This window comes from Phoenix dactylifera, chromosome 4, assembly GCF_051530095.1.
Source record: "Phoenix dactylifera cultivar Ajwa chromosome 4, Ajwa_hap1_PhDact_Kaust_v1.1, whole genome shotgun sequence".
In the NCBI taxonomy this organism is placed as follows: domain Eukaryota; kingdom Viridiplantae; phylum Streptophyta; class Magnoliopsida; order Arecales; family Arecaceae; genus Phoenix; species Phoenix dactylifera.
Genome location: NC_143193.1, coordinates 53193996 through 53315891, shown reverse-complemented (window position 1 = coordinate 53315891; position 121896 = coordinate 53193996). Strand labels below are relative to the sequence as shown.

At 38.9% G+C, this 121896-nt stretch overlaps 9 protein-coding genes and 3 pseudogenes across 16 annotated transcripts; 7 read left to right on the top strand and 5 right to left on the bottom strand.

Moving 5' to 3' along the window:
* The first annotated feature begins 5063 nt into the window (after positions 1-5063).
* Positions 5064-9348, top strand: LOC103714312 (putative HVA22-like protein g). The gene is made up of 6 exons (XM_039133276.3): positions 5064-5517; positions 5623-5727; positions 7448-7495; positions 7575-7638; positions 7725-7913; positions 9033-9348. The coding sequence occupies exons 1-6, from the start codon at positions 5486-5488 to the stop codon at positions 9174-9176; spliced, it is 582 nt and encodes a 193-aa protein (XP_038989204.3). The 5' UTR covers positions 5064-5485; the 3' UTR covers positions 9177-9348.
* A 3343-nt stretch (positions 9349-12691) lies between these two features.
* LOC103714270 (FAM210B-like protein) lies at positions 12692-13684 on the top strand. Its single transcript, XM_008801461.6, has 3 exons — positions 12692-12952; positions 13031-13237; positions 13332-13684. Exons 1-3 carry the CDS (start codon positions 12734-12736, stop codon positions 13491-13493), a joined length of 588 nt encoding a protein of 195 aa, XP_008799683.1. The 5' UTR covers positions 12692-12733; the 3' UTR covers positions 13494-13684.
* Positions 13685-14446: 762 nt separating this feature from the next.
* LOC103714269 (transcription factor E2FB-like) lies at positions 14447-22677 on the bottom strand (annotated as a pseudogene). The gene is made up of 13 exons (XR_015977440.2): positions 22138-22677; positions 17685-17877; positions 17395-17454; positions 17125-17210; positions 16963-17051; positions 16789-16843; positions 16578-16630; positions 16447-16497; positions 16310-16358; positions 16117-16182; positions 15945-16021; positions 15531-15762; positions 14447-14729 (listed from the first exon to the last, which is right to left on the bottom strand). The product of XR_015977440.2 is annotated as a transcription factor E2FB-like (transcript).
* An 8458-nt stretch (positions 22678-31135) lies between these two features.
* Positions 31136-37273, top strand: LOC103714272 (2-Cys peroxiredoxin BAS1, chloroplastic). Its single transcript, XM_008801464.6, has 7 exons — positions 31136-31487; positions 31791-31865; positions 34579-34660; positions 34760-34839; positions 35957-36082; positions 36422-36535; positions 36907-37273. Exons 1-7 carry the CDS (start codon positions 31260-31262, stop codon positions 37021-37023), a joined length of 822 nt encoding a protein of 273 aa, XP_008799686.1. The 5' UTR covers positions 31136-31259; the 3' UTR covers positions 37024-37273.
* Positions 37274-39239: 1966 nt separating this feature from the next.
* On the top strand, positions 39240-50688 carry LOC103714273 (uncharacterized). 3 transcript variants are annotated; one of them, XM_089930289.1, is made up of 9 exons: positions 39240-39559; positions 40040-42547; positions 43163-43289; positions 43409-43491; positions 45288-45529; positions 46120-46206; positions 48496-48595; positions 49670-49868; positions 49978-50688. In XM_089930289.1, exons 2-9 carry the CDS (start codon positions 40157-40159, stop codon positions 50460-50462), a joined length of 3714 nt encoding a protein of 1237 aa, XP_089786415.1. In that variant the 5' UTR covers positions 39240-39559; positions 40040-40156; the 3' UTR covers positions 50463-50688. The 3 variants fall into 3 exon arrangements, with proteins under 3 accessions (XP_089786415.1, XP_026663146.4, XP_038989202.3); XM_026807345.4 differs by having other exon boundaries at positions 39380-42547; XM_039133274.3 differs by having other exon boundaries at positions 39380-42547; positions 49667-49868.
* A 1772-nt stretch (positions 50689-52460) lies between these two features.
* LOC103714274 (uncharacterized) lies at positions 52461-56787 on the top strand. The gene is made up of 4 exons (XM_008801467.6): positions 52461-52745; positions 52872-52994; positions 54381-54599; positions 56177-56787. The coding sequence occupies exons 1-4, from the start codon at positions 52584-52586 to the stop codon at positions 56612-56614; spliced, it is 942 nt and encodes a 313-aa protein (XP_008799689.4). The 5' UTR covers positions 52461-52583; the 3' UTR covers positions 56615-56787.
* A 7876-nt stretch (positions 56788-64663) lies between these two features.
* LOC103714275 (protein SMAX1-LIKE 3-like) lies at positions 64664-68453 on the top strand. The gene is made up of 3 exons (XM_008801468.6): positions 64664-66141; positions 66759-66996; positions 67123-68453. Exons 1-3 carry the CDS (start codon positions 64943-64945, stop codon positions 68269-68271), a joined length of 2586 nt encoding a protein of 861 aa, XP_008799690.4. The 5' UTR covers positions 64664-64942; the 3' UTR covers positions 68272-68453.
* Positions 68454-87918: 19465 nt separating this feature from the next.
* On the bottom strand, positions 87919-97102 carry LOC103714276 (5'-3' exoribonuclease 3-like). 2 transcript variants are annotated; one of them, XR_015977439.2, is made up of 24 exons: positions 96839-97102; positions 96070-96175; positions 95244-95320; positions 94947-95138; positions 94439-94558; positions 94272-94334; positions 93876-93914; positions 93636-93794; positions 93388-93465; positions 93168-93278; positions 92049-92117; positions 91775-91963; positions 91485-91580; positions 91259-91354; positions 90497-90567; positions 90265-90393; positions 90121-90197; positions 90004-90044; positions 89826-89900; positions 89592-89740; positions 89082-89516; positions 88889-88964; positions 88505-88578; positions 87919-88404 (listed from the first exon to the last, which is right to left on the bottom strand). XR_015977439.2 is itself a non-coding variant. In XM_088720579.2 (24 exons), exons 1-24 carry the CDS (start codon positions 97019-97021, stop codon positions 88074-88076), a joined length of 2706 nt encoding a protein of 901 aa, XP_088576705.2. In that variant the 5' UTR covers positions 97022-97102; the 3' UTR covers positions 87919-88073. The 2 variants fall into 2 exon arrangements, 1 of the variants encoding a protein (XP_088576705.2); XM_088720579.2 differs by having other exon boundaries at positions 89082-89186.
* Positions 97103-106461: 9359 nt separating this feature from the next.
* LOC103714313 (uncharacterized) lies at positions 106462-107315 on the top strand. The gene has a single exon (XM_008801518.6). The coding sequence runs from the start codon at positions 106507-106509 to the stop codon at positions 107116-107118; it is 612 nt and encodes a 203-aa protein (XP_008799740.4). The 5' UTR covers positions 106462-106506; the 3' UTR covers positions 107119-107315.
* Positions 107316-109460: 2145 nt separating this feature from the next.
* Positions 109461-113573, bottom strand: LOC103714277 (Nuclear transport factor 2 (NTF2) family protein). Of its 2 annotated transcripts, XM_088720575.1 has the most exons (7): positions 113438-113573; positions 113148-113231; positions 112983-113022; positions 111140-111208; positions 110934-111043; positions 110109-110280; positions 109461-109984 (listed from the first exon to the last, which is right to left on the bottom strand). In XM_088720575.1, exons 1-6 carry the CDS (start codon positions 113527-113529, stop codon positions 110145-110147), a joined length of 531 nt encoding a protein of 176 aa, XP_088576701.1. In that variant the 5' UTR covers positions 113530-113573; the 3' UTR covers positions 109461-109984; positions 110109-110144. The 2 variants fall into 2 exon arrangements, with proteins under 2 accessions (XP_088576701.1, XP_008799692.1); XM_008801470.5 differs by having other exon boundaries at positions 109461-110280.
* Positions 113574-113707: 134 nt separating this feature from the next.
* On the bottom strand, positions 113708-115566 carry LOC103714279 (NDR1/HIN1-like protein 10 pseudogene; annotated as a pseudogene). The gene is made up of 2 exons (XR_016400381.1): positions 114649-115566; positions 113708-113847 (listed from the first exon to the last, which is right to left on the bottom strand). The product of XR_016400381.1 is annotated as an NDR1/HIN1-like protein 10 pseudogene (transcript).
* A 4623-nt stretch (positions 115567-120189) lies between these two features.
* Positions 120190-121237, bottom strand: LOC103714314 (NDR1/HIN1-like protein 10 pseudogene; annotated as a pseudogene). The gene has a single exon (XR_015977514.2). The product of XR_015977514.2 is annotated as an NDR1/HIN1-like protein 10 pseudogene (transcript).
* Between the last annotated feature and the right edge of the window lie 659 nt (positions 121238-121896).

The window sequence follows — 121896 nt, the reverse complement described above, 5'->3', positions numbered from 1 at the left end:
TGGCCTACGACGACGCTTATAAACGTCGTCGTAGGTCCAGCTTACCGCGACGCTTAAAAGCGTCGTCGATTCTAATGATGTACCGACGCTTTTAAAAAGCGTCGGTAAAATTTGGCGCTGATCAAAACTATCCCGACGCTTTTCCCTAGCGTCGGGAAAAAAGCGTCGGGAATGTTCCTTTTCCTGTAGGGCTCGTTTGGTTCGCGGGAAAAGAAGGGGGGAAAGTGTGGTCAACGGGAAAGTAATGAGATGCCTCTTGTTTGGTTGGAGTTTTCAAAGGAGAGAGAAGGGAAAGTTATATTCCCATGGGAACGTGATTCCCACATTTCATGGGAAAGTCTTTCCCATGAGAAACATGGGAAAGTTACTTTCCCATGAGGCGGGAATCACTCCATTTTTACTTTTTCCCAAAAAGTCCTTTCAGCATTAAAGAAGCATTAAAGAGGCATTAAAAACCTAATTTTTATTAAGGGCATAATAGGAATTATATATAACTTTCCTAGGAAAGTGGATGGCCAACCAAACATAAGCACCTTGGAAATTTGTCACTTTCCCATGATCAACCAAACGAACCAAAAGTACTTTCCTAGGCATCCTCTTCCTAGGAATTTGTTTCCCAGAAATCATATTCCTAGGAAGGAAAATGCTTCCCGCGAACCAAACGAGCCCGTAGTGTTTCTAGCTTGTTTTCCTCTTCTTCTCCAAATATTTTAACGGATTACAAGAAAGAACCAAACCTGAAAAGAAAGATAAAGAAATTTCAAATTTCCTTTCCTTTCTATTTCATATTATTGTTGACTTCAGACACTCTACTAGCGTCCAGCTAGCTTGAGAAAGAATAAGCTCGATAATGGTGGTGAGGAGGAACTGGGGGTCTCGTGTAGCATTACTCTGGCTGTTGGTGGACAATGGCCTTGATGGGCCAGCATGGGAAGTCCTAGAGTTCAAAGTACGTTGTTTCAAGGCAGAGGCCATCACTAGCCCGTGGACTATAATTTCCTCTTCATAGAAAAAAAAGAGAGAGGCAAATGTGGTGACTGATCCAGTTCATTGTGTGGTTAAGCAACTTTTTCTTTGTTATCTTGGAGTTTGCAGCTAAAATAGACACACAAACCTCAGTCACTCTGATGAAGTTAAATGATTTTGGTAAGTTTCATGTTAATTATGTGCATCACATCATGATCAGCTGTAATAGGCTTAAGTTTGCTGTGATAAGAAGATGTTGAATCATCTCTGTAGGATTTGAACCAGTGACCTTCTCGGTAAAGAGGAAGGTACCGAGTGATTAACCACACTTGCCATCAATCAACAAGGATACAGCCTTTAGATGTGATGCATGCATTATTGCTAATTTATTTCACACCTGCTAAAACTATCTTCACCAAATAGTCCGAAAGAGATGGAATGCTTACTCTTGACCACTTGCAGGTAATGCATATCTAGCTTTGAGGAAAGTTGAGAGTGCCATGTATGACTGAGTCGTGCATGCATCTCAAAAAACCTAAATGGTATAAAATTAACATCAAATCTATAATCGAATCCCGAATGGTACCTGTTGTGGATAGAGGTTTCCGAATTTAGTCCTACATCGATTGAGGGCTCAAAGCCTTTCCTTACGAGGTGCCTTTTGTGGGGCAAAACCGTGAGAGGTGGCTCCCGTGCAAAGGGTCTACGATCCTCAAAACGGACAATACCTCGTGAGAGATACAGCTCGCTTTCCCTGCTCGGTTCGGTGTGTGGACTGTGCTGACCGGGTCAGCCCGGCAACAATACCATCTCGCAAGAGATAGCTGATTAAAGCGTTATTGAACTGATATTTGCTATTTCTATTGAGATTCTCACTAATCCAACGTGGTACTCGATGAATAAGATGAGGAACAATACATAATCAGTAGTCAAGATATAGGACATTCTTCGCATGATTCATGATTACGAACACCATTCCTGACAAAAGTTTAAGTAGCGTATGTGTGCATGACTAATGCAAGAGCATATTTGATGACACTACTTGCACTTATATTTGTGTTTTCAGCGTCGTCCAAAATTTAATTTCAAAAAAGAACCAAGAGAGAGGCACATTTTTTTCATTAGCAGAAAAACACAGCCATGAGGAAACATCCAAAGCAAAGACCAGAGATGCATACAAGGACAATTTCCATATGCTCTATAAAAACTTCGGCATCATGAAGTAGAATATATCCCAAGATGGCTGATCTAGAATGTCATTAATTGTCTTCATCTCTCTTGCAGTTAATTGCAGCGATCGCCATAATCTTTTTTTCTTCTCCATGTTTTTTTCATCATAGACTCTTGATCACATCTAGAAGTCGAAGACGCTAGAAATCACAGGCATCACCTGTCCGGATCACATCTTGAAGATAAGGCCTCCTCCCGGCCCGCTGCTTTCTGAATGCATTACATGTGCGCTAACCTCATATCCTTTCAGTTTTGGTGGATTGGCCACCCGACGTTCCTTGTTGATAGGCTGGAAGCACCTTCCTTCTTGTCTTATTTGGTTTTTATTTTCTGCTTGATAATATTCTAATACCACACGATGAAGGCGACTCACTATAATATCTACCAGTCAACAATATATGGTCTTACAGGTTCAGGGTCTCTTTCTGGAGGAACTTTCCATGCTTGTGTGGAATGCTAACAACTTGGCCTGTGTGGAAGAAAGCCTCGACCTATGAATCAAACAACTGCGGATCAGAAAATCCTTTGAAGACAAAGTTTAAAAGACTAACTGAAGGTCTTGTGAAGAAGACTGACCTTTCCTACTTTCTTCCTGCTGCCTTTAGCCTTGGAGTCAGATAATTAAGCATAGATGTACAAAATATAGGAGAAATGCTGTTGTTTGATAAGCGTGAGCAGCCACTGTAGTAGCAATAGATGCGTGGCATTTTTCTAGCAGTAATAACAAGGTAATGGATTACATGCCTTGCAACCATCGGTCAGAGGAGAGCTAGTCAAATTCTTGATCTGCTTTAATATTCCTTATAAAAAGTATTGGCTATTAAATATGTAGTGGCCCAGTTCCTTGGCCTAATGGGCCAGCCTGAAGAGGCCAGGCCCATTTGCTCTGCCGATCGTGGTCGATCGCGTTGATCGACCGATCGTAGGAGAGTTGGAGAATAACTTCCAACCCCCCGATCGTGCCGAGCTGGGTAGCGTTGGCTTGTAACCTAAGAGTGGGCGTGCGGATGGTGGCGATGGCCATCCCACGGCGGCGGCCGAGGAGCGCCTCCATCTCCTGGTCGAAGTGGTGGCATCGGATGTGGGCCACCGCCGGTGGATGGGGGCGGTGCAGGAGGTCCACTGCAGTGCCCGTGTCCAAATGGAGCAGGCAGCGGCGGTCCTCCACAGTGCTTATGTCCAAATGGAGCAGGCAACGGCGATCCTCGTCTTCGAGACAACGAAGGGCCTTCGTGGTGGCCAGGGCATGGTGGTGATAGAGGAGCGTCGCTCTCACCCGGTCGGAGCGGAGGCGGCGGATCGCCAAAATGACCGAGTCCAAGCGGAGGAGGCAAACTAGGTAGACGTACGTCACCATGGCTGAGGCCAAAATGTGGTGGCGAACCGCCATGATCCGGTCCAAGCATCGGCGGTCAAGCACCCAATGGCCCGATCGGTGGTCGAGATCTTGGGATGTGAGAGCCATCTCTTCCAAGTGTTGATATGGTATTCATTTTACTTGATATTGCTTATTGCATTATTTTCCTATTATGTATGGTGTAGCAGTTTGGGATTCTTACTGGGCTGAAAAAACTCACATCAAGGAGAGTTGCAGGTTGCATAGTACCTGGCTATAGTTGAGATCATAGGTGGAAGAGATGAATAGATAGAGTATCCATATTTTCGGTAGGACGAATAAATCTAGAAATTATATATAAGTTTATTATTTGTTATAAACTGAGGTCATATTGTTCATAGTTATTGAAGTTGTGATAAATCTTTCAGGTCTTGTATATTCTTTGGAGCTCTACCTTAAGAAATGTGCGGCCGTGTCATGTAGCCGACATAGGTGGTGTGTTTGGGGCGTGACAAAGTATGAGAACTATATATGTGATCATAGTGGATAAGATGCAGATAGACTAGTTTGATTCCTCATTTTAAATATTGGCAACGGCTCATCTTTAGTAGGTGGAAATCAGTACAGATGATTGCTAAACTAATATGATTTGAATGCTACTCAATAACTCACACTAAAAGTCATAGCTTTGTGATTAATTAGTCAGATGACAACCTAACCAAACAACTTCAAACTATCGACGCTTGACAGTGTAGAATACCCCCTGCACCCGAAATCAAATCGTGCCCTAAACCACCAAGACTCAGGAGGGCCCAACCGGGATGGGGACGGACCACTCCCTGACCCGAGACATTTGGAAGATGGACACTGATGGAATGGCCTTCCAGGCCAAACATGTACATAGAGAGGCAAACAAGACCGCGGACTGGATTACGGCTTATGTGACCAACCACATGGAAGGCACGCTGCGGATGACTGAAAGTGCGTTGCTTACAGCACTCTGTGACATTTTATTTTTCGATTTTATTGAGTGTGTTCGTACCTGAATGATATGAATGATATGAACAGCCGGCTTAAGCGCCAAAAAAAAAAAAAAGAAAAAACCACCAGGACTTAAAGTCGCCATGAACCAACGACGTCCACGTCCCTGGGTTTAACTAATGCGCGAAGATAACGCTAGGTCCTTTTAAATTCGTGTACATGGTTGAACGAAGTCCCACTTTCCTGCCCCACTCAACTACTCTCCCTATCCTCCTATTCCGACTATCTTAGACCCGTTGGACAGAGATGCCCAATTGGATTCTGCTATCCCGACTCTAACCGTAACATTCCAAAGACTAGAATACCCTTAACTCTCCGTTGTGATTGTGGTCAAAGAGGGGTCAATTTCATTAAAATAGCGTGGACAAGAAGGTAATTCTGTATTAACGGTCGACTCCTGCTGGAAGAAAACTGGGCCCGTCCGTGCCCGATAAGCAACCCAATTAGCCGCCGGGGAAAAAAAAGTCCTCAGCTCTTCGGATTTGTATGCGATGCGTATGACAAATTTCGCGGGTAGTCGTCGCTTGGAAGCAACCTCCCCTTCTATCTTCCCTTGTGACGCGATTTCCCAGAACCCAGAGAGAGAGCGTGGGGATTTATAGACTATAATTAGATAAATAAATAGAGTAGTAGTTCGGAAATCGGAATTGGATCTGTCTCCTTGGGCACCAACTCTTGAAGACATTCTCTTCTCTCTCCAGCTTCTTCCCCTCGGGCGCGGAATAAGAGAGTATACTCTGAATTCTAAGCGGCCAAGTTCTCCCAAACCAAGAGATAAAAACCTTCTTTTGAGTTTAATCCAAGATTTGAAACCTTGGCTTTCGTAACCGGGTCACTTAGGGTCCTTTCTTCTTTATTTCTTGTTTAGATTTCTTTGATTTGGAGTTTGTAGGCTTTGTGGGAGTTGCAAATATGTTGGGAGATCTCGCCATCACAGTTCTCGTGTAAGTCCTCTTGATCCTTTTTTTTTCTCAAAACCGTTTCTTAGTCATTTAAATGAAGATTCTTTGATACGAGAGGTTTATATTCTGCTTTTAAAAATATGGCAGGATGTTATTTGGATATGCCTATCCGGCCTTGGAGTGCTTCAAGACGTTGGAGCAGAGGCAGTGGCCCGGTGAGATTGAGCAGCTCCGGTTCTGGTGCCAATACTGGTAAGTTCTTTCTCCATGGGGAAAAGTTCAAATTTTGAACTTTGTTTTTGGCTGCACACAATGGATTCTTGTCATGAACTCTGATTAATTGTAGTTGTCTGCAATGAAAAGTTGGCTGAATGGAATGGAAACCTAAGTTCAAAATTAGGTTAAGAAAGATTGAATTTGAAAGGAGCAGCAAGAAGAATTACAGAAGTTTTGAGTTTTGTTCGTTGTTTTGTTTGTAGACGACGGATTTTCATCGGGAAATTCAGTTATTTAAATTTAGTTGTTTCTTTTTATTGGCAGAAGGAAATGGAACCTTAAGTTCCGAATCCAAGCTAGGCAATTAGATCAATTTTTTTTTATTTTTTTACCACATGCAATTCCATTCGAGGACTAGTCAATCCTTCTTTGGTTGGCATGCTAATAAAAGTCAAGCATGTTTCGATCACCCATGAGACCAATTCCAACAGAGGATTTTGGAATATTTTGGGCGATTGACTGAGTCTGTAATGCTGTTCAGTAAATGCTTAAATTGTGTTCAACTCAAGGTTTTGACAGGAGTTTTCATGAAGTTTCTGGAAGCAACTGTAGAAAATGAGTTAGAATATTTTTCTCTGGAAAGCAATGTCATATCCTAAATAGTTTAGCAGAGAAGTTGGTTAGCAGCAAGGAACCACTTCTTGATCGGAGATATCTTCATGAGCTGTTTTCTTGTGCCATTTTTCATCAGCAAAACTCTGATTACTTGGATAAGTTATTCTCTTAATTAATATTCATTACTTCTATGGTTAGCATGTCAGTAAAAGATGAGCATGTTTCCATTGCTCAAATAGGAAAAAGATTGTACCTTTAATGGTGTTAATTGACCAAGAAATGGGAATTCAAACTTAGGTCAATGTTCAAGAACTTCACCCACCATGCATCCCAAACTATATCTTCATAGATTCTTGCTGAAATACACTGTTGGTGGCTCCTATTGTAATTAAGTAGTATAGACTTTCTAGGTTAATCTAGGCTGAAAAATTGCTGTCCTTTATCAAGCTAATTAATAATGGAAAACATTTTCCATCAAGTAGATGATGCTAGATTTGTTGGATATTTATAATTGATGAGATATTGTATCTTTCATTCGGTCCATTATGCATGTATTAGCCAATCAATTTTTAATGTATTCATTTAGTATTCAGGTTCAAATATATGCAAAATCCAAGGAAGCAGTGTAGTCAGCACTGAGCATTATCAGAGCATATTTAGTAGCAAATTTATATGTGGAACCACATTTCTGGCTTTCTGAAAATTTAGACCATGAGGCAGTAGCTTATTTAGAGGTCTCTTCCTCTTCATGTTCTTCAGGCATAAGGTACCAACAATATTTAATATTTATTGGCTGAAGCGGAATTGGGGTACTTATGAATCAAATATTACTTTGTGGAGGATTCAAAATCATGACAGACATTTTTCTATAATTACTTAAGTTTCTGCTACTTATTTGTTTCTTTTTTTTATCCAATTATTTCTTGATCAAGTACCATATTTCTCCTTTCCTGCTCGGCTATAATTTTCTCACATTCGATGCCTATAGTTTGTCGATATGTAATTCTCTCAAACCATCACTCCTTTTCCTTCTAATTATAGCTTTCGAGCTGCATAATCATCTGAAATTTTGATTGATTATATTAGTATATAGAAACATCTTGATGAAATGAATCATGCTTACCACGACATGAAATTGCAGGGTCATAGTTGCAATTGTAACAACCGTTGGCGACTCTCTCATTTCATGGTAGGGACAATTCAATTGGTTAATGTGTTCACTTCCTCATTTAAATTATTGTTTTATCATTTGCTACTAATTCATGAAGGTTGCCAATGTATGGAGAAGCCAAGTTAGCTTTCTTCGTCTACTTGTGGTATCCAAAAACGAAGGTATTCAAAGAAACTAAACTAATCTATCATATTTGACAAGGTGACATTTCTGTGATGTTCATAGCATAAATTTCAACTGTATTCAGGGTTCTGATCTTATCTATGAAACCTTCCTACGGCCACTTGTCATGCAATATGAACCTGACATTGAACAGAGGCTAAGGCATTTGAGGGCTAAATCTGGAGAATTGCTTGTATTCTATCTAAAGAACTTCACAGACAAAGGAACTACTTTGTTTGTAGAGGTTCTCAACTATGTGGTCTCAAGCACAAAGGTAATTGCTACTTGCTCTTAAACCCATAATCTATGTCCTTCTTTTATCTTTTCTGTAAGATACTCAGGGCCTAAGTTAGGCAATGGTTCTAGTCATGCATCATGGAAATTTAATCTTAGTGTTTTGAATATTCTTTGGAAAGTTATACTGATCTAGGTGGTTAAAATATGTTTCTTGAAAAGAAGATGGAGGAAATAAGTCACTTCCCCATATTTAGGTGGTTAAAATATGTCGTATTTGGTTTTTATATGAGTGTGTTTTCTTCTGAAGTTATAGCAGGCAAAATCTAAAACAAGTTGGAAATGACTTCAGAAGAAAAAAATAAATTTCAACTTCAATAATATAGTCCTTTGGTTGACTGACTTCAATAAATTTCATCATACAAAAAAATATAGGTCAGTAAATATGATGGATAATATAAAATTTGAAGGAAAATGCTATGGAGCCCCAGTCAATTACTCAAATCCCCTTGTGCGGCATGGCACATGAGACACTTAATTATTATGTGGTCACCCCTAGTTTTGCGCTGTGTTAATTAAAATATATAGTTTGGATAGACTTGAATGGGATTCTATGGATGATGGCGTTTCTCCATGGACCCATGGAGTAGTTAGCACACGTTCCATCTTTGCAATAGGTTGCTATCATTTGAAAGGAGATATTTTCGTTGGAACTAAACCTGAGTTTGTGACTTGAAATCGTATGGACGAAGAAGATATGACCTCTATGAAAAATTTTAAATTTTATAGATAGTATTCCACAGAGAATATATTCATGAACATTTCACCATAAGCAATTATCCCTTTTTATATTTGAAATTAAAATTTAAACAACCAAACTAAAAAATAAGTACTTGATTTTTTTTTTGTTATTCTCCTAATGGATATAAGGATGTTTGCATTCTTAGCGATGGACATGGCTCTCCAGGGTGTGAATTTTATGCAATGGAGCTAACTACAGTTTTAACACAATCAACCATCTTCTATTTTTTTTCTTTCTATCTATCTATCTATCTAGAGAGATAAATATATATCATGTTATACAGCTAGTCTAGTCTTTCTACTAATTTTCCAATTTCTGACATCCGCTACTAATAACACCATAGCTTCAATCTTACAGGAGAATCAACGATCAAGCCGATGGAATCCTCTCACTGCCATACGGTCGTTCCGGCAGGCTCCTGCTACGGAAGTAGGCATCCACGAAGAGCCCGAGCCCCCCTACAACCCGCGTGCCGAATATCTCCGATCTCGACACCGCTGATAATATATATATATATATATATATTAAAGCAGAAATAGAATTGGGGTAGGTGGGATTAACACCCGTTTTATTTTTATTTTTTTTCTGAAATCTAAACTTGACTCCTGAAAAAAAACAAATGCCAATGCTTCTCTATCCTTTCTATGTATAAAAACTTAATAAAAGAATAAAAGCGAATAAGAAAAGAAAAGGAAATATGGAACTCGCGCCGCCGTTAGTGTCATCATCGTTAACGCCGCGATCGCCGGATGGATTGGAGGAAGCGCCCGACGAAGTGGAAGCAGGAGCCAGCCAGGCCGCAGGAGAGGACAGCGAGGAGCCGCCGTAGGGATTCGTCGCGGCGGCAGCGGCGGTGGCGGCGGGAGGACTCCAACGAGGAGGGGGTGGGCTGGAGGTAGGCGTAGGCAGCCTGCTTCACCAGCCGATTCCTGATCTGGATCTCGCCAGCACCGGGGGTGACGGAGGAGGAGGGTGAGAGGAGGCCACCGCCGGCGGAGGAGGAGGAGGAGGTGAGAATGTCACGTAGGCTGGTGTAGCCCGAGTCCGCCCTCCTCCAGTGGTGGAGGTTGAAGTCGCCGCCGCCGTTGAGGTCGAGCACAGCCGGGACCGATATGGCCGGCCGCCGGAGGGAGGGCTTCGCCTCCAGCCGCGGCGTCGACATGATAAGCGTGCGGAAGAAAGCAGAGGGGAAGACGGAGCGAACTCGAGGAGGAAGCATTTATGCCATATAAGAGGAATGAGAAAATCTATCAATTAGGAGATTAGGATAGAAAACGGTAAGACTTTTTAAACTAGATTAGGAAAATATTTCTAAGATTTGGAGAATCCTCTAATTTGTAAATTAGATGTGATGACGAACCAGGACGGTCGGATAGAATTGCAACGTAAGATGATGACAAGATGCTTGCTTTTATTGGATTTGCATCATCATTTTTCAATTATTATCTCTTATTTAATTAAGGCGATTACTTATAGCGATTTGGCGGACGAGGATTGTGGCTAATAAGGAGTATTATATGGTCATGATGGGTGGGGTTTGACAATGGGAACGGGGAAAGTTGGTGGGTGTTTCTTTTGGGACCCAGAAATTAATTTGTGTGCTCTCTGGTTTGGATCATGTGATGTTTGATGGGTTTTTTTTATTTCGGGGATATCGACCTTCTTTGTTGGGGGTGGAGACTGTCTGTAGAGGAACCGCGTAGGAGGAAAACGTTGCATAAAACTCTTTATTGTGAAATGGTGGTAACGCTAATTACCGATTTCTCAAAAATATGCAAACTTTATTAGGTATATATCTCACTTCGCCTTCTCTATGGTTAAAAACAAAATAATATAGCCTATCAGCAAATAGTATGCACCTAAGGGTGGAGCTTTAAGGTTGGAACCCCATAATGTGTACATGAGCTTTTTAAAGTTGTATGGCTAAACAAAGGAAGGCATAAGGAAGGAGAGGAGCTCAGAGGGCAAATGATGCAGTGTTTCAAGTCAAAGAGCTCGTCGTCTCACTGATTGAGTACTTGGCGAGGCAGGAGTGGATAGGCCAAGGATGGGATTCGTGCATGCCAGGTCCAATAGAAGCATCTTCACAAGCAGCCAAAGATAGGCTTGGAAAAAATTCCCTGGGGAAAGATCTAGATAAGGAACAAACTATAAACTCCCTGTCCTTTTAGAGACTGGCCCATTTTTTTTCTCTAGAGGGGCCCAGAAGAAATATAAATTCACCAAAAATTATGTGATGGAACCTTGAAGTATGGCTTCAACAATATAAATTATATGTGCATGATATATTAATTATTGAGATATCAACGTATCGTACCGCTTTAGTTGGATCAAACACATCAACTGTTTGATCTTGAAGAGGAAAGCATAATAAATGTCACAGTTCATTTCTGTCAACTCAATAAATTTGGAATAGTCGGCAAATACCATATTGTTACAATAGGATAACCTATGAAGTCTTTGAGCATAATATTTATTAAATAAAATTAACTATGATGTGCAGACCTTTTCTGAAAAATATTGATCGAAAGCACATATCATATTACTAGAAATTTTAATTAAAAATATCGAGTTCTCTTTTTTTTTTTTTATGGTGCATCAGCGCCTCAAGCACAACGGATGTGAGTGCAGTCCAAAAAGTTAGAAAGAAGCAAAAATGCAAAGTGTTTAGGATCGAGCCACATCCGTTCCAGATGTCATTTTTGGAATGATGGGCCACATAGAAAACTACCCAATCTGCAGCTGAGTTCTCTTCTTTAAACCACCAATGTTGTACATGGAGGACTACTAATCATGCTTTACGGTGGAAAATGAGGTGAAATGGGCAAGAATCCAATGCCAAAATGGTGGCAGCGGGTGAGATGCTGAGGACTCCAAACAAAGAAGGAGAATCTAGTTTGCTTTCTAGACCCAAGGCACCAGAACCTGGGACCGGATGGATGGACAGAAAACTGACCGAAATTATGGAGTGATTCCGAGCATGTTGGGACCATGGACATAAGTGGGACCAAGGAACCTGGTAAAAAGATGGCCATGGCTGATGGCTACAATCCTGCCTTGCGAACCCTCGAGAAGTCGAGTGCATTCGAGCTCTGTAATCGTTTTATAGATTCCATGAGCACTTCGCGAAAGGAGACGATCTGAGTTCTCATTGTATACAAGAGATTGTTTCCAAACTAGTTTCTGATTCAGGGTTTGGGTTATCTTTTCACTTGGGAAGGTTCGGTGATTCAAATTATTTTTGTTCAGGTTGACGAATCCGTAAATTGACTCGGTTCAAAAGAACCGGATGCTAAAATCATGTTATGCGGGTATCCACCCTTGGAGGCTAGACGGTTTCGTTCCAAACATATCAAATCCTTCCTGCCCCATTCTTGGGGGTGTTGGGCGTGGATCGCCTCCTCCTCAAAAAGGGTTCGGCCATGGTAATTGAGTGAATCGGAGGTTGAAGATGCATTGGTGAGGATTGACTTTTGCTTCACGACATTCGCTAATCTTTGGGAGAGTGTGGCTCCCACCAGATCACGCACATCTATAGGGAGGCAAATGTTGCCGCTGACTAGGTAGCATCCTTTACGGCTCACCACTCTGGATACTTCGTTTGGATGGATCGCGGCTCAGTGCCGGAGCCCTTATGTAGTCTTTTATCTTTTGATTTTGTTGGCCGTATCCGCTGAGCCACCCATTGTACAAAAAAAAAAAAAAAAAAAAAAAAATGCTACTCGTCCCCTCTCCCACCCTTCCGTATCTTCAAGCCCCTATCTTTCCTCATTACCCAAACAGCCTACAGCCGGCCCAAGCCCAATTCCTCTTCTAAATTTACCAACGTAAATTCCCAGTTCCCATCATAGAAGTAGCGACCGTATCATGCTCTGAAGTCCATGTGATCAAATTTCACGTGTGCGAATCACCGTTGGTTCACCAGTTTAAAACTCGGAATGCAGCACGGGCCAAGATAAGCGCAGATTTGCTACAGCTCCAGGCCCATGATGATCGGAACGGCCCAATATAAGCCGTATCCTATCTCTCCAGGTGGTGTTCCAGCCAGCGGTGGAGCCATGGCTGCAGCTCTCCTGCTATCTCCCGCTCTCCTTCCCGCGAAAAGCCACGGGCTTCTCTGCCGTTCCCGCCATCTCCAGTCCCCCTCCTCCCCCGCACGACGCGGTCGCGGTTGTCTGAGGATCCACGCGCTCCAAGAAAGCAAAGAGGAGGCGGCGACATCCTCGTCGGCCGAAGAGATCACCAAGAAGTACGGGCTCGAGTTTGGCCTCTGGAAGGTACAATTCTCTGCGCCACAGACAATAAATTTTCTCTGGTATTGGAAGCAATTAACTGTTGTTTCGGTTTTGGTGTAGATATTTAGTTCCAAGGATGGAGGAAGGGAAGGGAAAGGAACGGAGGGAGAGGGGAAGGAGAAATCGAGAGCGGATCAGGCAAAGGAGCTGTTGGCCAAGTATGGAGGGGCTTATCTGGTCACCTCCATCACCTTATCTTTGATTTCTTTCGCCCTTTGCTACGTCCTCGTTAGCGCTGGAATTGATGTCCAGGCTTTGCTCAACAAGGTATCCAACTTCCGGGTAGAGCATAAGAAAGGTAGTTCAATTTCTTCTCAAAGTTTTAAGGTCTCGTGCTTGTGCTTTGTTATGTTTGTCGTAGGTGGGCTTTGCAACGGATGAGACCGGTGGGAAGGTGGGAACGTTCGCATTGGCTTACGCCGCGCACAAGGCCGCGTCGCCGATCAGGTTTCCTCCGACCGTCGCACTCACCCCAATTGTAGCCAGTTGGATTGGGAAGAAGAGAGCCAAGACTGATAACTGATTGCATAATCCTGGCCTTTTCTTTTTTCCTTCTTGTTTTGCCTCGTACTCTCATTTTTGTCGCTTGAATTAAAATTTTAATGAATGGCTATGTGTAGATTTTATGTCACAGATTTTCACGATAATCTATATTGTCATGCCTGGTGGAACGAACATTGGCTTCTTTAATAGTGATTTTTGAGTTTGATGAAAGGAAGCCCAGGCTTTCAATTGTCTATATACAATATCACCAAATCTTCAGATTGGCAGTGACTTGCATCTCTGTAAAGACGTCTTTTGATACAGCTGAGAATTCAGACAGTCCCTGTTAATAATTCACAGAAATATGGACACCCGTGCATCACTAAAAGAATCATTATACGCAAAGTTGGTTTGAACATCATATACAGCAGTCTCATGGTTATGCTTTAGATGGGTCATATCCATCATGACGATTATACCAAATTAAAGCTCGGATTAGCAAAACAGAAGGGCTGCCCAAACTTTTATCTTGAGGAGTTATAACTGGGAAAAAAAAATGCATAGCATCTTGTACATGTAGGAAATATAATAAAGTACATACATGGGAGAAATTAAACATAATTCTCATGTCTGCTTCATCCGAACCTGTGGCTATGAGAACGATTGATATGTTGGGGCATGACAAAGGATTTAGAAAGGGGAAGACTAGGATTCATGCCTGGCCTATGTAATAAGACATGTTACTCAACTGTACATATGGACGGTAGCTGTTCTTTTAAGGCAACTGACAGCTTTCTCTTGCAACAACCTCTCCTGCGAAACACTAGGTTGGCCGCCCAGAATGATGATAATTCCCAGCCAGAAGGTCTATTTTTTATCGAAATTCCCAGCTAGAAGGTCATTTCAGTGACCTTGAACATGATTGCCTCAGTGGAAAAAGGTACCGACCTGAGTTTCTGAATTTTACTTGCTTGATTTCATATTCATCCCTGAGTGGAGTTTGTATTGGAAGGGACATTGATAACACCAGATGGTGGAGTTTCTGGCTGAGGAGTGCTAACGTTGCTAGAAATGAAATCCTCTGGATTAAACTTGCCCATTGCGTCCCACTGAACCTCAGCTGCAGTTGGAGTTTAAGGAGTTACAATATTTGATCCGGGATAAACAAAGACGAGGACACAATAAGAACCAAAAAAGTGAAAAGGATACGTGCTGTCTTCCACATATCTGTAATGCTAACTCCAGCGTCAGATAGAAGCCAGTAGTCAGCATCAGTCTGCAAAACGAAATAGAGAATTCTCAGAATGCACACATCCTGTATAATCCCTTAAACATATTGTGAGGTACGATGCAGTTCCAACAACAGGCATTGTAGCTAAGGATACCGAAAGCAGATATTGATCAGTGATGATAATCAGACTGTACAAGCAAAATATCAAACAGAGCAGTTTTGAGATTGCTTTTTCTGTTTTTAAGAACACCTTGAGGATAAATAAGATATAGGACCAGATTCACTTCTTCTATAGATAAAAGTCTTATCCAAGTCAAACATTCTCAAAGCAGCTGCAGCTAACGAGTTTCTTTATTCTCCCAGATCGATGACATTTTCATCCCCATCATGATACTCATGGAGGATCTCAATATAAGATACAGAAATCCTTTACATCATTGCAATATCATTCATTAACAGGCTGAACATCAAAAGGCAGGAAAAAAAAAGGAGAAAAATTCACAACTAGACAACTAACAATTTGTTCATGTTAAAAATCTTAGATGTAAAGATATCTCAAATAATGGAGCAGAGATCATAACTGGATGCATGTTATCCAGGCCAGGGTAGTCTCCATTAACTAAAACCATGTGTAATAAGAAATTTCTATATCAGTATTTTGGCCTAAGAACAGATAGTAACATAGGATCCACAAAAAGTCAATCCTAAAATGATGGCCTTCTTTGGGTTTATGATCACATTTTATCTATGCATTGTATAACATCATTGATTGATGGTGTTTCACTTTTCCTTATCTGAATGCTTACTAAGACCATCACTATCTGTACATACAAAGAATGAACTTACATCAACATCTGAAGGAACAATCTTCATCATCCCACCAACAAAATCTTGTGAGGCATTTGGATCAGAACTCATCCTTTGATTGTCTTGAACATTAGGTGCCATTTCCTTCCCCCTGCTCTCTTCTGTAACCACTTCCACTGTAGAGTTCTCAACAAATGCCGAATGTGATGTAGGTGGGATCCTTGGGGGTGTCTCAACACCACTCATCTCCTCAAACTTCTCCTCAAATTGACTAAGAGCATTGAAAAATTAAAAAGTCAGAAACCTATGGTAGAATATATATCAAGAACATGGCATAATTCAACTTTGAATTTCAGGATTCTCTACAACTTTTAGGTGGGACAGTTCGAACTTCGAATGCCAGATTAAACAAGGTTAACCATCCTCAAGTATTAATTGGAAGGGGAACAATACCTAACAAGGTAAACATCTATTGGACCCATGGTACTTCTTAGGACAATTCTGTATCTCCTATGGGGGTATTCACCAGCCTGCAAGCAGAGGGATCAAAATTTATGAGCCATTCAAATGCACAAAGTATGACCTATGTAAATTAAACTGCTTTACAGTTCTTGCCTAATCTCACCTCGTCGGGATCTGGAACTTCCAGGGTGGTACCATGAGGGGCTTTAATTGCTATCAAGGTTTCATTCTGCATATAAAAGAAGATATCAACTGTCACGTTTGGTTCCTATAAGCAGCTAACAGCTAGTGCTAATGTTCAAATTACTGACAGGCCAGATAACATCAAATTACTTTCTACAAGCCAGTTAACAAACCTGAAAGCAGGGCACGCCTTTGATGTCATCTTCAGTCACATAAAGCCACCTAAACACATAGATGACAATAAAAAATGACTGAGAGATGGAAAAATGGCATGCTTCGCATGTGCACTTGAATATAAGTCCGCACTTACTTTTGATTATTTTCATCCTCTGTAAGCTCTCTTAGTCTTTCTCGCATTTCACTGTAAAAAACATAAAAGCATTAGACAACTTGGTAAAAACTATTACTAACTATAATGTAGCGGTCTGACCAGCAACCAACCTTATTCGCTCATCCAGGCTGCGCTCCTGCAAGCTCAGATTTTCAACTTCTGCCTGGAGAAAAGGCAAAAAGAAAAAGAAAAAAAAGAATTCAAATTAAGTTATATATTTTGATATTACGCAAATTTGCTAAAGGCTCACTGGATTAAACATGTGCAGGCTATAAATAATGCTTTTTGTTGTTAGCATGAAAATGCATCTGTGCATGATACCTGTAAATTTGAAACATCATCATCAAGCTCTCCTGGCCTCAAGTCATCTACTCCCCTGTCAAATAGTTTCTTATCAAATTAAGGTATTCTGTGTTCTCGGATATTTTAGCAGTTTGCAAGAGAAGTAAAAAGTAAAATAAACATCAAGATGCAAAAATAGAAATGGTTAATTACTTCCAACGGATTCTGTTCTTAAGTTTCTTCTCTATCAGTCCAATCCCTTCAAGGACATTTGTAATGTCATATATCCTTCTCTTTTGGACCTATATAATCAGAAACATTTCGCTGAGTCTAGATAAAAAGGAGAGCGAAATAAATGCGAGGTCATCAGCTCACCTCCAATGTTTCTGCAGCTTTATTCAAATCAAGGATGCCATCCTGTGCATGCTTGAGTAAATTGATAAACTTTTTTGTTAGGAGTCCTAGAAAAGACAACAGGTAATAATTGTCAGCAGCACATGCAAGTGAAACCTCAAATCAATTTTTCTTCAGTTTTAAAACTGCTGAATTTTTGAAAGTTTATATTCTATAGAGACCCTGAGTTTCAAGCTTTTTGTAATTTGGGGAAAAAAGAAGGAACTTCTGATTAACCGCCACTTCAATCACCTAGAGAGCTGTCATAACGGCAGGTACCCACTGGAGTGAGAGGATTGCCAGATGGGGAACCTGCAAGAACCCATAATGATACTTGATTATAGCAGAACTTAATTACAAGCAAACAAAAGCTTCCTAAAGCAAAATTTATCACCATAAAACTTAATAGATTTAGTTAAAGAGTAGTGTGATAACTAATGCACCCATCATGTAAGAGCACTTGCAGGGGAATCAATGAATTGTTAGTCAGGGGATCAGTGCAGGCATATAGCAACGACAGGATTGGAAAGAGGATCACTCACAAGCATTTGACATGGGGGTCTGAGGTCCAGATTTACTGTTCTTCGCAGCCTTGGACCTGCCATAGGTCCTACCTCCTTTTCCTGATACAGGTGTGAGGAGAGGACTGGTAACTGCCTCAGCATATCCAGGGCTGGTTGTCCACTCACTTGATTCAGCAGCTTCATTGTCTTCTTGGTCAGGCTTTCTCTTCAACTAAATATGGAATGCCATTTTCAGTGAAATATGATTACCAACATTATGATGCTACTCAGAAAACAGACTAAAGAACTGCATTAATAAAGAAGACAAGTTTGAAACATCTTAACATATGCTAAGGATCCACCGCAGTTTAATAATGTCATGTCACGTGAAATTAGGGAGTATAAACTTTTAAGATAGTATAATGATCAAAAAGGAAATAAACATTCTAAAGTATTGGATTGGCATTGAAATACATGCTTGCGACATACCTGTACACATTGGGACTCAGGCCCCCTAGCTCTCAAAAGTTATCTTGAAAACCCTATAAATAGAACCAAATAAAAATCTTCTTTGCTGGTGTTGGCACTCGCATTTGCTACACAAAATAACTCAAATTTTCATGTTGCAGAGGCCAAGCTATCTTTTATTCAAGATCTTTAAATACCAAATATATTAGAACTTTTAAACTTGGGGCAACTTTAAAGTGCTTTCAGGTGGTGACTTCCAAGTTGGCCAACTGCATGGTTCAGACATTCTTATTATCTTCCTAGAAGTGAGATTCACAAAAGCATAGTTACAAATCTCTCTTTTGTTCATCACAGTGAGACAGCAAGAAAGGATTGAATCCAAAGGAAAGAAAGATCTTGGAAATATTATAAATGTTAAAGACATGGTTGTATACTATGATGAAATGGTGGCATAGCGATGTCATTGTCAACAAATTACCATAACATTGATTTTATTATCCCTTTATGCAATGCGATCATTCAAAAAGCTAAGAACCCCGGAGTTGACATGTTGAAAGGGTCCAGATCAACAAAGTCTTCTTTTCATCTTGTCAAGCAAAAGAGATTTACCCAAATAGGCAATGCCATGCATCTACAAGCCAAAATTAGCCGTTGGGTTTAATGATATAAAAATAAACAAGACATTTATGAAAAGGATGATGAGCACCTAGTAAAAAGACATTGCAAATTAAAGGAAGAACACAATGCCGCACAAAGCACAAATTCCATAGATGACAAGCATAAAATAGATGAAAATGATGTGAAGCAAAAAAGCGGTATCAACAAAGCAACTTTTTTTAAAGAAATTAAACTAGCAGACTATGATCCAGATTCGAAAGATGATAAGAGGTTGTCGAGGCTGATCTTTATTGAATAGAAAAGAATGAAGAATGCAAAAGGCCTGGACAGATGTACAAGTCATGATTTCAGTCCCACCAATAGAAGTCTAAAGTATATATCAGTCCCATCAAAACTGATTTTTATAATTTCAGGTGATGATATACAAGTCATGATTTGTGAAAGTGATAAGGGTTAGTGCCTAATCTTTCTCTCGAGATTTAAAAAAAGATATAAAACCCATGATTTGAACTTCATGGTTCCCAACCAAATCAGTCAACAAGTCATAAGAATTCCAATTTCAAAAACAGGTGCAATCAGATCATTTTGTATCTGATGACTCAAATATTAAACTTGGCTTAAGATCAATACATCAGTGGTTGGAACCACTTGCAGTAGGCTACACCAAGTCACATATGATGGGCTCCCGAATCATACACACAGAGCATGACTTACTAAATGCGTGAAAGAGGACATAGGGGCAGACTTATTGATGCACAGGTTATTAAGCTATCAACTTCAGCATTCAAACCATTAAAATATCAGATAACCAAAAACAGTGAATACACAGAAAGAATATACATGCAGATGTTCAACACAACGAAGTGCCTAACTTTAAGCACAATGAGTTCCATGTGTGTGCCAACACATCAATTTTGAAAACAAACAATGATTTCAGCTGCCTAGTCTCTCTTTTCTAATCTCTTCCATCCCCCCTCTTTTCCACTTTTAGCATCTCATCCCCTATTTTTTTTGCCTCTTTCTCGTACTTTGACAAATAGATCTGATATAACAAATACCTCCCTCCATCTTGGTAAATCACCATTTGCCCCTCATCCCTTATTATCAATCCTTGTCTCCCTCTCTCTTACATTTTCTAATTTTTAGTCCTAATCTTTTCTTATATTTCCCATACCCGCATGCTAATCCAATCTTTTCTTAAATATCCTTTTGACCTTTATATTTTCCTGTCAGAATTATCAGCAGACAACAGTCCATTACTCCATATATTGCTGTTAAATCCACCATTTATGCTTCTAGTTTGAACCATCTACAAAACTATGCATGTAATCAGTGGTGGAGAGAGTCAGATACATCCACAGCATAAGGTAACAAATTACCACAATATGAAAACACTAAAAAATGCACTTTGTCCTCACATGTTCCACAATGTCAAACATGATTCAGCAAATGGCTTAAGATGTTCAGCACAGTATGCATTGCCATCCAAAAATAGTGAAGAAAAAGACAGAGGGCATTAAGTAGAGAGAGCGGGCATGATAAATTTGATATTGGGAACAATTTCTTGGAAAATGGTACGGAAGCAAAGCAAAGAAGTAGTGAAGAAGAAAAGAGAGAGAAGTAGATGTTTGTCATGATTAGACATCACATTCACAATGAAACCTTCAGCATTAATATAAACAGATACATTTGGTGAAATTATCTCACCAGATGTGACCTCACGCTAGAATATTTATCAATGGAGGAAAAGTACACAAATGACCCGAAAGGAAATCCATAAACAAATTTTGGAAATTGCTGATTGACAGTTGGTAGGTAAATACTCACCACTAGTTAGAATTGACAAGAACATGATTTGAACTCTTCACAAGCACTTGTGGATGATCAAAACAAGAAAAGAATTAAACGTAGCAAGAATTTGAGCAAAATATTAAAAAATCAAAATGATTATCTCTTACAAAGGCCCTACAACCAGCGAGTTGATGGACGGTTGCTAAAGACTGTGCTACCCTGGGGAGGCTCGATCGATTAGAAAGGTCGTAGCCCGACCTTTCTAAGAGTTCCTTCATCTTGGGCGAGTAGTATCGAGGGATCTTGATGCGCTCGAAGATATATTCGGCCGGATCTTCCATTTCTTCGCGCCATAGGGGAGCTCAAACTGAAGCAACTAGTTTGGAGCTTTTTGGTCCATCTTATCAAAAATCAAGACACTCATTTTTAACGAGAGGCATATGCTTAGTGAATGCAATCTTCATTGTTCCTTTCTCAAAATCCTCATCCAACATTTAACCGTCCTTGAGCCTCTTTAAAATTAAAAGCTCCTCTTCTCAAAATGGATCAAAACATATAGCATTCGACATGAACAAATTGTATTGCTAAGGCAACTATCCAAAAGATCCTCACTTTGCTACCTAATGAAGCAATTTCCCAATCTTGAGATAGAAAATGGCAACATGCATCTCTCTCTCTCCCAAAAAGAGAAAGAAAGCAGCGCATTCTGCATTTAAACAAGGAACTAAATGCTGAATTTAATCCAGAAGACATAAATTAAAGCTTTGAAGCGGCTTGAGTTTACAAAATCTAAAAATGTAATGATACAGCACCCGCAAGATGCAAAAAAGTTGTAGATAAGTCTAGGTTTTCCATGCACTTGCTCCTCACAAAACAGTAGAAAGAAGAGAAATTGTTGTTCGATTCATATAGTAGATCCATACCAGAAGCCCACGGCAACACTTATCACTCTCTTCATGCTTCAAGCATCCATGCTAAGATATTTCATAAAAACTGCAATTCTTTCAAAAGAGGCAAGTATCATAAATACTAACTAGATAACATAAACAGACGAGTTGGAAGTGAATTTTTGGATCATGCAGCATGTCAACTTTCCATAGAAAGATCTGCCGATTTTGATGATGTCAACTCTAAAGCTTTACAATAGCATCTCAAAAACTCAAATGGCACAAACTAATTGCACAAGCTATCATTCATGCTCTCACAAAATGCAATTTACCTCTGAACAAAATAAACTATTTACTGCTTTGATGCAACAATTGCAAAGAGTACCGCCCAGAGCTTCAGTATTTAATATTCCCAAATAAATCTGGTCTTTAAAATAAAAGGAGCATTTCAACTACCCCTGCAGCAGCAACATAAAACGATATGGATCTATAAAGCAAAATACTTCAATACAACATAACATAACGCTCGCACCCCAATTCGACCACTCTAAAATATCCTAAAAGGCAAGAAATATGTCAAGAAAACAAACAATTTTAGCATGCGATGAAACCAAAAGCGGGGAAAATAGAAATCAAGAGCACTAAAAGCGCGATCAGGACACCGATATAGTGAACAGTGTTCCATTTCGAACAAAGAGAAAACCGACAAGCCTCCACACGAAACTCACGGGTGTCTTAACAACTAGGGCATCGGCGACATCGTCGGCGATCGGGCGGCAGTCGGCGGCGGAGAACCGGTGGTACTCATCGGGTGCGACGAACGGCGGCCTCACCGAGGGGAATGGCAGGTGGCGCTTCAGCGGCTGGAAGATCTGCCCCGCCTGCTGCTGCGCCGACCGGTTCCCCAACGCTCGGCCTCCAGTCATCACGCCCGCCCCGGGGGACGAAATCGGCGCCGAAATCCAGCGAAACGGACGTCGATCTCGCAGTACAGCACCGAACGATCGGTGGCGGAGGCGAAATCCTAGGCCAAAACCCTCGATTCAAGGGGAGGTCAGAAGGGCGCGGCGGATCGGGGGCGATCGTGGAGCCGGGGGGCTCGCCAGCGGGAATCGGCAGCAGGAGGAGCGGCGGAGGCTAGGGTTTGGGCGGATTTGGGATCTGGGAGTTTGGGGGGGGCCTGGAGGCGGAGAGCGAGGGTTAAAAAAGCGGAGAGCAGAAAACGAGGGAAGAGAGGGAAATTATAGTTCGGACTTCAGGATAGATATGGAGGGAAGGCGTGAGTGGAATTAAATATATATATACATAATAAAACAAAAAGAAAATAAGAAATTAATGACAAGCCATTCTTTGTAGTTCTTACATAGGAAAAAGAACTTGTATTAGCGTCACCAGTCGAACCCCATTGGCATAAAATAACGGCCTCTTAACGGTATAAAAGAAACGCCGTTAAGACAGATAACGGCCATCTAATATTCAAAGGGGAGTACGGTTCAAATATTATTTTATTGTAAAAAATAACTAATAAAAAATAGCTAAATAACCATAATATGACCACTATACCATTACAATAAGCTCAATATAGATGATATAACAGCATCTATTTGACAATTAATGCCTTATTATTTACTCAAAAAAATAATTTTGCTGAATTTAAATTTTCAAAATAACAATTTTTTTTTACTAATCAAATAAATTTTGCTAATAAAAAATAATACCATTAAGACAGATAACAACCATCCAACTATTCAAAGGAACCACGGTTAAAGTATCATTTTGTTGTATAGAAACTAACTAATAAAAGATATCTAAATAACCATTATGATATGACCGCTATACTATTACAATAAGCTCAATATATTTGACAATTGATGTTGTATTATTTACTCAACAAAAATATTGCTGAATTTAAATTTTCAAAATAACTAATTTTTTACTAACTAAATAAATTTTACTAACAAAAAAATAAACAACAATTTCACCATTACAACAAAAAATAATAATTCTTATAAAGATCTATATATTATAGAGGGAGGGATTAATGATGTTACCGTAGATTCAATTATAACAATACTCTAAATAAATAGATATATTCCTCACAATTATCTACTATTATGATAAAAATAATAGTTATTAATGATCTTTGCACAAAATAACAGCATGACATTAGTTTTTATTTTGACTTCCTATTAATAATATGCAATACGCAAAGTAAATATTACAACGGCCGTTATTATATCGTTTACGGTCCCGGCGCAGGTCAAAGGATTCTTTCGAGGATGACAGCTCTAATAAACGGACAGCTGCGATCGCCTTGCCCGCGTGCCTGTGCCGGTCACGCATCGAGTCTTGTCGGTATAAAAGACTCACAGAGAAAGAGATTTTTTTTTTTTAGTTATTCTTTTTTTTTCCTTTATAACGTCGTTTGTCCGGCCAATGAGCGAGGAGCGGTGACCTAATACTGACAGCTGGCTCTCGTTCGAATCGGCGATGCGCGCGCTTTTGGGCCGTCGTCTCCTCGCGATTTTTTGAGAGAGGGAGAGGCGGTAGCGGGCGAGGAGCGATAGCCGTAGGATTTGGCGGGCGCGCTGCGAGTGGGAGGAGCGGCTTCCCAAAACAGGGCGAGCAAGTAGCGCCTCCACGTCCCTTTGGGTGCGACGACGTGTCCTGATTCTGGGACACGTGACCGGTGACCCCCTGTAAAGCGATCCGGGTTTGGCTGTTTCGTCTCCAACAGCCACCACGAGCCGCCTCTTCCGTGGATGGGCAGGACTGAGAACCACCTGGATGCACGATGAAGTGGGACCCACCTAACCCAAGGGAATATCATCTGGTTTCGGATGATGGGGGCCACCAACGATCGGAGAGCGTGAGTTTTTGAAATATTTAATTATGACATCATAGATAAAATCCTCCAGAACTTCCTTATCAAATGCAATGTCTTTCACAAGTAGAAACACTTTATTGATGTCACTTGATTGAAATTGGAAACAATGTGAGGGCACTTGACATGGATCAACAAGCCCTGAGTGCAGCACTCGCTCTAGCCAATTAAAGATAACCATGATCCATTTGCGATCATTATCTGCTCGGTTCTGATTGCTACATCTCCTTCTTATGAGCCAATCATACATATGAGCACACGATGATGGGAATCTAAAAAAAGATGACGAGGTGATTGGGATAATGCACAGACATGTGGTGTAGAATATAATTTGCCAATATGCGACTCCTGGGCAACCCCTGTGAGTTATCGTGTGGAGGTCAAAGAAGGATATGGGAATGGCCACCCACTGATCCTAGCCCGAAAGTTTATCTTCTTTCGGATTGCACATGTGTTCCGAGAGGCGAACAGAGCAGCAGACTGGGTCGCATCATTTGTAGCCCAGCATTCCGGAGAATTCATCTGAACGACATCGACATTTTTACCCCATGCTTGTATTTTTTATTTTTTTTGGCTTGGTAGAATATACTCATGTTAGAGCTATATGAATGCCGCATTTATCATAAAAGAAGAAGAAGAAGAAGAAGAAAAGAAAAAAAAAGGGTATCCTTCAAAAAGGGTTTAAAAGAACTTTCAACATTATGCAAAGCAAGCAAAGAAATGAAGCATCGCCGTTTGATAATTATGTTACTGCAGTAATTTTCCATAATGGCTGATGGTCAGATGGGTTTTGAGGGTAGTAATTGAGAAGTGGGTTATTCCAAATGGGAAAGGTGGCGAGGATAGCTGCACCCATATGCCATCTGAAATCACAGGCATTCTGACACCCCTGCTATCACCTGTCATCCATGGCGAGCAACGAGGAGCACCTGAAACAACTTTGCTGCATCAATCTTAGTCATTACTGTTGCAGTGAAAACAGATCAATGCATGAAACCCCCAGCAAATATTTCCAGTCACAAGGTTACCATCCGGCCTCTGATTCTCTGTAGCACCCAAATATACTGTTGCAGAGCTCGCAAACAGTTTGCAGGATCTGAGGACCACCTGAGCATCAGAGTGCATCATAGCCTGCGAACAAATCGATAAATCTTTGGACCACCTCAAGGGACGGCCGACCTACCATCTTCTGGCTACTGTTGGTAAGCGAGGGTATGCTGCTCTCGTCCCCATCTCTTTACTGGTTAGCAGATGGGGCTTTCCGACTCCTGTGCTGAATCAAGTTCGAAGGTTTCTCGCATTCAGCAATCAGCAAGTTGGTCAGGAAGCGAACATGGCCTAATTCTGAACACCAAGTCAAACGACTGAACTCCGAATTAAGTCTGCAGAAGGCAAGTCCAGCTTCCAGCAGAGCCAGGCAAAGGCCAGTGTTCAGCACAGACTATTTACAGCATCCTGCAGCAAAATATACAGGCCAAGCAGAATCATCACAAGCTCAATCCATATTGAGAGATTGGTACAAATTACAGGAATTATAATGCATATCTAGCTTCACTATTTTATGCTCTACACTGGGAATGATATCACTGTCTTCTTCCACAAAATTCACTCAAGTTTTAGTAATGGCTCTTGATTAGATTATAATCACTTGAAACGAACAATAAAGAAAGAAAAAAGAAAATGACATCCTACTCAACCAAGTGAGCTAGATGATCTGGGTCATCCATGTCCAGACCCAGCCAGCCAAAAATGACATCAGGCGGCTTCATAGCACGAGGATTCCTTGGGGCAAAACCATGAAGCCTTTGAACACCATGAGCAAGCCATCTAACAAAAGCTCGGTCCAATGGAGGCAGGACCTTACCCATGACCTTAAGGGAATGTATTTAGTCACTTGCGAAAAAATTTCAGTTGCATTTTTGGATGCCACATGAGATGCTTAAATAAACTGATCAGAACTTAGTGGTATGCAATAGGTGTTCTGCTATTTTCTTCTGAGAAATTAAGCCTCGAGGTCTATTACAAAATAATAATATTTCACGTTGCACGTAAACATGCATGCTATTTCTAGCATTCTGCGTCCCCTTTGTTTTTAGAAAAGTTGCTAACCCGTGTACCCTTCAACCATCTCTTAATCAGAGACTATAATATGGCTCAGGTGCGAGGGACGCCCCCCCCCCCCCCCCTCGATGTGGCCAAAGTACCTCTCCAGAGTGCTACACAGTGTAGGATGCAACCCAGTCCGCGGTCATGTTTGCCTCAGATCAATTTTTTGGAGAACATACATAACCAAAACTTTTTTATCTTGCCTTTCAGCCATCCATTCCACAAGCTCATTTGTGTCTTGTCCCATTTTTGAAAATTTTGAGGATGGCTTCCCACTTGACTCATACACAAACACGACCAGCACTGCTTAATCTTATTTTCAATATATCAGTTTCCCTCGCACGAATCCACCATTGGATATTATCATGCGAGGGTTACTTTAAAATCTATGCAGGTAAATGAATGAAAATGTCTGAGTGCTTTGAGGCCTATATGGAGCACAATCCGATGGGCGGTGTCATGGAGAAAGATCAATCAATCTTTCGCACCCAAGCCCTGTGTCAGCACATTGATGAACAGAATCATGTAGGCCCGTGCAGCAGCCTTCTTTGGCCTCAACGCACCTTAGAGGTGTCACGAGATTCTACTTTTCCTGCCATTTGGTCTCAGTCCGCATGCCTTTGTGACTCATGCAACTTCCTCATTTTGTTCAAATCCCGTATGCTTGCACCATTCCTATTTCAAAGCCTCTTATTTCCTAACCTCCTGTAGAAGGTCTTCATGCATAACCATTTACGGGTTACGCATTGATGATATTGTCAATAGAATGACCAAAAGGCATGCATGTTTTACAGTTGTGTTAATTAAGAAAACGAGAAGGAGAAGAATAATGTCATATAATTTTGCTTGAGCATTGAAATCCTTAATACCTGGATCACTGCATATTCTTGCTTACATACCCCAATCTATATTCAGCTTCCTCTGCTCTAGCTAACAATATAAGAGAAAATTGCCCAACAACTAATGAAAGAAATTTTCGGCCAACCATAGAAGGGCGTCGACCACCTTTCTTTATACTTACGTATCATGAATGTCTGAATTGATATGAGGAAAATAAGTTAGTTATATCAAGTAGAAGCATAGCACCAAAGAGATGGCTGAACCAATATTAATGTACTAAGGTGCATGTAGCTCGTGCTAAAATGTCATGCCCATACCAACATAGCAAGTGGCATATCTTTGTAACAATATGTGTCAATTATTTAGCATGGCATAACACATCGTCCACTATGGTACTTGTTAACCATATCATGGCTGCCTAATTTCATCTTATTTTACTTGGTTTTCACATCGCCTCCTTGTTAATTAATAGTCTTCAACTCATTTATTTTTCCGTAGATGAGATAGTCAATTCATTTACTTCTTTGTTTTTGTTCATACAACACCATCTAAACTCATTCCCTTTTGATGCTACTATTTTTTATCCTTTCTCACAATTTCATTGTCATCATCATATATCATTTACATCCCACGTTTTCAAACCCTCACTTCTAATGTTTTCCTAGGGTATTGTCTAAATAATGAACAGTAGTTCAAGGTCACCTACGAGCCGGTGTTCATGTTCTATATATTGGATAGAATTTCCCAAAATGTTAATATTAAAAAACAAAATAAACCAAAGCTTTCTAGAAGAAACTGTTATGTATATTTACTATTATGTTACTGTACCAATCAAAATGACATTGGAATTTTTGTGTTAGCTTGATACACTTTTCTTATTAAATACATTATTAGGTTATATATCGATGTATGTATTGTTATAATTGATAAGAGCAAAAATATATACTTTCGTATATTCACTCTCTTGAACTATTTTTTTATCGTGACAATCGGATACAAATTGCTCGCAGCAAAAATTTTTACGTGTGTGCCAATATATTGTTCATGATACAATACGACTTCTTGCCAAAGCAAATTCACATGGACACTTTCGTGATTTGGTTTACAAATTCAAGCTAGATTCTACTTTACCATCTTGAGTTTGAGGGAGGATGTTAAGTGTATTTACCATTATACTACTGTGCTAGTCCAAATATGATTGATATTTTTTTATTAGGTTTGATACATTTTTCTTATTGGATATGTTGTTAAGCTATATATTGATGTACATATTATTATAATTGATACAAGATCCAGAGAACAAATATATACTTTTTGAGCTTGTTTAATTTACAGAAAGAGAGGAGGAAAGCGGGGTCAAAGAAAAAAAAATGGAGAAATGTCTCGTATTTTGTTAAAGATTTTAAAGAAGATAGGTGGAAAATTAGTTTTTCTATAGAAATAAGATTTTATGTTTTGTGGGAAAGAAAAATCCATATGAAAAATTGGAAAGTCTAATTCCCACTAGACTGAAAATTACGGTATTTTTTATTTTTTAAAAAAGCCCTTAACATTTTAGATAGAATGGAATTACAGTTTTTTCTTTACCAAAGACATAATAGGTATTTTATATAAATTTTCTAAAAAAATAGGCGCTCAACCATGACACATTGAAAAGTCTTTTATATATTCTATCTCTTTTATAGAAATAATAAAATATTTAGAGAGAGAGAGAGAATATGTAATTAAAAAGCTAGGTGAGGAGCCGATGGGAATAAGGAAACCCAAATATTCTAAGGCCAATTCCAGAAAGAACAGATAAGATAAAAGGGTTGGATCATAGAAGAAGCGCGCCTGTGAGTCGGCGGGATTTTCCGCGGGTCGGGGATAGCATGGTTTAGATGCACCGCGGGTGCAGGTTAGTTGCTATCTCCGCCCTCGGGGGTCAATTCCAGTCCTTCTTCCTTGTCGGACGATTTCCAGGCCGAGAAACTTCTGGACTTCTCCCGAATTTCAAGACTCGAGTGAAGCAGTTGAAGTTTGTAGCTCTGCAGTAACAGAGTAACCACATTTCAGCATGGCAAGAGCCGGTCGAGCATGGCAACCCGGGCTCACAATAAGAGTTTTTTTTTTTTTTTCTTGTGTTGACCCGGCAGCTCAACCAAACCTGCCAAAATGACTCCAATGGGCGTCATCTTTTGGTTTCTAAATGAGGTGTTGGTCTCAGATTTCGTAGTTTTTTGATTGGATTTAGTACATATACCTACCACAGCAACTGAAACCAGGCACAACTATTCCAAGCGACAAAAATGTTATAACAAGCTATTTCTGGAATAAAAACATCGCCTGTTTATCTACTCCTCAGATGATTTTTTTTTTATATAGATTATTATCGTATACAAGTAAAAATAGATTATGGCATTCACTATGATCGCAAACTAGACAATTCCTATTCTAGTTTTGCTTATCCTTGAACCAAATGCAGCCTGATAAAGAAATGAGAAGGGGTTGAAAGACTTGCAAGCAACAATTTAGAAGTTCATGGGGAATATTCATTGTAACATAGAAGTACATAATGTAATATAAAATATTAATTAAAATATGTTAGAAAATATGAAATTGCCTGGTGTTGAGGTCAAGGTGAGGTCGGCCTCCGGCTCGCGCGTCCAGCGCTACGGAGGATCTGCCGCCTTCCGACCTCGTCCCCACCGGTCTTAGACAGCGGAGGCAACTGCTTCTCCTCAAAGGTATTGTCCGTTTTGGAGTAGATCGAAACTTTCCTCACGATTTTGCCCGTTAAAAAACGCCTCTGAAGAGAAAGGAGTTGCCCTCCTCCATTTAAGGAACAGACCTCTTCGTTATCTAGTCGATGTGGGACTAAGTTCGGACCCTTTATTCCCACAACATAGCCCCGCCAGCGGAGGGGTCTGTGCCGGGGTCAAGGGCTCTCAATGAAAACACCATTGTTGAGGTCAAAGTGAGGTCGGCCTCCGGCCTGCGCGTCCAGCGCTACGGGGGGATCTGCCGCTTTCGACCTCGTCCCCACCGGTCTCAGACAGCGGAAGCGACTGCTTTTCCTCAGAGGTATTGTCCGTTTTGGAGCAGGTCGAAGCTTTCCTCACGGTTTTGCCCTTTAAAAGACGCCTCTGAAGAGAAAGGAGTTGCCCCCTTCCATTTAAGAAACAGACCTCTCCGCTATCTAGTCGATGTACAACTAAGTTTGGATCATTTATTCCCACAATATCTGAAATACAGTTTAGATAAAACAAGAAATAAGTTCTTGTCATCTTACTTTAAAATAGAGGATATGCTTCTTGGCATCAATATTGAATGCGAGTACATGGTATTAATTATTTTTGAGAAATGATAGGAAGGATAATCTTTTTATCATTAATGATTCATTTTGAATGGAAGAATCAGTATTAATTTGGTCTCTGTATGATTAATTTATATCATTAATGTCACTAATTTGGCGCCCATTCTATTGGAGGATAGCTTGTGTCCAAGCGGTATTTCTATATTTTAATTTATAGATACTAGGTAATAGATATTACCATATACACATTATCACTGTTGTGTTAGTCGCGTGCCACAAGCAGAACAATCGCTTGACTGTCTCGGTCCACAGCCAAATATAAGTGAACTTGGACCGCAGACTGGGCCGCTTACTATGCTGTACAGCACTCTAGAAAGATTATCTGGACACACCAGGAGGTTCCTTCTTTACTATTGTGTCAAATTATCGCTCTTGATTCTGTTGGCTGCACTTATACTACACATACTCTCTGCCCCACTCCATCGGCTGCTAGCCGGTTCCAGCAAGATACCACAACGCTTCGCACTAGCGTACCAACCACCCCTGCCAACCTAGATCCCCGGTCTAGTCCGGTTCGGTCCAACTCGGAATTCGGAAACCTGGGGCACCGGTCCACCACCAGTTAAAAGCCCAGACCCCCTCCCCTCAACTCTCTTATCCACTCCCAGAGCCAAAGGCAGAGCGCGAGGAACAAGCGAGCGAAGGATAGTGAGGGCTCCGCCGCCATGGCTTGCTCCGTTCCATCCATCGTCTCCTCGAACCCTAGGGTTTTTCCTTCCAAGACCTTGACTCCCACAGCGTCTTTGCCTCCCGCGCCGGGGCTTCTCCCCAAAACCCTACCCGTCCCGAAGAACTTCCACGGCCTCCGGAAGAGCTTCCACCCTCGCTCCGCTCCGATGGTCTCCTCTCCTAGATCCTCCCGAAGAAGCTTCGTCGTGAATGCCGTCAGCGGGGTTGTTCCCTAAACTCCAGGATTTTCTTGTGCTTTGATTGCATTTCGTTCTTGGTGGCGAATTTCTTGCGCAATCTAGGGTTTTTCTGTTCTTGGTTCGATCATTGGCTCTAGTGATTTCTTTCTTTCTTTCTCTTTTTTCTGCAACTGATTTTTTCCTAATCTTGTGTTTATTAATTAAATATCATGTATCTTGAGATATTTATAATTATTTTTTCCCCTTGTTTTGCTTCCCGGGAATGCTTTTGTTTTGGTGTTTGGGTCTTTTAACCTTCTTTACTAAGCGATTTAATTATTGTTGCAGAGTGAGCTGCCGCTGGTTGGAAATCCAGCACCAGATTTTGAGGCTGAAGCAGTCTTTGATCAGGAGTTCATCAAGGTATACACATTTAATTGATTTTGCTATTCCTTCTTCTGACCTTATACCGGAAAGTCCGGCTTTGACAGTATATGCTTCTTATATCATGACTACTGTTGTCAAGGTATTAATTAGAAGATGCAATACATGCTGCAAATTTTTCTGTATTAGAAAATACGTTACACTCAGCTGTTTTCCTCAATGAGAAGATTACGATCTTTTTTCCATTTGTCTTGAACAATATCCTGACAACCCAATTCAACAAGATAAAACATTCAGTTGAGAAGGTAGGTTGCTGGCATGCTTGTGTGCAAAATACCAACATATTTTGATTTAAATGGCCATAATGATAGGATCATGTAATAGCTCATGTAGCAGGGAGATTCCAAGTGTTTTTTTAATAGTCATACCTAATGATTTTGAATTCAAAAATACTTTCTTCCTAACCATGGAGAAAATATTGTCGAATCCTCATATACCTTCTTATTCGCCATATTCACCATTTATGTTTTTTAAATCCATAGCTGGTTGTTTGTCATCCATATGCTGACTAGTAAAGTTTATTTACAGAAAAAAATGATAACCTACTAAGAGTTAATATCTCAAGAAACAATTAAGGAAAAAATGTGCAAACTGTTGTAGTTGACATATTTTATGTGTTTGGAGATTGGAAAGTACTGGAGACATGAGAAACTTGAAACCACAACTATGACAATTAGGACTCATTTGGTTCGCGGGAGAGGGGGGGGGGGAGGGGAGTGTGGTCAACGGAAAAATGGAGAAATGCCTTATGCTTAGTTGGAGTTTTCAAAGGAGAAAGATGAAAAAGTAGCTTTTTTGTGGGAATAAGATTCTCACATTTTAAAGAAAAGAAAAACCCATGGGACATAGGAAAGTGACTTTCCCACAGGCTAGAAATTGGAGTATTTTTTTTTCCAAAAGTGCCTTAAAGCTTTTTGATAGAATGGGGTAAGATCTTTTCCTTTATTAAGGGCATAATATGTATGTTACATAATTTCTAGCCTAAAATAAATGTTTAACGAAACATAAGTCATTTTGGAATGTGCCATTTTTACATGGTCAACCAAATATGCAGAAACCATTTTTCTAAAAATCATATACCCAGGCATTAACTTCCTAGAAAAAAAATCTTCCAGTGAGAAATTTTTTTTCATTAGTTGGTCTAGGGAGGTTTTTTCGTGCATGTGTTTTTCCCAATTTGCATATATCATCAAAGCTTGTTTTGGTCTCTTCTCAAAGTTCTGAGTAAAAATAAAGCTTTTGCAGCAAGTCCGTTTCAATTGTATATTATGCACATGAAAAGAAATTGGGTAGAGCTAATTTAGAATATGGGCTTATTTCATAGATGAAAGCTTTGGTTGCAAGATAGTCTAATCATTATTTTGTTTCCTTATAAAGGATGCAAATAAATTATTCAAAAAATTTGAAATGTGTAACAAAAACTGTAAGCTTCAAAAAAAAAAAACTGTTTTATGCATCACCTACTCTCTGACTTAGTGTGAGGTGTCAAAATATTATCTTTTGTGTTATTGCATTGGGTAGGCATGGAATTACTTGCAGTTGTTGCTCTAGTCTTGCTTGATCCGAGAATAACTTTGAAGATAGTAGAAGGTATTGTCAGTGAATTATGATGCCTTGAAGCTAAGTTTAATACCATAGCATATGCGTGTTTGGATGTGCCTCTGCATTTCTGCAGATGTGAGTCTGCATGCAAGCATTTGGCTGGAGTTAGACATGCCTGCGCAGGTGCATCATGGCAGTCGTAACAGTAGCTAACCTAAGTGTAAAGTCACTTATTGACTTTGGATTAAAGGTTCTGCACTTAAAAGGCTCTCATGGAGTGTGCAGCTGTACAAGTTGCTGCTAGAAACTGTCAGTGTCTTTAATGAAATCAAATTGCACGAAGAATTGCCAAAGCCGCTATGTACCACAGATGCTGTATCAGCTTTAAGAATTACCTAAGATCTCTGGTGTTGATATTATCTTCTGTTTTTATCATTAGTGATACTTGTTATGATGCTAAACAACATCACGAATACATCATCTACAAAACAGTTCCTCTTCCCATTCCAAGAAATGATTGATTGAGAATTTTTGGAAGATAAGAGGTTTGAAGATTTTAATTTATATAATCTTCAAGTGAAGAAATGAACTAATAAAGTGTTGTTTGAAAGTTAAAAAATCATGGTTTAAGATTTTAATTCCACACTGCATTTTGGTCACATTACCTAAAACATTCTAGCAGAATCCAGCTAAAATTAGTAGTGCAGTGAGGTAAGGCTGGTTTAGGTCAGGCCGATGTGCCAAGAAAGGAAAGAAAAAGTCTGAAAAAATGGTGATTTCGGACCTTGACCCAAAACATTCTAGCAGAATCCAGGTGAAATTAGTAGTGCAGTGAGGTAATGCTGGTTTAGGTCCAGCTGATGTGCCAAGGAAGGAAAAAAAAAGGTCTGAAAAATGGTGATTTCTGTTTCAGCAGTGGTCTAATTCCAACTCGCACTAGCCGTACATGAATTTGATTATCAAGCAAAGATTCTTGTGACTGACTTGGTTTTACTATTTTTTTTTCCAAGCATTATCTGCTAGCAAGTCTCTCTCTCTCTCTCTCTCTCTCTCTCTCTCACACACACACACACACACACACACACACACACACACACACAAAAAAAAAATATATATATGGATAATTATAATTACTAGCTTATTCTTACAGGTGAAACTCTCTGATTATATTGGGAAGAAGTATGTGATTTTGTTTTTCTACCCGCTGGATTTTACATTTGTTTGCCCAACTGGTAATTTCATGCTCGCTAGCTTGTGAATCTGAATCTTGAATCGGAAGTGATTTCAACATTAAATGATTAGTCCCTGATTTTCTTTTTGCGCTTCCACAGAGATAACTGCTTTCAGTGATCGGTACTCAGAATTTGAGAAGCTGAATACAGAAATTTTGGGTGTTTCAATTGACAGTGTGGTAAGTGGTTCTCTTCGTTGTTACCTTAAAAAATGTTTGCTTCTGTAGTGGAAGTGGCTTTTGATCTTATGTTGGCTTTCTTCTTAGGATGGTTGATCCTCTTCCTTTTTTTCTCCTTCTGATGAGTGGTTAACAGTTAACCCTCTGCAAATCATAGCCAAAACAGAATCAATATAGTCTCAAGCAAACAGAATTTTTGTTGACAAGTTAATTTTCCATCTGACAGCCCCGTAGGAACTATCCTTTGGATACCATGATGTGCAAACCAAAACTGGTGACCGTCATCTGCTAAGCATTTGCATAGATGGCCTCCTGTTTATTCTCTCAATATCATTTATGTTCTTGAGGCCGAAGGAGGGGGGGGGGGGGGGGGGGGGGGCTGAAGATAAGATCAGCTGATATTCTTTCCCCAACCACTCCACCCTTTCTAAAGTTCTGCTACCTCCTATTATTGTCTGCTTGCACCATCATCTTCTATCACCACCACGTCACAATCCAGCCACCACACCTACCTTCTTTCTTCCTTTTAGCCACTGCCTCCGCCTTCGAAACTCTGAACTATTTCTCTATCTGCTCCTATGTGTCGTCCAAGCAAGCCTATGTATTGGAAATGTTTAGATATTCATTAACAATTATGTGCATGATCTATTTTCATAACTAATTGTTGTCATATATTTAAATATGAATTCTTTCAATATTCTCTATACCATCATATTATCTCGACAAACTATGTGATTTTCAATTTACATTGAAATCTTCCATATCTGATGTTTCTATAAACTTCGACTTTCTGCTGAATTGCATGCTTGTGCTTCTAGCAATTAATTTTTAGTTCCCATTTTTTTGACTATGGTTTAGATCAGTGTCAAAAAAGAAATAGGAAATTGAAAGAAATAAATAAAATCATTTGAATGAACAAAAATTATGTTCAACGATCATACTGTTTCTGACATTTTCTCTTGCTTGTTGTTGAATATCATGACAACTGACCAGTTCTTATGCTGTATGGGTATTTAATATGAAGTCTTTCTATATGTTTGTGCTCTAATAATTGGTGCCCTCTTTCTGCTGGAATGTGGAATTGTTTTCTAATACCTTAACCATTCTCAATTTGTAGTTCTCCCATCTTGCATGGGTTCAAACAGACAGGAAGTCAGGGGGACTTGGTGATCTGAAGTATCCGTTGATTTCTGATGTTACTAAGTCAATTTCAAAATCTTATGGAGTTTTGATTCATGATCAGGTATCACTGCACTTGTCTTTAGTAGCTGCTGCTTCTTCTTCTTTTTCTAATTTTTGTTTTTAATAAAGAAACATGGTGCGGATGTCACCACTGGGGTTTGAACCCTGGATATCTCCCAAGTGGAGTGGAATGTAGACCATCTGATAGTGTGAGACAGGAAAACACGTGTCTTAGACAATGGTCTTGGCTGCTTTTTCTTTTCACATGCACGTTACATGTGATCATTGTTCTTTTTAAAACAATCTTCTGCCCCCTGGTAAATCAGATTTAGGGTGCTGTATGCTTAACTGACTCTGTTGTATGCTTAACTGCCTCACTTCGGAATGTATGATCCGACAGGGAATTGCATTACGAGGACTGTTCATCATTGACAAGGAAGGAGTGATTCAGCATTCTACTATTAACAATCTTGCCATTGGACGGAGTGTTGATGAAACCATGAGGACCCTTCAGGTAAAACAAGAGTAGAATAGTCAAAGCTCTCATTCTTCTCTATGGCAAGATATTTTCATGCTTTGGTCGCTCATATCAGTTTGCAGTGCCTAATTCATCTTTAGCCCGGCGAATGAGCTGCTTCTGAAGCTAACAATCGCACATTTTTCTTGCTATTTAACCTATAGTTCTCTGATAAATATAGTTTGTTTCAGCAGTAGCTGATTCAAGAACTATCAAATTAATCTAAATTTTGCAGCGTCCTTTTCGGGCTGTTAATTTATATTTCAGATAGCTCTCCTGTTACTTGGATCTTTAACCCTGTTTAGTTCTAGGCTGGAAACTCTACTTGCCTAGATTAATTCAAACTACTCTCTTGCTGTGGTTTGCAGGCATTGCAATATGTCCAAGAGAACCCAGATGAGGTCTGCCCTGCAGGATGGAAGCCTGGGGAGAAGTCTATGAAGCCAGACCCTAAACTCAGCAAGGAATACTTTGCAGCTATATAGGAGCTGTTCCATTTTGGCTACTGCTAGAGTGGTGTGCCATCTGGAAGAGGTAAAAACTAGTTCGATTACCCTGCAATGTGCTTAGTTTCTCTGTTTCGAGCAGAGATGTATCTACTTCATGAATTTTTCATTGGCCCATGTTTTGGAATAAACGTGAGGGACTTTTACCCCTCCTGATTCTACTTCATGTGTAAGATTTCTGTTTGTGTTTGCTCAAAAAGAAGAAAAAAGATTTCTGTTTGTGGGTTCATGTTTTGTGCTGACGGCCGAGTTTAATGGAGCACAAGCTCCATGGACATGTCACATATTAAATGCAGAGGGATGTGAAAGGAACAATGAAGTGCGCTTAGAATCTACATTGGATGACTGTGGCTGGCAGAACACGTCGCAACTGGAGATGTTTATTCTTGGGTGCTTACGTTGGTTGATTGGTTTCTCGTGATGACAGTGAGCAAAACACCATCCCGTGTTTTAAAAGGATGGAAGCTTTGTTCAAAGCAAGGGCAGGTTTGCTTGTCAGGGTTCTGTTGTTGAGACGTATTTTCTTGCCTGTAGAGACATGTTATCTTCTTAGCAGCAGGACCAGCTGACTAATTGGCTGACATTCCAGAGGCTATCATCTGATATCGCTTCAATTGTATGCTTGAACTGAAGTTTTGAACAAACAACGTCCCAATTTTACTTACAAGATGCCATGAATTACTAGCCCAAGCAGCTTGTTTATTTCAACTTCATGGATCAGCCTAGTTGTGAGGTAATGAATACAAGTTCATGGATGCTCCGTGATAAATGCTCTAGCTATTGTGCCTCCAATGTAACATATAGGAAATGAGAGATCTAGAAAACCATGGGTGATTCACTTGCTTATCCCTCAACCATAAGAATATGAATCTACTCTGATTCATGTTACTGTCACGAGGACAGAACCAGAGCTGCCTCCTTTTTAACGAGATAAAGTGGCAGAGAATATCACTTAACTGGAATAATAATGTTAAAGCTTCTAACGCTTGTTAGATGGTGCCTCTTGAACATGTTGGGTGGCTATGCAAATTAGAATTGCGTAAATTTGTGATCATAACTTGCCAGAGGTTCCTCTATTCCTCTACTCTGAAAAAAAAAAAGAAAATCAAACTTGCTATGGGTTCCTACCTCCCTGTGTCTGCTGATGAAAATGTGACACACAGCTCGTTAAGCTATATAACAATCAGAGATGTCCTATCAGAACAAGTTGAGAAATGCATCTAGCCGAATAATTGGCTTGTGAGCGTCAAAGACAATCGACCACCGAGAACTTGCTCAAATGACACGCTCCAATGGTGTCATCTCTTACCATTTGTGCAAGCAGGCAGGTATTTGAATCTGATTTGAGTCAACTCTCAGAAATGGGCCAGATATAGGATAGAAGATATGAATTGACCTTTCTTAATTTAAGAAAAAAGGATAAAGGACATCAATCTACGAAGTAGTGTTTCAAAGAATGTTTTAGATAGCAATAGGAACATGAAGTACGTCTCATCAAACAAGACCTCCGGATCCTAAAATGCTTGCTAACGAAGTTGTGACGCACCACAATTTCGTTAGAAATTGCTCATGAAATGATGACACATCAACTGATGATAGTATTTTATAGAACATCCTCGATGGCCATACCAAAATAGCAGGTGAGAATACATAGCTAATGCCTGCTAATGCTAACGCGACATCAGCTTATAGAGCTGTGCCCCATCAATTGAAGCAGCAGAGAGACAGCTGAGCTGCTCTCGTTGTAAACAACTAACAACATTTACTAGACTCCTAATGATACAACTAGCTATGAGAACATCTCCATATCCAACCTCTCTCGTCCTTCCTGCACGTGACCAGAATCCAGCTGGGTCGCTTCCCAATCCACGTGAGCCGATTCGCTGGTCGGCGAAATCAGCAAATACCGTACCCCACCTGCAATCTTAACGTACGGTCCCGCCTTCACATAACCGCCATCTGACAACCCCGACGCGTCCCATCACAACCATGTTTCCTGTTTTATATTGGATATTCTAATCAAGTTCGTTACATTAACCCGCAGACTCACGTTAATACTCGCTAACAATCTCACACCCTCAACCCGTCTGCTCCACGATTAGCAGATAAAGGGAGAGCATATATCTGGAAAGCATCCCGCGAGGCAGTGGAAACGAGAGACGTGAAACAAATAACGTGGAAGGCCCATTAGCTGCATGCAGCAAACGGCATGAATGTATGATCGAATCTGACATATAAAGTAATAGTAATTTGTGATACCATCTTTTTACTACTTAAAAAAGCCCGTGACGGAAGAATTACTATAGATAACGATCCCTCTCGTTACTTGACTTTTAAAGCAAACAGAAAGAGAGAGATCGAGACACCGAGCCCAAACCGATGTCGGTCTCCTCATCCTCTCCTTCTTCTCCTCCGAGGAAACAACAGAGAAAAACCCTAATGCGTTCTCTGTTTTTTTCTTGTGGTGGATTCGAGGATAGATCGGTATGACAGAGTTGAAATCGTCTCGTCTCGAGTAAGCCGATTTTGATTCGATTGGATTATAATCATGTTTTTCGTATTGTTTGGGTCTCTTATCGAGTTAGATCGAAGTTTTTTAGGGTTTTGAGCTGATTCGACGTTTCTAGATTGAGATTGGTCGGCTTTGGTTGTTTCTTTCTTCTGATGTTGTTGTTCTGGTAGTGCATTTGAGTAATGTGGTCGGTTGTTAGATTGCATGTGAAAGACCTGTACAACTCATTAGTTTTCTTGGAGAAATACGCATTCTTTGTCGGGTTTGCTGCTTTTTTTTGGATCAAAGATTAGAAATAGAACCACCTTTTCATCTTTCGAGTTGAAGGATTCAAGAGGATTGCTTTATTCTTAGGATTTGGAATCATTCGCCGCCAAAAAAAGTTCTGGGCTTTTTTTTATGTGTTTTGTCTCGAATATATATTAATTCACTTTTGTGTTTTTGTTGATGCGATTGAAAGCAAGAAATTGGTGGTTTTTGCAGCTAAACTTGGGAAACAATACTGTTGGATTGGGCAACTCTTCTTCATTTCCAGTGGCTTCCAATGCTTTCGATCAGAATGCAGTAGAGCCGACTCCCAAACTTACTGCTGTCAGCAATATGGACACTTCATCTAATTCAACCGAGGAAGCGTCGTCAGCATCAGAAAGTCAGAAATGTAAGAGGGCCTCCAGGGAAATGGAGGATCCCGAGTGGGTGCCAGAGAAGAGGGCTAGGAAGAGCAGTATTTCAGCTAGCAGAATGGCCAAACCAAAACCGGGGCCGTCAGTTGGTAAGAACCCTTCTGAGACACCACCAGGAGCATGTAACAGTATGTCTGGCTCAAATTTAGGACCGCCATCCCCATACCTGGTGAACCTTTTGAAATTCTTTGGATGGAGGGTGATATTTCGACCTGGCTTCGGTGACCATGCTTACATCTCTCCTAATGGTATTGCTTATTATTCCCTTCCCAAAGCATTCGAGACCTTTTTACATGGTACTTCAAAGTATAAGGACAAGGCATGGGGTGCATCCCAATTCCGGGAGAACAGGGGGCTCCATGGTACTTTTGTGGGAGGGCTCTCTGCTAGGGATGTAGGCCAGCAAAGTGGAGCTGCAGCTGATGGCAATTGCATTGCAGGACTCCTTTCCAGCAATGTAGGCCTGCAGATTGGATCTGCAGCTGAGAGCAATTTTAAGAAAGGGAAAAGCACCAAGACAAGGAATTCTACAATCAGAGAGAATGTGGAGCCTGAAATGACAACTGAAAAACCTCCTCAACTAAAACAGGGTTCTGTCTATAAAATTAGCAAGGATTCATCAAAAATGCCAGGTTTGGAGGTATCTGAAGGAGTGAACCAGGTGGTTTCATCAAGCAAGGTAGATGAGAAAACAAAGTCACATGTTGAAGATAAATGCTTGGGCAATGAATCCAAGCAGATGGCTGGTAGCTGCCATTTGACTAAAGAAAATGATAGACCCTGTAAGATTGACACTAGGCAAGATGGAAAATTGCCTGGAGTAAGGAAGTCTATTGGAATTAGTGGGAGACATTTTCCTGTAGGAAGTGAAGTGGATAAAGCCGAAACCAATGACAACTACTTGTATTTGTCTGCATGCGGAGTCGGTGGAGATGCAGTAAATGCAGTGAGGAACAAGGAGGAGCAGATACTTGCAACCTCACAAGCAAAAAATGTGCTTGATAGAATGCCAGAAGTAAGCATGATCGATCAATCAACAGACAATGAAGTTAGAAAGTCAAATTGCAGCAGCATGGGTGTTACAAGTAATGCTCAAAGCTGTGCAATCTTTATGGAGAAAGATAGACAAGTAGTTGGAATTAGGAGATCAAGGTGTGTGAGTAAGGAAAATATTCCAGTGGATTCATTAGTGATGGTAGAAAACAGCTTGGCTTCATCTAAATCTGTTGTTAACACAGCTGCTAGAAAGAACGTGGGGAAGTCATTATTTTCAGAGAGTGCGATAGATGAGAAGATGCATTTTAGTATGAGAGACAAATGCTTGAGCTCGGAAGCTCATAAAGTGGGCTGCAGCACGGCAATCCTTTCACGTCAAATTGGTGTCAATGATGTGCATCAATCTGGTGACGTACCTGGAGTAAGGAGATTTGTGCGTATACATGGGAAACATGTTCCTGTAGATGATGAATTGGATACAGAAATGGGGGTTGATGATGACCGTTTAGATATGTCCAAGTTTGCAGCCAACACAGTGGTGAGGGACAAAGAAAAGCTAACAATTAATTTCTCTGGACTTGACAACAAGGAAGGAAGAAGTCCTGAATCAGATGACTCACAATTAAAGCAAACCAATAGGAAGAAATATGACAGCCAAAACTTCAACACACGTAAACAGGTGGAAAGTCATGGTTCGAGGAAAATTAACAAGGCGAAGAAACCAGGATCGGGAAAATCCTCTGCTTCTCGTAAGGAGATTGAGTTGGCTAAAAGCAAGCCAGTTGGTGGTGGAAATTTAAATACAAAACAAAAGAAAAAGCGGAATCATGGATGCAGCCTAATTGTTAGGAGGAATGGAAAAGATGATCATCATGAAGGGATCTCACCACCAACAAAACTTACTATATTATCTTGGCTAATGGATTCTGGCATTTTAACTGAAAATGAGAAGCTTGTGTGCATAGCAAAGAACAGCATGGGCAAAATTCCTAGTGGTTTGGTAACTAGTGGGGGACTTTGGTGCGACTGTTGTAAGGACGTTGAGCCATTGTCCAAGTTCAAAGCTCATGTTGGCAGCAATTTTAACCAACCGTGGGATTACATTTTCCTAATGTCAGGAAAAACATTAACACACTGCCTACAGGAAGCTTGGGAGAAGGAAAAGAAGCATAAGAAGGTTGGGTTTCAGACGGTAGGAACTGATGGTCCAGATCCAAGTGATGACACATGTGGGGTTTGTGCAGATGGTGGGCGCTTGATATGCTGCGACAATTGTCCTTCAACTTTCCATCAGGACTGTGTGATGCTTAAGGTGTCATTCAACAAACCTTGTACTCCTCTGTAGATCCTTCTATTTTATTCAAAAGTAAAGAGACTATTTTACTTTCAAAAAAAAAAAATCAAACCAATTTGAATGCTTAAAGTCTGTTGGATGCCCAGTGATTGTTTTCCATGTACTTTTCAATTGAAGAAAGGTGGGATAGATCAAAAGATTTGGGCATCTTATAAAACTCCTATAGAGAACTCCTATTAAGATTATTGTCATGATATTTTGAGTGGAATGGGGCTTTTGCTTCCAATGTTCCATTTTTTTCAATTGCTGTAATTACTTCCTTGATGGATCATATTGGTGCTTCTGAGACACAGTTTTGGTAGAAAGTTTTTTTTTTTTCCCTCTCGCTTGTAAAACATTGCTTTACTAAAAAGCTGATGTTTATTTAGATCTTTTGGTTATTATGCTCTGCTTTTCATTTCATAAGAATAGGCTTTTCTCTTATTCCAATGTTAAATTTGATGAATGTAATTTCTGATGACTGCGTTATAAGGCAGCAGCATGGTTCTGTCGATGAACTTCTTTTGTTGTTCCTTTTCAGAATACTGTGCAATCCGAGGTAAGTTTGCTAAATAAATGCTTGTCTTCTTTCAGGCTTTCCCAGAGGGCACTTGGTATTGCCCATATTGTCGATGTACCTTCTGCATGGTGGCTGAGCATGGATCAAAAAGAGCTCCTGAGACTTCAGCTTTGCTTTCATGCAAGCAATGCCGACGCAAATGTAAGTGTAAATCAGTACTACATGCTTCCTTTTAGTGTTATTTTTAGTTGATTTTTGGTCTTAAAAAAACCTTCTTTTAGTTAAGTGATGACTGAAATACTTCTAAAATTCTTCTGCAGATCACCAACAGTGTGCCTGGGGGAATGACGTTAATGAGATTGGTTCAGTGTCAATTTCATTCTGTGGGAAAAATTGCAAGAAGGTATTCATTTGGTCTTGGAAAACCGTTAGTTTCCGTCATTATATTGATACATTCACATGTTGAGAGAACCATGCCGGAACCATGTATTTACTTAGCTCATCAAGTGAGCTATGGTTAAATGCAAACATATATATATATATATATATATATATATTAATAACATTTTATAAGCAATAATTTGTGTTTCCTTAACTGAATTGCTGCTCTATTTGTAGCCTGTTAAATAGGTCAGAAATGGAGGAGATAAAAACTTGCGAATATAATAAGCAATAATTTGTGTTTCCTTAACTGAATTGCTGCTCTATTTGTAGCCTGTTAAATAGGTCAGAAATGGAGGAGATAAAAACTTGTGAATATAAATATACAGGCAAACATGTATTCACACATTTGTTTTCTTTTTGCTACTATTTACACCACATTCTGGCACTCGGGGACCATCATACATGTGCTAGCTCTGGGATGTGACTTGAAAAGGGATCCCAAGTCTGAAGCCAAACAAGATCGCGAAACTTTTAAATTATGTGACCTCAACCAAAGAGTTAAAGGGAGGGTAGGACATTTGATAAGCTGAAGCAACAAACATCGTGTAAGGGGAGCTGACCGAGTTGGCTTGAAGGTTTCTTCACATGGGATATCATACTACAAATCGAGTAAAGAGAGATAGCCAGGGTGAACTATTATGGGCAGGCTGAGTGAAGACATTGTGATAGGTTTGAGGCCAATCGAGCATAACTATTAGTCTTACAGACAATTTAGAATCTAGCTGTTATGACAACGTGAGTAGTGGAGGACAGTTACTGCCAGTTATTAGAACTGTTGAAAGAGGTAGAGGCCAGACGCAAGCTGTTACCACTTGGAGTGGGTGATTATCATGTCGTTTGTCTTCTAGCATAAATATTTGAACGCAATCGGAATGAAGAATATTTTGCCCAATGAATCAAACCAGCTTATCTTCATCTTTATCTTTAAGTTATCCTTGATTTTATCTTTTGAATTCTATGCTTTAGTTTCTAGTAGGATTCTGATTGCTCGTAACAATATCAGTGAAATATATTGTAGCTCTGGCTACACCCTACTTTTTTCTGTTTTGAACAGGTGTTGTGACGGTAGTGAAAATCCTTGAAGGTCAAGACACCTGGATCCATGCTACTATCATTATCCTCCTTTTGTCTTCTTTTTGGCTAATCTGACATTAGTGTCATGCCCGCACAATTGCTCAACCTAGCCATCAGGCTTGGTACCCCTCGTCTGTCTCTCATTGGAAAAGGCATTAACAACTACTTATGTGTGATTGTTAGTATCTTTCCTTCTTGGACCTCATCTTTTTATAATAAGCTGCCTTTGTGTTAAGAAACAAATTGCATATGGTTATATAGATACCTGAATTTCATTCAAAAACATCTAGTATCAGGTGGTGTGAAATTGAGTATTCTATGTGCTTTGAGTTGACTGGCTGGGTGCAAAAGAGTTCTGTATCCAGTCCATGTAGGATGAGAAAAAAATGCACAAAAACCTGCAGCTATAATTTGTATCTTGTGGCATGGACAAGGAAAAGATAATTCTAGATTTATATGTTCGTATGTTAATCTTATATTTAGATGGGAAGGAAACAAGTGTAAAGGTAAAAATTTCCATTTTCTCTTTCCAAATCTTGGCCAATATCTTTTCTTTCTTCATTATTATATAACTTTGATGACTTGCACAAGTGCATTAGGCAGTACTGCATTCATATGGTTGTTTCTTTAAATAATGCTTTGTAGTCCTTAATCCTTGTCATGCTTGTTTTACTATTGCAGCTTGCTACTCAATTATCTGATATGCTTGGTGTGACAAATTTTATGGAAAGGGGGTTCTCATGGACTCTATTGAAACGCCTTGATGAAGATGTGGGAGTCAGCTCTAATGAGAGGCTATCTTTTATTACGGAATGCAACATAAAACTTTCCATGGCTCTCTGTGTACTGAATGAGTGTTTTGTTCCTCTAATGGATCAAAGGACGGGTGTGGATGTGATTTCTCAAGCAATTTACAACTGTGGGTAAGTTTCATCTTTGTCCTTTCATCTGATTTCTCCAATAAATTATTTAACTGCATTGTTTTGCTATCTTTTAGGAAGCTGTTGTTCATGTCTTTCCGGGATCTAGTTGTATTTTATTATATAATATCCGAAAATATTTCTTTGAGTTTTTTTGAAAAGCTTTAGTGTTTAAGTTTGAAAGTTCCTTTTCTTTTCTCCTTAACAGCTGGTTAATCACAAATCTTCTGAATTTTGTCCATCGCCATAAAAATCTCTATTTTGATGGCAGGACTTCTCTTTCTGGTTCTTCATGAGGTTGTTATGCTTCCTCATTCTTATTTTTAATATTATCAGTCAACTCCTATCAATGTAAAATTCTTAGATGCTTCTTGATTATGCTAGCACCGTTCCAAATGAACAACTGATGTCATGGTAGAAGATATGATTTCAAAATTTTAGTTCAGTTTTGTTAACGAAACTAAGTTCTAATCATCTGAATCATTAGGGATCATGCATGCACCATTTTCTGTAATCAGTGATTCATTCTTGAAACTTAGTATTTTGATGTACTGTGTGTGTAAATGATAATAATTGTTTAATTTGTTTACCAGATCAAATTTCAATCGTCTGAATTATGAAGGATTTTATACCTTAATTCTGGAGAAGGATGAGGAAATTATCTCAGTAGCTTCTCTGAGGTTTGAATTCTTACCTGTTCTACCTTTTTTGTCTTCAATATTTGTCTTATTTTTCACCAGATTCTTGTTCATTATTTATTTTTTATGGCTCTTTATTAAGTATGTACTTTCTAGTCAATCTCCTTAGTCTGCCAAAAAACTAATATATGTGTTTTTATTTTGATGTGTGCAAACAAGTGGACTTGTTCCCTAGAAAAAAAGAGTATGAACTTCTGAAGGATGTGCAAAGAGAACTGCTCTTAGCCTATGGCAGGAAAGCAGATGTATACATCAAGCTGTTAATCTTTTTAATGGGTGTTGGGTTATTGATAATATAGCATTCTCTGATTCCTAGATGCTTTTCGTTTGTCATGTTGATATATCAAGGATCTATCTTACCAGCAGAGTGTTGGATTTGGTTCAAAAAGAAATAAAGCCATGCAATAGTACCACTTACTATGGTTTAGGTGCATTACAGGTAAATTTCTTTGATTCAGTGTCTTTGCACATGAGTACGCGATAAGGCGAGTGCTTCTGAATTGTTGAAATCACAATATCTTAGAGATCACCGCATGTGTCAGGCATATTCTCAACTTTTTAAGGAAATGAAGGCAACATAGCAAGCACATTTAAGGTAGACCACTTGGGTGAAGATTGTAAATATTTGTTGAAGTCAAATAGGTTTCAACTTTCAAGCCAAATCCCAGAAATCCTGTAGAATAAACAAGTGCCACATCCATGGCATACATAACGTGATAAAGAGATACTTTTGAAGTCCACAGCATGGTTTCTTGTAATTTTGTCATGACATGTTTTAATTAAAAATGCTGAAAAAACATCAAGCAAAATCATGATTTTGGCTGCCCCTTGATTTAAATCCAAACTCAAGTAGAAGTTGATGAAAGTTTACCTACTAAAATAAATTCTACATGGACACCGTGTGCCTTTTTGTCATTTGGTCATGTGTTTAATTGCTAAAAGATTCCTTAACAACTCAATTCTATACTTGTTGAATGTAGTGCTTTGACTTGTTATCTTAACCCGAACCGGCAAAACCCTGACTGATCTTTATGGGGTTGGCTATGTGGATTAAAGAATGATTCGTAAAAATTCTAGAACTTACGACTGGCTATCCAATGCATTATGTGATGTTGCTATGAGATATGACCGATATAAGAATATGGTTTGCTTTACTAGTTTGATTTTGTTAAAGTAAGCTGAAGATTACGGCCATCTGAGTCAAATATGATAGTAAGCTAGCACTTTTCCCCTTTATATCAAACAAAACTGAGAATCTAATCAGAATGTCTGCAAAATATTGAGAAATGAATGGTAAAAACAAAACCAAGAATCTAGTGAAAATGTCTGCCGAGTATAAAAGTTAGTTCTGTAAGGATCCGTGCGGGCGTGTGTTTAGTTCCACATCGGTTATTCGCGGGGTAGATCTTGAGTACTTATATAGAATCAAGGAACTCAAATAATACCTTCCGACTAGTTATTTTGGGTGAGGTCCTGAATTGTTACAAATCGTATCAGAGCGGACCTGGCCCATAACCTGTGGAATAGGGGACACTGCAGCACAGATCCATTGGGGCTGACCACGGGCCGATCGTGGTATTTGTGATTAGATTTGAATATATTTAAACCCTTAGCCTGACGAGGACGTCAGGGCTTAAACGGGGGGAATATGTGAGGATCCGTGCGGGCGTGTGTTTAGTCCCACATCGGTTATTCACTGGGTAGATCTTGGATACTTATATAGGATCAAGGAATCCAAATAATACCTTCCGGCTAGCCATTTTAGGTGAGATCCTGGGTTGTTACAAGTTTATTGTGATATTCGTCAATATATACAATTATGAATAAATTACTTTTCGGGAAATAATATTGCTGTTATATCTGCATGTCCTTAACCTGTGGTAGAGAGATCTGTATATTGTACTTGGAGGCAGTATTTTTTTTTTACTTGGACTGTTTTGAATGTAGCCAGAGCCAAGCCAATGGTGTGTGTATTGATTGAACATGTGCTGCATTTTTTGTCAAGAAAGTCTTTTCTTTTAGAGATTCTCACATTAAGATGCACATATGGATTTTTCTTCCTACTTCCTCCCTGGTTTTCATTATGTATTTGATTTTCTGGGTAATTTTTGAAGTTTGTTTTGTATAATAGACTTTTTGCTAATTTTGTAAAAGATATTTCGGACAATCTACATCCTTCATTAATATGACACAATGTGATATATCTTGCATACTTTTGTCGCTACTTCATTGTGCTGTCTAAGTTATACCTTGTTATGTGGCTCTTTACAGATTCCATGGGACGAATTTGGCAGAAATGCCTTTTGTTGGTACACGACCGATATACCAAAGGCAAGGAATGTGCCATCGCCTACTCAAGGCAATTGAAGATGTATATCCAATGTGTTACTAGATTAATTTTTTATTATTAAACATTTTCTTATCATGCACTAATTCAAGTACCAAGTATATTGTCGTTTTCTTTACTTTTTGTAGTACTATGAATTATTTGTTTTGATTTTAATAGTAGCAATTGTACCTTTGTGTTGGAATTTACATAGTAATCAGCACTATACCTAACATCTGTCTCTTTTTATGAAGATTTCTTATCAAAATAGAAAATCAAACTATTGCTAAAACCCCATTTTAATTCTATTCATTCATGTATCTCATCATCTATTTCTTGTTACCCTCGTCTTACGTGCACATGCATCCTTTTTGTTTTATGAGACTTTTACTGTTACAGGGGAACATTTCTTGTCATTGTCATACAAAATTTTCCATCAGGTTCCTATTGTTAGCAATCATGCAGCTCATAATAAGCACTTTCCAACTGCACTATTTCCACTATTATAAACCACAGACATTTTTCTATACTTTTTTATTCTTTATCATAATAGAGCCAAGTTATTGAATATAGAACTCCTTGGTTCTCTGTCTGCTGGTCTGTCAACCATTGATTTGTTGAGGAAATACAGATTTTCTCCCTGCATGCATGAAAACGTGATAATGTGGGAGCTTAGATTTGATCATGAGTACTGCAAGCTCTTCTGTTTGCAGTTGTTTACATGTTTTACATGATGATCCTTCCACTGTTTTGCTTCTAATAATTCTTATGACCTTATGTTGCATGGATTTGATGTTGGCGAATGATTAGTTATGCAAAGTTTTTTTATTTTTTGGCTATAAAATGGGTTTCATTTTCATATTTCCTTTTCATTAGTTTTGCTTTGCCCTCATCCCATGAGAGCTGACAGATGCCCTTGTCTATACAATATAATAATTATTTTGAGAAAATTCTATACAAAATAAAAATTGAAACATTAGTTGAGTGGTGTTAGCTAAGAAGTGGGAAGAGTATTAACAAAATGGCTTCAGTTCCTGATTTTACTGACACCTCTTTTCCCTCCTATTTTTCTTATGATATGCTGTATTAGCTCCTTTTTTTTCTACTTTGTTGTAGCAGTTGCTGTCTTCATTATGCATAAAGAAACTGATAATTCCTGCTGTTCCTGATCTCTTGGAGACATGGATGAAGTCTTTCTCCTTCAAGCCTCTGGAACCATCCTTCAGAGATGAGATCAGGAATTTGAGCATAGTTGTTTTTGCAAAAACAACTTTGCTTCAGAAGTCTATATGCAACATTGGAGCAGTGGATCTAGAAGGTGGTCTTTTTCGTTGATGTTTTTGTTATTTTCTTCTCCTTTTCTTTTTCTTTTTCTTTTTCAGTTGAATGGGGTTATAAGTGTTGCTTCTGGTTTTTGCTTTCTGCAGATGATATGCAGACTTACAATAGCATCAGTCATGAGAACAAAATGGGGAACAATCATCAACCAAGTACTTCTGGTGAGCATAGCAAGGCTGAAGGTTTTGTTATGGGTGACCAAGATAGGAAGAATCATGAAGACAACACAGAGAAACAGAAGGATGACATTCCAGAGCATTGGAGAGTGACATCTGATCTGTCAGAGATTCAGTATCCCATAGTTTCATATGGATCTGTTTTCGACAGCTTGCCTGCCTATGACACATTAATGCCAAATCTGGAGACTGTGTCACAAAGTCTTGCTACAGCGCCTCTTTCATTTCCACCTGTTAATATGGTTCTAGACCACAATCTTTTGAGTACAGAAGTCATCTCCACTCCAGATAATCAGATAAATAGTTGGTTACAGAGTGCTAATGAGGCAAGGGATGCCAAATATGATGCCATAACTTGCATCCTCTCATTCGAGAAATTTCTCAGAATGAGAAGCTAAATTCTTCGTGCAGCCCCCATTTTTGTTGTCACTCATGTTGCCACTTAACATTTGTTAACTTTTTCAATTTTTTGCCTCGCATCATTATGGAACATGCAAGTTCAGAAATACATACTACATAGAGGAAACAATTTAGAGGTGGTCTGGAAACAGTTACTTTTGCAGCGCCGCTTTGTAAGAGGGGCTTACTTCAGTAACAATCAATTACAGGTTTTCATTTTGATCACATTCAAATTGCAACTGTGTTTTCTATGAGTTACTTGGGATGCCTTTTATCTCTCACGGCCACCATATAAAAGCATGATTTAGCATTGCATGCAAACTGATATTGTAAGATACGCTGCAGGTTTCCCAAGAAATTTATATGTAGCAACATCATACTTCTGCATTTTTCTTTTGTGATTCGTTTGATTCATGTGGTCAAAAGCTTTGCCAACATCATATTCTCTTCGAGAAGAGATACCTCTATTAGTCAAAAGAAAGGAGGATAAACTGAGAGTGATATTCTATTAGTTGAATCAAACTAATAACTACAAGAAACAATTGGTGCCATGGAAATTTTGGGTATCTGCAAAAAAAGGCGTTATAGTATTAATTTCAGGCACTAAAAAAAGGATGTACATCTTCAAAATCAGATTTGGTAGATGGTTTTCCTTGATATTGCATTTATCATCCACTCATCTCAAGATTGATGCTTTAATTTTTTTTCCTACCAGCATCTGTCTGCTCTTGCAGTCAACGGACCTCATCTTCTGCAGCTGGCTACACATAATAGTGATGTGAGCATCGTGTTCTGAACAATGATATTATTTCTTCATACAAATGTTACTTGACGTTACATGTCAGCAGACACATTCTGTGAGTTGTATAGTGTTCGTTTATTCGGTAACAAATCAGTGCATAAAATTTAGAAAAAAGATTATGGTAAATTGAGGAAGATAAAATCCTTTGCTATAATCAACATCTGATGTTGCTTTCCTCTTTAATTTATTGGAAATGATAGGAATTGCCATAATCTTACTTCTAACTCTTATTTATATAGAGTCTCCTTCTTCTCAACTTTTTTTTTTTTTTAAAAATAAAATAAGGTGGACCTTCTATTGGATGTCTTATGCTCTTCTACTCTATCTATATATGCTCCTACATGTCATAGCAAGTTAATGTTTACGGCATCTCAGCTTCAATTTCAGGTATAAGCGAGAAGGAAAACACGGGTTAGTTATGTATGGTAAAATTATTAAGCCACTTCAACTAAACTCAAGATCAGCTCATTCTTTGAAATTAGATTAAAATTAAACTCAAGATAGAGCTAATATGTGGGTGCTTGCAGAACAAATCTAATAAGATATGTCCTAATGAGATATTAATAAGTAGAGCTAATATGTAATTGCGCACACAACGATTCTAATAAAGTCAATCCTAATTGGACAACCAGAGATTGGACAATGATGTTTAGAATTGTTGGATGTGATTTACAATCTCTAGATTATTTTATAATCAAAAAGTAATATAAGCTATGCATCAAGGATCAAAAAAACATGTATTATTTCATGATTAAAATTAGCTATTTTCGATCGTTGAATGAATAATCTTAAAGATTGTAGATTACGTCTAATAATTTAGAGCATTAGTGCGATGTCCGGGTCATTTGGTTAGTTGTTTAGGACCGATTTTATTAAAGCTGTTGTGTGGGATCCATATATTAGTTCGGCATATTAACTCAGTCAAATAATAAAAACTCTTCATTTTCAAGCATGAAATTATTCTTCAGCCATGTTTCATGGCAACGAGCTTGGTTTTGATCGCACCAGTACTGAATCTGATAGTTTATTGGGTTAGAGTCCCCCGTCAAAGCATGTCCCCAGTTATCGGATTGCATTGTTATCATGATTACCCGATAACCCACATTCTTTAAACCTATCTAACCCTATCCCGCTGTATGCGGATCTGGATCCGGGTTCTGATGTCATATCGCATGCGGATGGAACAATAGTTTATTCGACGCCGACGCCGACCTATAAATAGAGCACCGCCCGCATCCGATACTGCCCGGCGACAGCCAGGAAATGAGAAGTTGATGCTGAGAAGAGAGCTAGGGTTTGCGGAGAGAGGAAGAGGGCGATGAAGAAGTACGGACTCCAGCTCCGGATTCCGCCGGGCCAGCAGAAGCCGGCGGCGACGAAGCCCACCCTCCGTCCTCCGTCGGCCTTCGGCGACGACGACGAGGACGACGTCGAGCGGGAGATCTCTCGCCAAGCTTCTAAGAACAAAGCCCTCCAGAAGGTATGCGTTCCTCTATCAGAAACCCTAATTATTACCTTTGTTCCTATCGATTGCGGAGAAACATGGATAAATTTGTGATTTTTTGTTTGTTTTCTTCGATTTCCGGATGGAATTTGGAAAAAAAAGATAGAAGAACAGCACAAGAAGGCCCTGGAGGAGGACCCTTCGGTGTTCGACTACGATGGGGTGTACGACGAGATGAAAGAGAAGATCGCCCGCCCCAAAATTCAAGATCGCGCCGAGAGGAAGGTACTCTTTTTTCTTTCTTTTTTTTTTTTCTTTTTCTTCTTTTAATTCTCCTTTGCTCGATTTCTCATGTTTTTTTAAGCAAAGTTTCGTATATTAACCCCCTCCAAAATTTTCTTCCTTTGGGAAGGAAAGGGATTAAGCTTCTTCCATATGTTGTTTAATTTTAGCGTGAGTGGAATTATCCTGGCGGTGCGGAGGATTTTAATTGTAAATAATGAGAAGCAAAAAGTTGAGGTTAATTATAGACTTTTCCTCCAACAAAACTCAAATTCTAATGGTCCACATTTGATTAATGGGCAGGCCATATGTCATTGAAAAACATCGAATAAAAAAAAAGATACTGTCCATCCTTTTAAAATGTTGGCAGTCGTAATAATTGCAGTACTAATACAAGCACGTAAATTGCACTTTGGCATGAAAGGAAAAGCATATCTCTTGGAAAAGATGCAATTTTTTGGGATTTTCTGGAAGAAGGATTTGAACGTGAAAGCCATCAGATCTGGATTAGAGGTTTGGAATAAAATTATTAGAAATAGTATGAGTGAAAATTTTAGTGGAAGACACCAAAAATCAATAAAATCGTGTTTTCTGATTAAACTGATATAGATTTAGGGAAAACACTTTTGACAAAAAAATATAAGAGTAATTGGACTATTGCCTGATAAGCGATTGGCACAGGAGAAAATCAGATTTGACCAACTAGTTTTTGGAATAAGGCATCTTTTTGATTGTGAAATTTTCAATTATGTGAGTTAGGATTTGTATTTTAGTAATTGGTTTATTAAATATCTTGAAGCAATGTTTTCTTTAATTATCATGCGTATGGAACTTTGTTGAATTGGTGTCATCAGCCACATCATCCTTAACCTTTGATTTTGTTATTGCTTCCTCAGTAATAAAAAAAAATGAAAACGTTCATGGGTTTTTTAAGGCCTTTTTACAGTTATATTTAGACTCAAAGGAGAACACTTGAACTTTTCTTCCTGCAGAATTCCATATTTGCTCCAAAAATAATTTGTAATTCGGTCCAAATATTACTCCTGTTTGAACTTGTTATTTAGCTTTCATTCCTTGCAGTCAGCAAGTCTATAAAAAACTACTTTATTTTAAAATAATGTGCAGTTATATCTTAATTTTTAGCCATGCTAATTAACATTCTAAATCTGCAGTAGTCATTGGTGCAAGTGTGAATTGGTCCTTACTTTGGATTCAGGGAAACAATTCTGTGGTTGTGTTCTCTAATATTACATCACATTCTTATATTGCTAACTGAAAGATGATATTTCTCATTCAAGTCTACACCCTAGCTTCTGGTTAGTTTCCCCCATTTGTATGTACGAATATTATTTTCTAGTCTTTAATGTTTGTATTTATTCTTGATTGCAGTCAAAGTACATAGAAACACTTATGCGAAAAGCAAAAGAACGTGAGGTTGAACATGAAATAACATATGAGAGGAAGCTGTTAAAAGAGAGAAGCAAAGATGATCATCTCCATGCAGATAAGGAGAAGTTTGTGACAAGTGCCTATAGAAAGAAGCTTGCAGAGCAGGCAAAATGGTTGGAAGAAGAGAAGTTGCTCCAAATTCGTGAGGAAAAGGAGGATGTAAGTTCATTCATATTTCTTTTATCGTCATGCATGATAACTATTAATGCTATGGCATGTAGTGTTGTCCTGCAAATGAAAATCACCACGACAACAAAATTACTAATGGAAACATCAAAATATGATATATGCATGAATTTATTCTGTTTTTTCTTGTTGAACATAAGACTATAAATTCAGCAGTCAATAACGAAAGTTAACGATAACTGCTGTTCTGCATATTTTCAAATGGGAGTTATTTTTGTTACTTCTGATAATTATTCTACACTTATTATAGATGGGATATGGCTTCTGGATTATAATGATTTATATGCTCTGGAAGAATGCCCAATAGCTTCATCCTGAACCATATACTCTGGATGTCAACAGAATGATTATATTTTCATCCAAGGCAGGTCAAATGTGGACTCGAACCTGGATACTCATAACAAGATCCCTTACAGTTCAGCAGGCTAGAAATGAAAAGGTTTTGGGTTGTGTTTCTGCTAATTTTTAAGTCTTTCGATGAGCCATAAGATACTTTAAAAAGGACTTTCTACTTAAGTTATTGAAGCTTATCAGGGTAGCTATTCTACTAATTGGTAGGTATAAATTTCTTTCTCTTCCTTGGAGTATCAATTCCCAGAAATGAGAGATGACAAGCAATATGTTTTCTCTTGCTTTGATGGCTTGGCCAAGTATCATTTGATGTTGGATATTGTTGCTGGTAGGTCTATTATCATCACCTTCTTCTTTTGGTGATCGTTTATAGCTTTCTAAGATAAGGATCTGTTTATTTTGGGGGTAAGCGTAGGAAGCGGCAGAAGTATACTCCAAAAAAAGTATTTCTGTCAATGAAAGTTGATTGACTGAACTGCAGTTCCAATGATTTCAGGTTTGAGTCTTGACATAAAAGGTTGAAGTTGAATGAGGTTGGTCTAACAGGACCAGGTCAGTTTTCCTTGATTCAAGTTTAACTTGCTTGTGTTGGCTGGTCCAGGTTAGGTTTGGCCATGTTGGGTGGATTTGGTCCGCATAGGTCTTATCCAGTCAGGTATGATCAGGTGGGGTTGGACCAAGTCAGGTTAACCGGAGTTTGGTTGGATCTGTCTGGTTTGGGTTGTCTATTAGGCAAACCGTGTGTTGTCGGTCTTGTCTTTGGGAAAAGAGAGAGGCAAAGAGAGGTGGTTTAGGGCATGGATCTCAACTTGAAGTTGTTCATACTTTTGTTCTGCATGCCAATATGATTGTTCATTGCATGTCATATCAAAGAGGGGACTTGGCTTGGTTTAACTGCATTTATGGGTCATTCCGTTACAATATTGCAGCATTTTCAGCAACTTGAACTGTAGTGCTTTTTATCAAGTAATTAATCCTGGGTACTAAGATTAATACAATGAAGGTGAAATTCTTTAAGTTAACAAGTTTGATGCGTAATGGTATTTTAAAATGCTTTACAATGATATTTTCCCACTTTTATTTTTCTCTTTTTGCCCTAGAAAAGCCCTGCTCTTAGCATGCCAATGAAATCTTTACTGTGCCAATTGATTTTTCTTCCTTTATTCTTTAGTCTAACCTGGCATCTTTTCCCATTCAAGGTAACAAAGAAGAGTGACTTGAGTGACTTTTACTTTGGCCTCAACAAGAATGTAGCCTTCGGTGCACAGTTGGAAGAGAGGACAAAGCCTAATAAACAAGATCGAGCAAATAATGGTACCCATGAAACTGAAGGTAGGCTATCAGAAACTAAAGGTCTCGTGCAGTCTACTCGAGATAGAGAGGAAGCTTCTACTCAAGATAGTCAGCCTGAGACTTCTCGTCGCTCTGAGAACCATTCTGAGCAAGCTGCTGTGGTAACAGCACAAGAGGTGGTAACAGCACCAGAGGTTCCTACAACACATGCCACTACGGAAGAGGACACTAAAGCTGATCAGGCATTGCCTGCTCATGCAGCAGAACACTACAAGAGAAGCGAAGATGCACTGGCTGCAGCAAGAGAACGATATCTGGCCCGCAAGAGAGCAAGAGAACAATAATGAATGAAGCTTGTTTGGTTTATTTCAAATATAAGTTTATCATGTTCTTCATATCTTTGTAAATTTGCATGTTAACTCTGCTGCAGAAATTTGTCGTGAATCATGTTTTGTCCTTGCTGCTCGCACGTTTCTTTGTTCTTCAATTATGAAATGGCCATTGATTTTCATGGGAAGTTTGATCAGAGATGTAAGGTTGTTTCCTCTTGACAGAAATATGGGGGCACAAATCCTGTCAGCAACTTGTCTCATTGGTGATCCTAGCGTTAACAGTAACATTTTGGATTAACTTCAGCAACAATTATGCATCTAGATTTTTCTCTGTGCACTGATTTTAGAGTGATGGTCTCTGTAGACCGCTTGGGTTGACGAGATTATCTATGCGTGCATTTCTGGAAGGCAAGCTTTGAGACTTATGTACCTCCAGCTCATTCTCGAGCAGGTAAACAATACCGCATGGTCTGAAGAGTGGTCAAGCAGAAAGGAGGTTTTCAGAACGCCTGCTTTCAACTAGCTGCATTGGATGGTATTAGTTGGCTAGCGGTGGCTCTGTTATAGCATTTGCATTTCAATGGAATATGAGGTGTTTAACTTACTCTACTGTTTATCAACTTTCTTTTGTAAATTGTTATATACACTCCGGCAATACTGGATACACTTTTGTGATTAACATTAATTGATAAAACTGAGGTTCATGGATGACATAGTCTGCCTCTATGATGCTCGTTGCGACTTTGTATTAACTTAAGAGTTGTCTCAACCGAAGGCACACTATTCGTTTCGGATAAGGATGTCTAACTCCCTGGTGTTTTGATTGTAAGATCGGCCACTGGTACATACAAGGATGTGCTGCGCTTAATTGTTTATTTGTTATGGTTCCCCTTTTGCAATTTGGGAAGGTTGAGCCGTGATCCAACTCGACCCAACCCGTCTTGGTTAACTCTAAACCAACCCGTTCTTGAAGGCCTATGAGGCAAGATTGGAGAATTTTTCACTTTGATTCAATACTCAGAAGTGAGAAGAGAATTTTCTCCATAACATATTGTTAATAAATAAATGTAGATTTGGATCTGAACAAGATCTAATTGAGATTCAAATATTTTGGATTTGGATTGGGTCACACATCTATTGAATTAGCTTCGGGTCCAATGTCCTGCTCCCAAGAAAAACCACCCTACCAAGGTCCAACAACTAAAATTCGAGAGCGCCAGCACTCGGTATGGCCCATCTGAACAGAGGTATTGTCCGCTTTGGGGAAGTGCATATATATTGCACGAAGTGGCCCCTCCTTATAAAGCACAATCATTTCCGCTATTCTTCCAATGTGGGACTAAAATTCCGGGTCCTCCATCTACCACTCAACACAACCTAAATTGAGAATTGGGCTGGTCATGGACAGAAGGACCCAAGAAGATGGGAGAAATATTAATATTCCCCCCTTGATTTCCCTCTTTACTCCTTTCGAGGGTTTTCTCAGTCGATTGCTTCTCCTGGCAATATCAAGTCTTCGATTGATCTTATTTTACGTAAGGATCCTGCAACCCTAATTTACGTCCTGTCCTGGTAGTGGAAGAAGTTCCGTCTTAGATAGCGGGCAAGAGCCAATAACCTTCTCCAATGGCCCCCGTCTGGGTGTTGGTGGGTACCCGTAACATCACTTGGTTTGCGTAGATTTTAATTTGTTCTCTTTTTCTAAAGTGAAAAGAGTACTAGGATGGATGGAGATGAGTGCAAAGAAGGAAGCTTGGAATGGCATCAATGGAGGTTAAGGTGACAGAAAACCTAGGAGGTGTTACTTGTACTGCCTACAAAATGGACTATATATGACTTGTGTGTAGAGGCAGCCAATGAAGGGCTTCCAGATTTAGATCTATTGGCCACAAAAGATGATGGGAAGACCTAAAAAGTTGTGGATGGAAGGGGGAGTTCTAACTAGGTTTTGTTCTCCTAGGTTTGGGCATCACCTAGGTTTGGCCCAACTTGGTACCAGCTATACTTTTTGAGCACTGTTGCTTTTGCTCGGAATGTGAACGGTTTTGCTAGATCCTATCTCAACATCACAACAGGAAGAGACCATGTTATGGGTCTATCCTGATGCAGCGTAGATGAAACTTGCCAAGAAAACGTTTATATATAATATGCACCTTTCGATAAAAGAAAGAACACTTCAAGCTTCAAGAGCGAGTTATGTGCTTCTCTTTCTTCAGAAAAATACGTGCACTTCTCGTTCTTTATAAAACTACATCTACCCTCTTCAATTTAAAGAGATGTTTGCCAAACAAGTTTGGAAACATTTTGACATATCAGGGAGGATGTATGGAAGTTTACGTAATACTCATGGTGTTAATAGAATTGCAGGGATAAAAGGCTAGATAGGATGCAGACTTGATAGATTACCGCAGGCTTAAGGATGTATGACTGCAGAGCAGAGCCTCCGGTTATATATAGTTACACAAAGATAGGTTACCGAAGGCTTAAGGTTGTATGTTGATGAGCTGTGATGGTGCAAAGAGAAAGTTACACAAAGTAAAATTGTCTGTGGAAACAGAATGTGCATGGTGATGAAGACAAAAATAGATCAGAGATGTAACCAGCTATCGCAGACCAACTGTGACTAGGAGCCCCAAGCTGCAATGTATACGATCGAAGGACCCTCTGAAATTTTGACCTTGTCCATGCATGGAGAACTGAGAAGTAATGAATTTATCAGTTTAGGGTCATGAAGATAAGGTTACTATCATGGTTGGCTGACCATGAAGCTGTCAAGTTGGGCAAAGTCTACCAGCAGTTATCAGGAGTGCTAAGAACTAAGGAGTCAGATTCCATGCATCGTCATACTATTCATTTTGTCGAGAATCTAGGTTTTGTGGTCCCTCCATGCTACTTTTATGCTGGTGATTTGTGGTCTTCACTTAAACCGGATCAAACAGTCCCAACATTCGGTGGTGGTGCCTCCAATTTTGGTTAGGTATATGCCCTTATATTTCTCATGGAAAATACATGTTTTTCCTTCTAAAACTATAGCAGTTACAAGAAGTCACGTTTTTCCATTGACCTTCTTGTCTATGAGAAATAAATACTGTCTCGTTATTGGATGTTGTAGTGATACTACTTAGATGCTGCATCGGCATCTCCAGTATAGAAATCAGTTCGGTGTATCGAGACTTGGTACGCACCTGGTGTTAAGTCTCGATTCGATACTGGTACACAACCGTACCCAGTAATTCCATCAATTTGTATTATCAAGGTAATTAATTGTGCTGGCAAATAATTTATGTTTTAGCCATACACACATGTATGGCTGTATTTCATGTGAACTATTTTCTTATGTTGTGTTTTTGTTGTGTGCTTGAAGATGATGCTTTTAGTCACATGACCGCATACGATCAGACACTCCCAAGATGCTTATGGAAGGTGGCATTAAAATGAGGGAAACTTTTTGGCAGATAACGCCACATAATGCTTTTAGTGCTTCTTTACAAGGGGGTGCTTTACTTTAAAGACAGACCAAATATAAGGGTTTGATTGGGGACATAAAGAGAAGATAGGGGGGTAAAAAAAAAATGCCCTTGGTTTCTTTCATTTTTTAACCTTTAACATGCATTGCATGGTGTGCCCAAACTTTTAAATAGTTGGTAACCGTTACCGATGGAGAAAGGATGCAGTGGTGAGGATTTTATTGCGTTACTTTGAACTGTATTTTCTCCCTTCAAGCACTCCTTTTATAGCATGGGGCAGAGTACTTTTGCCTTGCTAATTATTAGATCTGTCCTTTTGTGTGTCTTTTTGGACCATATTAGACCAAACTTTTGACTGTTGCTAAGACTAGTTTGAAAAGAGAAGCACATTGTAGTTTAGAAGCCTCTTCTAGGAGCATTTGTGAGAGAAAGCAGCACTCGGAAGTGCTGAATCATCTCTCTCACCAGCTGTATAAGCCACCTCCTTCATTCTGGTGCATTAAGAGAATTAGGATGTCATAGTATGTGATCTTACAAAAGCACTACACATCTTTAGCTCCTGTACAATGTTTCTTTGCCTGCAGAATCAAAAACATTCTGCTAAACAGATCGAAACATGGATGCATCGGTCGTAAGTTATGGAGAGTATAAAATGATGCTCTGTGCTGCTGTGGATTTAATGTTGTATAATAGCATTTTCGCTGCACAATTATATGCAGTAATCTTAAAGATTGGAGTTGATTCTTTTCTCTCATCCTTTTGGTATATAAAAGAAGGTACAGTAAGAACACATGTATGAACCATCATCTCTTTCTGATGGTTAACCGGTCAATTTTTCTTTGCCTCCTCTTTCTTTCTTTTTTTCTCTTACGCCCTTTCTTTATGGAGTGCAGGCAGATTGGTGGTGGTCGGTGCTGATGTTATGGTCTATGATAAATAACAAGGTGAAGATGATTGAGGAATGACGGGAGATCTCTTGGAAGGTGTGTGAGGTATTTTGTTTGTTTAATTTTTTTTCATCCACCAAGGAGAAGGTGGAGCTCTGCTTTCCATGCAAATGCACGCTATGAAAGAGAGTTCGCCAACATGGTCCCTAACAAGTTTAAGTGTTACATCCTTTAAATTATGTTTGAGTAGCCCTGAAACAGGAAATGGACCATTACAAGCAAATCAAGACCTTCTCAAAGAAAATATTGTAACCATACTGAGAGTGACTTTGTTATTAGCAGCAGCATCAGTTCTTCCTACACACAGCATTTTACTCTCCCAGTTACAGTTGTTCATGAGCTGCGTTAGTTTCCGATGTCATTATTTCTTTGAGCAGTGGAAAATTTGGGAAGCAAACATTTATGCAGAATGCTGTGTTCTTCTGTTAGCGCCTGTCTCTGTGTGTTGTTTGTTTTTCCAGACACCCAGGAAGCTTACATAGTGACCATATTCCATTCACTTGGCCTTTGTTGGAAACAGGTGATGTTTAGAAAAGCCTTGGCTTTTTAATATGGAATTAATATGGGTGTTTGTGTGTGGAGAGAGGGAGAAAGGGAAAGAAGAGGGGGGGAGGGAGGGGTGTCATGTCCATATGGCGTAGGGTCACTTTATTCCTTGTTCCTTGAGTCCCTCAGGAAAGAAGCCGTACACAGTTCCCGATTCTTTGAGGCCAGAGCAGACCGGACCAGCCCCACCTTTCAAAGAGACCATAGAAAAAAAACTCAGCCATTTTTAGTGGGTCCTTCAAAAGATGAGAGGTCACAGGCTCTCACTTCAGATCACCCCATGCATAGATGCAAATCATTGTTGTCGGGAATCCCGTTTCCTGAACAATTAATAAAAGAAAAGAACGCAGTTGCCTCCTATTTCATGCAGTAGTCACAGCTTCCAAATCAACCATTATTAGAACTCGATTTATTTCTGGTGGCTCTATGTATGTTTGATGGAGTCATAGTTTATGCTGAAGATGAGATATGCTATGCCCGTATCTAACCTCAAAACTTTACCTTTTTTTTGGGGGGCACAAGCACATGATGTTTCTTTCCAAGATGAGTGAGTCCTCTCATTTGGACCCACAATCGTTTTCATCTCAGTAGACTTCAGTAGAGAGTGGTTATGTAAGGTTCTGCATGCACTTATTAATACATACAAACAGTAAAATTTACTGTGAGAGTATCTTCAAATTTTGGTTACTTACGCTGGTGAATGATGGGAGGTAAAATGGATCGTCCTACTCCGGCATGAAACCATCCAAATCCCGCAATTCGAGCCGACTATGGCCAGAGAGCCATACCCTGCTACATCTACCAGGGACCATATCCTGCCTGCTACAGGCCATACCTTTGCCACCGGGGTACTCTAGTAAGAAATATAAAAGAGAATATGAAAAAAATACTTTGGAGGATTCCGGACTCTCCTCCTCCTCCCTCCTCAGGGGAAACAAGGGACTCTGGCTCCCAAAAATAGGACCCTCCAAAAACTCTGCTAACTTAGCCATCGGAGGGCCTTCGTCGGAATCCCCGGCAATAGCTTTGTGCAGGTACCCCGGACCACAGGGAGATGGCACCCCGGAGCACCGAAGGCGGCCTTCTTCTCCGTCTCGACCAGCGTCTCCTTGGCTCCCTTCCGGCATGGTCGCCCTCAGGCCAGATTTCAACCACAACAATGAATATGCAGCAATTGGAGGAAAAATAAGAATAATATTAGCAGAATTAGCACAAGCAAGTGGCTAGAATAGGATAATTTTGTTTTCTTGATTTTTCTCTTCACTAAAAATTAATTGAATTTGTAAATGATTGCAGAAGATTTGGTCATCTCTTTTGCAGATCTTTCCCTTAGAGTAGGAACACATTAAATCGATCTATAAAATTAATCATAATACATTAAAAATGCAATACATCAGAAATAATCACAGCACATTAAAAATCTTTCGATTTAAGATCTGGTGATTTGGTCATCTCTTTTGCAGATCTTTCCCTTAGATGTAGCCCTTCTTGCTGCTTTATTTATTTTCCATCCCTTGCCATTTCTAATGTAATTTCTTTCGACAAAAGGAATTCCTTTCTTATGATATTTTCATCGCATATGGCCTGAGTCTTGCATGTATTTGTTTAAATTGAATTTTAAACAGTTTTAAAGTGCTTCTTTTGATCCATGTCTATCTTCTATCTCCATATATTCTCCCTTTTGTGCTTAAGATCCCACACAAAGCTGACAATAGGCTTTGTATTGTCTGGAATAATAATAGTGTCTAAGTTAGTTTCTACATATATAGTGCATGTCTTTTATAGATACGTATTTATATATTCAATATACGCTTCTATATAGTATTCTTCACTCTAAGATATTTAACGAGGCAGACATAGCCCACTCACCTAGACTTTGTGATTCTGGTGACTGTAGTTTTCCCCCCCTCTCTCTTGTCTTCCTTTTTCTGAGCAAAATGGTTGAGTGACTCTACATGTTGTGAAATGATTTAATCGGTCGTATAACTTAAATTCAATTTCATTTGATATACCCCGATCATCAAGTGGCAATGAAATATATGTGATGGATATTCGTGGTTTTCTGTCCCAATGAAAATCCTTGACGTGGAAAGCTTTGTGCTGATTTTCTTGGATGACAGTTTCTTGTTTGGAATTATCCAAAAAGTTCTTAAAGCAATCCAAACAAAATATTCCTGTTCATTTTGCCTTAATGATCTCTTCCTGTCTTTCTTCACTACCCAAAAAAAAAACCTTCTTGTCTTTATTTCTTGTATTATGTGACGTGCTCTTATTTTATTTACATCCTTAACATGCTTCATCCTGCTAATTAGCATCAACTTTTCAAGTAGATGTAGATTAATTTTTTGAGATCTTCTTTAGCTGAAGGTCCTCATATGCCGATGAGCATACGATGTTTCCAAGTATGGCATGAGTACGTATTCTTCTTAAATATCTGTTCGTGATATTTATCATGAGGAAATCTTTTGCATGATTTTTCCAACTAATTCAATCTCATATAAAAAGGAAAACAGGAAATTTATGAGACTCCTCTTCAATAGAATTAAGATCTTCAAAATAATATTGAGATTTAATCCTGATGATCAATTTAATTTGTCAATATCATGATTAATGACTTTTTCATATGTTCTCTCTTCTTCTAAACCAGATACATCTGTTTTCCACGTAAAAAATTTCGACTTTTCTCATTTTCTTTTGCCATACATTGATGGGAGAAAGAGAAGCTTTATGATCACATTAATAACAAACTACTAAGACATACATCAACACGTATTGGTAGGTTAATTGGTCATTCTTTTATTGATAAACTCATCCACAGAGAGACCAAAGCTGGGTTGCCTTCGGGTGTTACTTGTCAGCACATGCATTCCACTTTCCAATGCAAAATCGACTTTGGACCCCCAATTTAACCTCCCCTACAAGAAAAGCACAGTCCACAATTTTCATTATCCCCCACTGCACAAAGCAAATAACCCAAAAGAACTAATAAAGTAGATAACTACTTCCATATACATACTTCCCTGCACCCACACTGTCTTTCTTTCTTTCTTTCTTTCTTTTTTTTTGATTGAAGTAGGAGGTAGCAAGATGCTTTTATTAATGAGACACTCTGTCACATTCCCCATATTCCAACTATAGAGTACCGGAGAGATTGACATCCCACCCTACTCCAAAGCCAACAAACACCTCCACTCTCTCGAACCCCTTAAAGCTCCCCAACCACCCCTCCTCCTCTTCTCTCCTCTGACCCCTTCCTTCCAAGTCCAATGAACTCCATGAAGAAGAATCCTCCACAACCACTTCCTTAGATCTTTCTATCGTCACCTACTACCGGCACTAGCTACCACCAGCACTGCAGGAAGGAGACGAGAATTATTAGGATGAGGGCAGGAGGTTGCACAGTGCAACAAGCTCTAACCTCCGAGGCAGCGAGCATAGTGAAGCAAGCCATTAACCTTGCACGTCGGCGAGGGCACGCCCAAGTGACCCCGCTCCATGTTGCCAACACCATGCTCTCCTCCTCCACGGGCCTCCTCCGCGCCGCCTGCCTCCAGTCCCATTCCCACCCCCTCCAGTGCAAGGCACTCGAGCTGTGCTTCAACGTGGCCCTCAACCGCCTCCCCGCCTCCACCGCCTCCACCCCAATCCTCGGTCCCCCCCACCACCATCACCACCACCATCCATCCCTCTCCAATGCCCTTGTCGCCGCCTTCAAGCGTGCCCAGGCTCACCAGCGCCGTGGTTCCATCGAGAGCCAGCAGCAGCCGCTGCTCGCGGTCAAGATCGAGCTGGAGCAGCTCATCATCTCCATCCTCGACGACCCCAGCGTGAGTCGAGTTATGAGGGAGGCTGGCTTCTCCAGTACCCAAGTGAAGAGCAACGTGGAGCAGGCTGTTTCTTTGGATGTATGTGCACCCTCTCCTTCTAACTCTAGTCCTAGCAAGCCCAAAGAGGTCACCAGCCCTTTCACCATCCCTCCCCAAGCGACCAAACCTAGGCCTTTGGATCAATTGAGGAGGAGCGAGGATGTGACGAGCGTTCTGGAGACGTTGGTAAGCAGGAAGAAGAGGAGTCTTGTGATAGTAGGGGAGTGCTTAGCTTCCACTGAGGGAGTTGTCAGAGGGGTGATGGATAGAGTGGACAAAGGAGAAGTGCATGAGGTTCTAAGAAATCTACAGTTCATACCTCTCCCACTCTTCTCTTTCGGGCACATGTCCAGAGAGGAAGTCGATCAAAAGGTTGGGGAGCTGAGGTGCCTCGTGAAGAGTTGTGTCGGGAGAGGAGCTGTGCTCTACTTTGGGGATCTCAAATGGGCTGCTGAGTATAGGGCTAGCTGCGGGGAAAAGGGAAGGAACTATTATTGTCCCGTGGAGCATGTGATCATGGAGATTGCGAGTCTGGCCTGTGGTGGCATCGGAGGAGAGAGTAGTAGTTCTCCGAGGTTTTGGCTCATGGGAATTGCAACGTACCAGACTTACATGAAGTGCAGGATCGGACATCCTTCACTGGAGGCTCTCTGGGGTCTTCAGCCTCTTACCATTCCTGCCGGCAGTTTGGGACTAAGCCTCAGTTGTGACAGGTAAATGTCATGTCCGTTTTTATCATAATTCAGGAATGGATCACAATTACTCAGCAGCTATTGGAATTGCATTTGTTTTCATCCAATATCTCATGCCTAGCCAAGATCTACTTAGTTAATTTCTTGCAGGGTCGGTTTTACTGCGAATCTCCAAATTAAGAAACTTGGAATCGTGCCATTTTCTTTCTCAGTAAAAGGAATCATGGTTTTTTATATACATAAAAAAAGGAATTTCATTATACCGAAAACAAAAAAAGGGTCAGAACTTCATATTCTATCTTTTTTATAGCTTTCCTTATTTTCCTTTTTGCTTTTTATTACTTTAAATTTCTCCATGTCAGATTTGGTTTCTGAGGCAGCAAGAAACATACATGCAGCCTTTCAATTCTGATTTTAAGTCTTTCCGCAGGAAACTTGTATCTAAATGATATATATATATTTATATCTTTTTGCGGAACATAAAAAATAAAGAAGAGCTTAAAATGTTAGTTAGGTTGCATTGGTGACATATTTGAACTGTTTTAAGGGAGAGAGAAGAAAAAAAAGTTTGTAATAGTATTGGCATCTGTGGATGTTTCCATCGCCAACTCTCCTTACCCTACTTTTCCTTCTCCCAGTGATCCACAAAGCCATTTGAAAAGCAAGAGGAATAGAGATGGGTCTTGTTGGTCATTGTTAGAAGATGGACTGGGGAGTCAGCTCACTTGCTGCGCCGATTGTTCCATCAAGTTTGAAACTGAGGCTCGAAGCCTTCCAAACACTTCTAACAGTAGCCATGGCTCAATCATCTCAAGTTTACCTTCATGGCTCCAACAATACAAGACAGAGAACGAAAGGACAGCTAGCAACGACCAGGTAACATTATTATCTGGATTCAGTTCGGTTTAGCAAAATCCAACAGCAAAGTTCGCACGCATAAAGTTGAAGAATAAAGTTCATACATCAATGATATAGCTTTCTTTTGGCTTCTCTCTCTTGTAGGGCCGGCTTCAACTTACAGATCTTTGCAAGAAGTGGAACTCAATATGCAGTACATCCCACAGAAATCAGCATTATCCATCTGAAATGACTCTAAATTTCTCTTCAGCTTCTCCTTCTTCTTCATCCATCTCTTCGTATGATCTCCGCTACCCCATGTTGCACCAGGGCCACCAGTCTTGGTCATTGTCACTTGAGGCCAGACATCCATGGAGGGAGCACCAGCTCTGGATATCAGAAGCTATTGATGAAGGCTTTGAGTCCAACTCGAGAATCTACTCCCAAGAACACGTGGGGCAAAGGACTTCACCCTTGTCCTTGTCTAACCCTAAGTACAAACCTAATTCAACTTCTTCAACTGGCACCATGGAGATGGAGACTCTCCCTAAGTTCAAGGAGCTCACTGCTCAGAATCTAAAGACCTTGTGCAACGCATTAGAGAAACAAGTTCCATGGCAGAAAGAAATCATCCCAGACATTGCAAGCACCATCCTCCAATGCAGATCAAGGATGATGAGGAGGAAAGAGAAGTCAAAGTCAGCCTGGCCCAAGGAAGAGACATGGTTATTCTTTCAAGGAGGTGACACCGAAGGAAAAGAGAAGATAACTAAAGAGCTAGCGAGCCTTGTCTTTGGTTCTCCCACCAGCTTCATTTCTATTAGACTCAGCACCTTTGCATCAACTCGGTCCGATTCCTCCGATGACCTCCGAAATAAAAGGTCAAGGGCAGAAGTGAGCCATGGGTATCTTGAGAGACTCTTTGAGGCGATTCGTGAGAACCCGCACCGCGTTATTCTGATGGAAGATATCGAGCAAGTTGACTATTACTCCCAAATGGGAATTAAGACAGCTATCGAGAAAGGGAGGATACAGAGCTACAATGGTGAGGAAGTTGGTGTTGATGATGCTATCATCATCTTAAGTTGCGAGAGCTTCGACTCGAGATCAAGGGTTTGCTCTCCTCCAGTTAAGCAGAAGGCAGAGAGTGAGGATGAGAAGGAAGAATCATGCGAGGAGATAGGTGCATGTCTTTGTTTAGATTTAAATCTTTGTGCCGGAGATGAAGATGCGGAGGTTTGTTCCTTTGATGGTGTAGGGTTTCTCCAATTGGTGGATGGCACGTTCTTTTTTAAATTGCCGGAGGACTTGTAGTGCATGACTTTGCTAAATTTCTTGCTTCTCTTTTTCCATGCTGAATCTTGGCCTTTTTCACTCTTTTCTTTTTGTGAATTATGAGATGAGAGGAAAGAAGACGTCTGGTGGCTTAACTTAGTTGCAAGTAGGAGACACTTGTATATTGGTAGTTATATTTGTGGAATTTGTTTATGGGCTGCTTTCTTATGAGTTTCTGAATGTTCGTTTTTTTTTCATCATATAATTATCAAATTAATGGCCAATATTTTTGTTTTCTTTGTCAATTTGCATCCATGAGATAATGTTGCGAATGACATTGTCATTTTTCAGCATCAATTACTTCCGTTATTCTAAGCATGAACGGCACTTTTAAACCTTTTGCACCATTTTTTTGAGAAAAATAACCTTTTCCACCATCTAATTGCTATTATCTTGTTTTTTGAGCATTACCAGAATCTGGAAGGATACCCATGTATACGAAATGCTTACTTGCTCATCATGGGAGATAGACGCTCTCTCTCTCTCTCTCTCTCTCTCTCTCTCTCTCTCTCTCTCTCTCTCTCTCTCTCTCTCTCTCTCTGTGTGTGTGTGCGCGCGCGCGCGCGCGCGCGCATGTGTGTCTGAAACGTAAGACGAGCCTTCTATTGTTTTATCCCTTCTTCCTTTTTTTTTTGTTATTTTTGAGGAAACGTTAGATCAGGGAGCCTAATAACAATTCAGTATAGCTTTTTTATTTAAAAAATATACAAATGTTTCACTCATTATTGAAAATGTGCCTTGAGTTATATAAATGACCGTTAGCATTAGTTACTTAAATCAGAAATGCAAACCTACCTCGTAATAGGCAGTTCATAGGTAAGAACATTTTTTTGGGTTCAGGTGAATTTATATTTCTTTACACCAAATTACTAATTTTTAATAATCATGATATTTATGTGTTTATGACCAACATAAAGTTGGAAAGCATAGAACATATGTGGTGCAGTATCTAATCTAAGAAAGAGTTGCATGTAAACAGTCAAAAGAGCTAGGGAAGAGATAGAAGAATGTAAATAAAATGTCGCAAAAAATGTTGAAAAGGCCCTATATGGCAACATAATTAAGGTAATAGAAGAACCGACCAGCAGAACCCTAATCTCATATTCTTTACATTTTAAGAAGCTACAAATTCCAAAAGCCACGTAAAATGCAACGATTAATCTTCAAAGAAATTCTCCGTTCAAAACAAACAAACAAATAAAAAAAAAATAGACAGATTTATAGATAGACATAATTAATTTGTATCTTGAATAAAACAACGTTTCTCCTGGTTTTAAGTTAGCCAAGACATGCAACCCTTATTATTATTGTAAGATTATATATATAATTCCAAGCTTATGGACTCCGTTTCGAACTTTGACCAATTGTTACTCTTGATGGGTACTACATCAATATCAAAATCATATTAAGTTTTAGAAGCATATTGTAAATTTTAATTACTTATTTTCCACCCACTATTCACAAATCTCCGACATTACAAGCAGCAAATCGTAAGGTCTTGTTGACATGGTGCAATATATTGTGATGACTCTGATGACTTTTTTTTTTGTTGAAAAATGCACTCTTACCATTGAACTTGAGTTCGCACCATCTCTTACCTGACAAGAGGTTGAGAGTTCAAATCCAATTAGATTCACTCTCAAGAGGTGAGGCAGGAGTAAGCATAGAAAGGTGGGGATTAACCTCTCTTTAAAAAAGAAAAAGGAAAAAGTCATATATGGAAGCTTGCAACTTATTTGTCAAATCTAGCCAAATAATTTTCATGTTGTGCGATATATTATGGTGAGAAGAACTTATTTGTCAAATCTAGCCAAATAATTTCCATGTTGTGCGATATATTATGGTGATCTTCTCGACAGAAGCATTCACTTCCTACTAACTGGAGTTTTTGGACACTTGGGACTACTTGATAGCCTTAGGCCGTTTAGAGTGTAGGATCCATCACAGCGATCCTCATTATGTTATTGCTGTGATTCATAGGAGCATTATAATGAAGAAGAGCATAAATTTACTATGTTCCCAGTAGGAGCTACATTGTGTAAGCAATCTTATAAATTGGAACCATTTTGTTTAAAACATGGTTCGTATACTAGCAGACACAACCTAGCCTTGTTTGATTGGAGAATGAGAGTGGTCGCCAGCACCACAGTCACTTGATATGACAATCATGACATGAGTCTCACAACCTACATGGTGGAGACCAATTGAATGATGACATGAGGTGTGCAACATTAATATTGAAATGAAAAGAAGTATAAGCGATGTGTAAAGATGGATTAACGTATGATTCATAACTTAGGGGTTGTGCAAAGGAGGAGCCACTTTAGAAGGCAAAAGCAGAATCTTCCTTAAGAAATATCAAAAGGGCACTACTTTTTATGCATGGTGATGCGATTTGAAAAAGAATAGCTTTTCCTGCTTTAGATTTCATAACCCAACATTCTCATGATCTTTGGAAAATAGTGGGAGGTGAAAAGATTAATACAAACTAAAGATAAGCATCTTAGTCTTTATACTTTAAAGTTGGTGCTTTAATTAGAATCCTAAAAGATAAGCTTCTCTGCTCTCGTACGCGTCCTTTTTGAAAAAAACCCAACTGTAAGTATGGAATTTGTCGTGTGTGGCTTTTAGAAAAGTTTAAGGGTATTGAAATTAATGGATATGTCATATGGGGAGCACAAAGAGGGAGAAAATTACTCACCTCTCAAATGTCTATCCATTCCTTTTGAAATCCCAACATTAATATATTCTTCGTGACCTTCTCATCACTTCTTTTCCAATCTCAAAAAGGGTGAAGCCTCCTTCAAGCAACTTGCCCCCACTGCCCCACATCTCCTTCATCACAATCCAAAATTTAATTCAAAATAGTTAGCCGAAAAATATTATGTAGGTTCCTTAACTTTGCATAAGTATCCAAGATATATCTAGTGTATAGCTGATATGAGACTAAATACATACCCAAATGGATCCTTGTATATTCTCGTTATTAAAGTCTTGGTGCCCTTGTCAGGTTAATGAGTTCAAATCCATTCAAATTCAATCATAAATACTATAAATCCAATCATAAGCACGACAATCTGCTCGTGATGAATCCAAATGAGCCCATATTGTAGTGTCTTTTAATTCATATGGGATATAGGATGATGGGTTTGCTTTGATACTATCTGTCATAATTCGGGGCCTCACTCGAAAAAGCTAACAAGAAGATAACTTTTAGATTTCTTGATCATGTATAAATATTCAAAATCTACTCAACGCATAGTCGATGAGTGGTTACATACATGCCCGCATAGGTCCTCATAGCTCTCTCTAACACAGAAATATATGCCTACAAGTATTGAATTAAATCTTACTTTTTCATAAGTAAAGATGCCACACCTTCCTTTCTCTCATCATGTGGAACAAGACAGTCACTCTATCTCATATGCGCACATACATACACATGCACACATGCATTAAAGTTAAATCTTGCTTCCTTTTAGTGAAGATGCCACACCTTCCGCTCTCATCATGTGGAACAACACAGGTTGGTCTTCTTGCAAGGCATGGGGGTATTGGCCTAAATAAAAGTCTTTTTTCTTTTAGGGAGGGGGGTTGGGGGGATAGTTAAAACAATTAAGAAAAAAATCATAGGGACACCATTTCAACTTAGAGCCTATTCTAGAGACAATCCCTCGACTTTAAAAAATTTCAAAACCTCTTCATTCAACCACCTGCATGGATCTCAAAGCATCCTTAGTATATGACTCATAGTTAAGGATCACCCATCATGCAGATCTCAAAGCACTTCGAATACCTTCATTCATGTACTTGCACAGATCTAAAAGCATCCTTATTATATGGCCCACAGTTAAGAAATAACCATCACACAAATCTCAAAGCACTTTGAACACCTTCATTTATCTACCTATACAGGTCTTAAAGTACCATTAGTACATGGCTTGTAGTGGAAGATTACTCACCGCATAGATCTCAAAGTATTCTGAATCTCTTCATTCATCCTTCTACATAGATCTAAAAACATCCTTAGTATATGACCTATAATTAAGGATCACCCATCATGCAAATCTCAAAGTATATCGAATCCCTTCGTTCATTGACTTGCGCAAATCTAAAAGCATCCTTAGCATATGGCCCATAATTAAAATCATTAATTGCACAGATCTCAAAACACTTCGAACTTCTTCATTCATCTATTTACATGGTTCTCAAAGTACCCTTAATATATGACCCATAGTTAAACATCGCTCACCACACAAATCTTAAAGCGCTTCGAACCCCTTCATTCCTCTCTACTTTGACTAGAGCGAGGGTATTTTAGTCATATGCAATAGTAGGCTAACCGCATCTGCTAGTTGAAAATCTAAAGGACCTGTTTGGAATAAGCTGGAAATTTGAAGGATCCGTTTAAAACTTTTTAAAATCGAGAAGGCGCCTCTTAGAGAGGCCCTAAATTAAGAGGGTGCCCCTATAATTTTTTCCAAAAGGGCAATCTATAAAAATAAGCTTGAAACAATGAATACACCTTTAATTGATAAGCGAAGAATTAGGTGTAACCCTATTCTAATTTATTAAGAAGAATTGGAAAAATAAATAAATGCATGTAAATTACAGTGAATGGCCCATAACAACGATACATGTTTAGTTAAGAAACAAGGCTGGTAGATCTGGCAATGCATAAATCACAAGGACAAAATTGAAAAAAAAAAGAGAACAAAATTATATTCCCATTTATCCATTTTTCCCCGTTGATGGATGCTTTTGATGCACTTATTTTAAGGTAACAAAAAAGTATATGTGTTAAATTTCAAAAGGTGGGGAGTACAGGGATATGTTTGTATTCCCAAGGAAGACGTAATACCCTCGTTTCAGGAGATTTTTGGGAAACTAAAATACTCTTTGCTACCATTCAGTAAGGGCATCTTTGGAACCCAGAAAACGCTAAATTCTTCTCTTATTTTGGGTCACGATGGGACAAATCCTAGGTGTGATCTTAGGAGCTCTGTGACCGAGAATCTTCATGTGCATGCAAACTTCCACTGTATTAAGAGGCTCTTATCCCCACAACTGACTTGAAATTTTTCTCAAAACTCTACATTTTCTAGAAAGAAACAGAACACTGACCGGAGGGATCGCCAGCATTTGATGTTTACATTAGTTTTTGCATTTGATGAGCTTTTTTTATTTCTCAAAATATTTTTTGCTCTTGCATTTCTTCTGATTACGGCATTCAGATATTAGCAACAACTTGACAACAGCTAGTACCCAAATGGCAGTGAGGAAACTTGGATTACATCAATCATTAAGTATCAAAATGTAATATTGCAGCATTGCTCTTATAATTATAAAAAATTATTTGATGGACAATCTAAGTTTGCGCCTGGTTTGATTTTATGAAATTTGATTTTAAAGCGATGTAAAAACTATTGATTTTAAAAATAGTAAGAAGGAAAGAAAAAAGAGAAATTTTTTGGAAAAGAGATATAATCAAGTGTTATAATGCATTGCTCAAAAGAAGAAAAAAAAAGTGTTCTACTGATGTAGTTAACAGCACAAGCAAATTCACTAACATCTTCCAAAAAAGCTTTGAATATTTTAAGTTACATGATTGAAAATTAGAAATATATAAACATAAATTTATGTTTTTATATCAGTAGCAACTGAACTATAGCCTAATGATTGCACCCTTCATTGCTCAGAGGAGGTCTTGAATTCAAATCTTGGAGAGTATTTTTCTAATTAATTTTTTAGGCCAGGAAAGCTACTAATGGCACTCCACAGTCTGCACCTTTCTTTTTTCCAAAAAAAAAAAAAAAAAAAACTAGTGGTGCTATAAACATATATAATCAGAATAAAAAAATAAAAAAAAATATTGACAATATTTGAAATCCGAAATGTAAGTGCTCATGAAACCATGCAAGAATACAATATACAAGACTAAATTGGCAATGCGGTGCAAAAATGAGTTTAAATAGATAATATTGGTTGGTGACAGTGCCGAATTAAAGTAGGGCGGGCCAGTGGAGAGTATGTGCGTCTAGAATAACTCAATAGAGAGACTTCACAAATAGGACGTAGTTCTTCTGATATACAAGAGGTGGCATGGAAATCTCACGTTAAAAGATTACAATATTGATGTGTAAGTAGCCTATATATGCCTCCTCTTGCTCATAACTAACACTTAATATGGTGCAGCTTCAGCAGTGAGAGCAGCTGTGAGCTGTGGAAAGAATAGAAGGGTCATACCTTCGGTATGATCTGCAATTCTTATCAGCCATTTTTCAGTTGTGATTCAACTGTCTACGAAAAGGAAGCAGGCGGATGCCATCTCATCTCCATCGAAAGGTAACCATTGAAATAGAACCTATATGTAAATAAATGAGAAACTGGTGCCCTTCTTTTTTCTCATCATGCAACTAACATTGCCTAATGCTCTCTCTCTCTCTCTCTCTCTCTCTCTCTCTCTCTCTCTCTCTCTCTCTCTCTCTCTCTCTCTATATATATATATATATATATATATATATCAAAAATAGTTAGTTTTTCGATCAAACATTCGCCCCCATGCCATGTCGCCACATCCGTTTTCCACCTATTAAAGTGGGGCGATGTCCTTCCCGTTCATCTTTTCCAATCCCATGAATACTAACTTGGAATTTCCTATCTACTTATAGAGTCCATTTAGCATAGATTGTATTATTTTTCTTTTAAAAATAAAAACATAAAGATTGAGACCGAAAATTTGTTTGATACTAATTTTAAAAATGAAAATACAAAGATGAAAATATGGTGTACGGAATGGCCAAGGTGAAAACAATACCAAAGCCCGGTATCAACCACCGCCAAGACACTTTGATGCCAGAGCGTCTAGGGTTGACCTTATGGGCGTATAAGTTTAAGTCCCACATTGGGTGCCAATTAGCTATTTCGGAAACTTTATGCTAGTAAACTTTAGAAAATTTTGACTTTGGTAAACTTTCTTTTGAGAACTTTTGATGTTATTAGAAAAGTTAATAGCTCGGGTTATTTGTGTTATATCAAGATTAGGAATTCCATATTAGGAAGAAGAAGAAAAGATGCTCCTTGTACTACTTATAAATATCTTATTGGGGCTCCTATTGTAACCATCACCGAGTTTATTGAGTAGTGACATTTTCTTTTGAAAATTATTCTTTCTTTGTTTTTCTCTCTATTCCGCCTCTCCTCATTTTTAGTAGATTCTTAGGGTTTGTAAGTAAGTGTATGAGAGCTATATCCTTGCAGTGGCTGGCCAAGGTGGTGATTAGATCTTGAAAGAGAGACCCATCGTGCATTCTCCTCCAACAAATGTTCAACCTTGTTGGAAGCTAATCAGGACATGTGTTTGTTGTTACATTTAGACTCCAACATCTTGTATTACACGTTCTGTAGTAGGGTTTCTATCTCGCCAAAATCAGTTTGATCGACATTCTCGTCGTTCTTCAATTTTCTTCGCAAGTTCAATTTCTCCCAGCATCACTTATCCTCTCCATGCCACCTATCATGGCACCACCATCAACCACAATTGCAAGTGCACCCTGGTCGTCCAAAACCTCCTACAACACAATTTGATCCAAATTCCATCCAAGAGAAGGTTCGGCAATGAAGGATGATGAAGAGGCGACATTAGTGGTGGCATCGTCCTTGACCTGGTTGGTTGCTTAGGTGCCCTAGCAAGACCAAGCCCTTAATGCCACCCCGCCCACAAAACTCACCAGCCTCGTCTCCCACTACATCGACAGGAGCGAGAGCACCTCCCCTGCACTGTTGACCGCATCCACTCCCTCTAAGCCTCCATTAGCAACCTTCTTTATCTCCTTCCTTCAACCACCCCCTCTCCCACATCCACCCCACTGACAACAACTTTTAACCCATCTCACCACAATTTAGTACGATTGGACTTTGGACATCTTCCTTCCGGCTCCCAAGGCACGCCAATGCTTCTTGAAGCTTTAGCAATAGCTCGAATCTCACCTCCACAAGGCCCAACGCCATGGAGCCTGGAGCAATAGGAGGAAGGTATGGAGACCTATGGATGATGTTGGATAAGGAGGCCATGAAGATAGTCCAATCTAAAAGGAAGGTGGTTCTGCGATGATTTGTTTAGGATGATTCTTTTTTGAAGTCTCTAGGTCTTTGATTATTACGTTCTTTTTATATGACCCATCTAGTTTCTAGTTTTTACTTACCAAACATGTTCTTTTTATGTTTATTAAAAACATAACAGCGGCTGTGGTCAAAAATTTAGAGGAGGAGAAATAAAATTCTAGTTTTAAAATTTTTTAAGTGGTACTAATGCCAAAGGCAGTCTTATGCTTTTTACTACCATTGCCAACATTATCACCACCATCAATGTTGTCGTGGATGTCGTTACTTTTGACACCATTGCTGTCATCGTTACTATTGTACATTACTAACTCCGTTGCACTACTATTATTATCGTCTATGCTACATTATAGCTATTATTGTTGCCTCCATCATACTATTGCCATCATCATCACTACCCTCCATGAACCCTCACCCCTACCAACACCAGCTCTATGTTGTTACCTCCATCACCAACGCCAACATCATCTCATGGTTACATTTTTATAATAATTAACTATAGCAAACATATTTATCTTCTAAACTTTTAAAAATCGAAACAGATTTTTCATTTTTTATTTTTAAAAGAAAAAAAATGAAAGCATTGTCAAATGTTATCTTATTTTTTTTTTCAAAATCTATTAAATAGTTCGACAGTTAGAATATGGATGAGAAATTAATACAACCTAGAATTATGTTTCGGGCTGGTTATAAGTAAGTCTTTTAACAAAAAAAAGAAAAAAAGAGTTATTTATCTCGAGAAGGGAAGGATGAGAAGATTGTAGGGTGTTGGAGTTGAGACCAGCCAGAATATTTGATTACAATTATTTTTCTTTTATTTAGAGATTAAAAATATGTTAAAATTGATAACAGCTTAAACTGATTAATATTTAAACTTTTTACCCCTTTTTTAATTAAATGATGCAGATTAAGTTTATAAATTATTATAAAAGGCACCGAAACAAATCCTGTCAGCTGTGCAATTTATAATATATTTATCTTATTTCACATTTCTTTTTGATTCATACTGCACGGCTACCAACTACGAGGAGCAAGGAATCACCACAGAATCCACTGTTTTATTGAAGAGACCTAAAACGTGATGGCCGATGAACTGAAACGACTGTTGGCCAATGCATGGAGCATGATAAGAAGTGTGGGAAACACAACAAACCCAGAAATATATGGGAACGGGGAGGGCACCAGCGAAAAGAAATGGTTGTTTACTGGAGACGTTATCCGAGTACTCTCAAAAGCCAAAGAAAGACCTGATGGGACAAAGGTCTTTTCCTCACAACTCTGAAGCATTCCATGCGTAAGGGGATGCGAATGAACTCGGCTAAAACTGATGGTCAAGAACGACCTCAATTCACCTGGTCGCTGCTCATATTTTTCTTGGTACTTACATCTTGCTGATGGATGCTATGCAGGACATGGAGCAAGATCAAACCATTCCCATGGTTCTCAACCATCTCAATTTTGCAGTTCATGAAATAGTCAAGGTCTACTCTATGTCTTATGCAACATACTTGCAAATGAAGGTATAGGCAAAGCAGGTTGCATTGAAAGATACATCCACTATAAACGTGACGCTTCTTTTAAAAAGGAAAGTCATTTAGGACTAATTTTCATTATTTATTAACAAATGAAATCTTGAAGTTCTTATTTCATTTATCTTTAATGCTTATGAATGTAAATTCCTTGACAACATTGCTTTTTACTAGAATTGCAAGCCAAAGGAATTCCAAGTGCTTGTAGATCTCAGATAAAGACGTAGACCTAACCCATTATCACTTTGGTTTGGTGAGCAATTTGTCTTAGCTGCATAGACTAAAGCCAAAACTTTTGATCCTAATCTAGTCAATTGAAAACAAATGCAGTCTAGTTTTACCAACTACATATCTTGTGTATACTTCATACACACACACACATATAGATAGATAGATAGAGAGAGAGAGAGAGAAAGTTGATCAAGGCTATACTGGAGTTTAGCGAAGCATGGATCCCGTCGTCTTTCCTATTGTTGGCCGTTTTGAGGTAAAGTACACTTAAGTTATATATATATTCAGGTTAGCTAGGTTTGGGGTAGGTTTTACTATTACCCAAATCCATTCTGGATCCACTGAGGGTTATGGTCTGGTCGGGTTAGGTACTCGATGGGATGAAGTAAATTGTCATCGCTAGAGGTACAGAAAAAGAGAGTTAATAAAAAGAAATGTTTTTGTCCCTTGATGAATTCCCTTCCTTAGCTGTTGTCTTTCATTCAAATGGTTTTTCTTGTAACTAAATCAGCTCGTTGGAAGCTAAAGTAGTACATAAATGAAAGCATCCCAGATTAGACTAGAATAACCTTGAGGTATAGGGTATCTGAACATTTGTTCTTATCGTGGGTACACATAAAAAGTATACTTCTGTTATAGAAACCTAGTGGAGGAAATCAAAACTTTGAACGAAAAAGAGTATCAGCCGAAGGCCTCCACTGGAATAGAATATTCTTAATTGCAAACGGAATAAACATGTCACCGTGGAGGAGTCTAGTTCCTGTAGTGCATGATTACCTTTACATTTCCCAAGCAAAACAAAGAAATTTTCTAAGAACACTAATGCACAAAGATGCTTCTTCTTCTTCCTTTTTTTTTTTTTTGCATTATTGGTAAGCCGAAAGCAACCCTTGCGGATGAACCAAGGCTGAAAAAAACTCACCAAAAGGTCCTGTAATTTTTTTATTCTCTAGGTTAAATCCCAAACTTGCATCAACTCAAATAAAGGATCTCCACTTTCATGGCAATACTTATATTAGTGATACCGGCTGTCTTTTTCTCAGCCGAAAGATATAGTTCGCACCAAATGATATACAAGTCAGTTCTTCTGGTGTTCACACTAGAATCTTTGTGGAATTCAGCGAGATCAGCATCAAACTGAATTTGGCTTTCTAAAAAAAAATTGAAATAGGGAGCTCCATAAAACATGCAGATAAGACTATCACCCCTCAGACTCACATCTTTACAGCGAAATTGCTCAGCAACCATACGCGGTGTTATCATAATAAATCTTATATGCAAACTTTAATTTCAGAATGGGCCCTTTGTCCGAGTTTCCAGCTCAGGTTAGATTCTTGTTATGATAAGTTTCCTTATATTGAAATCACACAGCTTAGCCCATGCATTCGTGCTTTGCTTTTCGTAATTGAATTAGACTATTTTTTTCCTAAGTTCTCCAACTCACTAGGTCCACCTTGTTAGATGCTTTCATCAATACTATCCGTAGCACATTGTCAAAAATTAGTATACGACACCTGCTATGCCTCACTAGGCCTTCATCGATGGGGGGCTTGTAGTGCTATAAGGCTAGCTAAACTCCATTTGTTTAGTAAAAGCTTTCAATTGGAACCATTGATATATAATAAACTAAGAATTAGCCACTTCTATGTTGTCATCTTTGATAGATTGCTGTACTATAAATAAGCATGTGCCACCCATTTCTAGCAAAAACTGCCTCCCACTTTCTAGTTTTTGGACATGTTCATTGCCAGGTTACTATGTGGGAGCCTTTCTGAAGTGCACTAAGTTGACGAGGGTCCCTACGTGGAGAGAAAAAGATTCAAGTGCTTAATTTGGATCGCCTAAACTAATTGGATGACACCACCTTCTCTTTCAGCTTAACACAAGCATATATTGGTTTTGTACATTTCGTCGGCTGGATTAAGCCTTTTCTGATTTAGTGGCCTTCATGGTGACATGAAAGGCGTGTCGTCGAGCTCTGCCCTTGATAAAGAGAGACGTCACTAATTAAAGTGATGGTCGTTTGTAAAGATGGAGGCTATGGAGGAAAACAAAAAAATAATAAAAGGTAAAGAAAAAAGGCCTTGTATGATTACTTGTATTGGATGTGAGACATACTCAATACACCAACATCCCCCAACTTTGCAAGAGCCAACCAACTTCACCTTGAATATTTCTTTCCTTCAAAACATCGCCCTTCCAAAACTAATGAACTTTAAAGCGAGGATACCCGGTAATTTTGAGCTTAAATCTTATATCTTTCTCAACAACGATCCAGTGTCCTTTGGAGATAATGGGGCTTGTCGGTGGTACTTGTCTTTCTCCCTTTACGAAGTGCTGCTACCCTTTTTAGGACCTCGTCAAGGCAAATATCTTTAACCACGATAGGCTGCTCTGTACATTATAAACTTGCGAGAAATCCAGATGTTACCTTTCACTGAGGCATCCAATTCGGATTGGTACGTGCTTGTTAAAACACATTCTGGGGTCCAACAAGAGCAATAAAAGCTTTAAATTTCAGTATGGCTATATGCATCGAGGGAAGGTGTATAAGTGTATATAAACATGCACCGCATGCATCACTGAACATTTGACTGAATGTTTATTTAGAATTCTCATTACTTATGGCACTTTATCTGAAAAGCAAATGCATTTAAAAGACAAAGTTATCCACCCATGTCATCAGTCCACGTTCACCAATGTGCACAGGAGCGAGCACAAACTATTCTAGGCCAAGCTTCACAACACTACGTCTAAAAGGAAAAGGGGAAAAAATCCCATCTGGAACGAAGCATCCCAGCATATGCGATGAAACCTTTCATCAGATCTGTCACTGGTAACAAGGCAAGAAATGAGTAGGAAGGTAATTAATTAATACGCTATTATCTAGGCTCCAATCCACCATGACCTCTAGCGAATAACTTAAATGCCTTCTCATGGAACCCATATGACAAACATCCTCTACAAATCACCAGAATTCTTATACTAACGTAACCAAGCTGCTTGGGATTTGGCAATGCATATATCTTTACACAAACGAGTATATCCTTCCGACCGGCAAGTGGCAACCGTCCTCAAATATATAAGACTGCTTTCAAACTGTAAAGACAAATCAAAGATACGGATGCTCTTTAAAAACCAGAAATTTTACAGCTTTGGAATCAGACACAATAAAGTCTCTTTATTCACTACCGAGCAAAGGTAACTTGCATCTCTCCTGTTGTAACTTGGTCTATAACAAGACAAGCTGCCAAGCCTTCGGTCTTTTACCTCAAAGCCCAGAACAAAAGAGAGGTCATTGGCATCTACGAAAGACAATACAAGGCATGGAGACAAAGTTTCCACACCAGCGAGCTTTTGCAGACTTTAAGTAAGGGAAAGGGAAGCTCGCATTGGTCTCTTTTACTGAGGGTCTCCATCCGGCGCACCCTTTTCCTTTCTCTTCCCCCCACCCTGCTTTCATGTGAGGACTGCTTGCATGGAAGTAAGAGAATTCTCGGATCGGGAAGCCCTACGATCCACACTGATTGCCAGTCTATCCAGTGCACCTATCCGCGTCTCTACGTCCATTTCATCACTTGAAAGTGATCATCGGGGGATCCGAGGCAATGGATCTTTCTTCACGTGATGCTTTGGTTCTAGGCGCCAACCATGTGCTGCTCTATCTTCTTTCTATTCTTTGTTCTTTTCTTTTTTTTTATAAGCTCGAGTTCCGCTGTAAGAGGTGGCGTAGGGCTGGTCAAAAAGGGTGAGGAGAGGTGGTAGAGACATGCATGCCATGAAGAATGGGAATGATGATGCTTTTGGTGTATGATGGGTCCTTGTCTCACAGGAGCTAGCGTTTTAAGGAAGGAGGGAGGGCTTTTTGGATCATACGGGGATGATTGAGCTTGCGGGCAATAGCAATAAAAGCTTTTAGGGGGTGGCACTGTGAGGACCAGGTGATTAGGACGTAAGAGAAGGAAGCGATCCCGAGGCAAACGGCCAATGGAACAATGGAGGGCATTAAAATAGGAGGACGTGGAATCCCTGACATGGCCAGCTTCGCGTACGGTGATGGTGGGAATTTTGGGTATTATTTTACGAAACTAAAGCTCGTCTTTTGGTATTAATCAAATCACGTCTTCTGTGAAGCAATGCATAAGGTTTCATTGGGCGAGGTGTATCAACCCAACCACGCTCAGCACATGCTTGCTTCTGTTAATGTTGATTAAAAGTCAGGCAAACAGAACCCTGAAATCATTTGAAGTCAAAACAATCTTGTATACTAGAATCCATAATTATGATGGCTAAGAGGGTTAGTTGCAATAATTTAGTGCATTTGTGATGCACAATTCTGCAACCCGCAGCTAACTATCAGCCATAATGGATGTTCTGCTTCAATATAGTAGTTACACACATGCAGACTAGACTCAACAGATGGTGTATGTGGATGGCTCAATGCAGTTCTTCTTAGCCGTGCCCGCTAAGGGAATCACTCGTGATGATTTTAAGGTGAGTTGTTCGAAGAGAGTTGCGAAAATTGCAATTTTTTATGATTGTAGAGATACTGCTGAAACTAATTCGACCCGGTTTTAATGGTTCAGAAAAAAAATTGGGGGGACAGCATAGGGTTCAACTGGGCTATGAAGAATAAATGGGCGGAGATATAAAAAACAGCCAGTCTCAAAGGAAGGTAGAATTCTCTTGAATGTTTCTTTTGAGTCTCAATCTTATGCTTCTAAATTTACGGGCAAGAGCTTCTTTCTGGGATAGAGTAGTTCTCCACTAGTGAGATATGTTGCCATGTATCATCTCCATAAAGGAAACAGTTCAAAGATATTTATTTCCATTGCCAAATTCTACTTGAAGAATAAAGTTCATACGGCTACACAAGATGAAAGACTAAAATGTAATATTCTGAATATATTTACTTTCCTCGTACTACCGCTCTTTCCCTTAATCTCTACTCTTGCAGCTCGCCTACATAGAGGACATTAGTAGCCCATCACTACCAACACGCACAAACTTTCTTAATGACGCCCGTTTGGAACTCTCGAACCCAAATTCTCCTGCAAATCAGCAGTTCCACGGACAAATCTGTAATATGCCTTGATGAAAGTTCAGAGTGCTTACCCAAACATCACAGCGGGTGCTCGTGGAGTATTTTCTGCTGCCTCTGGGATACGGACTTAGCATGCATTGCAGCTGTATTGAGTCATTGATATGCTTTCGACATGGCATCGGTGGAAGGGCAAGATACAAGCATGGCCAGGATCACGTATATTGTTCTTGGCATATTGGAACATGATCATCATGCATAATTTCACTGGGCATCCATCAAGTCACTATATGTACTTGGTGTAATTGTGGGAGTACAACTCAAGCATGAGCAAGATGAAGGTTTTCATGAAGACCACACCCTCTGGGGTCAGTGAAACATGAGGTAGCTTTTCCTATTATCTTTGAACTGTTACTCGATTTGTTCGGGTGTTTTGATATTGGAAGAACTCACCTAAAAACGTGAAGGTGAAACAAAATCCCCTCACAAGATAGTCTATCCCGATGCTTATGAAATCAGCCTCTTCACAGGAATAAGAATGAGATGAAAGAACCAAAATTTCTGGTGCTATCTCGAAAGGTGAAATACTTTTATGTCCACAACAACATTTTTAGCATCCGATCATATACACTGCATAAAAGAAATTTTTCGCTGCTGATGTGTGTCTAGAAAATGTGGGCTAGAGAAGCCATCATCATACAAATTTAATTTATCAGCCGCAAAAACTATCTGCTTGTCACTGCCAGCTTGCATTTCTGGTGAGGATATACAAACAGGATTTCCGACGGATCTTTCAGCCAAGTCCAGAGTACCTAAAATAGCAGAAACTTGATCGTGCTTCTGTTAGCTGGTCATCAGAGTATTTATATCTATAGTTGGTGAGTCTGTTGGTTCACTAGTTGGATCAGGCTCTAGATCATTTGAATCACAAAATGTCTATAGGTGAACATGGTTCTTCTGGAGGAGCGCCTGGAATCCCAGTTCTTATTGTTTGATAAATCTATTGTCACAATCATTTATGCTGTACCATCCTGATCTCAACAATCCAAAGTGAGTCCAGTCACTTGATAAAAATAAGAACCAACTCCCCTTCGGGCACTCTCCCATTTCCTGCATGCATGCCCTCTCTTCAGTCCACCTTGTCAGCCATATGTGCTTCCAAGAGGGAGGACTGCGCCCATACTGATAAACCTCAGCAGAAACATATCTCTTCCCTTACTAAACACCTCCAATCACGTGAGAGGACCGGATGTTCTTGTGATCAAGTCCATTTGTTACTTAACTGTATCACCTGAACCCTAATCCCAGTCCCAAGTTAGTCCCATGACTTTTTGAACAAGATGAACTTTTCTCCCTTCTTTTAGTCCCTCGTCCCATGAAGCATAAAGAGTAACAGGTAGAAAATTTATGCAGAAAACCCCAGTGAAGTATAAGAGACATCTGGAAGCCACCTCCTGTGGGAAGCTTCAAAGAGTTTATGGCCTTAATGAATTTTGCTTCAAGGAATTAGGTGGCTGTTGTTCGAGAGAAACAAGCACTTCCAAATACAAGGAATCATTAGTTTAAGTAATAATTCAAAAAGGTTGCTAAATAGAACGTGGCAAATCTTTAATTAAGACTGAACTAAGAGTTTATGGCCTTCATGAAATTTGCGTCAACAAGTTTGGTGGCTGTTGCTGTTTGAAAGAAACACATAATTCCAAAATGCAAGGAGTGATTATTAAGTAACAATTTAAAACCATCACTAAATATTATGCAGGATATCAAGTTGCAGAAAAGGCTACTATGTGGGCTCCAAGGCTACAGCTTTTCTTCTTGCCTTTGTAATGGGTTATTCTTGTCATTTTTTGTTTTATATAGTATTTCTTACTTTGTTTGGGGGGTTCCAATACACTCTCTTTACCAAAACATGTGCCTTGATTTTGGCAATGTGCTACTAGCTTAGTAGAAATGGCCCTACTCCTCATCCTGACAATTCTGTTTTTTCAGAGTTGAGATTAAAAATATGCTCCCAAATCTACTTTGAAAAGAATAGTTGATATTCTCGAAAAGAATAGCTTCATTATCAGATTTGAAGTGATGAAGCTCTCTCACTCTCTCTCTTTCGCGCGCGCATGTTATATTTAAATAAATGGCTCTCATATTGCACAAATTGTATAGAGTCCACACAAAGTGATCCACATAATATGATATGTGCACTTATGATGTATCACTAGTCATTATGGGTGGGAATTTTATGGCCTTCATCAAGTCACAAGATGAATTAACAGCCTAATTTAGCATATATTTCAATTCCTCCTCGAATACAATCAAAATTCAGTATCTTTTTCCGTCTGCTGCTTTCCAAGGGGTATTTCTATTATCCAAAAAGATGGGAAAGTTAAAATAGCTTCAAGGTCACAAAATGACAGGACAGAGAACATCCTCTAAATTGAGATAAACATCAATAGCATAACGTCTGCAGTATAATTTCCTTAATCGACAGCTTCACACATTTCATCAATTAAAGTTTTCACCTATTTGATTTATATATGATCCCTTGTCATGTTATATGTCACCATGTAGAAAATGGATATGCACTCCGTTGATGTGCTCAATTTACGAAAAATAAAATAGGGTGAATCTTTGATTCATAAAACTGAGTCCAGTAATAAATCTGGAGATCAAGAAGAGAAGATATTCAAGATAATGTGAAACAGTCTTATCTCAGATCATATCAAGAAAGCACTATCGCAAGAAACAAGAAATTATAGAGAAAAAAGAGCAAAATAAGGATCCTATAAAGAAAGCACCAATGCAAGCTATATCACCATCAAGATATTATTAAGACTGAAAGAAATCTAAATAATATGAGGCAGATCTATCTTGGATCATATCAAGAAAGCACGTAGGTTAGCTGAATTACTGCCAAAAATGCTGTCAAGAAACATATTCTTCTTCTTCTTCTTCTTCTTCTTCTTCTTCTTTTGTGATTTATGCCAACAAATATAATCGAGAAACAGTCTCCTCCTGGATCATATCAACAAAGCACAAGTTCACACCATAAAATATCATCAAGAAGAGATTCTTGATAGAATGACGAAAAAACTGATCGTGTTAAGAAAGAAATCACCAAGGAAAACTGGGTTGCAGCCAAAACATTATCAAGAAGAAACAAAACCTAAAGAACAAGAGGCAAATCGCTCTTCAATCATATCAAGAAAGCATGAAAGAAAACTGGATCATCGTCAAAAAGAAAAAAATAATCAAGAAAAAAGGAACCTGAAAAACGACAGGAGCCAAATCGATAGATTTTGGATCATAAGAACAAAGAGGAAGGAGAATTAAGAGAAGAATCCAATAAAATGAACCAAAATTCAAACATGAGAACAGGAAGGATAAAGGGAAGAAACCCCAACCTCAGAGCACGCAGGGTTAGAGAGAACGGCTTCTCGGATGCGAAGGGCATGAAGCTCTTCGGCCTCCCATGGAGAGAGATGGGAGACTCCTTCCTCTGGCCTGCGATCGGCGAGATGAAGTGTTTTCCCATGCCGGAAGGCTTAGAGGCGGAGCGGAACGGGCCAGGGTTATACAGGGCCGGATACGTTATTTTGGCCTTTTTGCATGATGGTCTTCTCTCTTTTTCAATTGGGAAGGAGGCAGGCCTGCGAATCCACCGTTGGATCGTTCGATGATTGCTTCGAGAGCTGCACAGGTGATGAATGAAGATGTTTGAAGTGCATTATGATCCGTGGAGGATATCATCCAATGATCAATGTCGTGAATGAAGATCAATCACTCTTTCGTGCAAAAGATACGACTGGAACCCAACGATGGTACATCTATTTTGGTTTGCACTCGCAAGATGCAATAACTCATAAGAAAGCTGATGGTGCTGATAAATGGAGTTTACCGTTGGGTCGTTCAATAATCGCTTTGAGAGCTGCATAGGTGATGAATGGGGATGTTTGAAGTGCTTTACGATCCATGGAGGATATCATTCAATGATCAATGTCGTTAATGAAGATCAATCACTCTTTCGTGCGAAAGATACAACCGAAACCCAATGATGGTACATCTATTTTGGTCTGTACTCGCAAGATGTGAAGTAATATAATTCAGAAGAAAGCTGATGGTGCTGATAAATGGAGTTTTGACACTCCTTAACGTAAGACAGGTTACAACTCTACTTTTTTATTGACCACAAATGTTCCAAGTCAACCTGCCATCGACTGCAAATGATCCAACTCTCCCAAAAAATACAAACAGTTTTAGCATTTTATTGACAATAATATATCCTACTATAATACCAAAATTAACACATGTTGTAATAACAACAACACACACATCACCGAAGCATATAAACCCCCAATTATAATACACGTTATTAGAATAGAGCGTGGACACTTTTTCTCAAATGTTTTATAAGAACTGACAAGGATTACGATGTATTAAACTAAAAAGTGAATACTCTACTGTAATTAAAAAAAAAAAGATAAAATTGTGATTCGAGTTTTCTTAATTTTCCTTTCCCAAGGGCCGGTGTGGCGAGCTCCCGTGGGTCAAAACCTTCCTAAAGGTGGCCGCGGTCCGGTTCTCACAACACTTGATTTGAGTCAAGGTGTTAGCTATAAGAATTACCGTTTTCAAAAAAAAGAAAAACAAAAACAAAAACAAAACAAAACCAAACCGTAGAAGAAACAATAATATAACAGGTGCAGCACATGGACACAAAAGATTGCAGCACAAACATTAAAAGACACATGTCCATTGTCACAATTTTGGTAATGCAGGGGACTGAGCACCAGAATATGAACCCCAGTGTACCTATCTCCTGCTCATAGGCCAAAAAATAGCCACCACAGGGTCTTACCTTCCCTTCATCTCATAGAAATCTTACCCTCTCCACCATTCCACCTATTGTTGCGGTCCCTCGCACGTCCACGAACAGCTAACTCTGCACCCCGACGGTTCCTCCAGTCGCCATTAGCATCAGCTCGCGACCCACCGGACGTGCCATACCTCGACCGATACCCCCGAAAAGCAGCAGCAGAATTGCCCCGAAAACGCCCGGAAACGTCACTGCCTCGATGAGTGCTCGCATTATTGGCATTCACCGCCGGGCTCCCTCCGGTGGTAGAATGCCACGCCAGTGAAGTTCCACGGCCCCTCCCAAAGCTTCTAGCTTGATTCAGGTATCTGGTTTCATGGCTGTTACTTGAATTTATACACGAGTTACGGCCATGGCCAAAATTACCAAGAGTTACTCTACAGTAATATGTACGTTGCTTTATGGAAGAAGTAAGCATACTTGCACATCTGTGGTTGTGAACCTTCGTATTCATGCCACAGCTTTCTTTCCACAATGTCTGCTTCTGTTATCGACTGCAAAAACATGAAGATACTTGCACAAGGTTCATCATATAAACAACAGGGCAACCAAATCCATAGCAATTGTTTCTGGGCAACTGAAGGATCTCTATGTGACCGATTGGTATCGATACATGTAAGTGCAACTAAACAGGGATGGAAAAATAATAGCAGAAACAAAACTGTTGTTCTTAGAAGATCTTATTTGAAAAGCACACCAACGAATGACACTACCAATAATACAGAATATCAGGCATGATAGCTTCGATAAAGGAAAAGAACAATCCTGAATCACAATACAGCGGGAATCAAGAATCTGAAGTACCTTCTCAGGTATATCGACGTCTTCCAGTAGCCTTGGGATATGTTCAGGCCAATCAGGATTTATGAAGAATGTAGAACTGTGAAGAAGAATTAGATGAATATGAGACAAACATGATATTGATCAATTCTTTTCTCCTTGATCACAAATATAAGACAAAATGTTCCCTGATATTCTGCTCAAACAACAAACTCACAATGTATTATCTTTTGCGATGTCATCCATTCCTTCAATAGGAGATTTGAAGTTATGAGGACCCAAATGATCATCATAAGGGCAAAGGAAACCACCGATCCCACAACTACATTAGAAAAAAGAATATTATTGGTTTTTGCGGAGTATGATATTAGATTTACTGGCACCAGCCAGAAAAAAAAAAAACTATTGTTAGTTTGCACTTACAAGACACGAGATAACATAAACAGGAAGGTTTTTTTCCCTTTCTTTTTTCTTAATTTCTGAGGAGATGAGTTTATCTTTTAATAAATTAAGAACCCAAAGACACACAACAGTTATGGTTTGTCTTGTATTTTAGAAGATGCGCTGCTAAAAGGGAAGCCAAAAGCTCGTCTATACTTCCCCTGTAGATTAGTACAGCAATATCATATTCCATAATCCAAATGCTTGCCAACTGCATAATTTATTATTAAAATAAAAATGAGGAACATTAGTCCGAAACATAAATCAGAAAAAAAAAAAAAAATACCTGACTGCATCCAAAGGATACTTTTGCTCTGATCTGCCGGTAGTACATTTTGAAGATGTACAAATTGAACACATTTTCAAACCCAAAGCATGGCAATTTCTCACAAAAATCTTGTCATTTCTAAAGGAATTCCGTTCCATTTCATCCACCTACCAAAGATAATTGAAAATATGAATAACACCAACAGACAAAAGTGAAGGACATTTACCATTGAAAGAAACTCAAATGTCATACTTCCAGTTCCCTTTCTAGCATCCTAGTTTCTGCAAGTAGTATTTCTTCTTCGATGAAAGGCAACTTACAAACACCCTACAAAAGATTTTTAACTCGCAAATTTAATGAATATTTTCTCATAAGCTGAGCAAAATAATTAATAAGATGTAGAAAGCAAAGTCAGGAAACACTGATCAACCTGCCACAAAAAGCGTTTGCCGTCCATGTCCGCATCAAAATCTGACAACCACAAGGAATGTGAAGCTCCATACATATGACCGAACGCAAAAAGATACATTGTAGACAAAAGTCTTACCAGTAGGATAGAACTTAAAGATTGTTGAATCCTTGCTATTCATCAAGGGCCTATATGCCTTCGGCAGAGCATGTGAACTATACGAGAAAACCGATTAATAGCCCTGCAAACAAAATACGCAAACATACAACTAATTGGATTTACCTTTTCGGTGGCAACACTGCCATGAGCTGATCAAAAGGTTTGAATGGGCACCCGAACTTAAATTTTATCTGCGAGCAACTAAGACCCTTGATATCTGATGCAAAAGGACCGTAGTAGAAAGGAAAATACCTGCTCAAGAGTAATGTCAATCTCAGGCAAAATCTTGAACTTAGTAGAAATCATAAGAGTTAAGCTACTTAGAGAATGTCTGCGACAGACAATCATCCCATACCAAGACCATGAGCGCACTCTTGCAAAATAATACTGAAGGACCCAGCAAAGGCCTTCCACATACTTTTCGACCTATATATAAATGAAAAAGGAGCATTAAACAATAAAAACAAAAACAGGAGAATGGTTATAATAAACCAAACAATCTAAGAAACTAAGGCATGAAAGGTCAGGTCTATGGCAAGACAGCATCAAAGCAAGTGAAACAACAGGGTCTGGGAAGGTCTATGTTTGGTAGCACCATGTCTGACAAGGATACCTTAAGCTTGATTTCAGTGGCCCAACATTACAGTATCACTGAAGAAAACAGGCTTGTCTACCTCTCGGAACATCTTCCAAAGGATGTGAATGTAATCCAATAACATGCCAATGACTTCATAAACATATAAACGAAATAGTGATGGGATTACAGTTTGAGGAGGCAAAAGAAATACTTTAGAGTATGATAAAGCTTCCTGAACAAAAGACAAATTAGAAAAAAAAAAAAGGTAGCCAGTTCTTTGAGTCTACATTAAAACAGCTAAAAAACTTATAGATGTATGTTCCTTTTAGCTATAGTGACAGTTAACTTGCCTTTCAAAATCAATCATATAATCAGTATTGTTTAACTTGATTTCAATTATTTGGCTCGTCAAACTAGTTAATGAGTTATAAGTAAGACGCACAAAATAGGAAGACAATACTAATGCTTTTTAAATTTTGGTAAGTAGATAATTAATGCACTGCCACAACTTTTGCAAGTATTCACATAATTGATACATACAACATTTGTCCTTGTGATTTCGATTTCATTTGAAGTCTCTGCTGAGAACTTCTCCCTATAGTATCGAGCTTTCCACCCTGGAGAACCAAGATGTACCTGGAAGAGAATCAAATATGTCATTAAATATCATTAAAAATATATTTTTATTTTAAATTAATAATATTTACAAAATTTCTAAAAATGACAGAAGCTAGTCTGCAACTTGAACTTACTTCACACTGCATACCTTATCATTTTGTAGATCACCATTCTTAAACAAGTCTGCTTTATCACGAAGAAAGTCCTTCACTTTCTGCTTCAGCTCCTTTGTGTTATTGATCACCTAGAAATTTTGAGTAAATAGAGGATCCTAAGCATCAATATCACATTTTTATTAACTTAAGCTAGGAAAATGATTCTCCTGTATGAAAAATACGGTTGCAACATAAAACTAAATGCCTTGTGAGCACATAAAAAATATAGCCTCAAGAAGATTTATTTTCCCCCAGAAAAAAATCTCAGAAAGAATTTACATACATCATTTCCATCATGACCAGCAGCAAGCAAATTTTGTGAAGCAGAGACATTGCGCTTCTCTTTGGAGGACTTTGAAATGGTTTCAGAGCTTCTGAAATTTGAACAGCTCTTGTTGTGAACTGAAAATTTATAGGCCCCATCTTCTATCTCTGCTACCTCATTGGTAACCCCATATTTCATATCATATTGCTGGTGAAGGAAGCCTCACACTATCAGTAAAGTGAATGACTCATCTTTGTGGAACTTGGAAATGTTAAATTAAAAACATACTCACTAGATCACCATTTTCACTTCCATCCCCCTCTTCTTCTAGTCTTTGCTGCAACAACCTCTGCAGCTTCCTCTGTGGAAACAAGGGGTAAAAAGGTAGAAGAATTCTCAAGTTCTACAGCACTTCTGACCAGACTAAACAAAACTGGAATAAGAATGAACAATCAAAAAGGACACATTAATCTGAAAAGTGGAGAACTCTTTGAAGGAACCAATATATCCAGATTCTGAAGCAAAATATTAACCTTGTTTCTCAGCTAAGCACGCATAGAGGACTGTCACAGAAATTCTGAACTGTGCATTTAATCCACTTAACTGACAGGTAAAACAGTTGGTTAACCAAAATACTCATTGCTCCTACTATTTATGTTTGTGGGAGTAATCGGGTACATAAATTTTAGATTTTTGAAAGGATTTCATCTCTCCCCCTTTTTTTCCAGAGAAACGGCAACACGATGTCGCCATCATTTCATGAAGCTTGCCAAATGAAGAACAAAACCAAAGGGCCATCCAGCTAAGCACTATCAAAACAAACTCCCTTCATTTTGACAAAACTTAAAGCTACTGGAGCTTCTATTGCAAAATTCCTAAAGGTTTTACATAATAGGAGTTGTCAACAGTTCAGGGTTACCTAAATGTGCATACTTTTAAAGCCTAGACATGGAAATTTTGTTACTTGCAAGTGCCCATAGTCCTACATAGTAAGCATCACTGTATTGGACCATAAAAAAAAGATAAGAGGTTTGACCATGGTTCGTAGTGCCAGTTTTGGTACCCATACTAGTACCACGCTCCATATAGTGTCGGTACAGTATGGTTCGTGGTATCAACACTCGGTGCATCAATTCACTATTGGCACAGTACAACACACCTCATACCAGATGGTACAATCAAGGTACATTGAACCATGGATTTCACAGAGCCTATCCTACAGAAATATAATATAATGGCTAGAATTATTCCTGAGACATCTAAAGAAATTCCAACAGAGATTTTCATTAAGTCTCCAAGCATAAGAAAACCCTTGGCCTCGTAACTTTGTGAACATAGCAACATCGGAACATCAAGACAGGACAAACATCATAAAATGAACAACAGAGAAATTCTTAATCAGAAGCTCTACCTGTCGCAGTCTATTTCTTTTGTCAAATATTTTGTCTTCGTATGATCCAACTTCAAGTATAAATCTTTCTACTCTCTTGACCTTTATGTATGCAGCCTTTTTATCATTTATCTGATGGCAAGCAAGTGATACAAATAACTTTTCTCCTCCATTTTATGGAATGTCGAACATAAAAACAGAAACAACATTCACCAAAGCAAAAAAAAAGATATTTCATTACTTTGCTCATGTCTACAAGATAGCCCCCCATTTTCTTGAACATCTTTTTATACACATAAATCATTAAATCAATTGCTCCCTGTACAACAGCCAATAGAACATATCAGCTTTAGATGATGTAAGAAGTAAAAAAAGTATTTAAGTACCATTTCTCAGACAGGCCATTGCAATACAATCACATGGGAACAGGGGGAATCAGTTGACATGTAATGACCATTTTAACCTAATAAAGTTTGAATGCTTACATACCTCATGAATTTCCAATGAAGGAAGGTGTGGGAGAAAATCATTTCCCAAGAGCAAACAAATAAAGATGAAATCATCAATAATTCTCTCGATATCAATTTTGAAGTCAGGAATATTCATGTCAAGCTCCAAGTATTCCCTCAATGTCCAGATATTCAAAAACTGCAAGATTGTAACATAGACGTTCAGCAACAGAGGAATTGCATTAAAAACAATGTGTGGAGAAGGAGAGGGGGGGAGAACCTGGTATGTGGTTGCATTCAATTCTGCCTTTAGAACATCCTGGTAGTCACCAATTAAGTAAAAATGAACTCATGAATTTACCTAGTCCAATTTACAGAAACTTGGACAACTAACCAAAACATAATAAGTAGCCTTTTGTATTCAGATTACCAAGCAAAAGCTCCTGTATTTAGGATAACATACAACAACATTATGCTTATTTTTTTTATCAGTAAATGTGGGTGCTAAACATCCTGGACAACCATATGTTCTTCTAAAGAACCGAACAAGATCAATTTATAGACAACCACACTGGATAAAACTGCATGTTTTACACAATAGATTATTCCCCTGCAGACACACCACCAAAAACACCATCTCTCTAGCCAGTAAGAGAAAAAAATATTATTAACTAACCTCTCGTAAAATGGAGAAGTGAATTTCATGACTTGCCAGCGCAAGCATAATGAGGTCTGCATCCTGCCAGAGATAAGAACACCCTTAAACCAAATTAGAAGATCAAGACATATCTTTTAAAAAAACATCTAAATCTAGAAGCACTGTAGTGACATAGATTCTCATACCGGACCACATAAGCAATGATGCAAATTTGGGTTGTAACCAGGAAGACTGCGTTGAACCCGTATAAATGCCATGATTTTGTGCTCTCCTTCGCCCGGAACATTAGCATCGGAGAGTATGACCTTCAAAATTCAACATATCAAAAACTAGCATAAGCAAGAATACCTTTTTCACCAAATTTAGAATGGTGATATCTGAGAATGGATAAAATATAAATTCAAGGAAGCCAGCCTTGTTGGGTTAAATGCCAGTATAAATATTAAATATCACAAAAGGAGTTGTATGGAGGCCAAAAATTTCTGACTCATGAAAATGGTTTTTGATTAAACCCTAATACATAAATAGGAGAATAAACCACGAGTTATAGAAACTGCAGCAGAATAGATCTTAGAGATTGAGACTTACAGGTGAGATCAATATATGTAAAGAATTGAACAAATTCAACAATCCAATACGGTCCTAACTTGGTATCAAGAAAGTCACTGCCGCATACGTAATCAAACATCTAACCTTTATTGTCTTCCATCCAGGATCACTGTTTAATCTCGAGCGGATGTAGTACTCCAGTGCCTTTGACAATTTCTCCATAAATACAGTTCCAGGGGTAATAATATTAGAATCTGAAACCTCATGTTCCCGTTTTGGAAGAACAGTCTTCCCCTCCCTCTCGAATTCTCTCGTCATTCGTTCCTCTACAGCTTCCTATTAGCAAGTACCATAATACTTGAACCTCAAAAATTTTTCATGATCATAATAGATAGGAAGTAAGATCATGATAGAATTAAAGTATAATGAAGGAAAGCAGACCGCTTTCTCAGCTTCCTTAGCCGTTTGGAATCTTCGTGCTCGCTGATGATTCATTTTTGCCCTTGGCGCAACACCATCTGCCCTCGAAAAATAATAACAAGAGAGAGGATTCAGCTGTCGCAACTGCATTAACTGAGCACTGAATCTTTCATTCAGTGTCTAAGGATCAATGCAACAAGGCAATAAGAAAAATAAACTAAAGAGAGATTATATGGTAATGAAACTTGAATAAGTTAACATTAACGAATAGAACAAGAAGAAATTGAGGTCCACCCTTGGATTGACTGCCTCTCTGTTCATGCACTGTTGACTGGTCATTTTATTCATGGCCCTCGTTTCTGATAGTCAGTTTATTCTTAGTGCATGGTCTGCGTGTGATTGTCTATAAAACAAACATAACTCTGTATGGAAATAGAACCGGAATTATTGCTTGTAAAAACAATGTGTAATTGTGTCGGAGACTTCACCAAGTTTCTTATCATAAAATTGGCAGGCAAACAAAGGATCAGAATCCAATTTGACCAGATGTGTTTTTAATGCAAGAGGCAAAAAATTATATAGAGCTGTAAATGGCCATTTTGACCCTGACTCAGTGACTCTGAAAAGTCTCACACTTCCAAAAATCGTGGATAATGATTAGAGAGAAAATAAAATGGAAAAATTGACAACTTAACCAAGCCATTAAAACGTCCAACGCAAGAATCATAAACCCCACACAGTAATACGTAAGAAATTAAAAAAAAATGAAAAATACAGAACAACAGACGGTTTGCTACAAGTTCCCAGAGAAAGAAGCATGAAAAAGAAGAATATAGGGGCCTCCTACCGATGGCGATGTACAGAAGCTTCCTCGGTCGCACAATGCGAAAGATCCGGTCTACACATTGAAAGATTGCTTTGAAGACCTCCTCAATCGTCGTCGGTGGGAAAAGCTGAGTTAAGAAAGCGGGAAGACCTCAGGCAAATCTTGAGACTACCAGTACATTGATTACAAGAACAAGCTTCAGACCCACGTACCAAGATTAAGAGGTACGTGTAAGTGGATTTACTTGGAAAAGCAAGTAGATTAAAGAAAAATATGCAGGTGCATGGCTACATATGCATCTAACCAAGTCAGATTTTGGAACCGATTTGTATAGTGTCCCATGGAAGAAAATACGGAGCTATAAATATAAAAAAACGTCGAAACTGAAATCTTTACAAAAAGTTTGCAGAAAAACTAGGAGAAATGAAAAGGAAAATGGAGGCCTGTCATTGGTTGGCATTGCTTTTGCTTTCTGGCTTTGATTTCAAAAAAATCTAAGAAGGAAAGTGTGATAAACTGGAGAATATGTACGATAGGACTTTTTTGCTTTTTATATTGTCCCTGAGATCTTTAGAGCTTTCGATAGCGAAGACCTATCGCTTTTCAAAAAAGAATGAAAACTAAAGCAAGAGTACGCGCAGAAGAATGCTAACTTCGATATCGATATGCGCATGGTATTTCACTAGTTATTTGCAGAGGAAGAAAAACAGAGAATCAACAACGCGCGGTGCCAAACACAGGCCCTGCGTTTTTTCTTATGTTGGAAGAGAGAGGGTGAGCGTGGGGTTACCTGATCCTCCGGGTGGAAGCAAGGATGGATGATGCTGTTCATGTCTATGTAGAGATTGTCAAATTCCATTCCACTGGGGTTTGGAAGGGAGGTATCGACATGGTCTCCCGGTTCCTCCACGGCGTTGATCAGTATCTTTGGGTACTTACCTACCAGCCAACGATAGAACGAAGGAACACCCATCTTCCTCTCTGCGACTACCTATCCGAGCGGAGAAAGACTCAGGCTTATCGATCGCTATATATCGGAACGCGGCCTCCCATCTCTGGCATCTGAAGAGACGTGGACAGAGAGTGGTTACGTCGCGTCGCCGACGTTGGCACGAGTGGCGAAAAGGAGATGATGACGAGGGATAACATTTGGGTGCATGGAGCGAATTCTATTCCACGTTGACGCTCTTGTCGCCACCTTTGGTTAAATTTTGAATACTGAATAAAAGAAAAAAGAAAAGGAGAACTAGTGTTTTCTTTTTAGTGCTTTTTAAAAGAAAAGCTTGCCACTAATAAAAGGAAAACGAAAAAAAAAACTTTAACAGGTCTGGATTTTTTTTTTTTTTTGATTTTTTTGGAGCGTGAGGACTGAGGACATCCTGGTCTAAGCGTCTAACCAGGTCCAGAACAATTCATTTTAAAAGGAAAAAAAGAAAACTCTGGCGAGAATTTAATTGGGCTCGAGGACCGTTGCTGACTGCTTAATAAATGGAGGTTCTGCTTGAAAGGTGTTCGTTCCGTCACCTAAGGTTAATCATAGACATCAGCCATGTACTGAAATGAGCGGGCACCTATATTGTGACTCGGAAGAGTACATGGATAATAAATACTTCATGGCCCAAATCTGAGGTAAATTAAAAAAAAAGAGGGTACACCTAAGTTGGTTTGCATTTGACAGGATGGGATGGTTCAAAAGATAGCTGATGACGCTTATATACGAAGTTCACATCTCGAGCTCCGCGATAAGCCAACCAATCTACAGGTCGGCTCCCTTCTGATGGTATGTGGGCAGCCTTAATTCAAAGCGTGGATGGAGTATAAATCCCTTAGAAACTAGATGCCTCGTGGAAGTGGAGCATCACAAGGGTGATGATTAAATTTGTTCATTCGCCGGTTCGGAGCAGGTTTGGGTCTGGCTTTCCTCGGGAATCAATAAAATTTTCTTTTGGACATGTGCTTGGCCCAGCTCGACCTTCCAAGCTACCTTCTACGCTCGAGCCCAGCTCTTACTTGAGCTTGAAATCGAATTTTAAACTTCATATTTTTTTAAAAAAAAATATTTAATGATGGGAGGCAAAATGGACCATCCTACTTTACCACAGAGTCATCCAATTATGGCCGAGCAGACTCAAGAGCCAAGCAAACCTCGGCTCCGCCAAGAGCCAGACCGACCTTGGATCTTCCGAAGGCCGAGCCGACCTCAACCAGGGGCCAAACCGACCTCAACACGCCAAAGGCCGAGCCGACCTCACCAAGCACATATCGCAGCCTCCAAGCCTGCTCGACCTTGCCCGCAGCTATACCTGATCATGTCATGATGCGCCAACCAAGGGCTATATCCTGCCACACCTGTCAAGGGTCATACCCTGACACACCTATCAAGGGTCACATCCCGTCGACATGCTATCTCCAGCTATTGGCCCGCCGATCACATCTTAGCCCAAGATTTTAGGTAACAATCATTACCCTCACCCTATAAAAAAGGAGTAGAGAAGGCCCTCGGTAACATTTTACAAGCATATATAAGCTTTGACAAGCCATTACCAACTATTTTGAGCTACAAGAGGCCTTCAAAAGCAATTAGAAAGCTCTCACTCCATAAAAAGGGTCCTACTAATTTAGCCATCGGAGGGCCTTCGCCAGAATCTCCAGCCAAGACTTTATACAAGTATCCCAGAGCGTGGAGAGATGGCCATCCTTTTTCTTTCCAGCCTGCGTCTTCTTGGAGGTACCTTGGACCACCGGAGGCAGCCCTCTTTCTCCATCTTGGGCCGGCGTCTCCTCGGCTCCGTCTCGGCGTGGTTGCCCTCAGGTCAATTTCAACCACAACATTTAAAATACTTGATTATATTTATACTAAATATCATCAACTAAATATTGCTAACAATCTACGGGCGTGTTTATTATCGTATGAAGTTCACATACCAATAGCAATTGCTGAGTCTACAAATATATTAAATATAAATAAATATTAAAAAATCGAGCTAAGGCAGGTTTGAGTCGGGCTTTATTACCCAAGTCTGAGTTGAACCTGCTTGTTAAATGGAGGAGTTTATCTAGAAAAGAACAGTGTCACTCTCAAAATACACATTGTGGACTTTATTGCAAACGAACACCTTCCATGCAGCACAAAAAGCCCCAGCTTCGAAACTGCATGCAAAACTTAGTAGAATCACGGATGAGAAAGTCGATAATGCCCTTTATCTACTATAAATGATCCAATTCTCCACTGAAATATAAAAAACAATTTGGTAATTTGTTGATAATAATATATCCTGGAGTTAATAATACCAAAATTAATACATGTTATAATACCTTGAGTGAACGGACGCTTCCTCAAAAGTTCTATAAGAATAGCAAGGATTATGATGTAATAAACTAAAATTGAATACTGTTCGATCTACAATTAAAAATATAATTGTGATGTAATTTTTCTAATTTTCCTTTTTTCCAGCGGCTTCTGTGGCGAGTTCCCTTGGGTCAGGTAAACCTTCCCTACCAGTGTCCAGTGGCCCTCGGTCCGGTTCTCACAGGGCTCGGGATGGGCCAAAGGTCTCGTCACCCAGAAAGCACAAGAAAATCTAGAATAAAAGATACAGTACATGGACAACAAAGCTCTAATTGGAATTGCTGTGGGTAGCAGAGTTTTTAAAATTTTTTAAAAAAAGAGTTTCCAAAAAGTAAAACTTTTATAAAAAAATATTTACTGTATGATAACTATATTTATAAAATATTATAAAATTTTAACATATATTTGATAACCAAAATAAGAAATGACTTTTAGTATGATAAATACAATAAAAAATATTACATAATACAGTATAATACAATATAATATACATATTATTATATATTAAAATAGTATTATTTTATATAATATTATTACAATATTGTGTAATATAATATTGAATACTATAGTATAGCAATATAATATAATATGATATGATATGATAATATATTATTAATAGTAAAATATATAATATAGTAATATATTTTAATAATATAATATAATATAATGTAACGGATTAGAATCTATTCTTATAATAGATTATATTGTAGTATAGTATAACAATATTATATTATTATTAAATATCAGTATATATTTAATAATATAATATTATTCTAATATAATCATATAATAGAATATAATATAATGTAATATAATCTAATATATTACCTTGTTATATTATTAATAGTATATTATAATATTATTATGATAATATATTATATTATAATAATATAACTATTATTATAACAATAATATAATATTATGATTGTAATAGAATTATGTAATACTACAATAATATAATATAATATTAATTTATTATTATGGTATATTTATAGTATAATAATATATTATGATATGGTACGTATGATATAATATAAGATATAATCATGAGAATTTTTGGTGGGTATTTTTCTACTAAACTCCTATTCTTTTGATTTTGTTTTTCCTTCCAGCCATTGGTCGTCGGCCGCTGCTATTACTACTGATATCATCCTCATCACCTAAGGTTAGACCTCTGGTCAATACCTGCCACAACCACTACTATCTTCCTCCGATTCAAGTATCCAAAGATCCCCTCCCTGTAACTTTGCTCTCTTTCCCTCTTCTCCTTTTTCCCTCTCATTCTCTTTCTTCTCTTCTCTTCTCTCTCTCTACATGAATTTATAAACCCTAGAGGTGGGTTTGAGCCTCCTCTATAGACCCCTGGTTGACTCTTAGTAAAAAGAGTCGAACTATGCTTGTTGCTGCATAATGCATTGGGCCTCACCCCCATCATTGTTAGATACCATTGGACTCTACCATCATTAATCCCCATTGCATTTTCTGTACCATAGTCTAATTTTTGTTTCAGGGTTGATTGTTTGGATTAGCCGAAATAGATTGACATTGCTATATATGTAGTCAACTCTATCCTTCCTTCGCCCCGATCTTTACCCCATAATTGATAAGAAGACACGAAACTGTACCCCAAAATCATGGCTCCCACTGGGTTTTACCTTCCCTTCATGTCAAACAAGTATACTATTTCCACCATTCCACCTATTGCAGTTGTCCAGAGACGATGGTATGGACCAGCCTCTTCCTTGGCCCCCCTAATTAAACACTTCCACAAACAGTTGGCTCTAGGCCTCAGCGAGCCCTCCAGTTGTCTTTGTGACAAATTGGACGTGCCATATCTTGACACATACACCCTAAAAACATGCAGTACTAGAATTGCCCTAGAAAGCTCCGCCTGTAAAGATCCATGGCCACTCCAAAAGCTTCTAGCTTGATTCAAGTTATCAGTCTCATGGCCTGGACTAATAGCAGGTGTCTCGCTATGAAAACCTCTTCCCCTTTTGATATTTCTTGAGTAGGCTTCAGGTGCGTCGTAGCTTCTACTTTGGTGGCATTCCGTGCTGGCTGCTGCTCCAATTTACCTGGCTGCGGCCATATTTATTGCATGGGTCGGTTCCAAGTTTAGATCTCTTGCTTGTTTCATCTGTATTGATCTGTTTAATGGTTGAGTCTGGTGGTGACTTAACCCTTTTAGCTCATTTGAGACCTGCTCAATCCATTTAGAATCTACTTTAACCCGCTTAACACCTGCCTATTCATTTTAAACCCATTTAATCCGCTAAAGATCCATGTTTAACTTGTTTGACCTGATTTGATCCATTTATCATATAGACAAATTGGGTCAGGTTACTCATTTAATAAAAATATCAGATTTGGGTCTAGATGTTTGATTCATTTAATAAACAGATCGAGCTCGAGTTGCTTGATATTTTGACCTAATTTGTATTGTCTTTTCTTTTTTTTCTTTTAACATCTGTTATCGATTATCTAGTAAAAAATCCAAATGGAAATTTTAACATGCAAGTATTGTGAATTAAGTTGACTAATTAATTATCGTATAGTAAGTAGTATAGTGGTCCGGCTCCCAACCTCCTTTGTGGCGATGGCAATTATAATGTTTTATTAAGCATCAATATAGTTTTGGGACCCATCTATCATGCTAATATTGATCTTGTTAGGTAAATTCATTATTTTGCTATTATCATCCAGAACTTCTTGCTATAGTGACAGCCATCATATCTACTTTAATATTCACTAGCAATAATAATGGAAGGAAAGAAGAGGGAAGAAGATGATGGCATGATGAGCAAGGAGACAAAGAAAAGAGGGATCCTTTACAAGCATAAACTGGTGTTCTTCGTGGCTAAAGACTGACAGAACAAGAGAGAGATGGCCACCATACTAAGTTACTTCAGATTGAGACGGGGAAACGGACTTTGAGCAACCAATTTTTGGTTGTTACGAAGCGGAAACTACTAAACGGAAAGCTTCTTTAAACAACCATAAGAAACTCTCGCCAAACGTTTACAATTAGAAACATCCTTTTAGAGTCCGATCCACTCTTTCCAATCCAACACAGACATTTACAAAAATAGGCTAGCTGGAGCAAAAGCTCTCGAACTTTTCTCATCTTTGTCATTGGAAGGAACAAATCGGATGCATTTGACGCATTGCCTATCAAATCTACAATAAATTTATAATTTTGAATAAATTATATTTTTTTAAAAAAAAAATTATGTTTGTTATAGTTACATCTAATAGTTTGTAAAATCTATAATTGCAATTATTGTAGATTTCGGAGGAGGATGAATTCTGGTTTGGGTTTGAGTTATGGCGAATAGCAGGTCATGAAGTAGTTGGGTTGAACCCGTTATCAACTTCAGTAGTATTCTCATCTATGGTTGAGATCAACCCTAATGTGGTGAGCCAAAACAGCATTTGGTTTTATCACCTTCTAAAGTTATGGCCATCAAATTTTTCAAGTTTGGCACTAAGGTGGTCACTAGTGTTATTAGAGGCCATAGGTTTAAGCTTATAGAAAAGAGACAGAAACCTGAATGAAGACAAAAAATTTATGTCAAAAAATTACACTAAAATTTGTATTGAATTTTGAATGTCTAGTTGATATATCCAAAAAATAATAGCTAGATCAGTTCCAGATCGGTGGTGGAGCACTAGGCTTACTTAACTACCAGTCTTTTTTAGGCACGTATGCCTTTTTGACAAATTTTTCTTTGATACTATTAGTTAGTGGATATAATCACTAAAAATCACACAAATTCAATTTTTACAAAAGCCTAAGTGCAAACTTAAATTTGTTATTATAGATTAATCAATTTTCGAATTTTCTGTTTAAATTTTTCTAATTAGTAATAATTAATTATTAATTTAGTGCTAGCTAGACAATTATTGTAATTGAAATATAATATGTCAAGTCAATGAATTATATATTAGAATTGATTTATTGCCTTATTAGAATAATTGATTACTAATTTTGTGCTAGCAAATTAATTATTGTAATTGAAATCTAAATGTCAATTCAATAAATTATAAGATTTATTATCTTATTAAAATAATTGATTACTAATTTTGTGCTAGCAAATCAATTATTGTAATTGAGATCTAAAATATCAATTCAATAAATTATAAGATTTATTACCTTATTAGAATAATTGATTACTAATTTTGTGGTAACAAATCAATTATTGTAATTGAGATCTAAAATATCAATTCAATGAATTATAAAATTTATTATCTTATTAAAATAGTTGATTACTAATTTTGTGCTAGCAAATTAATTATTGTAATTGAAATCTAAATGTCAATTCAATAAATTATAAGATTTATTACCTTATTAAAATAATTGATTACTAATTTTGTGCTAGCAAATTAATTATTGTAATTGAGATCTAAAATATTAATTCAATGAATTATAAAATTTATTATCTTATTAAAATAATTGATTACCAATTTTGTGCTAGCAAATCAATTATTGTAATTGAGATCTAATTTGTCAATTCAATGAATTATATATTAGAATGATTTATTACCTTATTAGAATAATTGATTGAGATCTAATAAGTCAGTTCAATGAATTAATTATTATGTATTAACCAATTTCTGTTTTTTTTGTTTAAATGGGATCTAGAAATTACTCCTTGAGGAGTCCAAATGGAGGTATAATAAACCTCTTGGAGGTTAAACAAATTATTACCTTTTTAGAATGATTTATTGAATTATATATTACTAACAATGAAAAATAAACAAATACTTCTTTGGATTGTTAGCAATATATCACCTAACTAAGTAAATAAATCTAATAATTGCAATTAATAGAAATTCTTAAAAGAAATAATGTATATATATTTTATTCGATATCAAAATAAATCTATTTTATCACAAAAGAAATCTATTCTAACACAAAATAAATCTATTCATTTAATAAATTCAAACCATAAAATTGCAAATCCTACATATCTACTAATATTAAATTTAAAACAAATGTAAGAGATAAGAGCCTAATTGAAGGCAGGTCGAAATGCGTGGATGCTGTCCCAAAAAAGTATTTGCCCCTACATACAGGTCTTCCGACAATCCTACTCAGAGATACGACGATTCTAAATTTCTTATTCGATACGTCTCAGAAGAAACCAAATCAAAACCGATCGAACTTGCACTATTTACCTCATATAAAAAGTTGAAATTTTTCTTAGATGAAAAGTAGGATGCATATATTATATCTTTAGGTGGCTGCTATATTGCTTAAGATTATTTTGATCATTTTTAATTTTTTTATGGCATAAAATTTGGATCTCATCTAAAATTAACCGTTTGACTAATATTATATTAAGTTATAAATTAAAGTAATGAATAAAAATAAATATGAGAGAGATAAGTGTAGGTTTTTTAAGCTATTGGGTATAGATATAATTTATCTCCATCTCAATATATATATATATATATATATATATATATATATATATATATATATATATATAATTTACTGTATAATTTTATATTAAAGTTCTAGGGCATCTGATCCAGCAACAAAAATTCAAGCTAACTGAATTGCTTATAAGATAAGATTAAGCAGAACACGATAAAAGTAAGCATTCTAGGTCAATAGCATTGGTTTTTTATACATTTTTTAAGTTGTCGGAGTAGATATATACTGTTAACATATTAACTACTTTGTTAGTGATCTCAACGGCACTTCCATACAATTAGAAAGGGATACGAGATATAATAACTACTTGACAAAAATCGTGATATAATAATTTATAGACTTAGACATCTCGCCTTTACATCAAACCATCGCCTGCAGCCTCAGGTGCCAAGCTTGGTCTACTCGAGGCCACGGATGTTTTGGCTTTTTTTGGGTTCCAACGGCATGAAATGCCATAGACTAGTGAAGTGTCGCTAGAGTGTATTTTCACCGTAGACAGGCTAATGGTACTAATCTTAGTCACATTCAGCAAAAACATGTTAAAGGTGCTTTGGTATGAATTTTAGGATATCATGATAGATTACTATATACTTTATGAGTAAGAAAGGGTGAATCGATCTGAAAAGACTGTTTCAAGCCGAACCGATCAAGAACCGAAATAGTTTGGACGATTAGAAGAGAAGAACTTCTCCTAAAATTTCAATAGGGGAGGAGAGGCTCGGAATGCGCAACAGAGCTTAGAATAGGTATAGAGAGTATTCAAAAGAAGAAAAAGATCCTCTCTTCCTCTCCGACTCTCCCTCTTCTGTTGTCCCTCTCCAACTCTCCCTTTTTTTTCTCTCTCCCTGAAGCCCTACATGATCTTAAGCTCTCTTATCTTTGTTGCTTAATTGCTGCAGCTAGTATGGTAGTACTATGTATGAGAAAAGCGAGATTCTAAGCCTCTCATTTTTAGTTGCTTGGTTGAAAAGGCAGTGCCAAAGTTTCAAAGGTGATTGGAACTTGGATGAAAGGTGCTCCTTATCCCTCTCTCCTTTTGTTTCAATACGTCCGAGAATGGAATGGTGCAAGCCGACCGGTACGAATTTTGGTATTGATTCCATAGATCTTGCTATTAAGTATAATTTCGTCGGTTGTGATCTTATTAGAGCTATTGAAATCTTATATGTACAACTTCTTATATTGTAATCTTATCTTAATCTTCATAGTTATACTAAAAAAAATAATCTAGAGTCTCAAAAAACTATAGCAAAAAAATATAAAAAACAAATACACATTTAAAAAGGTCGAATTAATTATTTATCTGCAGGCCATCAATTAGCAAACTGATTAGATAAAATTATATACGGTAATCTCGGCCTAAATTCTCGGCCTAAATTCTGAGGGTGTATTTATCGATTCCCGATAAAAACACCCTCCTCTCCTTAAAATCGACCCGTCCACATCACACATATCACTCCCTTGCCGTCCACGTCACCCAAACGGCTGCTAAACCGGCGACACCCAGTCATCCGTACGGCCTCCCTCCCTCAGCCTCCCACAGCCTTCACCGGCTCAGCCAGTATCCGGTCATCCCAACCCCATTTAAACCCCACCTCTCCCCGTCAGGAGTTCTCTAATTCCATTACTGGTCCTTTTCCTTCTCCTAAATTGTTTTCGCTCCGCCATGAGCGGCCTCACGAAGTTCGGCCTCGCCCTCCTCTTGGTCTTCTGTTTCTCTCTTTTAGGCTTCTTTTCCGAGATCCTCTACGTCATCTGGCGCAGGCGTCAGCGGCTCCGGCGAAGCTCCGCTTCCTCCAGAGACCCCGAAATCTCTGGCGCCGGCGGGGGTGGCCCCTCCTTCAAGGAGCTCCTCCTCTACTTCCTCTGCTGGAAGAACCAGTCCCGCGTCGAGCCGGCCTCCTTCGCTGCCGCGTCCCCGGCATTCTCTGCAGCCGCTTCTCTCGCCGCCCCGCCGGCGGCCACGACGAAGACAGCGTCTTCGGCGGCGGCGGAGGAGGAGTGCGAGCTGGCGCGCTGGCACGCGATGTGCTTCGGGCCGTCGAGGGTGCTGTACACGATCAAGGAGGAGAAGGAGGAGGTGGAGTCCGACGGCGGGATGGGGGTCTCCGGCGACGAGTTGGCGGAGACGCCGTTCTCGACCCCAGGAGCGTCGCCGGCGTTCTACACGCCGACATCGTCTCCAACGCGCGCGGCGGCGGAGTCCGGCAGAGATCCGAAGGTTCCGTCGGGTGGCGAGGAGGCCGGAGCTGTCTCGCCGGTGGCGGAGCGAGTGTAGGGGGCGAAGGGGCTTCAAGGACATGAAACGTCATGTCGTAGACTCGTACGAAATAGTTGGAAAAATTTGCGGCACTCTTTAAGTAATTACTAGTAATGCTAGGTAACCTTTTGTAATTTTCTCTCCTCAACTTTTACCACTCGTAGCAGGGTAAAAAGATTATAGAAGTAATTGCCTTTTTGTGAAATAATTTTACTAACAAGAGGGGGGGGGGGGGGGGGGGGGGGGGGGGGGTGGGGGGGGCGTGATTGGGGAAGGCAGCTTGGCAGTGGGAGTAGTAATGGTGTGCCATGGACTCCATGTCATGTTTGGTGATGGGTGCAGTAATTGCTCTCCCTAATTATTAAATGCTCTCTCTCTCCCCCCCCCCCCCCCCCCCCCCCCCCCCCCCCCCCCCCCCTTCCTCTATTATTTTATTATTATTATTATTATTTTATTATTTTATTTTATTTTTGTTTTGATTTTTCTTCCTTATAAACGTTAGCTGAATGATGTATATTGTAGTAGCCGTTACGCTCAAGTTATGCACGGTTGGTTGCACTTGCATTCATCTTGGGCTAACAATCATCAGCACTGACCATTTGTTTTCTTCTTGGATTTGGTACGCAAGTTTGTGGCATCTCTAATATTGTGCATGTTGCATCGGGAGAAATAGCTAGGACTGTTATCATAATTTGTTTGTAGAAGAGAATTTGATATAGAGAAAGGAAACGTGCACGAGGTTCTATAGGAAAGATTCGTGTCCTTGAAAGTGTGACTTTTCAGGCTGCTCTGATGTCCATTTTGTTTCCTTTCGGTCAGCTTTAATTTGTATGGGTTCCCCGGCAAATTCTAATCAGGTCCAAACTACATGGGAGCTTTTAGTTTCCAATTTGTTTGAACCAAATGTTTCAACTGAGAATAGAGGTGGGGGAGCCATCTAATTTTCGATATTGGTACCAAAGCATGATATATGTGGATGACGAGATTGGTGAAGGCAGACTCTCTAGGGCTCTAGCATGAAGCAGAATTCTCATTCTGTGCTGCTAGTGTGACTGAAGTCAGTGGACAGCAAGTGTTGTGTGACCTCAGTCATACCAGAGCTAGGAGCAATGCTAATTGGAAGACTGATCAATAAGCAAGCAAACTTCAAGGAGCAGCACCTGCTTCTTCTTTCTTTTTGTTTCTTGTGAGAAAGGTGCAGCACCTTGAGCATGGACCTATAACTCTGAAATTAGACTAGGTTGCTTGGCAGGGATTCTAAGATTTGACCATCAGAACATTTACTAAATTCGGGCCACCAATCACAGTGTTGACAGTGAACAAGAAGCGTCGGCCTTTTCTGATTCTGTTGGATGTATTCGTGCACTTATTCTACGATTATCTGTTGTAGCAAAAAAAAAAAAAAAAAAAAAAACAAGAAGAAATGTGGACATGATGCCTTACCACATACCAATATTGTTGGTGCGAGAGTCCGCCAACAACAGATGTGAATCTGATGGCTTGCACATCCTAGCGGATTCCGTCAAATTAGGGCCTATCTGGATAATCTCGTGCAATTCAACAGAATGCACAAAAACACCGGCCAAGTAAAATTCATTTAACAGTATTAACAGGAATTTTTTCATAGTAGGCCGGTCCGAATTCTATAGAAAGAAGAAAAAAAAAATGATCTCACCTTATTTTTGTCACCCTAAAGGAATGGATTTATAGAGGTCTCATTGACATGGGCTGGGCCAGTTTTCGTATTCAGTGTTTAAAAGATATGTGTTGGATGAGCTTTGCCCGAATCTTACAGAGATTTTGACCTAACTGTAGACATATCCAAACAGGCCCAATCTACCCTGAGAAGTATGCACATCTATCTCACATGGATGCTGTGCACAAGGTGTAGAGATATAGAGATGGACTACCCTTCTCTTAGGAGTGAGGGTACCTGCCCTTAGCTTTCTATCCAATAAATCTGAATCTAGACAGCTTGAACATCCTGGTATCTGCCCTTAGCTTTCTATGCAATAAATCTGAATCTAGACAGCTTGGACATCCTAGAGGACTCCGTCAACTTAATACACAGGAGCTCACGCCCAAGGTACCTTTTTTCACACCAACAAGAAGGAAAATGAGGGGGATACTCACATAAAACCCTTGATTCTCTTTACAAGAACTATAACCCATTTATCTCACATGGACACCTTTGCAGCATTCCATAAAGCCTATCTTTACTATTATAGTACCTACTTCCTTTGAATCTTTATGGTGGGTTTATCTCTTGAACCGATTGCTGGTAAACCTATATATGTCCACACTTTTGCAATAACATCTACAATAAGCGTTTAACAAATGAACATAACAAAGAACAAAACTAAAATTGAGTGTTAATATTCATTAAATCTATTCACAATCCATTAAATACTCCATCCCAAATTAAACCACGTATAGTGTACACTCTGTAGATCTCCATTGAGATCCGATCAGGTTTACATTGAATAACAAAGATTCCATATCGATGATTCGAGCAATTGGATGTGGTCTACTATCTCTAAATTGCTTATATACTAAAATCATATAATTTATAAATTTCTAACCTATATATTAAGTGATCATAAAATATATATAACTTAATTTTGTTTAGACCATCCAATGTTTTGACAACTTGATGCATATGCTAGAAATCTTTGAATTACATGATTTTTTTTATGTGTAAGCAATTTAGAGATAGTAGATCACATTCAATGGATCAATGTCGAATATCCATTGTCCAATATGGATTAATCCCTCTCTTTCTCTATGTATGTACACATGTAGCATATCTTCAAGCCACAGAAGCTCTTACGTTCTCTTCCAGCCACCCTCTGAACTTCCAGACCGGGAAGGTTGCTGTTGCATCCTATTTTAAACATTGGGACCAACAAAACATTACTTCAATTAGAATAATGGCAGCAAACCAGGCGGACACACAGGTAGTCTATGAACACATTTCTTTCAAATTTGGGAACATGATAGCCAGAAACCTATAATAAAATCTGGGTAGCATTTAATAGTGAATTTTATGTGCTCGGATCCTTGCCAAAACCCATCATAGCATGAGTGACAAGCATTGAACCCCTGCGCGTAATTTCAGCTAGTCGTCCTACCAATGGCAGCTTGACTGTGTCCTTGTTCTTCAGAGGCTTCTTGTCCCACCTGTAATGGATGTAGGATGGATCAGCTTGTGTCATCCCATTAGTGTAAGAAACCAGACTACTTTTATCGAAAGTGCAACTTCTAACAATCTAGTTGCCTAGGATAAAGAGAACTCTGTCATTTTTAACTAAAGAACTGGAGTTTAGTTTATCATAGCATGTCTCCCAGATATTGGATCTATACTAGTTGAAAGGTCAATACTCAATACTAAACTTCTTAAGCTTTTGAAATAGCACAAAAAATGACAGATATACCAAAAAATATTCTGTATTTTCACCTTCTCCTGAACAAGCTAAAGTGTTAATCTAATCTACATAGAAATGAGCTACAAACATATTAAGAGACGGCATAATGTGTCCAAGAACAACCCTGCATACATTGCAATGTGTTCTTCTCCCCTCAAGTTTTGATATTGGAAATGAGCACTAAAGCACCAAATTTAAAAGAATAATTACAATAGAATCTGGAAATCCAAATGACAAAAACATGCTTATTCTATCAACTACAATCTAAGTGATTATTCAACCATGACCGCAGATCATAAGAGTAATGCAAAAGTGGCGCTCTCAGTTTTATGCATTTATCAAAATTGTTTGCTGAAGAAAAAAATTGCAAAACAGAAATAAACAACTTGAAAGAAAATTGGAACTGACCAGTCTTCATGGCGAACAACCTTTCCTTCAACAATATTGAGTCTGATAAGTGATGTCAAATCCACATCTCTCCCAAAAATTTTGTAGTGTTGCTTGTTGTCAATCAAAATCTGAATCAAATGCATGAAAAATTATATGTCTATGTAATGAGAAATAGCCATGCATGCATATTTTAAAAAAATAACAAGGTAAATGTTAATCCAGACCTCGACTTTTCCTGGTGCAATAACATTTTCTTGTATGCTGTATTCCACAATTCTAGATTCACTGAATACCTGAAATATATCGAATCATCTCATTCAAAAAATAGAAAGAAGAGTCTGTCACTGGTACAATATTCCTCGTACCAATATTCCAAGTTAGGTAGGTGAGAGTAGCTGAAAATATAAACTTCTTGTAAAGCAGCATCAATAGTGCAAAGACCAGATTAGTTTAAAATTTGCCAACAATGCAGAATTTAAAAGCATGGACTGGTGAAAAGCTGTGACAAAAGTGGCTTCACTGGTTCAGTTTAAGTCTTCATTTAGCATGGACTCAAGCACATGTAATAGGGAGGAAAAAGCACTAAAATCTTTTGGCTATATACATGCATCACAGATGATCAGTTCATGTTAGATTCATATAAGAACACAGTCCATCTGGAATAAGCAAGAATAATTTAGATTTTAGCATCTATATGACTTCCCTGACATAGCGATCTTCATCCTGTCAAATAATATATACATTGTCCTCTTGAAATAGATATTAGTATAGACTCAGATGCTAAGGTACTTCAATATAAAAAAAGGAGAAAAATCAAGTTTAACATAAAGCAGTAGAGTGTATTGAATTAATCAACTGCAGAGAACAAAATGAGGATGATTACAGCTCAATTTTGAATACTGACTCAAGAAAATATTTCATTTTTATGTTTTAACAGTGGATAGAACATTTTTCTAAAAAAGAGCTCTAGATAAAATATTCCAACACACCAAAATAAAACAAAAAACATAATATCTGATTTAGTGCATGCATTTGTCAATTTAATTTAAAATTGATGAGAAAGACATGCACAGGAACTCGCATCTCATGTTATTTAAGGCCCCAAGTCCTGCTGGTCTCAGTCAAGGGGTTCGATGTAGTCTCACTTCCAAGGGGTTGTTAGACATGTCACCTACTTGAGTATGTTTACCTTAAAATTAAATGAAGAAATTCAAAGTTACTACTAAGCTTTTTGCTATGTCAATCTGACCACCTCCATGTCCTACATATGCCTATGAACAACCAATAATGATGGTGGTGTCGAATTCCAGTATTTTCCATAGGAAAAAGTGATTAAACCCTGATACTATTAGGGAGTCCTGTTTTCCAACTCCTAGTGTGGAACAGAAAGAAAAAATAGTTGATACGAATAGGGAAATGCAAAACTTATATTAGATAAAAAGCAAGATATATATACATAAAACAAGAAATAAAATAGTTGATAAGATTGGGGATATGCAAAACTTGCATTTGACAAAACAAAGATATACATTAAAGATCCTCTAGATGCCTCTTGCCCTTGTGAATTTTTTGCTTCGAATCTCGAAACGTCAACCCGAACCCTTGTCTTATGAATAAACCTTGACCAGTTAAAATCAAAGTTCCGATCAAACTTGTGGATACCAAAGAGACTAATACATTCCATAGCTTATTAAGACTGAAAATAGCAGAACTTAAAATTGCAGATAGTACGTGCAGCAATTGGCATCAATTGCAACTAACAGGAAGGAGGGGAAAACAAGTAGCTAAATCCCCAAAAAATAATGGCCAAAAATCAAGAAACATATATAAGCTTTTTTTACTAACCAAATGGCACAAATATTGTTATCAAACTTCATTTATTTTACTGATATCTCACCTTCAGCTACGTCTCCTATCAGATTGAATCTAACTTTACCCAACTTTGCCAAGATGAATGAAGAAATAATATATCCTATCAGATTAAATCTGACTTGACTCAAATTTGCCAAGAAGAACAAATAACTAATATAGCTACAAAAGGATAGCCAATGAACAGTAGACTGGAACCTTGGAGAGCGAATAGAATGCCGATTTGATCTGCTTCACCCTGCAAAGCACAACACAATTTTCCAATCAAACAGTTCGCTACCAAGAACAAGAATGGAAACCAACATAGCCTCCCATCCCTAAAATAGCTCAAGAAGAAGAAGAAGAAGAAGAGTAGCTACTTACCCATGAGCACACATGAGCGGATCCTCAAAAGTCGCATTCGGAGCATATATTTCAAAGTCTCGAGCCGTTGCCCGTGAACCATATCTGGAGAAAAATAAAAAAGACAGAGCAAATCCTTATAGCCTCAGTTCCTAAAATTAAAACACGATATTTGGTGTCGTTCGGGACCCCCCAAAAAAAGGTCCTTCTTTTTTCTTTCGGATTTCTCGATCCATTATGGGAGAAGGCAATAAAATTTTCGATTTCATCCGGAGAGAATGGGAGGAGGACTGAGGAGAGATCAAACTCACAGGTTGAGAAGGTGAGGGATGAGGTATTCGGAGAGTGATTTCTTGAACATGGGACCGTCGAATTCCTGCTCTCTTCTCGTCCGATCGTCCATTCCACCTAAAACCTTGCTTCCTGGAGAATTGCAGCGTTTATCGGAGAAATAATACTAGTAGTTCGATCATAGGAGCGAGGGAGAGAATGGAGGAAGAAGTTGAGAGAAAGGGTGGGGCCCTCATCGGGTGTGGCTCGGACAGTGCAGCGTGGCGAGTTTGCCGCCTTGTTCGTCCTTGTGGCGGGCCGGCGAGGGCCCGATCCAGGTCCGCTTCGGCCGGCCATTCTTTTCTTTTCCTTCTTCTACTGTCTAAAAACGGAAAAGTCACAGGCCGCGAGTTCCAAGCTCACGCCGATTTCGGCCCGGATTTCTCCATTTCTGAGAATGACCCAATATTGTTACCATGTTAAAATATATTTTACAAAATATTATATTATCATACGTGTGCAAGAGGGGGAATTCATTTTTCATATAAAAAAAATCATCACCAGGAACCAATATTTTAAATTGTTATTATAGAAATAAACAAGATTCAAAACTAGCATACATTTGTTTTTTAATATTTTTTATAAAATAAAATATTAAATAAAGTAATTTAATACACGTCTCTCCTTGGACCTACGTGTAAAAAAAAAAGTGCCCGTCGATTGGTCGCCAGAGATTCCTATTAAATAAATATACGAGGAAAAGGTGGCAAGCAACCTCGTTGTCACGCACACGTAGTGCTCCGGTGGGCGTGGGTTGGTCAAACTTGACCAAATTCGTCCCCATCGACAAACCTTCCCCGGTAGCAACGCTTTTGCAGTCGCAAAACCGCGCCCTTCGGTGAAACAAACCATGTTTCAGATCGATAAATTACAAGACTTTTGGTCAGCACTTGTCGACCATGATCAAGAAAACTAGAGCTTCCTGCAGTCATTTCTGACATGGATAGGAATCCAGTCCACATCTCAACAATATACCACTAATTAATCCTGCATTTGTTGATGAATTCATGATGATAAACAACGAAACACCAAAGCGCACATATATTTTGCGATGTCACACACCTTGTTCTCAGTATTATAATCAAATTTTATATAAGAACAAGCGCAAAAAATGAATGAGCACCGTGAAGAACTGAAATACATGATTGCAGCTACCCAAAGGGACAAACAATGAATGAACAACACTACCAACCCCTCCGGAGATCACGAGAAGCTGCCCACGCTGCACTCGGTCCTTGTAAACCCGGCGGCCACCGAGGTGATATTAGACGGCACCGGAAGCCTCAGATAACAGTCCACCTCCGGCACATACACGGCGCTCTGTATGACTATCATCTTTAACCTAACCTTTGTGTTGATCTTTATACTGATGTGGAAGAAACCCTCACCCTTCTCCCTGTCAAAAGTTCCATTGACCGAGTTCCCGAGCACCAAATTCTGGCCTTGGAAGCTTGGGTGGAGCGCCACCGTGCTCTTGCGGGGCTGGTGGAACTTGGGGAGGCTCTGGTACCCAAACCGGGACCCGTCATACGAGGCGAAGGCCTCGACACGTTCGTAGTATAAGCCAGCCTTGTTGGGATTCCTGATGCTCATGTTAAGGGCAAGATCATAGTAGAGGGTGTGGTTTTGAGCAAGGTCGAAGCGGGCGAGTTGTGCATTCTCGACGTAGACATGGAGGTCACGGGGCTGGAAGATAAGCCAGAGGATGAGAACAATAATGCCTAGGACGATGAGGACGAGAGTGATGGCCTTAAAAATGGAGCACAGAAGGCGGTAGGGCTTGCAGCCCGGAGGAATGGCTCGGCCGCTGCGACGGTGAGATTGCTGGGGAGGGATTGAGGGACCGTAGTAGGAGTTATTCAAGGAAGGTTCTTTGTTTTCCGCCATTTGTGTGCTTCGGATCTAGGGAGGTAGTTAATGGGAAAGGAGAAAACTAAGGGTGTATAGGTTTATAGACGTCGAAGGTTTTGGGAATCCGTTGATGTTTGTGGACTTCAACGTTCGGTGGAGGTTTGATTGAAGAGCTGGAGGTAGGCATGGAAGAAAAGTTATAGTGCAACTTTGCAAACGGGGAATGGACGCTTAGACAGAGGGCTCCAAAGGGAGTTGTGGACGCACGTCATTTTTGACAGCGTCCCATTGCGCCCTCCTCTTATTCTTGGCTTCTTCTGTGAGCGTGGCCCACTGGCCCTGGATCATCTAGTTATGTTTGACCAGGACGATGTTTGAATGTGTTTTTGGTTGCATGCGAAGGTAGTGAGTCATCCAACACAATTTGGTCAAGGAAAGTTTAAAAATTAGTTGTCAAGGAAAGATCACGTACATTTGGTCAAATCAGATCTTTCCTCCTTAACCTGGTCGTTATACGTGTGAATTAAATACTAACCCCCTTTAAGCAGTCCCCTTGCTTATAATTTGTGCATCAATTAAGGAACAGTTGGTGCTTGTTTTTTTTTTAGAAAAAAAAAAACAAGAAGGTTGAGCAACACACACACTGATATATATATATATGGTGCAAGTGGTAGGCATGAACCCGACAAATTTTTGAGTTCCGGCCAGTCCGGACTGATTATAGTTTCCTAGGTTCAGCTAACCATCCAGGTATTAGAAGCTTGACGTTGGGGGACCGAGAATTTGGTTTTACTGCTAAGGCTACAAACAAGGCAGGTTGGACAGGGCCACTTCCCTACCCAAACTTTGTTCGAAATTTTTTTAGGCCTCAAGTTGCTTCCTTAGAAAGAAGTAGAGGGCGGCGGCGGCGGCAATATTTTTACCGAACACCCCAGCAAATTGGCATTTTAATCTCTTTCAAAGGTTTTTTTTTTGATCGGTAAATTTTGAAGGACGCAACATTTTTTATTTTTATTTTATTATGGTACAGCATGAGATTGCACATAACAAAGAAAAACAAAAGCTACAAACATCAAAATGCATTGCCAAATTTTGAGCCATGGAGCACCAGGTTGGTACTTTCCACAGCTGGGGGAAATGTCGCGCATCCTTCGTTACATTTTGATAGAAAAAAGATTGGTACGTCCCTCGACCTCTTGTAAAACCACCAATCATCGTATCCCATGTGGCATTTTTTTTAGCGGTAAATGGAATAATTTCTAGTCATGGGTTGGGGCCCCGTAGCATTCCTTCATAATGAGTGAAAATATGCCAAGTTATAACCCCTGAAAAAAAAAAGTACCAGACAATTGTATGCGAAAGAGCTGCTTTTTGATCCACATGTTGCTTCCAACGTAGACGCAAAGGATAACACCTGAAAAAAAGGTACATTTATGGGCCGCATAGAAAATGAGAAATCACCCAATCCAAAGTTGCCGAGCTAGTATTTTTTTTTTTTTTTGATAAACCGACATCTCACTTTATATTGCGAGTACACCCTAAAGCATCAAAATATAAAATACGGACTAGACCCTATGGAATGAGGAGAAGTCAACCCAGTCAACCGTGCTGTTCGCTTTCCGTAATACATATATGACTCCAAATGAGTCGAAACTCTCTAAGAGGTGACCAATATTTCAGACAAGTGGATAAAGCTCTGACCTAGTACCACTTCTGATCCAATCAACCACTATAGCCGAATCACCCTCCAATAGCATCCGCCGAGACTCCAGATGTACTCTAGCATGAACGAGGTCCTCCTACACCGCACACAGCTCCGCCACATGGACCGACTCATCAAAGATGCATAAAAACTATTACCATGGAATAAAAGGGACCTGCCAAGCTAGCATAACTTGGACCATTCCACTCATCCCACGTTAGATAGGAAAATGGGAGAGCCAGAATGAGCAACATAACATGCCGAGCGCGTGCTGTCTCAAGTAACCAGCCACAGCCGCAGCTGCTGCATTCGTAAACTAAATTGATTCCATACGAACAGGACAAACGTATTGCATCCACTGCCTCCGTATTAATAAAATGATCCATGTACTTGACGCTACTTACCCATGTGGCATTTTTTTAGCGGGAAATAGAATAACTTCTGGTCATAGGTTGGGGTCCCATAGCAATCATTCATAATGACTGAAAAAATATGCCAAGTTAAAACGCATGTAAGATTATCATAAGAACAATGTGAGATTCTCTCATATAAAATTTACTTTGAAACTAGGCTCTATAGTTACATTTTAATATGAATAATTTAAATAAAATAAACATAATAAATATAGAATATCATGATTTTGAAATCATATCTACCAATAAATTATAGTCTCTACAACTAATATAAAAACAAATGAACATAACGAATATAAGAAAATAATGTTTATATGTCAAATGTAATTTTATTACAGAGATAATGTATTTATATGTAAGCATGACATATCAATTTTAAGAATCTATCTAATTCTTCTTTGTTGATATTTAATTTATTTTTAATAAATATTAAGTATTCAAATTATGTAAGATATTGGAAGAAACCAACTCAAAAAATAATTACGTATTGTCATAAATATATTTTGCTACATATAAAATAAAAAAAATTCAAAGCAACATAATTTGTTATATATATGGCAAGATTCAACTTTTTTTACCATTGCAACTGTCTTTATTGATAAGTTATTTAACTTGTGGTGCTCGGTCAAAAGATGATTGTGGCAGGATATCTGTAGGGAGATATCATATTTCTATAATGATATATCAAATTTTGCACCTACAAGGCTAAATATACAAAGCAAGAATGGTTAGAATAAACAAATCTATGTGAAAATACTGGTCAAGAGGTGAAAGTAAGAAAATAATAGTTTATTCTCTAGTGGAAATATAAGGGGAAGCGAGGGGCAATATCTTATAGACAAGAGCCCAAGTGGAAGCGGAATAGTTAGGACAGAAAGTATTGCATGTTAAGATATTTGGATCCTTGAAGAGTAAAATTTCACCATCAATAAATATTTTTGTTTTTTTAAAATATTATATTGAAGCTTTGAGTAGGAAAATTTCATCATCAATAAAAAAAATTATTTTTTAAAACTAGAATATCAAACGATATTGTTTCAATGTACATCTGAATATAAAGATGTCTCCAATATTTCTTTATTAGAATTGATGAAAACATTTGAGAGTCCAACCCTGACAAGTTAAAATTTTGTTTTTACCGACACTCTTCATATGTTCGGACGCATGCTCGTATCCATAACCGGAATAAGTGCCTCGTTTAATGCAACATTAATTGGTGAGGTATTAAAGACTACGATCTTCCAAATTTTTAAGAGACATAGCTTTATAGAATATATTGCAGTTGATAGTTATAAAACTTTTATTCTAATCTTGGTGCTACCACCCTAGGCTGTTATACATTTGGGCGACTGGGGTGGACATAAATCACCCTAGCCTCCCTTTCATTAGAAAAACAAAAAAAAGAGGGGAGGGGGGTGGGGTGAAGGGGGGTGTTAACAACAAGGAATGACAAATAGCCTTACGGGAAAGGGATAGCTTCCTCCAATGAGCAGGAGAACTTATATTCTACATCAAGTGTTGTGCAGACTTAGGGCCGGAAATAGGCTTAGGCCGACCCGAAGCCCATCAGGTCGGGCCAACTTCAGGCCAGATTTGAAAAAGTTCAAATCGGGTTTGGACTTAAATATAGAGTTTATTTATTTATCGAACAAGGATTAGGTGTGCCATTGGCCCGGTCTGGGCCTGGCCCTAGCCCGAGCCCAAATAAGTCCTGAAACGGGGCTCGAATTTATGCGTGAATCAGTTTATTTTTTTATGTTGTTATTTAGAGAGAATAATGAAGAAGTAAATATTAAATTAAAATGGGTTTAGATGAGAATAATGTATCATATATTTACAGGAGAGAGCATAATTTTTAACTAGCTCATTTACTTGTGAAGCAATATTGTGAAATACCAAATTTCAATCGGGTTCGGGCTAGACCTATTTTTATGCCAAATGGATAATTTGGGTTGGGCTCAGAATTGGGCTCGAGTCTAGATTATCCAAAAATTATCGTCCCTAAACCCGACCCGAAACCTGAAAAAGATTCAGGTCAGGTTTGGTTAGGGGCATGACCTAACCCGACCTGGCCTACTTCCAGCCCTATGTAGGCTATTTAACACGAAGTGGCTATGTGGCATCCTTTCACTTGCTGAGCCTTTAGCCAAGATAGATGTGCCTAAATGTGCCACTAGCTGCTATAAATTTCTGTTTTTGGATTTCTTCCCTTGAATGCCTTCACACCAATGATATATTTTGTGATCATCTGTGCACCTCTCTTACATACGAACGTTTTTGAGAAAAAAACTACTTACTTTTAAATCATAATCTTCTCAATTTTTCTTTTAATAAAAATCTCCACCTCCTAAAAAAGAATCAATGTACCTTCCAAAGATTGCTAAATAAGTATGAACTATGACTGTTTTAACCATGCCAAAACCAATCGAAGCAACGCTGACTCCTTAATAAATTGTTAACGTCTTGCGTCTGGCTTTGGCTTGTTTCCGGCGGAACATGAGCCCTGGCCTGACAATGTTGAACGTGGACTCGGTCGCGTTTGACTAGGTCAACTCCTGGGAACTTCTATCCCGTTCCCATCGTCTATGTTCGTCGAAACGCGAGCATTTCTATTGGTAAATGTTCCACTTCTCACGTAACGAGATAGTCTATGCGATTGTATAATATTTTCCACGAACCTAATTAAGCTACCTCATTACCCGGAAATTACGCATTACAACACTCTGGTTGATGGGTCTTGAAGGGGAGAGAGTGGGGGCCGGAGAGATGGAGAATGAAATGGCCAGTTTCTTTAAATGGCCAGTTTGATTTAACCTATACGCAATAACAATAGCAGAAGAATATTACTTAAATAAAAAAAATTTAAGAGAATGAAATTTATCAACAAAATAAAGGACAATATGAATTGAAATGAAATTAGTAATCCACAACATCGCACTCGGTCCTTGTAAAGCTGGAGGCACCTGAAGTTCGATGAGCAGCTAAAGGAAGTCCCAACTCGCACTTCACTCTCATGGTGTATCGCCTTGTGGTCACCGATCCAAACTTGTATCGTACCTGCCCAATGAGCCAGATGTCCACGTTAAAGAAGCTGGTCTCGTTCTCCTTCTTGAACTCCTCGATGTCCGAATCTCCCAGTCCAATAGCCGAGTTCCCCTTCAAGACTGGGTACAGCATGGTTGTGTTCTTGTGGCCTTGGTAGAAGGAGGGGAGTGCTTCCCAATCAAACCTGTGGCCCTGGTAGTAGGGGTCGGCTTCGAGCCAATCATAACATATTCCAATCCTCTTGTTAGGGTTCCGGATGCTGATATCGGCACTAAGGTTGTAGTAGAGATTGGTGGGGCTGGTGGTTAGATTGAAGCTCGTGAGGGAGGCCTTCTCCACGCTAACTTCGACCTTGCTGGGGCGAAAGACTAGCCAAAGGACTAGGAGGGTGATGCCAAGAGCTAAACAGAAGGCTATGATGGTTTTGATAAGGGTGCTGAGGAGACAACAGTAGCAACTGCGGTGTCTTTGCTCATAGTGCTGCTCTGGAGGGATTGGAGCGCCGTAATAAGTTCTTCCCATGGCTTCTTGTCCTTGATGCATAGATAGATAGAGAAAGAGATAGAGATAGATAGAGAGAGAGAGAGAGAGAGAGAGAGAGAGAGAGAGAGAGTTTTTGTAAAGCGTTGCCTTGGAGGCGAGGATGGAGGGAGGTCGTTGAGGAATAGAAGATCGATGGAGTTCATGGGGAAGAAGGTTTAATTGTATAATTCGTAGACGAGGTCAGAGAAATTCTATCTAATAACTTGGTCAAAATAGAAGACTAGACCTGGGTACGGGTCAACTTGTACATTGGAGATCGAAGTTTCTTGGTACGTGACGCATTGACAGGATAAAAAAGAATACATCATCCTATAAGACTTGGAAGAGAAGAGATTGCTGTTAATGGGCCTAACAATAGTCCTCAAACAATAGCCCAAGACCATGTTTCCTTGCTTTGTTATCCTGGAGTCAGCTGGCTGGTTCCAAACAATAGAACCATTAATTAAAGGTCCAATTAAGTCATGCCACCTTGATCGATTTCTTGCTATGGCCTCACCAGAAACGTGCCACAAGTTGTGTTGCATGGACCCAAGCCTTGAGATTTGCTAATATATTGGTCCTCTATTGATCCAATGATCCAAAACTTACTATAATTTTTTTGTGATAGTGTTAGTTACGCATGCCTGTGGAATTCAACTGGAAAGCTACTGATCATTTTTATTTTGAGCATTGCGCAGGTCTGCATCCATCAGGGGAGTTAATAATTGCTTAATCCACAGATATGAAAGGAAAGGCCATTTGATAGAGCCGCCGGAAGAGTACTTGTTCTTCTCTCTTTTTTTTTTTCTTTTTTTTTTAATGCAATGGCCGCCCAAGCAAAAAGAAGATTGCACAAGGACTCGGGCACAAACATGTGGTTTTTCCAAATAAAGCCTCCCAAATGAAG

What these genes read in the sequence shown, in the direction of transcription:
- LOC103714275 (XM_008801468.6), top strand. Translation starts at nt 64,943, where the DNA reads ATGAGGGCAGGAGGTTGCACAGTGCAACAAGCTCTAACCTCCGAGGCA. An exon ending in CTAAGCCTCAGTTGTGACAG is followed by an intron (nt 66,142 to 66,758) that starts GTAAATGTCATG and finishes TCCTTCTCCCAG; the next exon opens with TGATCCACAAAGCCATTTGA. An exon ending in GGACAGCTAGCAACGACCAG is followed by an intron (nt 66,997 to 67,122) that starts GTAACATTATTA and finishes TCTCTCTTGTAG; the next exon opens with GGCCGGCTTCAACTTACAGA.
- LOC103714273 (XM_039133274.3), top strand. Translation starts at nt 40,004, where the DNA reads ATGCGATTGAAAGCAAGAAATTGGTGGTTTTTGCAGCTAAACTTGGGA. An exon ending in GTGGGAAAAATTGCAAGAAG is followed by an intron (nt 43,492 to 45,287) that starts GTATTCATTTGG and finishes TTACTATTGCAG; the next exon opens with CTTGCTACTCAATTATCTGA. An exon ending in ATCTCAGTAGCTTCTCTGAG is followed by an intron (nt 46,207 to 48,495) that starts GTTTGAATTCTT and finishes GGCTCTTTACAG; the next exon opens with ATTCCATGGGACGAATTTGG.
- LOC103714312 (XM_039133276.3), top strand. Translation starts at nt 5,486, where the DNA reads ATGTTGGGAGATCTCGCCATCACAGTTCTCGT. An exon ending in CTCGCCATCACAGTTCTCGT is followed by an intron (nt 5,518 to 5,622) that starts GTAAGTCCTCTT and finishes AAAATATGGCAG; the next exon opens with GATGTTATTTGGATATGCCT. An exon ending in ATGTGGTCTCAAGCACAAAG is followed by an intron (nt 7,914 to 9,032) that starts GTAATTGCTACT and finishes TCAATCTTACAG; the next exon opens with GAGAATCAACGATCAAGCCG.
- LOC103714277 (XM_008801470.5), bottom strand. Translation starts at nt 113,529, where the DNA reads ATGGACGATCGGACGAGAAGAGAGCAGGAATTCGACGGTCCCATGTTC. An exon ending in ATCCCTCACCTTCTCAACCT is followed by an intron (nt 113,232 to 113,437) that starts GTGAGTTTGATC and finishes ATTTTTCTCCAG; the next exon opens with ATATGGTTCACGGGCAACGG. An exon ending in CCGCTCATGTGTGCTCATGG is followed by an intron (nt 113,023 to 113,147) that starts GTAAGTAGCTAC and finishes TGTGCTTTGCAG; the next exon opens with GGTGAAGCAGATCAAATCGG.
- LOC103714272 (XM_008801464.6), top strand. Translation starts at nt 31,260, where the DNA reads ATGGCTTGCTCCGTTCCATCCATCGTCTCCTCGAACCCTAGGGTTTTT. An exon ending in TCGTGAATGCCGTCAGCGGG is followed by an intron (nt 31,488 to 31,790) that starts GTTGTTCCCTAA and finishes TTATTGTTGCAG; the next exon opens with AGTGAGCTGCCGCTGGTTGG. An exon ending in AAACCATGAGGACCCTTCAG is followed by an intron (nt 36,536 to 36,906) that starts GTAAAACAAGAG and finishes TGTGGTTTGCAG; the next exon opens with GCATTGCAATATGTCCAAGA.
- LOC103714274 (XM_008801467.6), top strand. Translation starts at nt 52,584, where the DNA reads ATGAAGAAGTACGGACTCCAGCTCCGGATTCCGCCGGGCCAGCAGAAG. An exon ending in AGAACAAAGCCCTCCAGAAG is followed by an intron (nt 52,746 to 52,871) that starts GTATGCGTTCCT and finishes TGGAAAAAAAAG; the next exon opens with ATAGAAGAACAGCACAAGAA. An exon ending in AAGATCGCGCCGAGAGGAAG is followed by an intron (nt 52,995 to 54,380) that starts GTACTCTTTTTT and finishes TCTTGATTGCAG; the next exon opens with TCAAAGTACATAGAAACACT.
- LOC103714276 (XM_088720579.2), bottom strand. Translation starts at nt 97,021, where the DNA reads ATGGGTGTTCCTTCGTTCTATCGTTGGCTGGTAGGTAAGTACCCAAAG. An exon ending in GAAGTGAAAATGGTGATCTA is followed by an intron (nt 91,964 to 92,048) that starts GTGAGTATGTTT and finishes TTCCTTCACCAG; the next exon opens with CAATATGATATGAAATATGG. An exon ending in ACGTCGATATACCTGAGAAG is followed by an intron (nt 88,579 to 88,888) that starts GTACTTCAGATT and finishes ATGTTTTTGCAG; the next exon opens with TCGATAACAGAAGCAGACAT.
- LOC103714313 (XM_008801518.6), top strand. Translation starts at nt 106,507, where the DNA reads ATGAGCGGCCTCACGAAGTTCGGCCTCGCCCTCCTCTTGGTCTTCTGT.
- LOC103714270 (XM_008801461.6), top strand. Translation starts at nt 12,734, where the DNA reads ATGGCTGCAGCTCTCCTGCTATCTCCCGCTCTCCTTCCCGCGAAAAGC. An exon ending in TCGAGTTTGGCCTCTGGAAG is followed by an intron (nt 12,953 to 13,030) that starts GTACAATTCTCT and finishes GTTTTGGTGTAG; the next exon opens with ATATTTAGTTCCAAGGATGG. An exon ending in TCCAGGCTTTGCTCAACAAG is followed by an intron (nt 13,238 to 13,331) that starts GTATCCAACTTC and finishes TGTTTGTCGTAG; the next exon opens with GTGGGCTTTGCAACGGATGA.